The sequence below is a fragment of the Folsomia candida genome, unplaced genomic scaffold, assembly GCF_002217175.1.
Source record: "Folsomia candida strain VU population unplaced genomic scaffold, ASM221717v1 Fcan01_Sc044, whole genome shotgun sequence".
NCBI lineage: Eukaryota > Metazoa > Arthropoda > Collembola > Entomobryomorpha > Isotomidae > Folsomia > Folsomia candida.
Genome location: NW_019091236.1, coordinates 1,330 through 117,587, shown reverse-complemented (window position 1 = coordinate 117,587; position 116,258 = coordinate 1,330). Strand labels below are relative to the sequence as shown.

The following is a 116,258-nucleotide window of genomic DNA, read 5'->3' as shown; positions in this document are numbered from 1 at the left end:
AGGCAAATTAATTATTGTGTAAACCTGCTCAACAATAATGGCATGTATTACCCCCAATCTCAAGTATTTCCGGGCGCCCCGGAAAAACAATACCCGCCATTTGCAAGCAATCAGTACCCAGTAAATTCAGCGTACCCGGCCAATTACCAATATCCAGGATACCCGTATCCATCACCAAGTGTAAGTTTAAAAGAGCTTAATACATTAAACCATTAGTTACATACATTCATAGATAATTACATAGGGAGGTTTGGTCGATTTTTAATGCCGCCAATAAAAATCTGGGAAATTAGGTTCATACAACCAGGGATAAATTTCCTTAAATTCCACGCAAACGGAACATGTTTAATGTTTAAATATTAGATTCTCACCTATTTATTACTCTTTTTTTTCACTACGAAAATCCTCGAATAACAGGATGCTGCAAAAAGATGAGGCCCATCTTACCCTTTGAGCTCGAACAAATTTTAGAAAGTTAATTACGGTTTTCCCGAATTTTGTTTTTGCCCGGCGGCAAATTATGCCTGATTAAAAAAACTAGTCCAGTAACTGCATGCAATTTTTTTCTTTGAACGGAACATTAGGCAAGGCTAGAAATGCAAATATTTTTTGCTTTTCCAAATCGCAAGTTTAACACGTTGGACTAATTTATTTCAAATTTAGCTTACAGAAGTTTTAAATTTTATTTATGTGCTTTTTAGCAACTCGGTCCGGCTTATGCCCCACCCTCCGTGAAGCAATGTTCCCAACGGGCGTCCACCCCGGATGCCACGTTCAGCCGGAGTTGTTACGACCCGAAGGAACAATCGGGCCATGACGTCTGCAAGTTTTACATTGAGGGTGCCATCTACACGGGGAAGGATCCTTATCAAGCGGGCTGTCCCGCCGGAACGGTCGGGTATTGCTGCTGCGATCCGAAAATCGGGACTTGTGACAATATTGTTTGACAAGTTTTACGTAAATTAGAAGGTTTGATCTACAAATGCATGTCAAATAATCTCAACTAGAGGTTTACATCCTTAAACAGCAATAACTTCCTCCGAGGGAGAGTAGAATACAATTGTTGTCATCATATCAAATTATTCGTGGGCTGTTATATATAAATTTTGCGTATAACTTTACTCATTGAAAACTCTTAATTTACATATTCAATTAAATTATTACATGTTCAATTAAATTCGTAATCGTTCATATTTGTTGAACTCCTTTCCCTTTTTTTAAGACGTATAGATATTTCATAGTTTTATAACTATGCCCATCATAGAAAACTTCGCGTAAAAAATAAAAAAATTAAGATGAACAGTTCATAAAGGTAACGTTTTAAGTATAATTCTAAAACACGAGAAATGGTGAAAATAGGGTTCGAATTTGCAATACTTTTTAAACCATTAAATCACAAAGGATCAGATCTGATTGTGACAAAAATTGCACGAGTAATAAGTTGGCGTTTGACAATTACAAACATTTATTTACATACATATTTACAAGCTGAACATGTACATGAAAGATTAGATTTATGTACATACAGACATAGTTGGTCAAATTTTTAAGTCTTTCAAATTCCGAAAATTTTTGAAGAACTACGTAAAAAATCGATGCTGGATGCTCTTGCAAATATGTATGTATGTGTGCTGTTATTCCATTAAGGTTTCCTTGCATGAATACAGTTTTATTTAACAATTCTACATACATAATCCAACAAATTATGATTTAAGTTGAACAAATTTTTGAAAACTAACAATGAGAAGGTGTGAGGTGGTTATCGCCGATATCCACCGGGCTAATTTTAAATTGTTCACGCTCAAAAATAAGTGGACCCGTATTTTTTCGTTTTCCTGAATGGGCATGTTTACGCCCTTGGCAGAATTTTGAAAACAAAATTTTCAGCCAAAATTCAGATTTTTAAAAACGCTATAACTTTTCGAATTTTCACCCGATTTAAAAAAATAAACCCAATTTATTTGTGTTCAGAATTACATCCCTGAAAATATAAAAATTCATTTTTAAAAATTTCAAACATTTGAAATTTGCATGCTATTTCTGAATTTTTATAAACGCAAAAAACGATAATTTTTTGAAATTTAAAAGCATTTTAAAAATTAATTTTCATATTTTCAGGGATGTAATTCTGAACACAGATTGGATTTATTTTTTGAAATCGGGTTTAAATTCGAAAAATTACAGCGTTTTCAACGGCGTACAGAAGTAACGAATTTTCCCCAATGAATCCATTTTATATTTATGTACTAACTTATGGATTAACCCAAATTGCATACTAAAATTTCATAATTTGATTGTGAAAAATCTTGTGAAAAAGCAAAATTGCAATTATTTTGCAATATTCAACCAATTGGAAAACTGAGGTCAGAAATCAAGGTAGCGGCCGAATTCTAGTCTAAAATAATCTTTACAATTTTTTCCAGTCATAATAAAACCAAATTTGGACGATTTTGAGACGAAAGTCAAAATTCGCAACAAAAATTCGCACATTTTGGCATTTATCTCGTATCTCAAAAACTTGCTAAGCTCGCCCCCAGCTTTATGACGGATTATTGGTTATTAACCAAATCTAATCAATATTACGCAAATTTTAAACCATCAAACTCGAAAATCATTGGAAGCCGGAAAAACACGATCTCATTGTATATTTCTATTTTAAAAAGAGTGAAAGTTATTGGGAATTGTTTGTGTTATTGGACGGTTACTTCTATAACTGCACTATGATGTGTTTTTTTGTATGTTTTAATATAGTTAGTTACATATTGTTTATTTCTTGCGTGTCACTTGTGGAAGAGCATGGTTTGTTACTGTGAACTTGTTAGACACTTGAACAAAGCATCAATCAATCAATCAATCAATCAATCAATAAGATTAGAATTCAATATGGATAAGGATAGACTAGAAAACTTCTAATGACGCTGAAAATAAAGGCGTGGCGCAGTTTTGACGTTGTTAGAAATCCTGGATACGCGGCGTAACGTCCCCTTCGCAGGTACCGAGATGTCCAGTAGCCAGTAAGACGAATGCGAAATAATATTGGCAAATGTGACGATGGGGAGGAAAATTGATTTTAAAGCTATTATTAATTTAAATATTTACATATTTAGTTATTCGTTTTATTATTCGAGAACTCGGACAATAAAATGTAAATGAAAATATGGTCATCCTGCAAAAAGAGAAATTTAATTAATTCAGATATACGTATGTATCTCCAAAAAAGTATGCACTGAATTTTTTATTGCGAGTTTGTTATTTCCCTTACGGACCCTCGAATTATTTTGAAGAGAAATAAATTATTCGGAATCAAATTAAGCTCAAATTAAGCTTATTTATAAAGTTATTTATGTAAATAGGTTGACAAAGAAAAACATTTTCCATAGTCGGAAAATTTACGTTGTGGATAAAATAGCTATTGAAGCTTAGGACTTACCCAGCCCCGACATTAGGTGAAGTCCGACATACTAATTTAAGCAGACAGGAGTTCTTAAACTAGTCAAATAGATGGATACATATATGAAGGAATTATTTAAGTCAAAAATGCCCAGTTACATAATTTGTTGGTTACTTATTTACCACGTTTAATGAAATTATTCTTAAATTCATAGGCCTATAGGTATTTTCAGCCTATTATTTTCATGGTTAAAGGAGGGTTGACCAAGTTTGTAATGTCAGATTTTGATATCACTTCGTGATATTACTTCTCTGCAAATGGTAGTAATATTTTAAAAGAAATAGCGTCTTGTTATGAAGACTAAAATCCCAAATATTACTGAATTTTCAGAGGTGATCATGATTTTTATTAATTATATACTACTGCTGTATTATTAAGTATCTACCTTCCACTATTTCAGTCTCAACGGTTCCAGCAATTTTCTTTCTACTGAGTATTTCCTGAAATAAATCTGTCTAAAAAAATGTAAAACTTTCGAATTCTTAAACTGACAGCATTTGTGTATCTTATGGCAACTACCTGGGATCAATAGAATACAAAAACTGAAAAAATTGTGTTTTCAAAATACAAAAATTAAGTTGCGCCAATTTAACACGTCGATTTCCAATCAATATTAAATTTTACTGACGACCGGTTTTTCGTCATCATCAGGTCTGCATAAGTACATATTTAAAAGATTACGAAAGAATATTACCCGAACTTGGAAAATTATACACATATGACAAAACACACTAGTGTAAGAACTAGATAATTGTTGGTAACCATATGCATCCAAATAAGATCAACATCTGACTTTATCACCTTGGTGACACTCCTCGAGATTAGTTATTCGATTAACTAGCCGATGGAAATATTTATACGTTGTGAAACTAATATTTTGCTAAGAAAAAGCAATCAAATTATCAATCTTATTATTTCTGTAGTCATGACATCAATATTCGACTACCTTATGGCGATCAATTTTGCTCATTTCTGTTCCAGATGAAATTGAAATGCCGACAGAACTGATATTTTGTGTTGTAGATAAATCGTTTCGAATCAACAAATATTTATGTAAGACGCCACTGGGGTGGAATTCAAAGAAGAAACGATTCACGTATGACAAACGCTATGTAAAGTTCGTTTGGTGGTATTTCTCCATCTTCATGGTACTGTTCGGGATCAATGGGGGTTCTTGTGCCTACGTGGTATATGGTCACCTGATTTCCCCACGGCCAGGCTTTAACCTTGGTCATGTCGCGCAGTATACGATAGCAGGCTTGATTGTCATGTTGGTAACCGGGATTGCCTTGTCTGCTTTGATTTTTGATCACTCTGCAACTCTTGTAAACCGTGAACTTGAAATGTACGAAGAGTTGGTAACACTTGAAGGTGGAGATGAACGAGCAATCTTGCAACGTCAAGGAAAGAAATCAAGGTACACTCGGATTGTTGATAAAATCTGTGCCAGATTGCAGATCCCGGGGATCTATACACGCACTGGGAGATTGGATTTTGCAGGCAATGAAATTAAATAAGTAATTAGATATGTTCACGGCAAGGTAACGCAGTTTCTGCAGGAATTATATATCTTGCAATATTTATTGGATGGACGATCACGCTCTACGGCGCAGGACCAGTTGCTGTATTGCTCAAGATGGATGTGTTTCAGTATGTCTTGTCAGATCTTTGGGGAGCTCTGGGAATTTCAGAAAATGGATTTATACAAATGGTCATCAGTTTGGTATTGCGGTTGTTACTGGCCGTAAATTTCTATGTCGAAATACAAAGGACGCTCCCATTTCTGGTGTTGGCACTTGCAATTCCAGCTCAAGTCGCTATCAAGAGCATAAATATCCTCTTGTCTCACGCCAAACAGATTCTGTAAGCCACCCAAGCAGTAACTATTGACGAAAATCTGTTTCTGATTTCTAAAAAGATTTTTAATATTAGAAAGGAACAATCGAAGGTAACTCTAGACTGGATCCATCACTATAAAAGGCTGCAAGTAATTAGCGCTGTTGCAGTTCGTCATCTTTCATACCTTGCCCTTGGATTGATGGTATTTGGACTACAGTTATCTGTGGGATTTAATTTCACTACTATTAGGTTTCTTGGGTATGGAATCAATCCCATGCACTACGCGATATTTCCATTCTGTGCTTTGCTGACGATGGCTGCAATTCAAATGCTGTTACCAGCTGCAGTCGGCATAAATACGAAATCTGCAGAGTTCTTGACGCTGATGAAGATCGGAGCGACGAGGGTGGAAGGGGGGAAGAAAAAATACATTACGAGAATTCTCAAAGCGATGCGGGATATAAAATTATATGCAGGAGTGGACGACACTTATTTTTTCAATCTGGATAAAACCGTACAAGGTACATATATGAATTCAATCCTCGATTGGACAGTCACGCTACTTATGACGTTTCCGGCAGCGTCCATGTACACTGTCAAAAAGAGTTCTGGATAGTGTGACAGGTTTAAAGTTAGTGCATACTTAGAATGTCACTCTACAATTGAAAATTTTCGATGGGAAGAATTTGCAAATCTCCATTAGTAGTTGTCTATAAAATTCAACATTTTAAGAATTTCCTCATTAGTGTTCCATAAGTTTTAATATTTTTAAAAATCTCAATACCAAGTCTTACAACTAATGAAGATATAGGAGGGTTTCCCATGGCAAAATTTTTCATTGTATTTAGCGTGACATTTAAGTTAGCCTTCACGTGCATATTTGTTAAACTTTGAAAATCTTGTGTACGCACACGAAATTGTTAAATATATGTCCTCAGTTGCCCTATTGATTTGTGTGGTGGCGGTTTTCCTGGTGATGCCGTAGTGGGAAAAGACATTCTTCGTTAAAGTTCATACTGCGTACTTATAAAAGACGTCACAATTTGATTTTAGTAGTCGTGGTAGTCAAGAGTAAGGATTGTTAGCTCTTTTATTTGTTCCAATGGAATTAATTTGTCATTAAGTCAACATTCATCCCTCCTTCTTGTACATATCTGAATTGTGATGGCAATCAGTTAATTATTTGAAATAAAATCTAGTTTTCCTAAAATTTTGAGATCATCTGAAGCACATCATTTTGAAAATCTTAAGGCAAGCACAAGTTTTGGAGATTTGAATTTTGTTTGAAATCCAGGTTTTTAAGTTTGCACAACGCCAAGGCTCAGAATATAAAATTTACACGGAAACATTTTACACCAGACAACCATGACGCCCATGGTGGAGACCTTGGGCATGTGGAGCAGTCATCCCTTGTGGGTAATAAATTTGCAACGTTACTCAATAGATCTTAGGTAAATGTACATAGAATACCTATGAACTGCATAGAACCATAATTCATATTTCTTAGCTACTCCTTTAAAATACTCCAGGTGTTGTCGCGATAAATAACCGAAATTGGTGTTTATATTTCCAAACCGTTTTCAAGGCTGCATAGTAATTCTCACTTGGTGCATTATTCTCTCCTTTGTATGGAAGAAGTGACGCGCCCCATATCCTCACTACACACTTGGAAGGAGAAATATGCCTATATGCACAACAGTCTCTCTCAAGTTTAGACTATCGGCCATAAAACAATACTCGGCCTGGTTCAGGGAGTTCAGTTTTCACAGTTTAACCACTTCGCCCATAACGACTATGTGGCGTATTTGATCTTTACACCGAATACGACCATATGGCGTAAGTTACCTTGGCTCCGGAATACGACGATGTGTCGTATTGACCCTTGACAACGGGTACGACTATGTGGCGTATTTTCTGTTCACGCCGGCATACCACTATGTGTGTCGTATCCGGAAAAAAATTAGGGCCCTTCCAAGTATAGCAAAGTATAGTTTTGAGTCAACAACCCGCCCAATGGGCGGGAACATGACGTGCCTCTTCGGAATCAATGTTATCAAACGAGGTAAAAATAATTTATAGCCAAGTGGCTATTTCTAGCCAACAGCCCAGTTTTGAAAACTGCTGTTGGATGGAATTTTTGTCACGTATTTCAACAGCGCTTTCAGATAAAATTAGAGAAATTGTTTTTGTCGGATTTAGAACGCGCCAACGGGCGTTTTTGGCGGGAAAATTACACCTTGGATGAATTGCAGGAAAATAATATTATAAGCTATAAATAGTATTGCCATTAGGACAAAATGCGTAAAAATTAATTATTACATATCTGGAGCTGGTGAAATCTATTTGGGCGGGAAAATTAGGAGATTGCCTGGAATTAATAGCATCTAATTTTCCCGCTTAGCATTGGGTTCTATACACCAACTGCGCTAAACTCGGTTTCGAACAATTGATGCTATACTTATTCATTCCCACTGCTGTCAATTTAAAGTCATTGTAAGAACCTTCGGTTTTCCCGTCTAAAGTATGCGTAAATTTCATGCATGCTAGATGGCCAAGAAACAATTTTTACACATTTTAGTCTAGTTACTAATTTGTTTATAGCCTGTATATTGTATGTCAAGAATTGAAAGCAATATTTGCGAAGTTTAATTATCCCGCCCAAATCGGTTTCGGTTGAGGCGCTTGAGGCGCGATAATTGATTATTGCGAATTTATTTACTATTGTGCAAATGTTGCTATTATGCAAATGCAAATGCCTGACCTAGATATGCTGCAAAATTGGCTGTATGGGAACGGGGTGGACGAGCCTTGTGTGTCCCTTGGTCGCGGGGGAGGTCAATGGTTGGGGATTTTACTTGCGTGGACACCTTTGCCCCCAGCCACCTCCCCGATACGGTGCGCCACCAGGGCGATGCTACCTGCAAGGCAGAAGACCGGAAGAGGTACGCTTTCGTCATGGACCGATACATTTTTGTCCCCGTTGCCATGGAGACCACTGGAGTTTTGGGGCAGGAAGGTCTGGCCTTTATCCTCCAAGTTGGCCAGCGGATCGCCGACAGGACTGGGCAGGCCAACGCCGTCAACTTTCTCCGCCAGCGGGTCTCACTCGCCGCTCAACGTGGAAATGTTGCTTCGATTCTGGGTACAATTCCTCCAGGAAAGGAACTGGAGGAAGTATACTATTTGTAGTCCGTTTTGTCTCTCTCTTCCTTTTTTCGGACGTTATCTGCGTTTTATCTGCGCTTTTTAAGTTAAGGGACCTCTTTTGTGCGACTGCTGCGTAATCAGATTTTTGCGATATTTTTTGTGACATATTTTATTCACACATACTCTACGAATACACCTGATACTAACAAGGGAGACTTCCGAGGTGCCCATCGTGTCCGGGGTACCCACCATGTTTTTTAGAATTTACTAGGACCCTAGATGAAGGATCCATTCTTATTTACGTGCAAAACTTATATTTTGCGCCGTGCCGTGGCGCCACATTCGCCAAATTTGATTGTTTTCAATTTTAAAGCCGCCATAACTTTTGAAATCCGGGACACACTTTCATGATTTTTGACAAAAATCATGACAAAGAGTTAAACTTTCATATGGAATGAAATTTTTCAATAAATTGAGCAGTTAAATTTTTCGCAAAATTTCGCAATTTTCTTGGCCATAGGGGTTCGTCGAAAAAATCGTAAAAATATCTCAAAAATTAAAAATAATTGGTGTTTAATTTTTTCCGTAAAATTTGGATCTTTATGATCATTTTAAGTACAAAATCTTGAAAATCTACCAGAAACTTCAAAAGTTATAGAGGAACGAACTTGGTCGAAAATGCGAATTTTTAAGTTTGGCGCCACAGCACGGCGCCAAATATAAGTTTTGCACGTAAATATGAATAGATCCTTAATTTAGGGTCCTAGTAGATCCTAAAAAACATAGTGGGTACCCTGTCCACGATGGGCACCTCGGAAGTCTCCCTTGTAAGATTTAATCAAATGATTTGTTATTGCATCGCATCTCAATCTCAAACATCGCAAAGTTGCGAAGATATGTGCACCAGTATGCTATGAGGCAACCTTAATGGTGTTCATCAACATCATATGACAATCCTCCATACTGTTTGTATGTTAGATAAAATAATTTATTGAGCAAAAAAAATTTTTTAAAACAATAATACGACCGGAACAGTAATAGATAATAATTGAAATTTATTCCAGCCTGGAATTATTTGCCTGCTGCATAAGCAACCTCTGGTATATATTTTTACATACAGACAAATGTTCCTGTGATTAAATTGGTTATGATCGATGAACGATTGTGCAGTAGTTTGCCAATATTATTGCTGAACCATAACCTCCATCAAAATTTGATTCCCGCGTTCGTATCCCTACCATATTACTAACATGGGAAGGATACGAGCGCAGGATGATGGAAGTTAAAGTTCAGTGGTATTATTAAAGCGTAAAGGTTGAGGATTGTCTTCGACGCTGTTGGCTTCAATTATATAATCAAAAACCTACAGTGCAGACTCCATATAGCCCGAGTCAGGGACCGGGTCCCTGACTTCGTGAGTCCTAGCTGTTTCTAAATTTTTCTCCGAATTGACCGACATAATATTACCATTTTTGAACTTTCAAAGCTTATTTGCTATCAAGAACTGGTTTATAGTCTTCGTACCAAATTTCAGATGGAAAAAATTAAAATTAAAAAATGGTATGGGTCACCGTCCTGGGTCACTCAAGTTAAAATTTGCTCACTTTTAGCTTCATATCCTTTCATGAGAAGCCATTAGGTATGACCGTGCCGGATTTAATGTTTTTAAAGTAATTTCTAAAAATCGGTATGGGTCACCCCATAGGGTCGCTCCAGATAAGAATTTTACCAATTTCATGCCATATTCTTCCATTATGACCCATTAGCAACCTCTCTACCAAATTTCACCTTGTTATGACGATTTTGAAAAATCAGTGTGGGTCACCCCATCGGGTCCCTCAAGATGAAAATTTTTCCAACTTGAAGTCATTTTTATCTATTAGGAGCCATTAGCTACCTATGTACACAATTTCAGCCTTCTATGACAATTTTGAAACTTGGTGCATAATACCCCACCCACCTAGATGACCCCCACCGGTTAACCACTTGACCGATTTCGCCCATCTTCGAACTCGTTTCCTAACTTTGTCCAATATGCATATGGTAAAAATTTCAAGTCAATCGGTTAAGCCATTTTGGCTCTATCGTGCCGGACAGACGGACATGACGGTTAAATAAGCCCTGACTCGGGCTAAAAAATCGTAAATATTTTGCTAGGTACATAATTATGTATATCAAGCAAAATATGGGTATGTATATGTTAGGAAATTTTATGACCACGATTGAAGCAAATGTATATACTTTATTGCTAGTACATTCTTAATAATAAGGTTCCCCTTTTGAAATCCAAACGCACTCAGAATTCTACATGCATAAATAAGTATGTAAGCTATCCCATTATTTTTAAGAATATACATAAATACATATTTATGTACACAGGCTTGGCTTGGTTTCCATTTTAATGTATGCAGAATTTGTCTACTTGCTTAAATATTCTGTTATAGCACATGATTTTATAAATTGATAAAAAAATAACCCCCTATTTGACGAAGTGGAACAAGTTCATATGCATAAACGTGCCCACCTTATCTTCCCTACATACAGTAATAAATAGGTAATTGTATATCGTCGTACTAATTCATAAAAGACCTAAGTGCAGTCGATGTTTAATTCAGAAACGACCGAAGTGCAGTCGATACTTAATTCAGAAAAGACCTAAGTGCACAGAAAAATAGCAAGAAAAGACCTATGTGCACGTATGTATTTACTTATGGCTAAATCGCGCGACATATGAAGATTCGTTTTGGCAAGATATAGCCATAAGTAAATACATACTTGCACATAGGTCTTTTCTTGCTATTTTTCTGTGCACTTAGGTCTTTTCTGAATTCACCATCGACTGCACTTCGGTCGTTTCTGAATTAAGCATCGACTGTACTTAGGTCTTTTATGAATTAGTACGACGATATGTTCTGTTATTGCATTCAAACAGGAAGCGTCAATATGAATATTCAAGCACATCCTGCAATTTTGTTTGGCCAAAGTCCGTCCTCTATTATAAACGAAAAGTCAGTAGAGAAAAGTGTGCAAAGTCGGCGGCACGTGAAGATTAAAAAATAAAACAACTTGGCAAAATGTACTCTGAAAATTTTTACAAAATATTTCACCTGGAATTTCTCCTTGCGTCTGGCATAGGCGTTTGCAGTTTCCAGTTCAACCGTAGAACAAGACTGCTCTACGCCACGCCTGCTTTGAAGAGGAGATGCCTCCTAAGTTCTACATTTACCGCGTTCCACATTTTCTTCCATGCCGGATCAACGCTTCAAATGGTCATGTACGGAGGTGATTCGGACTCGCACTTTTACATCAGGTACATTTACACGATCGTTTCCGTGCTGGAATTTTGTGGGGTTGTTATCGTTAAATGGAATGAAGACGATATTCTGCACGTGATTAATCAACTCATGCGGTACATCGTAAACTTTTACGGTAACAAGGCTAAACTTTTAACAATGCCACTTTTGAAAAGTGGATGCACTATTAATTTTATTTCAGGTACACCTAAGCGTGTGCTAAGTACAATTTGAGGCGTTACTAAATGCGGTTAAATCTTGGTCAAGGTCCTAAGGATTTAGTGTAGTTTATTCAATTTTGATGTTGGAGTGCATTTACTTTTCTATAAGGTGACATATTTCTAAGGGAGAAAGCAGAATTTCCATCACGATTTCTAATTTAACCATGATAATTTTCTTCCTGTAGGCAAATGGATGCCTAACTACGATCCGACGAAAGACTTCGTCTCCATCATGACCACAATTATTTGCTTCCTCCTCTTAATTGGGCCAAGTGTGGCGATCCCTTTGGCCCCCTTGTTCTTCCTCCTGTTCCCCTCGTCCCCTGCTCACATCTACTCGCTCGTTCCAAGCAATTCCTCAGATATTGTGAAGTGGGCAGTATTCATTTTGAACGTGGCGGACTCCACGCTGATTTCCACACTGGTGTGGTACGCGCTTATGATCTTCATCACTGCAGCCGTCGTATACTTTTGTAAGTATTAGGGAGCTTGCGAGTTAGGGCAAAGACTCAAAATTTTGACGCAAACGCTAAATTTAGCGTCACAGTTAACGTTAGGTCTGCAAAATTTATGTGCGGATTAAGGTTATAGAAGATTTCCTCCAAATTGCGTCTATCTTAACACTTACTAAAATCTTGAAGATTTAAGCAAAATCAGAACCATATGCTTCTGCAAAATGTAGTTTTTAGCGTAAAACCTCAAACAAATTATCCCCAAACTGAATTAAAGTTAACGAGAAATGGGCGTCGCCCAACGTTGGCGGGCACCACAATTTAATTTATTGCTACGTTAAATTTTAAGTTTAATGCTCTAAATTGTCAACCTCCGTATTCATTGGTTAGCTAAAATTCATGGCATATTTTACGCAAAACTAAATTAATTCTTAGTTTCAGCGTATTGTAGACCGAGTATCTTATTTCCCCAGCTTTTTGAACCTCCCTCTCTTAAAAATATTACGTCATTTTTGTGTGTGCGTGCCTTTCACCTTTTTTATGTGAGAGGAAATACTCTCTTTCCAGCCTTTGATTGAGAAGCATTGCTGTTCGATTAATTTTGTATGAGTGTCGACAATAAATTAGTTTCGTCATTATTTCGGTTATAATTAAGGACGGTCTCACCACCAAGCTGACAAGACTGATCGAGGTCAAGGAGCAGATTCAGGAACTGGATCAGAAGGTTTTGGACATGATGCTGGACGAGAAAACTCCAGAGCTACAATATGACGAAGAATTTGCTAGTATTGAAGAGTACAGAGAAAAAGTGATAGCAATTCAACTGAAAGTAGAAAGAAAATTCGGTCCGCGGTCAGGTTCACCCAGTCCTACGAATTCCAGCTACAGCACAGCCTCTAGTGGGAGAGCAAAAAGAAATTACAAACTTCCCAAAATTGAATTGATGAAGTTTGATGGAGAGTTGAGAAATTGGTTGGAGTGGTGGGGCCAGTTTGCCAAAATCCATGAGGATCCAGATCTGCACGCGACGGACAAATTTCACTACCTGTCCCAGTCAATGGTCAGCGGGTCCAGGGCTGCAGATCTTGTCAAGAGCTTCCCAAAAACAGACGACAACTACCCTAAAGCGGTAGAATCATTAAAGGAGCGTTTTGGGAAGGATGACATCCTCGTCGACATGTATATGTTCAAAATAAGGGTTTAGCTCATCTGCTCAACGAGTACATTTAGCGACTACTTTATTTAAGATCAAGTCATGTCGTATATAAGCAAGTACAATTAATGCATTCATAATGCATGCATAACCTAGCAGGTTAATAAACTGATGCAAATCCACCCATAATAGTTGGTGGTCTAATATTTGATGCTATGCACATAATTGACATACATCATTGGCAGATCATATCATGATTATTTTTAACAGTATACTCGACAGTTGGCAGAATTACTCCTCAGCAAGGATAAGCCGCCTCTCGCCAAATTCTACGACAGTTTACAAACTCAGTTGCAAGCGCTACAATCATTAGGAGTGAAGTCCGAGCGCGACACGCTGTTCCTGCGCCCGCTAATAGAAACGAGTTTACCCAAGGAAATTCTGACTGCATGGTATCGATCACCTTTATCAGAAGAGGATGGATCAAAGTTGCAACCGGTCAAGACCAAGTTGGATTTCCTCATGCAATTCCTGAGAAACGAAGTGGAGAGAGAAGGGAAACTCAAATTGGCGTATGGAGTTCGTGACAAGAAGACGACACATGTTGAGAGGCAACAAGCGCCCCACGATGACCTGCCCACCGCCGCCGGTCTATTCGCTGGGATGACAATCTCGTGTTGTTTTTGTGGAAAGGGTCATGCTTCTCAAGATTGCATCAAAGCACAGTCAATGACTGAAGAGGAGAAGAAGGCCAAAATTAAAGAGAAGAAAGCTTGTTATCAATGCTTAAGACCTGGTCATCCAGCTAATAAGTGCAGAACGCCAATTCGATGTCCAATCTGCACAAAGAAACACTACGCTGTGATGTGTCCAGATTCAGGAAACAAGCCAAGAACGAATCCAGACCAGCAACGACGTCTACCAGAGGGACCGCCAAATCAACAATTTGTGTCCATGTGGAATCAATCATCTGGTGGAGTGCTACTGGGAACAGTTTTAGTGCGGCTAAATGGACGGGCACGAAAGGGTGGTCCGACTAATTTATGATACCGGAAGTATGCAGTCATCAATCAAAGCGGAAACAGCAGCAAAATTCGGGTTTCATAAGGTTGGGGAGGAGTTTCGTCGTTCAGTCCTATATGGAGGAGTCGTGACCCCACCTCGAATGTTTTCAAAATATGAAGTCCATGTCAACTCCTTGGATGGGAGGGTGAAGAAGATGCTGACCCTAGTTGATGAGCCGAGAATCTGCGGATCTATCCCTCGTGTACCAATCGGCCCGTGGATAAATCAATTACAAGAAAAGAATATTTGGTTTAATGACTTCCGGTCGGATAGTGAAGAAATCGAGATTTTAGTTGGGAATGACCACTATCAACAATTGCTCACCCGAAGGAGGATCACACTAACATGCGGGTTGACTGCGGTCGAGACAGTGTTCGGGTGGACTTTAAATGGACGGGTACCTGAGGATGCCATGCAATTTCAAGATGTTAATTCTGCCCGTTTAATGGTTTCCATGACTTTATCCCATGCCAATGTCCAAGATTTATGGGAATTGGACACCATTGGTATTCGAGACCCAACAGAGAGCAAAACTAAAGAGAAAAGGGATCTCGACGCATTGAAACAGTTCTCCGAAACCGTGACGCGCAAAGAAGATGGTAGATACAGTGTGACTTTGCCGTGGGTGCATGGGGTGCAAAATATCCCTAATAATTACAGTGTTGCCGAGAAGAGGTTGCAATTCACCACACAGAAGTTATTAAAAGACGGCGTGTATGAAGAATATGATGGGATTTTCAAGGCCTGGGAGGAAGAAGGGATCATTCAAGAAGTGAAGGACGATTCAAAATTGTGCCATTACCTTCCTCACCGTCATGTACTGAAACCGGAAAGTCAAACCACTCCAGTCAGACCAGTCTTTGACGCCTCATGCAAGACTGGGAGGAACCCTTCATTGAATGACTGCTTGGAGAAAGGCCCGAATCTGCTGGAGCTCATCCCCTCAATACTGATGAGATTTCGAGAGAAGAATGTGGGGGTGATATCCGATATCCGGAAGGCTTTCCAGATGATCGACGTGCAAGACCGCGATTGTGACTTTTTGAGATTCTTGTGGTGGACATCTTCAGAGGAGAAAACCATCAAAATATATCGTCATCATCGTGTGGTTTTTGGCGTCAATTGTAGTCCCTTCTTGTTGGGTGCGGTGATTAATAAGCATTTGGATTCAGCCGCCCCGGATCAACAACGGATGGCGATGCAATTGAAGAATTCTCTTTACGTCGACAATTGTGTGACCTCTGTCAACTCAATGGCAGAGTACGAGCGTTTCAAGTTGTGCTCTACAAACCTGCTGGCTGAAGCGAAGATGGAATTACGCCAGTGGGAATTTGGTTTTGTGGAGGAATTTGGAGTTGGTGTCAACTATAGTTTGGATTCTCAAGGGCTCAACTCTCCTCAAAATCAAGATACGGCCGTGCTGGGTCTCAAGTGGAATAAGCGGAGAGATACGCTTCGATGTGTCATCACTGCCGCTGAGAACTTGGAGAAGATAACCAAGCGGATCCTATTATCGCAAATTCAGAAAACTTTCGATCCTTTGGGCTTCTTATCACCAGCACTACTCATCCCAAAATTATTAATGCAAGAATGTTGGACTAAGAAAATTGGTTGGGATGAAGAATTACCAGATCAAATTCGAGTGCGTTACTTGGATTGGATGAAGAATTATGGTCTCCTATCGGATGTTGAAATACGGAGGCAGGCAGGATCAATCATTGTGGACGCTGCCCCCAGATCACGACAAGAACTCCACGTCTTTTGTGATGCCAGCACTCATGCGTATGCGGCAGTGGTCTTCTTGAGGGAGGTGAACGAAAGGGGAATTACGGTGTCAATCCTGCAATCCAAAACAAGACTCGCGCCCATCAAAACCGTTACGATTCCGCGGCTGGAATTACTGGCCTGCACGGTGGGAGCACGACTTGCTCAATCAGTAATTAAAGCGATGCGTTCAGACCTCCCCACATTCTACTGGAGTGACTCAACGACGGCACTGGCGTGGATAAGTCGGAATAACGAGTGGGGGACATTTGTCGGAAACAGGGTAAAAGAGATTTGCCAATTAAGTAACCCTGATGATTGGCGACACGTTCCCGGGATTTATAATCCAGCCGACTTACCATCCAGAGGATGTGATCCTGTCAAATTTTTGGAGTCTCGATGGTGGGAGGGACCAGCCTGGTTGAAGCAGTCGTCAGATCAATGGCCGTCGGAAAATATGAAATACGATGAAGAAACAATTCATGTGGAAGAGAGAAAGTCAGCAGCGGTGGCCAAATTATTAAATGAAGTCCAGAATCCTTGGTTCACCCCTTTCTCCACTTATCAGAAGAACATTCATTTCATTGCATGGATGACTCGCTTTGTCAAATATCTGCAAAAATTACAGTACCATAAGGGACATTTGACTGGGAGTGAGATTTTGGATGCGGAGAAGAAGATATGGAAATTGGTGCAGAATGATGTCTTCCCCAAAGTTTCAAAATTCATGCATGGAGTCAATGTGGATTTGGATGGAGATGGTCTGCTACGAGTGAGGACAAGATTACTGAATCGTAGTGACATGGAAGATTTCAAGAGACCAATCCTCCTTCCGAAGAAACATCAACTTGTGGAGCAATTGATCATCAGTGAGCATCGCATCAATTGTCATGCTGGGACACAACTGCTCACCGGAATAATTCGTGAAAGATTTTGGATTCTGCAAGCGAGAAGAAGTATTCGTTCGGTGATTGCAAAATGTGTCCAATATCGCCGGTTGAAAGTGAAGAATTTAGAAGTCGAGCCTGCAGCTTTACCGGAGGACAGAGTCAAGAACGCAAAAGTATTTGAAGTAATCGGAGTGGACCTAGCTGGACCGCTGTATCTCAAGGACAATAACAAGTGTGGATCGTATTGTTCACCTGCGCAGTATATCGATGCCTGCACTTGGAATTAGTGTCGTCCTTAAGCACGGAGGCATTCCTTGACGCATTCAGCCGGTTTTGTTCCCGTCGTGGCCGCCCGTCCATTGTCTACAGTGACAATGGCACCAATTTTGTGGGGGCCGACAATGCCTTCAAAAGAATGGACTGGAACAAGATAGCGTCGACAGTCCAGTTAAACCGAATTCAATGGAAGTTTAACCCTCCCTCAGCCGCCTGGTGGGGCGGTTTCTGGGAACGTATGGTCAGGACTATGAAGGAGTTGTTAAGAAGAACTTTGGGAAAATCGACCCTGACCTATGACAAACTACACACCCTAATTTGTGAAGTGGAAGGCGTGATCAACCGCAGACCATTGACTGCTCTGAGTGACAGTGCAGATGACCTTTCACCCCTTACGCCATCATTGTTTCTGGACGAGATGCCTTGCCCTGATTACAACGAGTTTCTTGATGCAAGTGGATTTCAAGCAATCAATAAGAAGAGGAAATCACTTTTGGAGCAAATCAAGATGAGATTTCGCAAGGAGTATTTAGCCATGCTCGTCCAGCGACAAAAAGAGAAGAAGACAGTTGAGGTCGCTGTGGGTGACGTCGTCCTTGTTGGATCAGACAACCAGAAACGGTGGGAGTGGCCGATGGCAAGAATTTTGGAGCTCATTCCGGGTAAAGATGGAGAAGTAAGAGTGGCGAAGGTAAAAACTGCTCATGGGATTCTTTTTCGCCCACTGCAACGATTATTTCCAATGGAGGTGACCACGGCTGAACCTATTCTTAAAATGGAACCCAAGACGCCGATCCGAGAAGATGGCCAAGTATCACAACCCAGCTCATCACCGGAAGTTTTCATCACGCGTTTTGGACGTCAAGTGAAAGTGCCAGATAGATTTTAAGGGATTTATTTAAGTTTATATGCATTTTTTAATTTTGTCTATTGTTCTTTTGTTCAGTTTTTCACAAAAGAGGTGGGAGGATATTGTAGACCGAGTATCTTATTTCCCCAGCTTTTTGAACCTCCCTCTCTTAAAAATATTACGTCATTTTTGTGTGTGCGTGCCTTTCACCTTTTTTATGTGAGAGGAAATACTCTCTTTCCAGCCTTTGATTGAGAAGCATTGCTGTTCGATTAATTTTGTATGAGTGTCGACAATAAATTAGTTTCGTCAGTATTTCGGTTATAATTACACTGGTCTCGAACTGTTTATTGGAGCTCAGCGGAAGAAGCCCGTTTTAATCGAATATTTAATTTAATAAGTACATACATACTCTTATCTCATCCTCGGCACGTTAATACGAAAGGAATCATTAGTACGGGTAGTCTTTTGTCATTCCTTCAAACAGCGTTTCTCCTGATTTGGCTGGAGTTTCGAGCTACTTGTGGTAAAAGGCTGAGGTACAGAACGAGTCCAGAGTTGCGCCACGTGGATAATTTGACCCAAGAGTACCGTTGCGTAGAACTGCTCCACACGGAATTCATGCGCACCGCAGGCCTCGTCTTTCTCGCCTTCCAATTCTGCATGGCCCAATTCTCACTCGTCTGCAACTACTCTGTCATCAACGAGTGGGAAAGGTTGGATTTCTTCACCGCGGTAAGAATGAAGAAATTTGAATAATGTTCCCAACCCCTTTTTCGCATATTCCCCTTCAATGTTAATTAACCCCTCGATTTTGTGTCCTTTAATGTTAATTGCCCGGTGAAATGTGTAAATAAGTACGTGGGACACTTCAGGGCATTAATACTACAGGATATGAGGTGGGCCATGTGGTACAATTAATTTCTTTTTGAAAATTCACGCACAAAAATTTGGCAGGGCCCCCTAAAGAAATTTGGCTTAATTTTCAGCAGAAAACTTTATGCAGAGCGATTTGTGCTGAAAACATTGTCGAGGTAGGCAAAACTATGCAGGATACAAAAAGCATCGGGCTTTATGGTTCCATTTTTAAATAAGAGATTTTTCTTCTATGCAAAGGTTTTGGCGGACAGTCTCTTAGTTACATAATTGATCATACCATAGTCGATTGCTGCAGAATTAGACACACATAAAGATCTACTCGGATTATCCTCATAAATCTCTGGAAGTTTTAAACCTAATATTTATGTACATGAATGGTCCCTTTTTTAGGGAATGCTTGTGTTGTTTGGAGTAACTCTGCAGACGATTTGGGCCATCGTGCTGGAGCTGGCGGGACGTTTCCATAGCCAATCGAAACGAACGTTAGGGTCCTGGAAGGCCTTGGACTTTAAGTCGGTGACAGAGAAGAAGTACATGTCCAAGTTTAGGAAGGGTTGCTACCCATTAGCGATCGGAGAACGGGGTCTGTTCATCGTCAAGAGGATTTCGGTTCTCAAGTTTTTAAGGGCCATTGTGAAAGGGACGTTCAGAGCGTTACTGACTATTGGCGGGACTGGGAAACATGCCTGAGTAAAAAGTAAATAGGACGCACAATGGGTGTAACTATATCAAATCAAGTTCATTCAATGTAAGTACGTAGAATGATATGACATCTTGCATGCAAGTAGATAGATGTTTGTCGACAAATGAGGGATCGACAACTCGTTTGTCGACCATCAATCCGGAACCCGGCCGATTAGTTTCCGAAATTAAGGAGTGCCTGAGTAGTGATTGGCACCAATGAAGAACATATTTTCGTCGAACAAGAATTTTGATAAATAAAAAGCAATCCGTAAACTCTACTTGGCACATTTTGGGTAGTTCAAAAAGTATTTAATAACGTTTCTAATTTTTGCCAGGTAAGTACGTATTTATGTATGTACATATTTATTTACAAGTAAATTTGGTGTAATTGTGTATATTACAGTATCCGTACACTTATCCGTTGGAGATGGTATATATAAATACCTTATTCCGTTTTCATGCATTGAAATTTGCATGTTAATCTGAAATACAGATATGATGTGATGTGCATATTTCTTACAATTATTCATTCAATTCATTAATGCAATTTCTTAGAAGGACGTAAATATATAGGTGTGTGTTGTGTTCCAATATGTATCTGTGCATATGTTTCAAGTAAAATTTTATGGACTCTTGCGCTACTCACATTTGGTTAGCATGAAATAAAATTTGTCCATTAAAAGAGCGGGGGCCAAGTTCCAATCGGTCCATCAAGTGGAATTTGTCGTAGTGCAGGAATTTCTTTTGTCAGTGGTGTGGAACTGTATAAGTACTAATAAATTTGTTGTGATTGTAGCCAAAATCTGAAATGATATTTTCATAATTCGCGATTAATGGATCGAACACAATTCATACTAAATGGAACCTTTATCAAGATACGCCTGGATTGAGTAGAAAATTTGTACAGATCTTTCCGTTGACTGGGTTGGAAATATGGAAGGCCAATGGTCACATGTCTGACCTGGTTTTCCCTGATTGAGGAAAATGCAAGCGATAATTAAGTTCAATTTTGAACTTTGCCGCTAATGTTTCTTTTAAATGGCCCATTGAACGGGAAGATGAGTGCTCTGTGATTCTTAATTTTGGTTTGTTTTTTGTGTAACTCTGGGAATTTCCAGTATATCATGAAAAAGGTTAAATGGTAGATAAATTACGAATAGTCTCTTATTTACAGGTGTGATGATTCCTAAATTAAAAGTCATGAATTTGGTCTTGATCTCAATTGCCTCGAGCTTTTGTTGTCTACAAATCTGCAAAACAATTATTCCTCAACGTGATTGTTTTTAGATCTATGCATCAAAATTACCTTGCAGTGGTTTAAATTCTTAAAATCTTCTAATTTTCCCAAATCGAATAAAATATCTTGACTTTCGGATTCCAACTCCGACCCCAGTCTGGCCACCATGTACAGCAAGTACAAGTAAACCACCATGGTAAAAAAGTTTTGCATAATTTGCGAAAAGTTGGGATTCTTGCGTGACATTATTGAGGCGATGAAATATCCAGAAAAGATAATTCGCAACACACTATGTCCAATATCCAAGGAAACCCAAGGACCAAACAATTTCCCAAATTCTGCGACCTGTTGCCTAACATTATTGTATAAATCGACGATGTCGTTGTGGTCCAAAGTTGATAGTAACTCGGAATCGGGATCATTATCCGGAAAATATCTTTCTAATCGGGGCTTTTTCCTTATCAAATTAGAATCGCCGCCGGGACGTCGGGATCCTGTATTTTTTAATTCCCTGACTGCAATGGCCCTTATTCTTTTCAAAACTTCCAAATACCAGATCAAAAAATACACCTGGAGAAATGCGAAGGCGGAATGATAATATCCCAGTACAACTGGACCAACCCGGAGAAATAATACTACCCCGGATATTGAGATTCTTGACACGGAAAAGTACATGTCGACACTCCAGTACGTAATTATTGCGAGGAAGATGGCAAATTCAATTTTGAACCGGGGATAATGCCGATTCTTATTTTTTGCTGGGTCAAATTTGCTTAACAGAAGAAAGAAATTTTTGTAAAATTTAACAAGTTTCTTGCCTTCGAATGCCATGTCGAGCTTGATGAATGTAGCGCAAATCATGTGAGACACAGATTTGACTATGAGGACGAAAAAATAGGTTCCCCGAGTTTTTAAGATGTTTATGATTTCGGAAGATGTACAGGATGAAGTGTTGTGGATAAAGCTTAGGAGGAGGAGAAGTGAGAAGGAAGTGAAAAGGAGGGTAGGCAGGTACTTTATGCGGACGGACGCGAGCGCTTTCTTGACTCTGGGGAAAGATGAGGTGTTTTTATGATTTGTAGAATTTTCTAATGACACGGGGACAAATCCCAAGACTTGAAAGAGGCGAAGGAAGAATATTTCCATGTTTCATGTAATTCGGGAAGTTAGTGAACCTGACCAGCGATATAAGAGGCAAGCAGATGTGCAATGAATTATCACAGTCGGTAAGAACACGTACATATGTAGATATGTATGTACGTATGTGTCTGCAACTTGAATGTCATGAGTAGATATCGATTAGTTTGGAAGAGAATGTCCGACGATTTTATTTTACGGTACATAATTACAAAGCAAGCATTAGTTAATTGAGTTTGTTACGATTATATTGGCGTGACTGATTAATTGATTGTTAGATGTATCTAGGACAAACACGAGCCTTCACGAAATAAGGACAGGTTAGGTTGTATTGGGTGTGTGTTGGGTTGTAAACGTAAAAATGTCTGAATTTATACTTCCGATACGTCGGCTAACTCTAGGTCTTTTTACCGAGCTATGATCGCAATTATTTTCCTCCATATGAAACCTTTAATTGATTAGCCAAAAAAATTCCTACGGGATATATGTATTTATATACATATTTCAGATTTTGAGATAATAGTACAGACTCATGTAAGTAGAAATTCTTGCCCAATTAGCCCAGGACATCTTCCCGCACATGTCACTCAGACCGTTTTTTGTATGTGAATTTTTTTGTTGTTTCATAACCTTACCGTTTTCTCACCACATCAAAATTTCTCTGAAATTTTTAAACGCCCATTGCTGCTCGACCAAAGTTGTCATCTGAACTCTACGAGCGTCACGTTCGACCTTTCGTATTGTACTACTCATGGTAAAATTTTCAAAATTAAATAAATATTTACAGATTCACGAATTACAGCTGGGTTTGACTTTGAGCGGGTGTTGAACAATGACGAGGAAGAAATTTTCTGGTAACCCTTTAGACCACTACTTACCCTACGTCTTTCGCGAATTGTCACAATAGCGCCAAACACGTCTTCGTTATCTACTTACTAGTGAAAAACTACGGAATAAGGCTTTCCAGTGGAAAAGTTATAAGCAGGGTAAAAACATAATCGGCAATAAAATTGTAACTCAGCAAGATCGCAACCTTCCGAACTTCAACAAGTGGACCAACCCTGACACCAAACGGGTACAAGGCGGCGAAACGTTTTCGTGAAAGCTTCCCGATTTTGACACCCACTTCGGCACGAATTTGCTTAAAGAGTTTGTTGGAGGCGTCATAAATAGCGGCGGACGGCATGAGCGTGACAGCAAAGGCGACTCCATTGTTGGCGACTCCATTGTTGACGACTCCATTGTTGGACAACGTGGGAAAGGGGACGTACTCGAAGAGAGGGAGGAAGCTGTGGAACCGAATAGAGGCGAAGGCGCACGGTATGATCAAACAGGCCGGGACGCAGAAGCACAGAACGGGAATGAGTAACCAGATTGAGGCGTGGGTATAGTAGGTGGTGAAAATATGGAACGTTTGAAAAATGGCGATCTTTCTGAAAGGTGGAACCAGTGGGAAGGGTCCAACTCTGAAATGTAATTTATAAAAGTATATACATAACAAAATATGTTTGGGAATCCCAATTTGGGATTCCAGGGTTTAGTCCATGTACCCTGTCTGTAGTGATACCGGATCATCATGGGCCGTTAGTATACGGCACGACTCATTCCTTTGTTCGCAAAATAATATTTCGAATTTTGCACAAAGGATGGCTAGACTTTATATTAGAATCTGGTTGGGACCAAAACCCGTTTTATACAGTGTATTGACATGAACCACATAGCTCGAGAATTTCAATAAAATAATCGAACTGTTTCGCTTCACACTATCGCATTGTTAAGTAGAATACAAGAAATCTGATTTTTAACAAACCGAGACATCAGACTGCACCAATCGCATTGAATTATAAGTGTAATTATCCGTCATCATGATAACCTGCTTAGGCCATACATCCAAAGAGATAGCGTTTGAAGGTTCGGAAATATTGTGAAGGCATCCGACGCAACCATGAATCCTTGTGAAGACTTGGCGTAAATTTCAAACCCAATAAATATTAGAAAAATAAAGGATGGCCAAATATTCCTGTGAGTTGTACTGGAAGATAACATAGAATAAAAGTACTGTGATCTTGTTGGGACGACAACGAACATTATTGAAACTGCAACTGTTGCCGTGGAAATTATAAAAAGAGTGGCAATAAAACTGACGTCGATTGAATTGAAAGTCCACAACTTATTCCCAATTTTTACAGATGGGTATTCTGAAAATCAAGAAAATTAATTGTGAGACATTAAGAATTTTATTAATGTATCATATTTAGCATCTTATTTTGAGCAAGAGATTCAAAGATTGGAGCCTCAGCTACACTAATTTGATGGATTAATTACAAAGTTCTATAAAATTCAAATCACCAAAATGTATTTTAGGAACAAACGGTACATATGTTTCTCAAATAATGCATACATATATACATATGTACATGCATGCGTTGGACAGAAATAGAGCTTCGTGGGCTACTTTAGGCATAAACAATTTGTCATTTTAAAAGTTTAATTGGGCTTTAAATACAGTGTTTGAACTAGTCCTCGAGCTTCGCTGGTAGACAGGAAAGAACATCAGCTTAATCATAGGACGCAGAGTAGAGGAACGATTAAAACTTATTTTGAAATTCTGGGATTGCTTATCGATCATGATCCGGGAGAGTATCAGTCAAGTTGATAGTGTCAGTTTTTTAATACTTTTAATACTTTTTGGGTACATGCACTCTTAAAAATAGTGCACTCTGAAATCTAAATAGCGTGAACCACACTTTTTCTCAGGTTAACGTTGCTCTTAATTTATTAAACTAAATTAAGAATTGAGAATGGGGTTGCTTTTCAAAAGGTAACATTATTTTGAAGGGTTTGATAATGCCGGGTGAGTAGAATAGTTATCAGACATTGAGGGATCATTTGTGGTAGCCAGATCCCTTAAAACCTTAACAAGGCTTGTTAACTTAGTCCATTAAAAACTTGTCGACTGATTTGAAGTGTGCCAACGTCGTATGTACTTAGCAACAAAAGTCCAAATTTTGTTCGAACTATACATATGCAAGGTAAACTTTATTAACGCCGGATAATCGCTCTATCATGCAGCATTAATCATGCCAAAGATGTATAATCCAATCTCCACATTTTTGGCAATTGTTAAGGTTTTATAGTAACGAATATTCACTGAGGATTGGTCGGCGTTGACATTTGGAACAACATCGACAATTGGCATCAATCTCTAAGCCAGACATGTGACGAGACATTCCTCCTTTCAACAAGAATACACCACCGGCATTTGTCAATCACAATTTAAAATTGATCACGATGACGCAATTTGTTGACTGACCGTCATTCTATTGCATAAAATCTATTTGCAGTTTAAATACCTGCAACCGAAGTTCTAAATTAGTTAGGACAAGTGCCTAAAAAGTTAAGCGGAGCTGAATTGGATATTATTGATAAAAACGCAAACATTATTATTAAAATTATTTTCATGGGCTCGTACATTAGCGGCCTCGGAAGGATAGTAATAAACTCATTCATTCAAATTAAATAAAAATAATAATACACACTTACTTATCTTATAGTTATTTATCCAAACATCGTAAGCGCTGACCTCTGCGCTGAAGAAATATAGTACTCTTATAAATTCTCATTCCTAAATATGACAAAATTTGAATGCAAAATAAATTAGACTAGACTCATTAATGTAGGAATAAAGTAAACTAGTTGCCAAATTACTTTGTATAAATGTTAACAAAATTGCACCTTCAATTAAATATGTATTGTTTTTCTATCCTAGGGCACGTCAATCTATTTGCATAATTAATCTTGCACACAATGCACAGTAACTCATGACGTTTTCATGCACAAAGGGGAGAATCAATTAAACTAATTTATTGACCTCACAAACTTTATTAGTTGGAACTTATTGCAATATGGAGTCTAATGTTAAGCTACATTCGTTCACGATGGAGTTAATTTCAATCAAAAGACCCCCAGCATTAAGGGGCACTCAACCCCTGAGTCGCCCCCATATCGAAGACCTACTCCTATCTGTGGGCAAATACCCCATCCGTGGGGTCCAGTTTATCGGCTACCTCCCCCTCTCCGTCGTCTCAATTGTGTCAATCTGCCCGGATGGAAGAAAACTAAAACTAAAATCGCTATTATTTCGCTGGTCTAGAATACCGTTCATATCGCAGATAGCATTTCTCCTGGGATACGCAGTAATAATCTCATACTTTGTCAAGGTATCTCAAGACAAGAACGCTATTGACCCTTTGATCGCAGTTGCATCGGATTCCGTCATCATTCTAACCCTCACAATTTCGTGCTGTCTTAATTCCGTGGGAAATCGTTTCCTGGGATTGATTAATGTCAGGGAAACGCTAAAATTTTGGGATGATCATTGCAAGCTGCTCGAAAGAATTGGACCTCTCTGGACCACTCCAAAAACTTTGAAGAGATTGCGACTCCAATGTCGGAACCATTTCGTTAGAAATTGCGTGCTTCTCTCGATCCCTGTAATTTGCATACTTTCTGCAGACACGATATTTAGCAGGGGATCTGAATCCAGTGAAAGGCCGGATATCACGAGGAAGTTTGGGGATGAATTTCAGCGAGTGACGGGCTTATCGGTTTGGATTTATTTTGCGTACACTAATATTATTATGTATGAGTATGTTTTAGAGCAATTTAGGTAGGTATTTATTATTTATTACTAGCCTATAAGCCCGTCCTAAAGACGGGCCACATTAACTTTTATAACGTTGCTAAGGAATTTTCTTGACGTTGCTAGGGAATTTGTACATGTTTTTAGGCAAATTTTTTTATGTTGCTAAAGAATTTTTTTTATATTGCCAATGAAATTTTTTTATATAGCCAATGAATTTTTTTATGTTGCCAAGTAAATTTTTTTAAAGAACGTCCGGGAATGAATGGGAATGCGCGCTCTAGCGAGTATATTGACAAATCAATAAACCCGCGAACTATAATAATTTAAATTTCTGAAAGCCCACTTCATTAGGGTCAATTTGGTATATCACTGTTAAATTTCAAAAATGGATAAGGGTAGAAGAAGCTTGTTTGAAAGGGAGCTGTTAGCAAAACGAGTGATGGAGTTCTACAACACGACAGCCAACCGAGACTCCAAGGTGACCTGGAACTTTTTTAAGCAGGAAGGAATTCCAAGTTGAAATGTGTATTCCTACATAAAAAAGTTCAAGGATTCCGAAAATGTGCAATTCAAGAAGCCAGCTGGTCGTCCGGCGAAGCTAGCGACCACTCGAGTGAAAAATAGAATTGAAAAAATTTTCAAAACCAAGCCATCAACGTCAGTAGCTGTAGCTGTCAGGAAAGTCAAAATTTCCAAAAGCTACCTGGGGGAAATTAAGGTCCATAAATTAGGAATCAAAGCAACTACCAAAAAACCTGCACCAAATTACAAGCCCGTACAAGAAAGTCGGATCAAGGATTGCTGTCAAAAATTGTTGAAGAAAATGCGTGGAAAAGTAGTGATCCTGGATGACGAAACGTATGTTCCGGTTGACCCTTCAAATCTTCCAGGGCGTCATTTTTTTCATAGCTCGGATCCCTCTGAAGTGGCTTATGAAGAAAAAGTACGAAAAAAAGACAAATTTCCAAAGAAATATTGCATTTGGCAATGCATCTCCAGTCACGGACATGTATCAGACCCGGTAGTTCTCGAAGGGAATATCAATCAAGATATTTATCTGAAAAATTGCGTCAAGGCTGGATTGGAAGCATTTATTAATAGGTTTCACAAAAATGATAAAGTTTTGTTTTGGCCTGACCTCGCCACTTGTCACTATGCAAAGAAAGTGACCGAGTACCTCAGAAAGAAAAATATTGATTTCGTACCAAAAGATATCAACCCACCTAATGTACCCCAACTCCGGCCCAATCGAAAAATTCTGGGCACGTTCTAAGTCAGTATACTCCCGGCTTCAAGATGTGCCTGACACCTTTCGAAAATTCAAAGGACGATGGAAGAAAATCACCTCGGAAGTGGCAAAAACTTCGGGAAAAAATTTAATGAAAAATCTTCGCAAGAAAATCGAACTAGTCGCCAACGGGGGTGTGGCGGCCTTAGCTATTAATTAAATTATGTAGGTACGTATTTGGTATTATATATATGCAAAAAGTTTAAAATTCCGATAACTCATTGTGATTTTATGACCACATTTTCAGACCATTCCCATTCATTCCCGGACGTTCTTTATATTGCCAATGAAATTTTTTTATGTTGCTAAGGAATTTTTTTATGTTGCCAAGGAAATTTTTTTATATTGCCACTGAAATTTTTTTATCTTGCTAAGGAATTTTTTTTATGTTGCTAAGGAATTTGTTTTATGTTGTCAAGGAAATTTTTATGTTCCCAAGAAAATTTTTTTTATTTTTGCTAAGGATTTTTTTTATGTTGCTAAGGAAATTTTTTTATGTTGCCAATGAATTTTTTTTATGTTGCTAAGGAATTTTTTTATATTGCCAATGAAATATTTTTATGTTGCTACGGAATTTTTTTTATGTTGCTAAGAATTTTTTTTATGTTGCCAAGGAAATTTTTTTATATTGCCAATGAATTTTTTTTATGTTGCTAAGGAATTTTTTTATGTTGCAAAGGAATTTTTTTTATATTGCCAATGAAATTTTTTTATGTTGCTAAGGAATTTTTTTTATGTTGCTAAGGAAATTTTTTTATGTTGTCAAGGAAATTTTTATGTTCCCAAGAAATTTTTTTTATTTTTCCTAAGGAAATTTTTTTATGTTGCTAAGGAAATTTTTTTATGTTGCTAGGGAAATTTTTTTATGTTGCCAAGGAATATTTTTTATGTTGCCAAGGAAATATTTTTATGTTGCCAAGGAATTTTTTTACGTTGCTAAGGAAATTTTTTCATGTTGCCAAGGAATATTTTTTATGTTGCTAAGGAAATTTTTTTATGTTGCCAAGGAAATTTTTTTATGTTGCTAAGGAAATTTTTTTATGTTGCTAAGGAAATTTTTTTATATTGCCAATGAAATTTTTTTATGTTGCTAAGGAATTTTTTATATGTTGCTAATGAAATATTTTTATGTTGCTAAGGAAATTTTTTTATGTTGCCAAGGAAATTTTTTTATGTTGCTAAGGAATTTTTTTATGTTGCCAAGGAAATTTTTTTATATTGCCAATGAAATTTTTTTATGTTGCTAAGGAATTTTTTTTATGTTGCTAAGGAATTTTTTTTATATTGTCACGGAAATTTTTATGTTCCCAAGAATTTTTTTTTATTTTTGCTAAGGAAATTTTTTTATGTTGCTAAGGAAATTTTTTTATGTTGCTAGGGAAATTTTTTTATGTTGCCAAGGAATATTTTTTATGTTGCTAAGGAAATTTTTTTATATTGCCAATGAAATTTGTTTATGTTGCTAAGGAATTTTTTTTATGTTGCTAAGGAATTTTTTTTATGTTGTCAAGGAAATTTTTTATGTTGTAAAGGAAATTTAATCATAATCATAATCATAATCATAATCATAATCATAATCATAATCATAATCATAATTCTTATCTGTTCCCTGATTGGTTGAGCCGGAATCTGAACAGCCAATCAGAATGCAGGAATGTCACGGACTTTTCGAAATTATAATATAGATGCTTCTTATATAGTTATAGCTTTTTGTGTCATGGTTTGCAAACCAGTTATTGTTAACTAATATCCATTTACACGTTAATAAAAGTTGAAATGAAAAAATGACAGGGATTTGTCAAGAGGCCGGGAATCAATGTGCAAGGCTGCTTTCCTATACTAGTACTTGAAAAGAGTAGATAGAGATAAGACCCTGGAAGTATTCCCCTGAAATCAGCAGATTAATGCATACCAAATATTAAATATTTGTTCATTTTCCCCGGTGGAAATGTCTACAAAATCCTCTTAACACAGATGCAAGTTTTGCCGCTAAATACTTAAACTAATAACTCCTCCATACTCTCATTGGTACTTGGCATCCTCCTCTTATCTTGGATTACTATTTTCTACGGGCGACAAATTTTATAATATATGTGTTTCGTCGATTTCGAAGAAATCATTCAAGATTGGGATAATGAAGTGAGTACGGTTAGTATAGCTCACTTGCTATTTATGTAGATAGTGCATGGCAGTGAACTGAATTGAAGTTTTACTAGAATGATTTACATGTAAAAATGACTAAAGAGGTTGACTCTATGAAAACAAATCTATCTATCTACATCTACTATTAATCTTGTGTTAGAAATAAGCTACATACAGCCTTGTTTCAACGGTGTACGTCCTAAATATGTATTTATGCAGTTACTACTACCGTCAGCATAAACGATATCGATATTTTACCATATTATGGTATCAGAATTAGTCAAATGAACGAAAGTCTACATGTTTTTGTATGAATAATATTCTAAATAAATCACACAATATTTACATAAATATGTACATTTGATGAAAAGTGGCTGTTCATTCTGTTTATTTTCTCGAAATAGTCGGTGACATTAACCTTTAGGATCCCAGTCCACGAATGTAATGGAATTTATTAATTTTCCACTTAAATCCCATGTACACAAGTGTCATGGAATTGCAAAAACATCCCACAAATCCCATCTCCACGAATGTCATGGAATTTGAAATTTGGTCGTGTGTCCCAGATACACGAATGTCATGGACACACGACGAAATCCGTTGAATCCCAGATACACAAATACGTGTATTTTCAATAAAAAAAATTTGCGACTGCGAAAAGTGATTTTGCAGGTCAATTTTGCCAATTCCAAGATGTCAGACGGTAATTTTGAACAAATTCATATATATTTAAATATCATATACGTATGTGCATATACATATATTGCATACTGCGCAGAAAGCGATTCAGAAGAGCATTTCCATGATTCGGGGTCTGAGGAGGAGGACGGCGACGATAGCGACAGTGCAACAGAAAGCGATTCTGAGGACGATTCAGATTCTTTGGATGGCACTGCGAATAACGACCCTGCCGTAAATCAAAATACGGTAATTTTAAGATGTATATCATATTTATTTACATTGTATGATCTAGTTCAGGGAAAATGAGCCGTTCGCCCCTGTCGTGGAAGATTTTGGCGAGTCGGATGACAAAATCCGCCCGGAATTTGGCGTTTCAAGAAGGACGTCCCCTCTTCAAATGCTGCAGAAATTCCTCAGTAACTCATGACGTTTTCATGCACAAAGGGGAGAATCAATTAAACTAATTTATTGACCTCACAAACTTTATTAGTTGGAACTTATTGCAATATGGAGTCTAATGTTAAGCTACATTCGTTCACGATGGAGTTAATTTCAATCAAAAGACCCCCAGCATTAAGGGGCACTCAACCCCTGAGTCGCCCCCATATCGAAGACCTACTCCTATCTGTGGGCAAATACCCCATCCGTGGGGTCCAGTTTATCGGCTACCTCCCCCTCTCCGTCGTCTCAATTGTGTCAATCTGCCCGGATGGAAGAAAACTAAAACTAAAATCGCTATTATTTCGCTGGTCTAGAATACCGTTCATATCGCAGATAGCATTTCTCCTGGGATACGCAGTAATAATCTCATACTTTGTCAAGGTATCTCAAGACAAGAACGCTATTGACCCTTTGATCGCAGTTGCATCGGATTCCGTCATCATTCTAACCCTCACAATTTCGTGCTGTCTTAATTCCGTGGGAAATCGTTTCCTGGGATTGATTAATGTCAGGGAAACGCTAAAATTTTGGGATGATCATTGCAAGCTGCTCGAAAGAATTGGACCTCTCTGGACCACTCCAAAAACTTTGAAGAGATTGCGACTCCAATGTCGGAACCATTTCGTTAGAAATTGCGTGCTTCTCTCGATCCCTGTAATTTGCATACTTTCTGCAGACACGATATTTAGCAGGGGATCTGAATCCAGTGAAAGGCCGGATATCACGAGGAAGTTTGGGGATGAATTTCAGCGAGTGACGGGCTTATCGGTTTGGATTTATTTTGCGTACACTAATATTATTATGTATGAGTATGTTTTAGAGCAATTTAGGTAGGTATTTATTATTTATTACTAGCCTATAAGCCCGTCCTAAAGACGGGCCACATTAACTTTTATAACGTTGCTAAGGAATTTTCTTGACGTTGCTAGGGAATTTGTACATGTTTTTAGGCAAATTTTTTTATGTTGCTAAAGAATTTTTTTTATATTGCCAATGAAATTTTTTTATATAGCCAATGAATTTTTTTATGTTGCCAAGTAAATTTTTTTAAAGAACGTCCGGGAATGAATGGGAATGCGCGCTCTAGCGAGTATATTGACAAATCAATAAACCCGCGAACTATAATAATTTAAATTTCTGAAAGCCCACTTCATTAGGGTCAATTTGGTATATCACTGTTAAATTTCAAAAATGGATAAGGGTAGAAGAAGCTTGTTTGAAAGGGAGCTGTTAGCAAAACGAGTGATGGAGTTCTACAACACGACAGCCAACCGAGACTCCAAGGTGACCTGGAACTTTTTTAAGCAGGAAGGAATTCCAAGTTGAAATGTGTATTCCTACATAAAAAAGTTCAAGGATTCCGAAAATGTGCAATTCAAGAAGCCAGCTGGTCGTCCGGCGAAGCTAGCGACCACTCGAGTGAAAAATAGAATTGAAAAAATTTTCAAAACCAAGCCATCAACGTCAGTAGCTGTAGCTGTCAGGAAAGTCAAAATTTCCAAAAGCTACCTGGGGGAAATTAAGGTCCATAAATTAGGAATAAAAGCAACTACCAAAAAACCTGCACCAAATTACAAGCCCGTACAAGAAAGTCGGATCAAGGATTGCTGTCAAAAATTGTTGAAGAAAATGCGTGGAAAAGTAGTGATCCTGGATGACGAAACGTATGTTCCGGTTGACCCTTCAAATCTTCCAGGGCGTCATTTTTTTCATAGCTCGGATCCCTCTGAAGTGGCTTATGAAGAAAAAGTACGAAAAAAAGACAAATTTCCAAAGAAATATTGCATTTGGCAATGCATCTCCAGTCACGGACATGTATCAGACCCGGTAGTTCTCGAAGGGAATATCAATCAAGATATTTATCTGAAAAATTGCGTCAAGGCTGGATTGGAAGCATTTATTAATAGGTTTCACAAAAATGATAAAGTTTTGTTTTGGCCTGACCTCGCCACTTGTCACTATGCAAAGAAAGTGACCGAGTACCTCAGAAAGAAAAATATTGATTTCGTACCAAAAGATATCAACCCACCTAATGTACCCCAACTCCGGCCCAATCGAAAAATTCTGGGCACGTTCTAAGTCAGTATACTCCCGGCTTCAAGATGTGCCTGACACCTTTCGAAAATTCAAAGGACGATGGAAGAAAATCACCTCGGAAGTGGCAAAAACTTCGGGAAAAAATTTAATGAAAAATCTTCGCAAGAAAATCGAACTAGTCGCCAACGGGGTGTGGCGGCCTTAGCTATTAATTAAATTATGTAGGTACGTATTTGGTATTATATATATGCAAAAAGTTTAAAATTCCGATAACTCATTGTGATTTTATGACCACATTTTCAGACCATACCCATTCATTCCCGGACGTTCTTTATATTGCCAATGAAATTTTTTTATGTTGCTAAGGAATTTTTTTATGTTGCCAAGGAAATTTTTTTATATTGCCACTGAAATTTTTTTATCTTGCTAAGGAATTTTTTTTATGTTGCTAAGGAATTTTTTTATATTGCCAATGAAATTTTTTTATGTTGCTAAGGAATTTTTTTTATGTTGCTAAGGAATTTGTTTTATGTTGTCAAGGAAATTTTTATGTTCCCAAGAAAATTTTTTTTATTTTTGCTAAGGATTTTTTTTATGTTGCTAAGGAAATTTTTTTATGTTGCCAATGAATTTTTTTTATGTTGCTAAGGAATTTTTTTATATTGCCAATGAAATATTTTTATGTTGCTACGGAATTTTTTTTATGTTGCTAAGAATTTTTTTTATGTTGCCAAGGAAATTTTTTTATATTGCCAATGAATTTTTTTTATGTTGCTAAGGAATTTTTTTATGTTGCAAAGGAAGTTTTTTTATATTGCCAATGAAATTTTTTTATGTTGCTAAGGAATTTTTTTTATGTTGCTAAGGAAATTTTTTTATGTTGTCAAGGAAATTTTTATGTTCCCAAGAAATTTTTTTTATTTTTCCTAAGGAAATTTTTTTATGTTGCTAAGGAAATTTTTTTATGTTGCTAGGGAAATTTTTTTATGTTGCCAAGGAATATTTTTTATGTTGCCAAGGAAATATTTTTATGTTGCCAAGGAATTTTTTTACGTTGCTAAGGAAATTTTTTCATGTTGCCAAGGAATATTTTTTATGTTGCTAAGGAAATTTTTTTATGTTGCCAAGGAAATTTTTTTATGTTGCTAAGGAAATTTTTTTATGTTGCTAAGGAAATTTTTTTATATTGCCAATGAAATTTTTTTATGTTGCTAAGGAATTTTTTATATGTTGCTAATGAAATATTTTTATGTTGCCAAGGAAATTTTTTTATATTGCCAATGAATTTTTTTTTATGTTGCTAAGGAATTTTTTTATGTTGCCAAGGAAATTTTTTTATATTGCCAATGAAATTTTTTTATGTTGCTAAGGAATTTTTTTTATGTTGCTAAGGAATTTTTTTTATATTGTCACGGAAATTTTTATGTTCCCAAGAATTTTTTTTTATTTTTGCTAAGGAAATTTTTTTATGTTGCTAAGGAAATTTTTTTATGTTGCTAGGGAAATTTTTTTATGTTGCCAAGGAATATTTTTTATGTTGCTAAGGAAATTTTTTTATATTGCCAATGAAATTTGTTTATGTTGCTAAGGAATTTTTTTTATGTTGCTAAGGAATTTTTTTTATGTTGGCAAGGAAATTTTTTATGTTGTAAAGGAAATTTAATCATAATCATAATCATAATCATAATCATAATCATAATCATAATCATAATCATAATTCTTATCTGTTCCCTGATTGGTTGAGCCGGAATCTGAACAGCCAATCAGAATGCAGGAATGTCACGGACTTTTCGAAATTATAATATAGATGCTTCTTATATAGTTATAGCTTTTTGTGTCATGGTTTGCAAACCAGTTATTGTTAACTAATATCCATTTACACGTTAATAAAAGTTGAAATGAAAAAATGACAGGGATTTGTCAAGAGGCCGGGAATCAATGTGCAAGGCTGCTTTCCTATACTAGTACTTGAAAAGAGTAGATAGAGATAAGACCCTGGAAGTATTCCCCTGAAATCAGCAGATTAATGCATACCAAATATTAAATATTTGTTCATTTTCCCCGGTGGAAATGTCTACAAAATCCTCTTAACACAGATGCAAGTTTTGCCGCTAAATACTTAAACTAATAACTCCTCCATACTCTCATTGGTACTTGGCATCCTCCTCTTATCTTGGATTACTATTTTCTACGGGCGACAAATTTTATAATATATGTGTTTCGTCGATTTCGAAGAAATCATTCAAGATTGGGATAATGAAGTGAGTACGGTTAGTATAGCTCACTTGCTATTTATGTAGATAGTGCATGGCAGTGAACTGAATTGAAGTTTTACTAGAATGATTTACATGTAAAAATGACTAAAGAGGTTGACTCTATGAAAACAAATCTATCTATCTACATCTACTATTAATCTTGTGTTAGAAATAAGCTACATACAGCCTTGTTTCAACGGTGTACGTCCTAAATATGTATTTATGCAGTTACTACTACCGTCAGCATAAACGATATCGATATTTTACCATATTATGGTATCAGAATTAGTCAAATGAACGAAAGTCTACATGTTTTTGTATGAATAATATTCTAAATAAATCACACAATATTTACATAAATATGTACATTTGATGAAAAGTGGCTGTTCATTCTGTTTATTTTCTCGAAATAGTCGGTGACATTAACCTTTAGGATCCCAGTCCACGAATGTAATGGAATTTATTAATTTTCCACTTAAATCCCATGTACACAAGTGTCATGGAATTGCAAAAACATCCCACAAATCCCATCTCCACGAATGTCATGGAATTTGAAATTTGGTCGTGTGTCCCAGATACACGAATGTCATGGACACACGACGAAATCCGTTGAATCCCAGATACACAAATACGTGTATTTTCAATAAAAAAAATTTGCGACTGCGAAAAGTGATTTTGCAGGTCAATTTTGCCAATTCCAAGATGTCAGACGGTAATTTTGAACAAATTCATATATATTTAAATATCATATACGTATGTGCATATACATATATTGCATACTGCGCAGAAAGCGATTCAGAAGAGCATTTCCATGATTCGGGGTCTGAGGAGGAGGACGGCGACGATAGCGACAGTGCAACAGAAAGCGATTCTGAGGACGATTCAGATTCTTTGGATGGCACTGCGAATAACGACCCTGCCGTAAATCAAAATACGGTAATTTTAAGATGTATATCATATTTATTTACATTGTATGATCTAGTTCAGGGAAAATGAGCCGTTCGCCCCTGTCGTGGAAGATTTTGGCGAGTCGGATGACAAAATCCGCCCGGAATTTGGCGTTTCAAGAAGGACGTCCCCTCTTCAAATGCTGCAGAAATTCCTCACCGACGGAATTATTTTAGATGTGGTGCGAGAGACGAACCGGTACGCATAACAGGATTGGACAAGGCACCCTGCTTCATACACAGATTGGAAACCGGTCGATTTGGCGCAGATTTGGCAATTCCTATCGATTACTTTCATGATGGGGCTAGTGAAGAAACCGTCTATTCGAGAATATTGGAGTACCCATGAGTTAATTCAGACTCCATTCTTTCCAACTGTGATGTCTCGAAATCGGTAAGACATGGCAAAATGCGATAAATATTGGTACATATGTACATACATAAAATTCATGCATAAATTCAACTTTACAGATTTCAAGGCATCCTGAGAGCTTTGCATTTTTCAAACAATGAGAATGACACGGGAAGAGATCGCTTTTGCAAATTAGGCCGCTTCATGCACGATATTTTGGGCAATTTTTCCAGTGCAATATTACCAGGCAAAAATATTTGCGTTGACGAAACTCTTCTTGCATACAAAGGACGATTGTCATTCCGCCAGTACAATCCTAAAAAGCGAGGCCGTTTCGGAATCAAAATGTTCGTCTTATGCGATTGTGCCCTCAACTTCGTCCTGAATATTTTGCCATACCAAGGGAAATCTACTCCTCTTGCCGATCGTAGCTGGTTGAAGGACGTAGGTTTCGGTGGCGCAACAGTACTCACTCTGTTGCAAGGTTATTTGAACAAAGCTCACCGTGTCGTTTTAGACAATTGGTTCCTGGGACCGAAATTGGCCAAAATAATGCTCGCCGAAAAGACTTATGTGCTGGGCACAGTACAGCGACGTCGGAAAGGGATGCCGAAGATGAAGAGAAAACTGGCCAAAGGACGTGTGGAAACTTATTGTGATGATGAAATTTTGATTGAACGGTACGCAACAAGTTTATGCATTACCTAAGAATGATAATACCCTAATAATAAGAATAACTTTGTAAATAGCTGGAGTGACAGGAGGGAGGTGTGCATGTTAAATACTTTTGTCCCCCATTCCATGCGCATTGCCGAGTCGTCTAATCCGAGGAACACCAGGGAGAAACCAGCAACCGTACTACTTTACAACTCAATCATGGGAGCTGTCGACAATGTCGACAAGAGTATCAAGCCGTACCAGTCGGTTCGGAAATCGTACAAATGGTATAAGAAAGTTGTGTTTAATATGATCGATGTGGCTACCTACAACAGTATGATACTGTATAACCACTTGCACTCTGACCAAAAAGCTGTGCCCTACAAGGAATTTGTCATGAAGATAGTAAGAGAAATTCAAGAAAAATACCCAACCCTCAAGAAACCACTTGGAAGACCTCCAGTAGTACCACGAACTGAAAATCCAGTCTGCCCAGTTCGATTGAAACCTTGTCACCATATTGCCGTCAAACACTTGGATACAAATGGAACGCCGTCCTACTCTGACTGCATTTACTGCAAGCACCACGCTGAGTACTCTCCAAAAAGGAAGACGACCCCTTTTACCTGTGAGACTTGCAAGGTTCGACTTTGCATTCAAGGAGGGACATCTTGCTTCAAACGGTACCACTCTGATAAAAAACTGAAGGTAATTTTCATAACTGTATAATGGTAATGATGATAATACCAATAACAATTTTTGCTGTATTGTAGATAATCTCAACCACTCCACAAAATACTCAGACTCAGCCCCACACTCAAATATCACAACCACGACTTCCCGAAGACATTGATACGCTCGGCCCAAATGCAGTTCAATTTATTTTAAGTCCCAATCATGAAATTGTAGTGTTTGATGAAGATGGAAATCTGCTCACTAGTGCTCAATTTTCGGACGAATCATCCTTGCCACCCATTTAAATTAAATATTTTTCGTAATTGTGTTTACTCATGAATCGTAGTAGTTTTTCTTAAATATCGTTGCATGTGATAATACGAACATATTCTGTTGGTTTTTTGTTGAAAATAAAATTCGGGTCCGTGTGGTCGGAAAAGATTCAACAGCTTGGGTGCGTGAGGACAATTTACTGACAATTATTCGGGCCTCAAGGATATTTAATTGGAAATTAATTAGGGACTTAGTGATACGATTTTTCTTGACAACATTTTTTAAATGGGATCCTAAAGGTTAAGCTAGAGGATTTATCCATTTATTTAATCTAATCATGAAATCTTGCATTGTTAAATTTTTAAATAGTCTGAACTTTCAATTTCACCAAGTAATAAATATTTGACCAGAGAAAACCGGCCTGTTCGAGCAGTTGATTACTTTTCTCACTATTTTAACACCAACCAAATAAATATGTTTGTAAATACTGCACGTGTTTTCATCCAACTGCTTATAATAATAAATACGTAGGCGTAAATACATTCATATACGAATAAATCAGCATTTAGGTAATTTCCATATTAAGACAAGAATTAGATTTATTCTGGAAATAATTAATTCAGAACAACATGGATCGGCACGGCCAGCAGGTCCTTCTCGCCCATAAATAGTTATCCAGAAAGACTTTAAATAAGGTGGCGAAATTCATATTAATTTACAAAATTTCGAAGCAAAGGAGCGAAAATTTCGAAAAATTGACAAATTTCAAAAAAAGTCGTGTTATTTGTTCACGATAGGCTACCATCGAATATCTGTATACATACATGCATACATATATTTCAATATAATCAACACATCTAAATACTTTTCTCCAATAAATGTCTGCACATATGTAAAAGGTCTTAGGTCAACTAAAACTAATGTAGTTTTGCAGTACTACGTACTACTTACAGCAAAATTATTTAGCATCGTTCTAACTATGTTTTACACAATTTCACACGATTATTTGTTGTACTGTCTATACATACATACCTGCCGATTTTACGCCGGGCTTTGGCTCCGATTATGACGAACTATGCCAATTGTCTACGTGACCAGTAAATTACATTTTCATATGTCATTAATCTTCTCCGATTTCCAATTTAGTAGCAGAAAAACGACACAGTAAAGTCGTGGGAAAGAATCAGTAAAAGCATAAATTTAGGCGCTATTAGTATAAATTCTCCCGCTTGAAACATGCTGTTCCAATGTGTCATCCCTCTCCTGCAAATGCAATTAAGATGCCTATCCAACCTGGGCGTCCAGCTTATCCTCTGGAACGCAAAGAGGCGTCAGTTCTACCCCAATGTTTCCAACCCAAGCAGAATCCGACTCGCTCTCGGCACTCTTTTGACCCTCGTGCTCAACGGGTGCTACACGATTTTTCTGAGAACGGATCACGTCCCCCAGACAAAACCACTTAAGTGCAACTTTTTACCACAGCTTTCGCGACGGCACTGGCAATTACTTCGACAATCCTGTGCAATCCAGACCCATTCGTTTCTCTGATCAATATGACGCTCAAGTTTGAGGAGAAATCTTTGCGTAAGTTTTCAAGTTAGAGGGTATATTTCCATACCAAGTATTTGATGCGAAATTGTTGTGCTAAATCAGATTGCATCGAAATACTAAAAATCTGACAAAGGGGGTCCCCCAACGTATGCTCATAGATTTGGATCAAACTAGCGTCAATCGTCACAAATTTGATTAGTATGAAATTAGCAAATGGCACTATCTGCCAATGCTCAAGTTTAGCGGAGATATTAGAGTTTCTCAACGGGTTCGGGTCTTTATCGGGTTCGGATTTACCTACGGATAATCCGAAAACAACCCGATAACAAATTGAACGATGAGATTTAATTGTCAATAACTTTTATAAACATTACGAGTTGTTTAACTTAACTGATGTCATAGAATTAATGGAACTTTCGTAAAATATATAACCAAATTTAAACTATATCTATGTCCTCCCTCTCCTTGTACACATTACGGGATAGGAATTTTAGCATGGTTGAAATCGGCGACCTAATCCCATTCTTTATTCCCAACTTGAGGTTTTAAGAGAGTTCCACAAATATTACAACAATTATATGTATAATAATATCCATGACTGATTAATATTAATCGAAGAACGAAATATACGCAGTAGAAGGCTGTTTTTTACAAAAGATGTTATAAAATTGAAGCTCATAATTGTGATTTTTATTAACAGTTTGAACCATAATTGGAAAAAAAATTAATATACAAATGAGCTTATGAAGGTATTTTAGAAATACTATTTTATACTTATCGGGTTCTTATCGGGTTTCGGGTTCGGGTTCGGATAGAACTTATCGGATTATCGGGTTCGAGTACATATCGGATTCGGGTTCGGATTAAGGATTTCGTACCCGTTGAGAAACACTAGGAGATATTTGGATAAAAAGAGTAGAAAACGCACCCTGAAGGCTGGCAAATTTTTCATTTTTCAAATTTGTTGCGCATTTTTCCTTCTTTGGATGCAAATATTCCGCCAGCGTGACAATGTACATCACCTGTCTGACAAGGTAATCCTAAATACATGCATGTAAATAGGTATGGACAATTTGAATATGCAAAATCGTACTTCAGTCTTTAATTTTTCGTGACGATAGCAATTTTAAACCTCAGAATTTTGATAATTGAGGTTAGCGCTGTCAAATCCGGATTTTTCGAATTTCGAATTACCTCGAAATCCGGATTTCATATTGGAATGAATCCGGATTTCCTTCATTTAAAAACTAATTTTCTTGTGCACTGCAAAGATACAAATTGTTGGAAAAAGTATAAATTTAAAAAATTGTTCATGTTCATCCCAGGTAGTTACTTTACCATCTTCGACAGGAAATGAAACCTTTTTTGAAGTTTCGCATTTTTTAGTACATCAACTTAAAAATATACCAGGAAACTATCTACTTGGTCCAAAAATTTTAAACTATGATGAAAATTTCAAAAAAACTTAAATTTCGATTGAATATCATAAAGAAGTATTAGACATGTATCAAACTCGTTCAAATATCAAGAAAGTTGATAATTACAATAAAAAATTCAATCCATACCTGTGCAGCTTCACTCAATGGGTGTAAATTGAAGCTTCATTCACGATGAAGGAGTGAAGGGGAATGAAGCTGAGTGAGGGAGTTGAAAACTTTGATTGAGTGAGTGAAGGTGAGTGAGGGAGGCCCAAATGAGAAATGAGTGGAATGAAGGGTGAAGGAGTGAAGGAGATGAAGGCTTCGTCTCTTTCACTCTTTCGTCTCCGGGGAAGAAGGGTGAAGGAATATAATTAGTTTATATACTGAAACCAGAGTGGAAATGTTAAAATAGGACCGTCTCACATTACCCCAGGCCAATCTCACATTACCCCAACCCAGTCTCACGTTGCCCCAGCCCAGTCTCACATTACCCCAGCCAAGTCTCAAGTTGCCTCCTTAGATGGCGCCAATATATTTAAATTATAATGACAGGAGGGACTGAATTGAATGAATGAAAGAGTGAGGGGAATGAAGGAGTGAAGGGAGTGAAAAGAGGGAAGGGAATGAAGGAGTGCTAATGAGATTTATCAGTGAGTGAAGCCTCACTCAGCCTTCCTTCACGTGAGTGAGGGGAATGAAGGGAATTTTACTCCGAGGTAAAATGAGTGAAGTTGAGTGAAGCAAAACTCACTTGCACAGGTATGATTCAATCCGGATTTAAATCCGGATTTGGGCATAGATAAAACCGGATAATCCGAAATCTGGATTTGAAAATTCGGAACGGATTTGGCAGCCCTAATTGAGGTACGTCGGGTATTCCATTGTGACTTTCGAACGATATGAATTTGAATTTTATGCTTTTGCGAATTCTAATAATTACATATTTACATACATATCGTCTCATTTTTTCTGTACCCTGGACATCTTCAATTTAATCATTTCAAAATTTTATACTTGAATGTCTGAAAATAAATAAAAAATTAAGCTATCAATAAATTGTTGTTTTAAAAAAACGTCCTCCCAAACCGTGCAAAATAGGATACCAAATAATAGCAAAGGATGGAAGGAAATTCACACCAAGCTAAAAAATTAATTTCACACTAATCATACTTATATTATACCATTCTGTTATCCAGATCCCTTGGTTGGAATTCCTGCGCAAAAATTAGCAAGATTGGAATCCAATACTACAAACAAGTCGAGATACTAATTTCTCATCTTAATTACTGCTTTCAACCCGTCGTCCTTCCCGCCATTCTCCTCTATGCCGTCTCCGTCAACATTTTCTGCACTTTCTTGACCGTGTCGACCAAATTCCGACTTCTTGAGCACATCGGGAACGCAACCTTTCCGCTGATGGCTGTCGTAACACGGCTCGTCCTTTTGGCCCTTGGACTAATCGCTGGTCTGGCTAATAAAAGATCGATCACGTGTGTGGTTCAAATGCGGAAATCCTTCTTATCAAAGACTGCCCTAGAAAATATCGTCCTGAAGAAAATGACGAGAGCACTGGCACCAATGAAGATACGATTCGGCAACAATTTCATCACCGTTTCTACACTTTTGGTAATGACAGCTTTCTGCGCCCGGTCGACGGTCCGGTTGCTCTTGATGGATTCCGTTTAAGATTACCGGCATACATAACCTTCCACCAAAATACAATTTTCTTAAATGGTATTAATTTAATGAGGTGTTTTCTGCAGTGATTCATTTATTACCAAATGTGCTAGGAAATGAGGAAATAAAAGTTTCTACATATAATTTTGACGCGTTTCACGTCTTCAACACATGCCTGTTCGCGTGTCGAGCTTCGTAGTGGAACTTGAGCTAGCTAATCGTTTTGATAGTTTTAGCGATCCAAGCCCGCCGGCTCCAGAAAACCGTCTCGACTTACTTTTACTCTACACATTAAAACTTCTTCTAGTCCTTGCACAGGCATATATGTATGTATGCCATAGTTTGAGATCAATACGAAAAAATCAATAGTGGTATTCACAGTAACCGATTATTGCGATTATAATCATTATGGACAATAATCACCCAAAAATTCTTGAAATGCGTGGCATGTCTGCCAGTCGAAGACTGGCTTCTCTAATAGTATAAGATTAAATTAATTAACAACTTTAAAATAAACATGCACACCAGTCACCAGTTCGACTAAAAATACATTTGTCTATATAAACATGTAACTGAATATAAGATAAAGGCTGAAACGAATATACATATTGCCACAATTATTATAACATTTTAATGATGTGCTAACCTGAAAATAAGATTTATATTTTATCATGCAAACAAGAGTTCTCTTCATATTATCAAAATACATTTTCAGGTTGAGACAATTTTTTAGAGCGTGTAGCTATGCATATCTATTCCATATAAATCTATGGGTCTCACCGAGCCAGATGAATTCAAGAATGGATGACGCTGGAATTTTATCTAGCAAAATATACGGAGTGGTGTATGTATACATTGATCCTCATAACAACTACGCACAAATACAGCTTGTTTGAGGCCTAAATTTAGTATGGTCTTGGTACCTATGTACAAACTTCGATCCTGATAACAACTTCACACACACACACTGGTTGAACGCACACTTGTTAAAATATAACAGAGGAGAATATGTTCTTTCTAATCTTATCATGTCGCTTAACCATTCCAACTCATCTGCCACGTTGCAGCAGGATCCTGCCATTTTGCCAATTTATTGCCCTGTACATACTTGTAGTCAAACTTTTGCCTCCGTTAACATTGGTTTTACTTTAACCAACTTCATCTCACAAAATATTCCTTCAAAAGAAATTTAACGAGCATTTTGCAGGTCGAGTCATCTTCCATCTCCACTATTTCGATACAATTCAGGTACGTAAATTAGCTCGCTATTCATTAAACATGTTAAGAATTTGTTGTTCAAGGTCAGCTTGTTGAATTAGTCATGTCAAATTAAGCAGATCAATAAATACACCGTTACAACGCATGTAACCAAGGGGTGAAAGAAATGTGTCATACGTCCAAGTGAATATCATATTAAGTTCGAAAATTTGTTAAAATTGACACTTTTGACGTGTTCTTGACGTCCGTGTCTGAGATGTGTCAAATCTAACAGTTGATAACACTTATGTGACCTTTTGTGACCTATGAGGTCTAAACGGAGGTCACCAATGAATTCGGGGTTAAATTTCCTTCAAAATTGACATAGATATGCCCCATGACCTTTATATGACCTCTGAGGTCAAAATAAACGTCACCATTGAAATCAGCCTCAAATTTCCGATTGACATATGCCCTATGACCTTTAGATGACCTCTGAGGTCAAAATGGAGGTCACCATTGAATTCCTCATTGAAAAATAGTTAAAAATGATGTGTCACATGCCAAAAGTGACACGTGACACTTTTTCGTCACTTATCGTCACAGGTGAGTCACCTGAGGTGACATCGTCACCTGAGGTGACGATGTCACAGTGTCCATCTTCGAACTCGTCCTGTCCCTTGACGTTAGGAGTTTACGTTCAAAATTTCAAGTCTCTATGTCTTTCCGTTCAAAAGTTATCGGAGCTACGGACAGACAGAAAGACGGACGGACATAACGATCTTATAAAGGGCGTTCACCCGTTAATAAATATGTCGATTTCAACGAAAGTTGAGCCATAAATGGTGACCTCCGTCTTGTTCTGACCTCAAAAATATAAAAATAAGGTTACGAATAAATACCTTGAATATATTTGGAGCTTCGATATTAACAGATCTTGAATCTGCTCGAAAGCCGTTGATTCAATCTGAAATTCTGCCTAAAAATACTTTGTTTTTATGCAGCTCAAATTTTAATATTAAGTTTGCGGGCATATTGCAACAAAAAATATCCAAGATTTTTTTAACATTATTTTTCCAGCGTGACAAAAAATGTCGTTCCTAGACGAGGTCAAATTGGAAAGCTTCCTAGGCTGGGGATCATTCGGGCTTGTGTTCTCCACAATTAACAAGGAAACTGGGGAAAAATTTGCCACCAAATTTATATACGAAGGTGGACCTGACTACCGTGTCGAACGAGAAGCGTTACTTGTTGGAAAAACGCATCGAAACATCGTTGCTGTCAAAAACTTAACTCCTGAAACCTTCTCATTCCGCAAACTTAATAAATTCATAAATTCAGTCGACATTAAAGATGAAGATGGACAAAGGAGGAGAGAGTCCTTACTCAAGTTGGCAAAAGAATGGGATCCTCTGCCAATTCACGTTATCAAAATGGAACTGCTCGGTGATAACTTGAAGACCTGGATATCCACTCACTCCGTCGCTGCCATAGATGACATTCGCTTGCAAACAATTAAGCTACAAATCATCCAAGATCTTATCAATGGGGTGAAATTCCTGCACGATAACAAAATTACTCATCGAGATATTAAGCCAGCTAACGCCCTGTTTGCATATTCCGGACGTCCAGAGAAATTCGAGTTCCCGCTTAAAATTGGAGACTTTGGATTGAGTCGAGAAATACTGGGAGAAGCGACGAAAGAGTCCTTGACGGCGAAGCAAGGAACTAAGCTCTACCGTGCTCCGGAAGTCGATACGGGCAAATATGGGCGACAAGCTGATCTATATTCCTTGGGGCTGGTTATATTTGAACTTGTAATGCTATTCAAGGAAAAAGAAGAGAGGAACGATAAGTTCAGATTAGTAAAATGTCAAAACTATAGCGTACTAGATGCAGACCCAATAATTCAGTTTGTATCAATTGAATTAAAGCCATTGATAATTCGAATGGTCCAACCGGAAGTGATTCATCGTTTGACATCCATTCACGATGTACGCAAATTTATGGACCAAGCAGTCGGAGAGCTTAATTTAATTAACGCCAGCATGTATAACCCAAAAAAACTAACAAAGAAACTGGTGATCGACACGGTTGAACTTATGAGGCTTCTACAGGACCCAAATTCACAACGGTTTCTTAGCAATGTCACGTTCAAATCTATTCTGGGTATAGGAGAATTTGGGTTTGTTTATCAGGCGCATAATTCTGTCATGAATAATGACACGGCTGTGAAGGTGCTTGTACACGATAAATGGGAAGAAGAAGATTACGCGATTATGGTTGCGCGGGAAACAGGCATAACTACATTACTAAATCATAAACACATCGTGAATGTGACTCAGACTCACAATGTAAAACTAACTCCATCAGAATATGAGAAACTGATGGGTGAGATTACCATCCCCAATATTAACCAAGAGTATATTCGCAACAGGCTGACACACAGCTCAACTTCAAGCCTTACGTTCATAGAGATGGAGCTTTGCGGTCAAACCTTGCGGACATGGCTGAACACTATGTGTAACGACCCAACATTGGATCTAAATCTGGAAATGACTCAATTCCAAATTGTGCGCGGAATTCGGGAAGGTCTTGCCTACTTGCACTCGAAAAACATTCTCCATCGTGACGTAAAACCAGAAAATGTTCTGTTCGCATCTTCGGAGTTTAAGCTTCCAGTGAAAATTGGAGATTTTGGGTTATCCAGAATAATTGATTCCGATGACTATATTGTAACTTCTAATGTCGGAACAAGTATGTACATGGCAGCAGAAGGTATTATGGGACAGTATAGGAAATCTTCAGATTTGTTCAGTTTTGGCCTTATTATGCTCGAAGTGCTTGATTTAGTTAATCCACGTAAGCTAGGACGAACGTTTCATCGAATTGTTCAAAACCAAGAATTTCAGCTGGTCAAAGAGTCGCATGCAGTGATAATCAATTCTAAGGAGTTAATTATCTCACTTACTCGTAGAAGGCGGGACGATCGACTGAAGGATATATCTGAGGTGAAATTCGATACTGATTTGAACTAGATGACTAGGCACAAGAAATCATATCTGTTGAATCATAACTTTTTTTGCGAACCAGCATACTTAAAATTAACTATAGTTAACTCCTAATCATTTGGTCTTACGGCAACAAACATCAACTTGTTTTTTGATTCGTCCAAATCGAATTTAAGTAACTGCGAAGGTTACTTCGATCTGCAAGATTACTTAAGCAGTTTCTTGCTTTTCAGTGCAAGAAATGAAACAAACCCGAAACAAACGAAACACTGGTAAAAATTAACAATGAATCCATCTGTTCTGCATATAATCGTTAAATTTATTGTTAGAATACTTGTTTTCTTCGCGTAATTTGTGAAAATATGTAAATGTGTATACGATTAAAAAACGTTACGTAACGATTCTGTCAAACCCCCCTCCCCCATCCGTAACGATTCGTAACGCAATTCTCCAACCCCCTCCACCCCCTCGAAGCGTTACGTAATTTAAGAACGCCCCTTATGTGTGATTAAAATTTTCAAACCTAATCCTAATTTTTCACCTCTAAACTGGTCGGATGGATTAGCAAGCTATGAAGGCTTTTGTATATTTAAGATATTTAAGTATTTATGTAAATTCATTAAAACAGATTTACATATTAATTGTTAGCTCCTGGTTTAATTATCTGCTCACGTGATAGAGTTATTAGTCTCTCTTAGAAACTTATTATAATACTTATGGTTATCTGTAGCATTAAACCAGAATTTTCTGGTTAATTTGCAACTTCACGCATTTATCGACTTCGTTATACTTAATTGTAAATAAGAATTTTATTCTGATCAAAACTTATATGGATAATTGTACACAGAATGATTTTATGTTTAGTAAAATTTAAGCTACATACATACATTAATATTTCGGTGCAAGTACGTACACTTAAATCACAGGATTTGTAACAAATAAATAATTTCTTACTTGTACATACATTTATTTTGTTTGAGATTTCAGAGGAATCTTTCTAAATTAATTATTTAAGGACGATGACAAACTAAATATTTCTTAACTATTTATTTACGAGAAAATGCATTAATTCGACAGCCACCACTGGCTTGCTGAACATTAACAGATCGGGGCGTTTCCATCAAAGTTTCCATCAAAGAAATGTTATGACTATTCATAATGTGTAATAGGTCCCTAAGACAGCTTGTTTTACATTATGTTTGAGGATCCAGCCCCGGATTTCCTGACCAAGGGGGGCAATTGTTTCTTGCGACATATCCATATACAATTTATTTTCGTCATGTATTTTATTATTAGCTAGGGATGAACCTAAACCTGACTTGTTGCTGCTTGAAAAATGATAAATATTCGAAATATTACTATTTACAATCTTAACAAAACTATGCAAAATAGCTTCACCTCTCATTTTCTCCAACATCTTTTTTAATTGTTCTCGACGTTGTCGTTGTTTAGAACGACGGGACTTTGCGACTCGCCCAGACATTTCGCTTCCGCTCTCGGGTCGCTTTTGTTTTTCACCCACTTCTTAATTGCAACTTCCGCCTCCACAATTGTTAATTGCTCCCCTCCACTAGTTGCCCGAACACAACCTGAAATTATTTGAAGTACTGACATTGAACAAATTGAAGAATCTGCATTATGTTTGTAAGATATGTAAGGTAACTGCTTACAATTTATCAAATCAACAAAGCCAGAATCACGAAAACTACGAAGAACACCTTTTTCCTTCCCTGTTAAGGTTACAAGTTTAGAAATATTCTTGGCAAAAAGATAATCCAAAACGCGTTTGCTTATCTCCTCAGTATTCGCACCACCCAAAATTCGAAGTTTGGTAACCTAGTTAAACGTACAAATTATGTGTAGTCGACAAAGTAAAAAATAATTAATATAAACATAAATCGTGGCGCGATGTTTGTTTTTGCTAGTTACAACAGCTTACCAATTTTAATTTATTCTCCTGAATTTTAACCCATTCTGATAACTTGTCAAAATTCACAATGGTGGACACTGCAAGAGTTGGATGATCATATATTATCCCCTCAACTATGCCACCGACGGGATTGGAACGCCGTAGCAATTCCTCCAAATTTCTGTTGATTTTTACGAGGTTTCCCGCTACGGTTAACTGTAAATCTTTACAAGGATAATAATCAAATTTGTGCCATTAATCACTGGAATTTACTAATTTCATGAGGCACACCCCAGGCTGATATTCTTACTTTTAAGCTCTGTCTTTATATTTTCAATTTCTTGCAGAGGAGCAACAACGTAATTGGTAACATCATCAATTGACTTGATTTGTTGTTCGTCAATTGATCGATGTTCCTCGTCATTTGTGTTTCCCTTGCCATCGACTGCTATACTGTCTACCGTAGAAGGCGGATCTACATAAAAGTAAAATTAGCGATATTAATTTGTGTTACTTAAATACATACACATAACTAACTTGATTAACTGCATATTGGAATGATAATCAATAGGCATAATTCTCACCAACTAAATGAAAAAAACTTGACGTAGGAATTCCTACGTCATTCCTACATTTTTATGTATAATTATACATAAAAATGTGTAAAAATTTCCATAAACATTCCTGAGAACAATGTTATCGCCTGAAGTTTCTTGGAATTTTTGAATTTTTTCATTCGTTCCAAAATATTAAAGCCCAAACTTTCAAAATAAGCGATTTTTACTGTTTTGGTCAGAGGAATGGGACCTTGCTTCTTCCCATGGCTAAAAATCATTCCAACTTTTACCTCAAATATTTTGCCAAATTTGGCTATCGCTCAAACCTCCGCAAGAGGCTTTAACTTTATTCAGTTGCACTTCATAGATACATAATTCAAAAATTTCAACAAAATCGGACCCCTACACTTCACATCGATAAAACTCACCGGAAATGGCTGGATGAATATTCTTATTGTTCATGTGGCGTACGAGAGCATCATGCGAGGAAAATGTGACCTTAGGACCACACATTTTGCACAACAAAATCGATTTCGATCCACTGGAATTTGCAAGGTCTGAGTCATCTTCACTGTCCGACATGGATTTCGATTCAGATTCCGAGGCTGAAAAGTCGTCATCGTCATCGTCCCTTTGTGACCTGAGAGGATCCGACATGATTTCGTCACGGTCGTCGTCGTCTTCGTCGATTGGCTCGATTTTTACCAGTAATTCTTCCTCTTCAATGTCCCCAGGTAATTGTTGGTCGTCATCGTTGTTGAAAATCAGGTCGGCCGGGGGAGACCCCACTTTTCCAGACAATTCTGCGTTACATGACGTAAATTTAATTAGTTTAATTTAACACGATTCATCATTACTTAATTAGAGAGATTGATTAACTTTTTAAACTGTAACGACGACAATTGTCGTTTTGTAAGAAATGGTTTAATTCAGGAGTAAGACAAAAGTCGTCCTAAAAAATCGTGGCGCGGAAGGAAGACAATTGTCGTTTCTAGGAGGTCATTGATTTTCACCTTTTTCTCTCCGCGACCTCAAATTTATTTCAATTTTGAGGGATTTCTCCTATGCCAACACAATGCTAAATTTGAAGATTTTCTTCCAAAAAATTTGGATATTTCCATATACAACGCAATGTTAGATTTTTGATTTTTCAGTTTTTCGAGTTTTATTAAAACTCCTGAATTTCTCCTCCTGCCCTGCGCCATTACCACAACATGCTTATGGCTTCCCCAATTTAACGCATTTTCTTCTTGTTAATCATACATGTTAAAGGGTTAATTAGAGATTGTTCCTTACCATTAATTTTGGATTCATTTCGCAATTTATTGAACAGCAGCCCGTTCCTGCTGGAAATGACGGCCCGTAAAGAAATTGTGATCTTTTCGATCTGCGAGGTCAAATTTGCCAACGAGAGGATCACGGAGGAGCAGATTTTGCAACAAAATAGTGCAGCATGATTTTCGGAAATTTGATCCTCACTTATAATTTTGAACTTGGAAAGAATTTCCATTTCTTGGACGGCGAGAGGGCCCAGATTTATCCCAGATTCGGCGCAGATGGAACAGGACGACCTTAATTCTGGGGATGAATTATCCTCCTCTTTCAGGACAAAGTTGTCCCCGGGTCGTGAACGGGGGGCAAAATTTGCCCCCTTGAGAAGGACTGCCGTCGAGGAAAGTAAATCTTGCAAAATGTGTCCCGTACCATTTTTCGGGGATTTTAAAAACACACCTTCTTCTTTAGACATTTTATGTATGTACCTATGAAAATATAATCGCCTTTAAAATTTTATATATTTTGCTCAAATTGAACACTCTTAAAAGTAATGTTGCCTTTTCGAAAACTACAAACTAAAAGGCCTCTGAATTCTAAATTAAGTAAAATGTATGTATGTACACTTACTAAATCCAGAAAGTTAATTTGCTCTGGATTTCCACAATTTAGAATTTTTAGAGTGCATTAAATTTACGTTTCAAACAGGAAACATTATTTTTAAGAGAAAATTTATTTTTCCTTGAACTTCCTTCAATCTACAAACATCCTTTTTGCGTTGAATTATGAGAATATCGTGAAAATTTATTATTGGGATTGACTACGGATAAATTTACAAGTTAAAAAAATTTCAGGGAACAAAACGGGGGATCCGACAAAGAGCTTTTCTATGTTCGAGCAGCTTTTCTGTTTTCATATGCATGCACGTGTAACTCATGCAATTCTCATTACTTAATGAATGAATGAATATATTTATTGATATCCTTTTGATGCCGCTTATGGGCCCATGAAGGTAAAATCATATAAATACAGGCGTAAATAAATTGCAATTCTCATTAATGTGCATCCCATATGTACATATGTATGTATACGCGGATAGCATTGTATTAAATATTTTATTCTATTGCATAATCATACATATGTGTTCAAAAAATATTTATGCATTCAAATTTACTTCATTCAAAGCCTTGAAAAAATATGCATTCCTTATTTAGTCATTCATAATTTGGAAAAAAATATTTATACCCATGGGTATAAATATTTTTTTTCAAAAATATGTGAACATATTTTACATAGTGTAAATATTTTTCATATTGTATGCAACAATATTGCATAATGGCATTTTGCAATATTGCATTATGATAATGCAATATACATACAATTACATAAACATATTTATTTAACTATAACGAGGACTTTTTTCTCCTCTTGACACATTTGTATTTAAATTTTGATAATTTTTATCATTTGCTAGTGAAGTAGGTCCAAACAATGCAAAAAATGTGTGATAAAAAAACTCCACATATCAAGGGTACCTCTAAGGGAATCATTACATCTTTTACACATACCCCTTCATTGTGTGCCAACCAAAAGTCGTATTAACCTGGGGTTTGAGTATTTTTTATTGAAATGTGATTTTGTAAGATGAAATTAAGTAAAAATTCGCTACGTCACGTTTCTGTCGTAAAGTTAAACCTCTGTAAAAATTAAGTTTTACGGTTAATTACCATGCATCGTACCTGCGTATGCTTCCAGGGGTTTTTGGGGCATTGGAGTTTTGTGGGTTTTAGTAGGTTTTGGCGTAGCAAATTGGAACAATCCCCTTCATATAGTCGGAGTTTTCAAATTTTATAAAACATGCTAACAGGGTTTTACTAGCAATTCTACAATTTAATAAGTTATTAAAATTGAATTGATAAGCAGCTTCGTTGAGAAATTGCTGAAAACAGATGTTTTTTGATACACGAGACACAGACTCAGTTTACCCCCAAAAACCTCGACTGCCCAGAATACCCTAAAAACCTCGAAACCACGACCACCCTCAAAACCCAGGTAAGACCCCTAGGAATTTGCTTTCAATAGTAAACCCAGGGTATTTCCTCACCCTGCATCGTGCTTATGTATGTACCGAAAATGCCCTAGCACCCCGTCTTGATCAGAAGCAATTTAACCGTCCACTTGACACAAACCCCAATTATTACTAGAGGTGTTAAAATAGTGAAAAAGTTATCCCCAAAATGAATCTTGATCGGAGCACAGGCTCTAATCTTCGCTTGTAGAAAGTGATCATGCCCCGACTCTGCGCCACCACGTTTCTCCAGGTTTTGCAGGAATTGGATGGAAACCTTGCTCACCTTTCCGGACAACGTTCCCAAGCAGAGCGTCGCCAAATAGGTTTCCAAGCTGATCAAAAAGAAGAAAAGATGGCCCAAATTATTCAACAGGTTCCCATCTCGGAGATACGAAATGGAGATGAAGGTGCTCAGAATATTTGCATCGGCGAAAAGGAGAACTAAGCAGGTAAGAAACATGGCTCGGAAGGAGGCGCTAATTTGACTTGAGATTATCCTTAATTCGTTATACTTTCTCAACTGTTTGCTTAAAATTGCTGCCGGTAAAAATTTTGAAATTGTGGATTTCGTCCAGCTGTAAAGAACAAGGGAAAGTTTGTCATTTTAGTGATACATATGCAGGAATTTAACGCTTTTGGACCGGAAATTTAAACGTTGCTTCTACTTTATTTTACCGTTTCGTCTTAAAACGTGTAAAATATATTCATTCAAAATGAAATAAAATAACTACTATTTAAATAACTAAAAATAGAGTGACTTTAGCCATTCGTGCATAATAATTACACTTCATGGAGATGTAATCAAAGTTTTAAAATCTTAAGTCAAATTTGTGTTCGCAAAAGCACGAAAAATGCGTGATGTTACGTAAAAAAAACAGTAACTTACATAATTCATCATAGAAAGTTTAGTCAAAAATTCTTAAAAATAAATATAAAAATAAAAATTCTTTATAAAATTCTCTGTTAAGTCGTTCATCGGCTACACCACGTAAGCTCACCTTCTGATTTTCACAAGGCAGACCAACATGGAAAAAACGGAGACAGTAAAGATGTTAAATATCGCCATACAAAGCCCACTTGCTAACCAGTAGTAGATCCACCCTTGCCCAATAATTGCGACAGTATGCCCCAAAACATATTCCATTCTACTTCCCGCCTGAATCAAAGAACCGATAAATGGGGCTCGTTCTGGTTCTATAATATTTATTAAAATGAGCAAAATTGGAGATACGAGTGACGCCACCAACCCCAACAGGATCACGATAGCTTTCACTATTTTTTGATAAACTCGAATCTCCCGGGGGTTTTCTGTGCGCCACAGATTTTGTTCGTAAATTAATACGAAGTTAAGTAGAGTCACTATTTTTTCCACATTTACATAAAAACTTGTCACCGTCATTGATATTCCGATGGGCAGAATTGATCCGAAAAGTGTGATCGACGCTTTCGTCGTGATATCCAAATTTGGCCGAGTTATATGATACATTGAACTAACTGGGAGGAAAATCGTGAATAAGGCGAATACAGTGAGAGGAACCGGGTGATTCGAAAGTGATTCATGCCGAACTTTGTACCGAATCGGGGTTTCCTTGAGAGGTAGGAATATAGGGGAGGGGACAAAGGAAGAAGCAATTTTTATTTGAAGCCGGGTTAAATCGGAGATTGAGGACAATCATTTTGTAAGGTTTTACAAGCCCTTTGTTTTGAAAAAAGACTTAAGGTGGACTAAGAACTTAAATTGTTAAGAGCTACATACGTAATAAATACTTAATATGCATGGGTTCTAGGTAGATTTTGATTAAAGTGTTTTACAAGACGAATTCCCCCTTTATTCGAATGCAAAATAAATTATGCAAATCAGTGGTGGCGGATGCATGTATGTATTCGTTCAGCATAGAAGTCGATGAATGTAGATATGTATTTACCCGAAATAAATAGGATTTGGCAAATACTTGTAAATCGTGGGCCTCATCAAATATGAAAAGGTTTTCCAGAATTGAGGAACATATTATCAGCCAAGTAAATATTATTCCACCAGGAAAAGCAAGCCAGGCATGTCTTTAGTCCGGTTTGATTAATGTGGGAGGAATTTGCACATATTTACTTAGGTTTATTCAAACTCTTCTTGTTATTGAATTTCCCATGTAAATATATATTAAATGTCTAGGAATAGGCAAACAACGGCAAATTTTAATGCAAATTTTTGCCTCTCCAAAATAAATAGGTAGCACTCTGATGAAGGTTCGTTTTCCTAATGAATACATAAATTTTCAGCATGCTCAGCGTTTACCTAATTTACAGAGACCACATATGTACTTCTACGTATGTACATATTTATGCATGTATTTAGCTTCCATGGACAGGTAACACACAAATGTGGCTGTCATCAATGCCAGAAAGTAATTTGATCAAATAATCAATTTGATTATTTGTTAGTAAACATTACATTAGCAATCAAAAAGTAATGTATGTAAATACATCTTTAAGGTGGCATTGTATGCCCCAGTATGCGGGTTTTTAATTTGAATTATTGTATCTATCTTTCCCTTCTTCCATATATTCAAATGGGGATTTTGAAACTTGTTCATCTCTGTGGGTTTTTTACAATATGAAGATTTTAATGCACCTAAAAATCAATAATTTTTAGATTTACAAAGTTACGACTATAAAATTTTGATTTTTTTCTTGCATAAATATGAAATAGATGAAAAATAATCTGTAAAAAGTAAATATTTCCTCATTTAAGAAAAAAATCAAAATTCTAGACTCCTAACTTCTCAATCCTAAAAATTAGCCATTTTAAGATACATTAAAATCTTCATATTTTAAAAAACCCAAGGAGATGAATACATTTCAAAATCATCACTTGAATACATGGAAGAAGGGAAAGTTGAGACACAGCAATTCAACTCAAACCCTAATACAAGTGCACGTTAAAGTGCCAAATAGACTATAATTAGATTTCCATTAAATAAGTTCCCAATAGATACAAGCAGTTGTGACCTAATTAAAAAATTTGTTGCAAAATTTGTTATGTATGTACATACATACATACACTCTTAGCAAAATGGTATTGAATTTAATTGAATCATCACCAAACGGAGTGCATATATGACTTAACCAAATTGTGATAATATTTACCCCACATTGTGATAAATGTTCCCCACAATGTGTTAAATCCTCACTATCTAGTGTTAAGTTTACACATTGTGGGGAAGATTTATCACAATGTGGGGTAAATATTATCACAATTTGGTTAAGTCATATATGCACTCCGTTTGGTGATGATTCAATACCGTTTTGCTAAGAGTGTACACCTCATTGTCATACATGCGTTGGTATCAGCTCATTTTTAATATAAAAAGACCCGTCAGTCAATCAATACAGTTGAATTGGTATAAAAATCTCTTACCCACCTGGGCTGGACACGACGCAATAACTAAGGTCATAAATACATATCTATTCAATTAGTCTGATAATGGGAGATGATAAAAGGGAAAATCAATTACGCCATGACACGTACATATGTACGCTGTTGCATACATATTTACAGGTATAAATTTGGGACGAGGTATCTATCATCTTGTAATTAGAGCATGCAGTGAAGTGCAATTAGTCAGTCATGTATCTCTCCGTTGGTTTCTTATTCATAGCCATGCTGGCACGGGGTACATAGGTTTTTTGAAAATTTTTCCTTGTTTTTAATCAGTTCTTAAATATGAATTATATCTAATTAGATTGAACTTGTATTAATTTTTCGTTTCGTTAATCCGTTCTTTACAAGGTGCTCCAGAAATCTTCCAGAATAACCGGCCCGAGGATCCAGTCCCAGTTGAGACAGGTATATACATTTCAGAATTGAAATTACAGTGTTTTACCACAAGTTCGTCACATTTGAAAACACAAAAGTTTGAAAGTTCGCATAAAATTTTTGCATTGAAGATTTACATACATATTTCTCTGAGGCTCGTATGTAAATAATTGGCAAATTATATTACGAACTCGTAATGAGTAAATCTGAGAATTTTTGGCTGTTTGAAACAGATCTGGTACATAAAAGTTTGGTTGTTTTGAGTTTCCCACATTGAATTTTGTGAAAATATATTTAGTAATTATACGTGTGTAAAGTTAAGATATGGAATTTTTCCAAACAAATTCTTACCGTTATGTGGCACATGTTTTCAAACATTTTAGTTACAACATGCGGTGGTTACATTGTGGCCTCCTCGGGAACAATCAACTTCCAAGTGGGAGGTTCTATTCGAGCTGACATGCGCTGCATTTGGACTTTGAAGGCTCCCGCTCAAAATCAGCGATTCGTCCTCGTCTCTTCCGGCCTTAAAGAGTCGGATGGCTTGTATTTGACCGATTTCGGGTACGCAGCGGCAGGTCCGGGAGCTCAAACGAGGGTGTAAGTTGAACAAAATGAGAAACGAAATTATAAATATTTGCATAGCCCCGCCGAATGTCTAATTCCACCTCCCTGCACAACTACGAACAATTTCGAACTCATTTTAACATTCGGGTGGCGACAAATTAGAACCTTAACCATATAATCGTCTTCGAAAACTGTCAAAAGCGGGGCTGCATATTTTTAGAAAATTGGAAATAACACGCTTTAAAAATATGTCTAGCAAAATTTTAAAATAAATTCCCACAGCCTCTAAATCTTGAAAAATGTGTTAAGTTTGAAAATTTAGGCGACGAGTTATCAAGTCCTACATCAGTGAAACTTGAGATCTCTCCCTTAAAAAATTTAGAAATCTGGAATGTTTATTTTTTAAAATTACCATCCACATTCATCAGCAAGAATTGTAAAATAAATTCCCAGAACCGAGAAACAATTAAAAACATACAGATTTCAAAAGTTTTTACGATGTGTGTACGTGATTCTTGAATATTTTTTTTCTACTTAAGGACAACCGTTGGGCAGAATTACACACTCCCTTCGAAAAACGTTTTTATCACTTTAAACGTCGGCCACGCTCCCAGGATGGGATTCAGCCTCCAGTTTTTCTCCAGCGGTCCAGACAATTATCAAATGTTGACCGGCCTCGCGGCTTTGACCGGAGTGAAGGGCAATTACAGCTACCCTGTGGGTGGAGGGCAGTACAACAACAGTGTTATCGACTGGTTCACACTCTGCCCCTCGACCCCGTCTCAACCCACGTTACGATTTACCCGGGTGGATGTCGAGTATAATGCGGACTGTAACTTTGACAGCGTCCGAACCTACACCTGGTTTAACAATCAGTTCAGCGAAGTTGCGAGGTAAGTTTTTGTCTGTATAGGTTATTCTAAACTTATGCTATTAAAAATATTGAATATATCTATCTATATACACATAAATGATACGATGTAGCACCAATGTTATCGCCAGGGCTTGTCGATATACAAATGTACATATGTCACTGCTGAGGGGGCTGGGAGGGTGAAGTTTTGAGTGACAGGTTCATTTCCGCCGTATATAAAAAGGGGGTGGAACGAGTAACGATGGGGTGGTAGGGTTTAGAAAGTAGGCACATAGTGTATGTACGTTTCCTTGGTTAGATAAACCTACAAATTCGAGAACCTTGTGTAAAAAATAATATGATACATACATCATATCCATAACCAACAGTGTGCCAACAATTTATTCGAACTTTACATACAAGTTCACATGTCTCTTTGTCAATTAAGAAAATTAGTCTAGAACAAACTATTATTTTGTTTTTTTTCTAGGTTTTGTGGAACAACTATTCCACCAAGTCTTACATTACCCGAAGGTCTTGGCTTGATTAGATTTAATTCTGATAGCACCGACACCAGGACGGGATTCGACTTTGAGTGGGAATAAATATCAACGAAACTGAAAACTTGCATACTTAGTCATACAATTAATGTTATTATTCCATATTGTAATTAAAACAAATACATTATGTATTTCCCAGTAGAACACAACGTATTCGGCTAACCCTTACATACAATACAACATTTTCCTAATATAACTAACAATTATATAATAAATTTGAAACTTATTTAAAAAATAGTAGCATATTTCAAAAATATATTTCTTCCCATAAAGTATGCTAAATATAATTTGTAATTTTACTCTTGAACTTGATACAACTTACGGCATCACAAATATAATAATAACCAAGATATTGACTACACTGAGTTTTTTTATTTCATCAAGATGTACATATGCAAACGTACTTAATTGGAACTATACTTGTTTGCCTTCCCTTATTAGAATCAGCGACATGGTTTGATTCAAACAAAAATCCTGTATCACCAACGGTGTCCCACTGTCGATAAAATTCGACCCAAATTTTATCTTAAGCTTTCCGCACGATCCCAACTGCTTTCGTATCACGGACCGCTTCGTATTCTGCAAAATCCTCATTTCCAATTTCTTCAGAGACCTCACAGACGAATTCAAGACCCACGACGCCAGAGTGAAGATGAGTATATTATTTACTATCGCGTTCACCATGGTCATAGGGAACATGAGAAAGACCGGCATTGAAATTTCGCCACACATCGTGATGGTCACGTACTGCAGAACAATTTGCAGCAGTGGCATCCCGCAAACAAGGGAAGGAGCAACCTTCTCCATGAGAAATGCATTCATTATTTTCTCAATTAGTTGAATCATGCGGTATCTTTGAACGCATGATTCGTGCCCGGTCGTTGTGGCAGTTTCCAATATTTTCCTGAGCATAACAAAAGTTAGTGCTTATCAATATGAGGTGCAAGAGTTCAAAGAAGTTTGACCATTTGGTAGAAAAATATTTTTGTGTTCATACTGATTTTACCTGTCGAGCATCTGAAAGTAATTCAAGAGCGAGCTAATTCCGGCGAAAAAATTGTACACGATTCCTGTCGTTCCAATGCAGAAGAAGCAAGAGCAGATGTATGTCTCAAAAAGTGGGATCAGTATGACCAGTCCATTCCACCGGATTGATGAGCAGCTGGGTGTCATTGATAATAGGAACGGAGGGGTACAAGGATCAAACAAAATCATTCCAAGTATTGCTAACGGGTTCAAGTAGTAAGAGTGTTTCAGCATGTGGAGAAAGATAAGCATTGCTTTGGCTTGTTTGGAAGGTTTGACGTTCTCCTCTAAATATTTTTTCAAAACCAATAAATTCTTTAGTCTTACCAAAATTTATGATAATCTTTAAGGTTTTCTTATAAAATTGGTAAAATAAGGATGCAAAACTCTACGAAATGATACATCTACATACCTTTCCGTACTTTTTCCTCGAAATCCAAGCAAGTATTGATCATTTGTATTTGAGCCTTGTCTAAAACATTCCAAGCCCAAGAGGAGCCCATTATTATAAGAAATATTAAACAGAAGACGAATCCTTGAATCTTCGTAGCTAATGGCATCGACGCGAAACCTAGGTGAGTTGAGACGGACAGTGTGTATGAAAGCATAACTAGGTAAAGCAGTTTTAACATCTTTTCTCCATGGGGTGAAATATTTATGCAAACGAATCGTTTTAATTTAGGGTGGAATTGAAATGGATAATATTTAAATATTTTCTGGCAAATGCGATAATGCTGTACGATGAAGGGGAGGAAATGGGTTGAATACATCCTTACGATTTACATTGATTAGTTTTGCGTCAAAACGGAAAAGTTGGAACGTCTGGATTTACTGATAGCAAATGATAGGCGAAAATGAAACAAGTTTAATGAATTATACTCAGAATTTAGACACGTATAAATAATCAATACAAAGGTTAAACAATACTCTAAAAAATTATTTCTCTAACGTACCAAGATATTTCCATGAATAGCAAGGTTTGCAATACTCACATGACTATGAATACGTGCATAGGCTGGGTTATGCGGAAGATTAAAATAATTATCTTATTGGCCTCCGAACACCGAATAATAATTAGATCTATTTACTAGGCAAAGTAAAAGTAACTGAGCAAGAAAATTTTGAAATAACCAATTAAAACAATAAGCAAAACTAAAATAACTTTAGACGGTCATCATTACGAACTCTAAAAGTAATGTATACGCTGGCCAACCAATGTTTCTTGAGGCGATTTGTGCCATGGTTAGAATTTACCCAAACATTTGGGATCAAAGTTGAGAAAGATGGCAATATTTACCAAGGCAGTAACCCGTTTCTTGGCTTTGATTTAAAATATTTTCACAAACTTCATCCATCGCGACGTTGATTGTATCGACCTATGCCCATAATTTAAAAGTTTCAACTAAATCGGAGTCTGATACTTCACACCATCGAATTTTAAGTGTGTTTCCATCATGATTGTATGTAGGTTCATTTGATATTTAGCATGTTTATTCACGCGACAGATACCCAAAGGAAGCGGATATGAAGAGCAAATATGTATCTATATAACTTTATGTAAATCAATTGGAGACGCATAATATTTGCATACAATATGTACGCCCTGGCGACTTTGTTGATAACTCGAAATATTCATTACTTTATACATTTCATTTATGTAAGCTTATCTTTGCTAATATGGTTGAGGAGGATTTACATTAATACTTATGGTTGTAATATTATTTGTATTTATTTGGAACCCTTCCCAGTTCTTATACGTAAAATTAAGCGTAATAAAAATTTAATAAAATAACATTTCCTGGCACCTCGTACTATTGGTTTCATACATACATGAGGTGAAATGGATTGACCAAATTGCAATCCAATCCAATCCATATCCATGGATTTAAAAATCCATACAATCCATATCCATACGACAGAATATAAAAAATCCATCCAATCCATATCCATGTTACAGAATATATAAAAAATCCAATCCATCCAATCCATGGATTTAAAAATCCATGCAATCCATATCCATACGACAGAATATAAAAAATCCATCCAATCCATATCCATGTTACAGAATATATAAAAAATCCAATCCATCCAATCCATGGATTTAAAAATCCATGCAATCCATATCCATTCCCCAATTTAGAAAAATTATCCATCCAATCCAATCCATGGATTGAAAAATCCATTTAATCCATGGATTAAAAAAGGTCTTAATAATTTTAACTAAGTAAAAGTAATTTATTAAAAATACCAAAAACTAAGCATATTAAATGAATCAAATAATATACATAATGAGGTTTTTAAGAAAAATTAATCAATAAAAATATTAACTACATACGTACATATACAATTAGCTGAAATTTTTATCATTATTTTTAGTGAGTTTTGAGCATATACATGAATATGTATATATGTAATATTTATATATTTTGAATTAATGTTGTTTTATTATTCAATAAAGCTAATTGTATTATAACAAATATACAAAAAATAATTAATAGCTACATAAAATAAACAAAACGGTTGATTTAATCTATAACAAATTAAAAATTTATCACCCAAACTTTAAACTAATTGTGGATCCACAAGAATTTAGAGTATTGTAGCAAATATAGCAGTAATACATTTAGTAATTGCATCGCTTATTACTTTCCACCGTTCATCACAGTCGTCTTGCTTATCTGGATGGTACAGTAGCAACAATTTGCGATAAAAAGTCTTGTTCAAATCACGTATACCAATTGTATGGCCAAGAGTGAAACCTTTAATAGATTTTCTTGGTGGATACTTCTCGATAATGTAGTGTAAAAACTCAACTGGATCTTTTCTGTAAGTGAAATTTATAAAATAAAGTTCGTTAAAAATAATAACATCGTTATAATTAAATAATTATTATGTTAGGTAAAAACATTGCGCACATTTCATTAAGTTCAATTATTTCCTGTTTTAGTTCCAGACCAATACCCTCGAGACCCTTCTTAATTTCTTTACTAGTATTTTGGACAGAAGACTTTCTCTCTAGTTCCAAAATTCTGTTGCGGATCCGCAAGTATTCCGCCTTTAAATGGTTGGCGTCAGAAATGCACAGTCGTGAAAGATATGGGATTCGATTATCTATATCTTCTAAATCAGCGTTGACCTTTTTAATACTTTCTGGATCCAGAACAGAAGAATTGTACAAACTTTTAAAAATAACCACTTGTGAAAGTTTGGATAATATTTGTTGCACGTTGTTTTGGAGAATGCAAATATCGTTAGTTATGCAAATATCAACACGTGCTTTTAAAATATTTTGTTCTGCAAGTGGAGGAATGTGGTAGGATGATGCAGGTAATCCATTTAAATTTTGAGTAACCTGAAAATATTGCTCTAGTTAAAGTAAAATAAAACACTTTTGATATTAATTATTAAAAACAATAAATTACTGACCTGTACATAATAGCAGTATAAATCTTGGGTGACATGTAGCAGTTCTGCAAAGTCATTCTTTACAGCTATGCATGACTTGCCAATATCGTCGACATCAACAATTGCAATCGGTTCATCAAAGACGTAGAATAAATGTTCAACTTCTACCAATTTGTCTAACATTTTGTCCTAAAGCTCTTGAGGAAGTAAAACTAAAAAAAAGCAATTATGAAATTGAAAAATTTAATTCGCTATATTTTATAATTACCGGCATAGGAAAGGCTCCACTTTCACTTAACACGGACGATAAATTTTCTTTTTTCTCCATATATTTGCTCATATTCTTCAGTTGCTGTTGAGGATTTTGTTGTCGAAACTGTTTTCGTAGATTTTTTTTTATTTCAGCGGATCCGCTAGATTTTGGTAAAGGGCACTGATAGTTTTTATGCTCCGCAGAGCCGCAATTAAAGCAATTATTCATTTTCAATAAAAAAATTTACGTGAGTGAGAGTTGCGAGTGAGAGTATCACTTTATGGAAAAGCTTGTTTTCCTTTTTGTCAATCCCGCTAATACTAATTCACCCCAATGAGCACATGCAAAATTCAATCTGAACTTAATTTATTTGCAGGTTAATAGTACAAAAAATATAGGATACAACATATGAATAAAAATTATCAATTAAATATTATATTTGATGCATGTTAAATCGGATACAGTGGATCCACTGAGGGCGGCTCGTCGATTGGTGATGGTCAATCCAGTAGTAGAGAAAGTTCTCTCATCTGATGTCTGTGACGCTGGAATTCCAAGAATTCTTGCAGCTACTTTTCTTAAAACTGGAAGTTGTGTAGATTGTCGCCAAAAAGTCAGCAAATCAAAATCTAGAAGAAAGCAATTGTAGTACTTAGTTAATTTAATAATCTATTTTTCTCGTTTTCTAGATTTTATTAGTGTACCTTCTTCGGTTGATATTGGTATGGCAAGATAGCGTTGAAATTCGATATCAAAGGACATTGTGTTCACTTCAATTTCTGTGTCTTGCAGATCTGCAAAGCGAGATCTTTTTGCCTGACTTGGTGTTTGATTAGTTATTTCAGGCTCAATTAATGTCTCATTTCTTATGACATCAAATAAACTGGAAATAAATGTCTTTGCAATACCTCGTTGGTCATCGGAGACAAATCTAAGAGATCTGCATCTGCAATTTGAGTAAATAATTAATTACGGATCTATGGAATAAATACGAAAGTTAAACTGCAGATTGAAAATTTACCGTGGGTCTAACATAGCTGCACCCAAATGCAAATCTTTCAATTGAAAATATTCGTCTAGACAAATCACAAGTTGAATTTTAACGTTTTTGATTTCTTGCAGATCGTCATCATTGGCACGCATTTGTGTATACAAAATATTTCTCCATTGTGCAACTAAATGTATTGTTGGATGTTTATCGCTACTCAGTGATTCAGTACATTCTCTAAAAATCTTTAGAACCTCGACTAGTTGATCAACTAAATTATCGTCAATATTTTGAATTTTATTAAGTTGATTGTTTTTGCAGAGAATTTGTTGAACTTCTTCTCGAGACTTTTGATAACTTTCCAGCATAATTAGGTGGCTATTCCAACGCGTTGTAACATCTTGCTTCAGCGATTGTTTTAAATGTTTGTTGAGGCCGGTTTGCTTAAAATATGTTACTAATTGTTTCACGCTAACAAGGGAAGACTTAATTATGGGGCAGGAGTTGGACAAAATAAATTCTTTTTTCTTCGGAATAACAAGATCTTCAAACTGATGTTCTAACTTTTCTCGTTCTTTATTTTTTGCCGGAAGATTTTCCAATTCTTTTATTTTGCTTTGCAAATCGGCTTTCTTTGCTTCTAATTTCATCATAGCGTTTTGCTTTTCATCCTCCTTCTCAAATGTCCACTCCAGTACAAGATTCAGATCATGACATTTACATGAATATCGTTGAGGAAAAACAGCCACACAATTTGAACCTCCATCAGTTACAGATGACATGTTGCTAAAAATGTTTTCTAGTCGATCGGCTAAGAAATACTCAGACAGGGATTTCTTCAAAAAGATTCGAATATTTTGTGTTGACTTTTTGGCTCCAACATCGTCGTCAATAATAAATTGTTTTACACAGATTAAGGGATGTTGAATTTTGAAATTGTCGTCGATATAGTGCAGTGTTATTGATATAAATGGTCTCTGGCGGTAGGCGTCCGACCACATGTCAAAAGTAACAGAAAAATAGTCGCCAGTCAGAAGAGCTTCTGTTTCAATTTGATTTTTTACTCGTTCTTTAACATTTATTGCGGTTTCATGCATGTGTTTCTTTAATGTGACTCTTGACTGCAAACTGAATCAGCTTGATGAGCACCATATTTGGATCCAAAATTGATCAGAGCCTGCGATATTCGTTTAAATCCATCTCCGTCAATTGTTGCAAGTGGCCGAATATCCATCGCCAGTCCTATGGTAATTTCTTTATTTAAATCCTCGATGGCAGATTTTGGTGGTTGTTGTAATAATTTAGAAATTATTAACGGGGTTTTATTGGGAACAGTCTTCATGGAGCCATCACAAGTTTTTGAGTGATTTGACAAAGTGGAGGTCCCATCCTGTTTTTTCCATCCATAGAATCGGCTGCATTTGTTACATTTAACATACTGTAGAGGCTTATCATCGAAGAAAGCGATCTTGAATTTATTCCAAACTGGTGACGTCCTAGTTGTGTTGTTTTCAGCAAAAGTTATTCTTGAACTACCGTCCCGATACATTCTTTCCAGCACAGTTTTTGTAATCTGTGAGGAATCGACATCCTTTGAAGAGTCGGTGCAGCTAGGAGTTTCTGCTCTTGTTGGATCCAACAATTGGTCTTGGCTTCCACTATTTTTGAAAATTACTTCTTCTTTCTCAGGTTCGCTCATGATCTATGAAGTAGAATATTGTAAAAAATTCAGTACAAAATCTTACATTATACAAGAAATTATATATTACCTGTGTAGTTCGGGTTATTATTATTATTATTAAAATGGGCGAATGATTTTACGAATAAATATCAGTTGTTAAAATTTTTATTGTGACAAGCACTACAAGCAGATGCTGAATGTTTAGCTCTACGTTTGGCAGTAAGCTATATTCACAAGAGAATGCGCTCGTGTCGCAGTTTGTGGCTGATCAGCCAGGTGGGATGCCCATGGATTATCCATGGATTATCCACGGATTGCCCATAAATTCAGAAAAAAATCCATCCAATCCATATCCATGCTACAGAATATATAAAAAATCCAATCCATCCAATCCATGGATTTAAAAATCCATGCAATCCATATCCATTCCCCAATTTAGAAAAATTATCCATCCAATCCAATCCATGGATTGAAAAATCCATTTAATCCATGGATTAAAAAAGGTCTTAATAATTTTAACTAAGTAAAAGTAATTTATTAAAAATACCAAAAACTAAGCATATTAAATGAATCAAATAATATACATAATGAGGTTTTTAAGAAAAATTAATCAATAAAAATATTAACTACATACGTACATATACAATTAGCTGAAATTTTTATCATTATTTTTAGTGAGTTTTGAGCATATACATGAATATGTATATATGTAATATTTATATATTTTGAATTAATGTTGTTTTATTATTCAATAAAGCTAATTGTATTATAACAAATATACAAAAAATAATTAATAGCTACATAAAATAAACAAAACGGTTGATTTAATCTATAACAAATTAAAAATTTATCACCCAAACTTTAAACTAATTGTGGATCCACAAGAATTTAGAGTATTGTAGCAAATATAGCAGTAATACATTTAGTAATTGCATCGCTTATTACTTTCCACCGTTCATCACAGTCGTCTTGCTTATCTGGATGGTACAGTAGCAACAATTTGCGATAAAAAGTCTTGTTCAAATCACGTATACCAATTGTATGGCCAAGAGTGAAACCTTTAATAGATTTTCTTGGTGGATACTTCTCGATAATGTAGTGTAAAAACTCAACTGGATCTTTTCTGTAAGTGAAATTTATAAAATAAAGTTCGTTAAAAATAATAACATCGTTATAATTAAATAATTATTATGTTAGGTAAAAACATTGCGCACATTTCATTAAGTTCAATTATTTCCTGTTTTAGTTCCAGACCAATACCCTCGAGACCCTTCTTAATTTCTTTACTAGTATTTTGGACAGAAGACTTTCTCTCTAGTTCCAAAATTCTGTTGCGGATCCGCAAGTATTCCGCCTTTAAATGGTTGGCGTCAGAAATGCACAGTCGTGAAAGATATGGGATTCGATTATCTATATCTTCTAAATCAGCGTTGACCTTTTTAATACTTTCTGGATCCAGAACAGAAGAATTGTACAAACTTTTAAAAATAACCACTTGTGAAAGTTTGGATAATATTTGTTGCACGTTGTTTTGGAGAATGCAAATATCGTTAGTTATGCAAATATCAACACGTGCTTTTAAAATATTTTGTTCTGCAAGTGGAGGAATGTGGTAGGATGATGCAGGTAATCCATTTAAATTTTGAGTAACCTGAAAATATTGCTCTAGTTAAAGTAAAATAAAACACTTTTGATATTAATTATTAAAAACAATAAATTACTGACCTGTACATAATAGCAGTATAAATCTTGGGTGACATGTAGCAGTTCTGCAAAGTCATTCTTTACAGCTATGCATGACTTGCCAATATCGTCGACATCAACAATTGCAATCGGTTCATCAAAGACGTAGAATAAATGTTCAACTTCTACCAATTTGTCTAACATTTTGTCCTAAAGCTCTTGAGGAAGTAAAACTAAAAAAAAGCAATTATGAAATTGAAAAATTTAATTCGCTATATTTTATAATTACCGGCATAGGAAAGGCTCCACTTTCACTTAACACGGACGATAAATTTTCTTTTTTCTCCATATATTTGCTCATATTCTTCAGTTGCTGTTGAGGATTTTGTTGTCGAAACTGTTTTCGTAGATTTTTTTTTATTTCAGCGGATCCGCTAGATTTTGGTAAAGGGCACTGATAGTTTTTATGCTCCGCAGAGCCGCAATTAAAGCAATTATTCATTTTCAATAAAAAAATTTACGTGAGTGAGAGTTGCGAGTGAGAGTATCACTTTATGGAAAAGCTTGTTTTCCTTTTTGTCAATCCCGCTAATACTAATTCACCCCAATGAGCACATGCAAAATTCAATCTGAACTTAATTTATTTGCAGGTTAATAGTACAAAAAATATAGGATACAACATATGAATAAAAATTATCAATTAAATATTATATTTGATGCATGTTAAATCGGATACAGTGGATCCACTGAGGGCGGCTCGTCGATTGGTGATGGTCAATCCAGTAGTAGAGAAAGTTCTCTCATCTGATGTCTGTGACGCTGGAATTCCAAGAATTCTTGCAGCTACTTTTCTTAAAACTGGAAGTTGTGTAGATTGTCGCCAAAAAGTCAGCAAATCAAAATCTAGAAGAAAGCAATTGTAGTACTTAGTTAATTTAATAATCTATTTTTCTCGTTTTCTAGATTTTATTAGTGTACCTTCTTCGGTTGATATTGGTATGGCAAGATAGCGTTGAAATTCGATATCAAAGGACATTGTGTTCACTTCAATTTCTGTGTCTTGCAGATCTGCAAAGCGAGATCTTTTTGCCTGACTTGGTGTTTGATTAGTTATTTCAGGCTCAATTAATGTCTCATTTCTTATGACATCAAATAAACTGGAAATAAATGTCTTTGCAATACCTCGTTGGTCATCGGAGACAAATCTAAGAGATCTGCATCTGCAATTTGAGTAAATAATTAATTACGGATCTATGGAATAAATACGAAAGTTAAACTGCAGATTGAAAATTTACCGTGGGTCTAACATAGCTGCACCCAAATGCAAATCTTTCAATTGAAAATATTCGTCTAGACAAATCACAAGTTGAATTTTAACGTTTTTGATTTCTTGCAGATCGTCATCATTGGCACGCATTTGTGTATACAAAATATTTCTCCATTGTGCAACTAAATGTATTGTTGGATGTTTATCGCTACTCAGTGATTCAGTACATTCTCTAAAAATCTTTAGAACCTCGACTAGTTGATCAACTAAATTATCGTCAATATTTTGAATTTTATTAAGTTGATTGTTTTTGCAGAGAATTTGTTGAACTTCTTCTCGAGACTTTTGATAACTTTCCAGCATAATTAGGTGGCTATTCCAACGCGTTGTAACATCTTGCTTCAGCGATTGTTTTAAATGTTTGTTGAGGCCGGTTTGCTTAAAATATGTTACTAATTGTTTCACGCTAACAAGGGAAGACTTAATTATGGGGCAGGAGTTGGACAAAATAAATTCTTTTTTCTTCGGAATAACAAGATCTTCAAACTGATGTTCTAACTTTTCTCGTTCTTTATTTTTTGCCGGAAGATTTTCCAATTCTTTTATTTTGCTTTGCAAATCGGCTTTCTTTGCTTCTAATTTCATCATAGCGTTTTGCTTTTCATCCTCCTTCTCAAATGTCCACTCCAGTACAAGATTCAGATCATGACATTTACATGAATATCGTTGAGGAAAAACAGCCACACAATTTGAACCTCCATCAGTTACAGATGACATGTTGCTAAAAATGTTTTCTAGTCGATCGGCTAAGAAATACTCAGACAGGGATTTCTTCAAAAAGATTCGAATATTTTGTGTTGACTTTTTGGCTCCAACATCGTCGTCAATAATAAATTGTTTTACACAGATTAAGGGATGTTGAATTTTGAAATTGTCGTCGATATAGTGCAGTGTTATTGATATAAATGGTCTCTGGCGGTAGGCGTCCGACCACATGTCAAAAGTAACAGAAAAATAGTCGCCAGTCAGAAGAGCTTCTGTTTCAATTTGATTTTTTACTCGTTCTTTAACATTTATTGCGGTTTCATGCATGTGTTTCTTTAATGTGACTCTTGACTGCAAACTGAATCAGCTTGATGAGCACCATATTTGGATCCAAAATTGATCAGAGCCTGCGATATTCGTTTAAATCCATCTCCGTCAATTGTTGCAAGTGGCCGAATATCCATCGCCAGTCCTATGGTAATTTCTTTATTTAAATCCTCGATGGCAGATTTTGGTGGTTGTTGTAATAATTTAGAAATTATTAACGGGGTTTTATTGGGAACAGTCTTCATGGAGCCATCACAAGTTTTTGAGTGATTTGACAAAGTGGAGGTCCCATCCTGTTTTTTCCATCCATAGAATCGGCTGCATTTGTTACATTTAACATACTGTAGAGGCTTATCATCGAAGAAAGCGATCTTGAATTTATTCCAAACTGGTGACGTCCTAGTTGTGTTGTTTTCAGCAAAAGTTATTCTTGAACTACCGTCCCGATACATTCTTTCCAGCACAGTTTTTGTAATCTGTGAGGAATCGACATCCTTTGAAGAGTCGGTGCAGCTAGGAGTTTCTGCTCTTGTTGGATCCAACAATTGGTCTTGGCTTCCACTATTTTTGAAAATTACTTCTTCTTTCTCAGGTTCGCTCATGATCTATGAAGTAGAATATTGTAAAAAATTCAGTACAAAATCTTACATTATACAAGAAATTATATATTACCTGTGTAGTTCGGGTTATTATTATTATTATTAAAATGGGCGAATGATTTTACGAATAAATATCAGTTGTTAAAATTTTTATTGTGACAAGCACTACAAGCAGATGCTGAATGTTTAGCTCTACGTTTGGCAGTAAGCTATATTCACAAGAGAATGCGCTCGTGTCGCAGTTTGTGGCTGATCAGCCAGGTGGGATGCCCATGGATTATCCATGGATTATCCACGGATTGCCCATAAATTCAGAAAAAAATCCATCCAATCCATATCCATGCTACAGAATATATAAAAAATCCAATCCATCCAGTCCATGGATTTAAAAATCCATGCAATCCATATCCATTTCCCAGTTAAAAAAAATTATCCATCCAATCCAAACCATGGATTTAAAAATCCATTCGGCCCATAATCCATGGATTAGATTGGATATCCAATGGATTGGATTTTATGGATTTTCGTTTCACCTCTATTTAGGGGATTGTTTCCTATTTATATCAATGCCAAAACAATTATAAAATATTTTCACCTACACAACTTACTTATATTTACATAAGAAATAGCGGATGTAATTCGTATCAAACTGAAAGCCTAATTATAAATATATCGATTTTCTAAAACCTCATTAATACAAATATGGTTCAATCAATTACCACCGACACGTGTAAAGTAATTTCGTTTACTTTACCCTTCCTGCAATGATAATTCTGCTATTGCACATAGTTGTTATATCTCTAGTTGTATCTCTCAATATAGACCTTCTCCAACAATGACCAGAAATTTCACACTTTTAGTTTTGTCATTTCTGATATCCTCAACTGTTCATGTAGCATTTGCTTTAACAAACTTTAACCATAATCCAAACTGTCTGTTAATTTCGGCATTAGTGCAAAGTATCAAAGTAGCAAATCCCTCCGATCAGGATCTCCGTTTGCAATATGATAACCACTTGTCCTTCACCCATCGAAGTGGTATACCAGTGAAAAGTTTACACTCCAACACGACATATGGTGTCCCCACCAAATGGAAAACATGTTGCATAGAAATCGTCATATTTTATGATGGTGGACATTTTAACCTCTTCGAATTTGACGATTGGGGATATAACAATAATGCCGTTATATACATAGTATTTTCACCCCATGGTGTTAGCATATGGAATGCTTATTTTTACGTGTATTGGTTTCGTTTTTCTGCTCCAACTTACTTAATAATACTGAATTTCAAAAGAAAATTAATTTTGACCCTTTTACTTAATCCGACCAACATAGAGATAAATTCTGCAAAGGGGGCGTGGGAAGTAATACCAATTGAACACAGCAATATTGTGTTTCCGACGGGCGAAGCGTTGATAAAATCTAGGCTATTGTTTGACTACAACCAGAACCAGTTCCGATTGCCGATACACTTACCTTGGGTATATCGCCTGGATAACTTTGATTGCGAAGATCTCCGCTACTTTTTATCTACTGGATCTCATTGTTTACCTTATTTTGGACCACTTCAAGCATTACGGGGGAGGCTAAATTTTACATTTTATTCAAATCGGTAAAAAACAATTCTTAAATCAAATTTCCCTTATTATTACATATTTACTATTTTTTATAGTCACCTGACTAACTTATTTGCTGAGTTTGGAGTTTACGAACAAACGGAAAATTTCTCTGTGGTTTCGGGCAAAAAACTTCACCTCCAAGAGAATATCGATTATTATGTGCTCTACTGCCAGAAAAATCCGACCCTATTATCACTAAAGATTTCAAAGTTTTTTACCATTATTGATCTTTGGAGTTGGATGGTGTGCATTGCAATCTCATTGCATTATTGCATTATTGCATTGCATTATTTTTAGGAATCACAAAATTAGGTGGGTATTGCGATATTGTAGCAACATTTCTGGGAGTGTCGCTACATTCCAGGTACGACCCTTTTTAAGCAGAAATCAGTGTGATCAAAGCAATATGTTTTTTGCTTAATTGCTTCTTACTTGCTTTATTGACATCAGAGATTTGTATATTATTGCAAAACAGCATTTAATATGGAAATTAATACAATTGTTAATTGGCTATTAACGAAAAACATAAGCAAACAATTCAGCATTTCTCACTTTATGTTTAGATGGTTTTACATATTTAGTAAACTTTATGGTACATTTCATGAAACGAATTTCGATCCATTTCCATTATTTTTAAGAATACCCTCACGTGGCTTGGATTACTTTGCATGGTGGCAATGATTGTTATGAGCTCAACCTACGACGCCATAATTACAACTGACATAACAAAACCCGTCCAGAAATACGTGATAAAAAATATTCGTGAATTATTGGCAGAATTTGGATACAAATTGTACACTCGTGAGGATAAAAAATATTCAACCCGGTGGCAACTATCGATTCGAAAAGACTTGCCCAATTTGGAAAATCATATTTGGGTTGGAGGTAAACAGACTTAAGCTCCAGCCAATTTTAATCCCTTCACTATTTGAAGTGATATTAACTTTAAATCTCTTTTAGAAATTCCTGCTAAACAAATACAACATAACGAATTTTCCGCCGCGGCTATCTTCGCCGACCATCTCGGTTTCCAACCAAGCCCTAAAATCGTCCCGGAAGTTTTGTACTTTCTAAAAACAAAGTATTCCAACGTGACTTGTAATATTGTTAAGGAAATATTTTATAAGCGCAACGTCATTTGGTACTTTAAGTACTTTGGATCAGAAGGATTTTACCGAAATTTGCAGTGGCTCAGTTCCAACGGGCTTTTCCTACTGTATGCAGGACTTTGGACATTCAAGTCTGAAGAAACTGCACGAAATCACCCGGCAAATGACCCAGAGAGTACTGGGGCGTTGGAGAATCTTTTCGTAGCTTTTCAACTTTACTTATTGTTCGGTGGTTTTGCAATTTTAGGCTTCTCGCTGGAAATGGCATTTTATAAGGGTCGCTACCAATTCAAGATTGTTGTTATTTTACTAAGGTTTAGAATTATCCTTCACAAAGTCTTGAATTGGGATTATTGCTGTTGTGGCTATATTAAAAACTTGATATGAAACCGGGTCCACAAATTTCATAAATTTCTAACCAAAAGTGATCTCGATTTCAGCCCTTGCTAAAACATTTTTATACGTTTTTCACTCTAGTTGATGTTTAAAATGAAAAAAATATAATAATTACATTCAACTGGCTAAATTTAGTTTGTACTGAGCGTCGCGTCGAGCTGCGTTCATCCTAAAGACGTACCTAAAGATACCCGGGCATTGCGTTTCATCAATATATTGTACAATTGTTAGAGTCGTTCGCCGATTTGATGGATGAGTAAACTTATTATTTGGTAGCAAGACGAAAGGACTTAGATGTCGTCTACTGACATTTAGAAAACGTTTACAATTCCGAAGAGCGATTTTCAATGCTAATTAACGTTCGACCCTTTTCGTTTTAAGGGTCTAATTTTATTTCCCATTATTATTGGGTATATTTATTTTCTCGAATATGTACACTTAATTAATATTAAAAAATTGGCATCTACATATTTAGCAACAATATTTTAATACTAAGATCTATGCAATTTTATCAATTTATCCACCAAGTTGTCGTCTCATGATTCCTTCAATTGTTGTGAAACATCTAGCAAATTCTGAAACAACCGTTTGAGAGCTTCCTTATAGGAAAAAACATAATATTGAAGACCATGCTTTTCCGCCAGCGCTCTAACTCTATCCTTTATTTGCGGTTGGCGAAAATTCGGCATAGTGGGGAACAAGTGATGCTCCACTTGATAGTTTAAATACCCCATCCACCAATCACACCAGGGTCGCTGTTCGACATCGTCCGTGTGCAGGAGCGAATACTCCACCCAGTGCGTGATTTCTACATAAAAAAATATTTATGACATAAAATTCAGCATGTCTGCACTCTAAAAAAAATAAGTTACCCGTTTGAAAAGAAGTTAAATAAATTCTGCATAACTTAAGTGAACCAAGTGCTTACGTACATGTTTCAAAGCCGGGTAAGACTATTTTTAAGCGTAGTCACAAAATTGTGTCCTCCTCACCTTCACTTAAAGGGAGAAAAGTGTGTGACAGGTCAAAGATCACAAACATAATCATCGACCTATGTATTCACATACATATTATCAAATTTAATTTAATTCGTAACCCAGCAAGTTTAAAAATGTCAAATTACAGAACCCAAGTTGATATCAGCCAGGGAAAAAATTCGTAGTGATAAAGGAGTAAATAGTAATGTCCTAAAAGGGAAATGGCTTGAAGGTAGTGGCAATGTTTGATCACGTGCCTCGGATGAAGGTACAATTGCCAACCAAGGGCTCCCAGCAGGGTGTCTATCGTTAGATAGAAGTAAATCTGCAAGAAATTATGTTTACCGATTATGGATTTTACCAAATATCCATGGAATTTGTCAAAATAATTGAGGTCAAATTTGAACAATAGACGATTTGAAGGGAATGGGAGTGAGATTTGCTTGTCCAAGTGTTGAACTCAACTTACAGTAGAGTTCAATACATGTCTACTTGGAGTTTAAAGTATTATGATGCGTTCCTACCAGCCTCACCCTTCCAGACAGACCGACAAACTCTAGACGTAACGTAGCTGCAGCTAAATTCTTACTGATTTATACCTACTTCACGTGTAGATCACTCTACTTCATTAATTTTATTCTCAAGAACTCCTGCACGTGGACATTACGCAGGTTCAAGAAATTTGCTTAGAGTTGAAGAATTCCAAAACCGTGGGAAAATTTCAGTCACGTTGTATCAATTTATGTATTTTCATAATACTTTGATTAGAATCAGATTACGCTGGATTCACAACTGTGTAACTACTTTTGTACCGAACATTTTGCAAAGTTATCACTCATTTTCCTTAAAAAAATTATCAAAAAAGAATCTCTAATTTATTTATGTATGTATTTACTCAAACTAGAGCTTGCTTTATTTATTACATGCAAAGGTATTTTTTTAAGACTCACATACACTCTTAGCAAATTTTAAACCAAATCAACACAATCCGGAGTGCATATATGACTTAACCGGATTTGGAATTGATTTAACACGATATTGTGTAAAAATCAAAAGGTTCCCCAGACAGTGTTGATTTGTCACAATGCAGTGTAATACGTATACCGGCTAGGATATAAGCATTTAACTCTGTACAATGATGAAATAATTCTATTTGGAGTAAAGCTACTGTTATTTTGTAAATATATGTACACGAAGTTGTGTTGATTTTATTCCGGCCCGGAATAAACATGATACGCAATTGTGTCGAATTAACACTACAATTTAATGAATTTTACTCCGAATTGAATTGATTTCTACACAGGGTTATGTCAACAAAGATTACCAATTTTTATTGAATTTTACAGTTTTACGTCAAATAGGCAATACAATATAAAAAAACCAACAATAATAATGTAATAATTACAAGTGATGTCTTAACACTAAATATAAAGAATCCGATTTACAATTTCGTTGTATTTCAAAACCATCGTGTATAACTAAATCGATTACGTTAACTAAAATATATACGTCAATTTTAGGTTCTAATTTATATATATTTATATGCAAAGTAATGTCTCTCAAAATATTTGACATCATATATTTTAAGGAGCAAAAGACAAATATTTTCATTGGATATAATAAATTCTGAAATCATTCCAAATTTTGGAAAGACATTTCCTATTTCATAACAAACAAAATATCCCTGTTTATAATTGTACTCGCGGAACCAAATCTGATTTGTAGTAAATATAATTGTATTAGCATCACAATTTTTGTAAGCCTCGCAAAGTCATAAATTCTCAATTAAGTCAAATGAATCGTGAAATTGAGAAAGTTTAGCGGAAATAATATTATCTGCTTTTAAATCGGGACTTTTATCACGGGAATGTAGACAATGAGACATGAATTGTTGATGACGCATAGCTAGAGAAAAGCAGACGTTTTTAAAATTTTTAATTTGCGAAGCTAGTTGAGTAAAATAATAATGTTTTGCTTCATATCTCATTGTCCACTGCGAAACTAAAGGACCCGTTTGTTTTATACCATAAGCATAATGAGTCATAAAATGATGCTTCGGAATAAGCCTTTCAGTTGGAAATATTTCACGAAATAGTTTATGATGCGCTATGACTCTGTTATTAAGAAGCTGCAAACTCGCTTGAGAGAATTTCCTACAAAACGCAAGACTCATAATCTCCAAAAGTTGAAGTAAAAGTTCCCAATATTTTTGATGCTCTTCATCTAGAATTAAATCCCCAAGAATTACAGGCAAATGCCTGACTAAGCACCAAGCTTGAGCAGCTTTTTGCCCAATTCTATTACCTGTATCTAAACGAATTGGACTTGGACGGTTTTTACTTTCCAAATTACCGAAATCATGAGTAACTATCCTTTGGTTGACTATTCCAAAGTACAACATCGTAATGAGATGAGCTTTTGTAAAACTAACTTAATTTCATAGGGCACGACCCCTTCTAATAAATCGTGCATAATATCTACACTAGGAGACTTCAGAAAATCGAAATATTTCAATTCATCAAGTGCATAGGCTGACTGGACACTAAAAGTCTTGTCATGTAAATGTTTCGCGTAATTATTTCTATCCCTAAGGATCATTAAATTGTGATCAAACAAATCCTGGGCTTCTAGTTTTGTGGTACAACAAATTCTACAAAAATTATGAGAATTAAAAGATTCTGTCATGCCTAACAAAGAGTTGGCACCTAAATTGTCGCAAGATAAGCTGCATATTGTTCCATACATTGTCTTACATTCGTTTACATTCGCTTACATTCCATACATTCGTTTGAATTCCATCAATTTCCAATATTTTAAAGTCTCGAATAACAAGTTTTAAGATTTCGCCAATTCCATACTTTTTAGCATCTTCTGTATAAAATAAAGCAAGTAAATATATTTGACTTAATTTTGAATTTAAATAATCTGGCAAATTTTTTAGAGTAAAGTATAACGCCCCTAGTTTATGGATTCCACATTTTGAACCCAAAGGGTTAACAGTTTCAAAATCGTCATAAAAAAGTTGAATTTGAAGAGAGTCTGGAAATTTTGAGAACAATAAATTTGTTTTATAAGAGTTCGTGTCACTAAATGTTTCTATAGCGTTGGAATTAATTTTGTTGCTGTTCGCAAAATAATATGAGATCACTTCAGAAGCAACAAGTTGTTTTAAAGTTTTAAGTAATGGAATATACATGAATGTATCGGAAACAATTACTTGTTGCCGCTTATTTTCCCTTACTCTCAATTCAGTTCTGCTACCTAAAGATATTTCTTTCGGCAAAATTATTTGAGAGTTTTTTTCAAACAATTTTTGTCTTTGATAGGATGATTTTATTGCTGAAAATGCTTCCATCAAACCTTTTGTTAAGCAACTGAATTCCTCAAAATCACCCTTGCAAAATTTTCTCCCTAAATTTAAAACCAAACTAATTACTTGAGTTAAACTAAATTTTAATTCTTGAATAACAAAATCTACTGTAGAATTTGTTACCCCCTTAGCTAGGAGAGATGAACAAAAACTACTTAAAATTTCTGTCATTATCTGTATGCCATCATCAACAGAAACCTCTTCATTTAAATTTTCTACTTCTGTCCCCTCATCAATCCCATCAGTGGTCCCTATCTCTGCATTATTATATATTTCGTGTACTCCTAATTCAATACTATCGTCCCTAATTTGTTCTGTCTCATTATTACCAATATTTGAATTGTGGGACTTTAAGTGCCTTAAATATCCACTCCATGTGTTCTGCTCACTTAAACAATTTTGATATGGACATGGAGCCCCTTTAAAATATATGCATATATACTTGCATATAAATAACTGTAGGTCCTTTTCATGCAAGGTCGTATATTTAGTTGGGTAATGTGCAAGATACAATGTTTTACAATACCTGCAATGAATAAACCGTTACAACGCATGTAAGCAAGGGGAGAAAGTAGTGTGCTATCCGTCAAATTGACCTTAAAATGACATTTCATGACCTTTGACCTTGAAGGGTGTGACCCACAGGGACCATCTTCGAACTCGTCCTGTCCCTTGACGTTAAGAGTTAACGTTCAAAATTTCAAGTCTCTATGTCTTTTCGTTCAAAAGTTATCGGACCAACGGACAGACGGACAGACGGACGGACATAACGATCTTATAAAGGGCTTTCACCCCTTAATAATTGCAACCTTTGTAGAAATGGTGGGCAAACACATGATTGGGCTCAGCCTCAATTTTTCCGAGTTAAGTATTCTCTTCTATAGATTTAGTCCTTTCTTCAACCTGGTGTAGAAAGGTCCTCATAATTCTTACCCACTGTCAATTGAAGCCCTCCGCAAAAACTATTGGTAAATACATGTAAGCGTGCTTCTCCTAAAAAAATCATGATTAAAAAATTATCTGAAAGTATTTATTATTCGATTAGGGGAAATAATAAATAACTCAATATTTACAAAGTAAAAACCGAACTCACTGATTTGAAATCAGAGTATTTACGGTAAATATAATTAGCGGAGCTGGGATTTGTAATTCACAAAAATTTCGAAATATCGGTGCAAATTTGAAAACCGATATTTGGAATACCACCTAAGAGCTTCGAATGACGTGAAATAACAAATTTTTTTCTGAAAGATGTTCCAATCTTTTTCAGAGAATCCATCAAGACAAGTCTGCTCGAGCCGTGTTCAAATGTGACTCGCGTCCCCGAACTTTTTTGTGCGAGACTGGACTCTCTCAGCACATTATGACCTCCCACGGAGATCCGGTCAACTATGGATGCACCCACTGTCACAAGATTCTGAGGAGCAAAACCGGCTTGAAGTACCACCTGGCGGCAAAGCACGCAACAAAGAAGGTCCCGCTATCCTGTGAGCAGTGCGAGTACACAACTTTGGTGGAGTTCTGCCTCACCACGCATGTCAAACGTGTGCACGAAGGGGTGAAGAGGAAGGAATGCTACTTTTGTGCGATGAAGTTTATCACCTTCTCCGAACTAGTTAGTCATTCCAGGGTCCACACGACGGAGAAATATTTAAGGGTTGATTCATATTAAGCTGAATAGAAAGGTATACATACATACCTTACACCGGCACATACATGTATGTGCCGGAAATAATTTTTGTAACTATAAGTTTAATACGGTTTGGATGTTTGCATTAGTTTATACTGTTTATATGTACACACTTGTAAGGGAATTTTAAGATAACTGTTTACTAATGAATCCTTACAAAGACTGCATTCGGCACAGGAAGGTGAATACATGTAATTATTGGTGGCTAATTGTATTTATATAATTCTAACAATTCCAACGAGGCCTCCCAACGTATGCTCACAGATTTGCACCAAACTATTGTCAATCGATCGAAGATATAAGAGTATCTTTTTCTGCTATCGCCCCTACAAACCTTTGTGTTTTTAATATGATGATTTTTGATTTCAAAATTTTGCATCAAAATATCCTAGTACACTTATTGAAATCGAAAATCATCAAATTAAAAACACAAACGTTTTGAGGGGCGATAGCAGAAAAAATACTCATAATTAGTATGAAATTTGCAAATGACAAGTGCAAGTGGCAGGCGTCCCTAGGTAAAATTATCTTTGCGGGATTTTATAACTTATCGTGTAAAACTACATAAAAACTGTGATGCAAAGCTGTATTCGTATGTGTGTACATAAGCATTATTCTCAAATTTAAACTTGAAAATTCTGTCAGATAAACTTTCAATTTTATTAATAAACTTTAATTTGCACACATGGGCCAATTACAGAAATCTGGTCTCCGTTCTTCCAGGGGTTTGAATTGGCAGGGGCAAAAAATTGACTTTATGTCTAAAGTGGACAAACCCCAAATGTGCCCCGAATTGAATTCGAATTATTGTTAAACACAAATTTATTAACTACCGATATATTGTTGTAACTGTTCCTTCTACTGTTACAACATTGTTTACATGAGCTTCCAATTCGCAAATTAATTGAACAAGCCAATCTAATGCTAAGTAAAATGTGATTGCAATTGTCTAGGATCGACATAAAATTCATACGGTAACGGCTATGTTAGTATCTTGAACTTTAATATCTCGATAATGGTTTAGACGAAATGGTGTAGCTAGAGCATCTTTATATTATAAGCTGGAAATGTCTGTCGGGGACGGAATAGAAAGTGGAGAAAGTGATTTGCATATCAACTGCGTTCGAAGGTTGATAAGTAAGTTATCCAGGATTTGCTGGTAGGCTTATCAGGAAGGGTAGTTAACGAAAATTATTAAGTCGGGTTCTCGCTCTGTTAGGGGGAATGGGCGCCCCCTGGGATATGGTTATCGCTCTGTTGGGGGGAATGGGCACCCCCTGGGATATGGTTATCGCTCTGTTGGGGGGAATGGGCGCCCCCTGGGATATGCTTATGGCTCTGTTGGGGGGAATGGGCACCCCCTGGGATATGGTTATCGCTCTGTTGGGGGAATGGGCGCCCCCTGGGATATGGTTATTGCTCTGCTGGGGAGAGTGGGAGGTTTTACCCCACTGGGTTATGGTTATCGTTCTGCTGAAGGACTGCTGGGGGAGTGGTGGGGTGAGCCCCCTGCTCATCGCACTGCTGGGGGGTGTGCCCATTGGATTATCGTTATAGCTCTGCGGGAAAGGGGGTGTGACCCAATGGAATATGGTTATCGCTGTGCGGGGAGAGTAGTAAGGTGTGCCCCCTGGTTATTACTCTGCTGGGGGAGGATGTGTCCCCCTGGGATAAGCTATCGCTATGTTGGGGGAGTATACCCCCTGCCCAAACCAGAGATATGTATTACACTACGTCTGGATGACGGAAGGACAACGGATTCCGTTCCTTTCATTGGTTGATCATGTTTACATATATTAGATTTCTTAAATTCTAAGATATTTAGATTTACGTTTCCTACAATGGCATTCCCTTCCTCTTCCATTCCCCTTGGATATACTTGGATATACTTGGATCCGTTCCCTTCATGTGTGGACTAGAGTTATCGCTATGCTGGAAGGAATGGGGGGCGCCGGACATTAGTCGGGGAGTTTGCCTATCGAAAGTTGTTACACCCCCGCACGGTGGTCCGGAATATGGAATTTCTTGGCCAAAACCTATTCCCACCGATTCGAAAACAAAATACCCTCTTTAGTACCTTTGACATAGATGTTCAATTATGGAAAGTTTCATTTGAATTGTTCCAGTGGTTACGGCGTGGCGTATGCCTAATCTTGCCTTATAACATTGGACTAAATGGGAGAAACTTCAAGTTGAAAATCCTGTCTAGTCCTGTGGTATTTCGAGAAACCGTTAATGTGTTATTAAACCCTTATATCTCATCTACAAAACCTGCTGCCCCTTTTTGCCCCTTTTGCAAATTGACCGAGAAATTTGAATTTATGCAGAGGCAAATCATGCAAGCAAAATATCTAGAGTGCTTTAATTATGGCCATGTATGAAATTTTTGAGTGTTCCGAATAACACAATCGCATCAAAATATCTTGCCTATTACTTGGGGAAGGGAACATGGTAAGACAAACCCCTCTAAGAAAATTATTACGAGTGGGGGGATTTTATGAAGTTGTGACCCCCGAAGGAGTCCAGACGAAATTTTTAAATTTGTATTTTGACCACACCCCCTGGCAGTAGGTGTGCCGATAATGACCCCATATTAGTCGTAGTTGCTTAGAACTTGATTAGACCTTTCAAATGACACCCCACTTGATGGGGTAACTCGAGAAAATAATTATTGACCTGTGACCACACCCCCAAGAGGGGTGGTGGTCAATGAAAGTTTATTACTTATGCCCCTTGTAACTTCGTATTTCCATTCCCGAAGGCAGAATTCGAAACAATGAAATGGTTCGAGAGCTATAGGTTTTGGCAAACGAATACAGCAATCCGGACCAGTGTGGGTGGGGTCGAAGATGGTGCTATTAAATATTATGTAATGGTAGGCCTGCCATTCGTATTGCCAATCGTCACGGGTAAATTTGTCATAACAACTAGCAAACAGAAGTTAAAAAACATAATTATTATGTAACATATTTAAAATTTCTAATAAAAATATTATAAAGATATTTTCACAATTTCATACTCCAATATCAGAATCTGGGGGACATATAATCTGTCCTCACCAGGTGTCACATGTGCGACCAGAAATTTAGCAAAGTCTTATTTTCCTTCTTCCACATACTCACAATTCAAATATTTCGCAACTTGCAGTGGTCATTTACACATATGCAAATGAAGAACTTACCCAGGGCCGTATAAAATATCTAGAGACATTTGCCATATACTTATCTCTGAATTCAAGTACCTTTACCATTAATAGGTAACATCGGCTATTCGCCTTTCTTGGAAAATATAATTCACACGATATGCTCGTTGTCAAATTTATTTAAAAAAATCTACTACACAATTTGCCACCCTATACTGTGACTTGGACATACATATAAACATACGTATGTACATACATCTATGAGTAATTGATATCGTGCAAGATTTAGACATCACAATGTTCAACCTTGTCTAGAAACCTGTTTGGAGTGGTGATACCATACGTCGGATTTTGAGCGTAAAACCAACCAACAAGAAAAAATGAACGAAAATATTACAAAGCTGGGAACGATGAACATTGTACCTTTTTCCAACGCTGCTTAGATATTAAAAATTTGGAAAGGTACTTTGAAAGGTAATTGGAAAGGTATTGATCGCTTCGTGATTTCATTATCTTTAGGATATAACTCCTTGTAGGTATTAAAGTTAATTTGCTTTAAGTTTTCCTTATCTTGAAATGGATTTCAGTGGCGTGTTCACGCGTTATGCTTGGCCTTTGTACCTGAGGCTTCAAACCATTAAGATTACTTAGGTATGTATAGAATGATATGCAGTGTTGCTCACGGGACGGGACGAGCCGTCTCGATCTCGCCTTTTATCTATCACTTTTAGATCGCTCAAATTGTTTAGACGAGCCCATCATTGCCTCCTCACGATCGAGAAAGTCTTTTTAAAGGTGCAGACTTTTTCGCTTTTTGATAACATATCTCGACAAAACAGCACTTGTTTGAAGATCGTGATAAATTTTACCTGAAATGCACCTGTTGCCCCTTTCTGAATTTTAGCATTCCAATCTCAAACATGTAATGCTTACCTAACTGTATTCGAATTACATGCATACAGTACTCTCATCAAGAGATATTGTGGGATCGTCTCGATCTCGTCTCGCTCTCATCTCGACACTTCAAGAATTTTCTAGATGAGACAAACCTTGTCTCGTTATGCAAGCTATGCAATTGACATTGCACAACGGATGCTATTGGACACCATTTCTTAGAATACGATCTTATTCATAACACCTTACTCCCCCAATCATCTTGGGTATGACTCTTATACATAAATTACAGGACTTAATATTTAATAATAAAGGTCAATTAAAATTTATGCTGTACGAAACATATCCGGTATGAATTTTACTAATCACATAAGGTGTTTGATGGGTATAAACTCCTTACATACGGTAAGGTTCTGAGTTTGGAACGATCAATATGAATATGCAGGATTATTTTTTCTTTCCTACACGCATATATTAATTTTTGTTGACTTCGTGTTCCCCAAACTGATTAAAATGTGCCTTGGATAATGCCTCATGAACGAATTTGATTAGGATTATATACCTATTGCATGTTTCATAAACACAGAAACTCAAGAGGTCACGCTATAACTATTATATGTAAGTAGTTGGGTCACGCCACGAATTCTCATAAATGTGCACTTATGTTAACTATACTTTCCAATTACTTATGTCTCTGTCATTATTAAATTTAAAAACTCAAACGCAAATGTCACGGAATGTAAAAAAAAACTTAACTAACTCCATGTTCAGAAAGGGTGTAAAATTATCTTTTTGTCATGTAGACGCTTCTTCATAAAATGTGAATTTTATCGAAGCGGTTCGTGAGATTCTTCTATATCCTACCAAATCAAAATGAAACGTTTACACCAATTCGAATCTAAATACATTGATATAATCCAAAAATTGTTTCAATAGTCATTTCAGTTTCATTTCAATTTCAATAGACATTTCAATAATAATTGTTCAAAATGTGCACCATAAAACCTACTTTCTATACTTCATTATTTATCATTCTTATCGTAAACTTTGCCCGTGCCAACAAACCAACGCCAGTTTCAAGCTTGACAGATTTGTTAGCCAATCTGTGCGATTGTGATTTGCAGCTAATTCACTGGGATGACTATGACACCCAAGTTTCCTTTAGTGGCGGGCGCTTGGTATACACCACCATTTTCATGCCAGATTATGACGCATTCAAAATATCCCCACATTACAACTTTGTGGACAATCAAGCGGACGAATTTCCCGCAATGGACATTTTGAGATCCCGTGTTTCCTCATGTAGATTGAGCTTCATCTTGCTTCCTATAAGACTAAAAAGCTCTCCCCACAAAGTTCGTCACCAGACACTTCGCTCTATCACAATATCTACAATGTTTCACCTATTTTACGAAGTGGTACGAAACAAGAACAAATATATATACATGCTAAATAAAAATGCATTCATTAACATAGCCACAATCACTCCGAAGATGGATTCTATTCAGAACTTGCCATTTTATCCATTTAACCAACCATACTATTATTATCTTTCATTAATTATAGCCAACCACAGGCAAAACCTTGAACTATGTTTTATCCCAGTCCGCCAGCTCCTTGAATCCTACGCGGGAAGGATGATATGTCTCACGCAAATTTACTTGAAGGAAGGGAACTTTGTCTCTCTCGTTGAAAACTTGGGACTGAACGTGCAAATATCATGTACTTCAGAACGTCAATGGGAGCTGAAAAGCTTGGCCGCTGATACAACTAAGACATTAAGGAAGTCCGTCAAACAATTAACTATTAATATATTTGCCAAGGGAAATAGGAGCTGTCGTTTATCCGGTAGGTTGGAACAACTAAGAGTGTCAGGGCTAAATTACAACAGGAATCAGGAACTAATATTCCCAAGATTTGGTGGATATCAGTTCCTAACGTGTTATGTTGAGCCATATATTTCATTCTACTTCTTTCTTGCCCCGTTCCAACCTGAACTCTGGGCTGGTTTGGCCATATCAGTTGTCACAATCCTCACAGTAATGACAACAGTTCATCATTACAGAAGTGAGAAAGAACCTTTCTCAGTATGGCTGTTCATTTTAGCCACCCTCTTCGAAGAGACAGGTCGTTTGCCGAGAAAAATGGAAAAAACTACCTTTTGCCGACTATCGTTAGGAATATGGTGTCTAATGTCTGTAATTTTGACAAACGGATACAACGGAATTATGATCCTCGAACTAAATGCGCCACGTAAAGTATTCCATCCAGATAATTTTGACCATCTGCGTTGCCTTAACCAATTTGACGACGCTGTAAAATTAATCAACAAATATGGATGGATTAATCCTGACGAAGCTGAGAAAACAGTAGCAGACCCCCACATTATAATAGGGTATCAAGCCTTCTGGCGATTTAATAATGAAAACCTACAGCTTTTGATGCGAGAGCCAGACAGGGTAGTTGACCTTAACACCACAAACGTAAGCTACAACTGTTACCAGTTGCTCTCAGCATTCCATTCCAATACTGGATTTGAAAATTTACCCGACTTTTTATTACTTCTGCTAAAATTAGCATTTGAACTAGTTGATCTTCGTGACGAAAATCCACAAACAAATATATCGCAAAAGATGTATAGAGATTTAAATCTGTTTAATTCAAAGCATTCCTTCTATCCAATAGGGTTTAGCTATTTGACAGGTACGATAAACTACTCAGTACAAGAGAGAAAAATTGAAGAAGAAGTTGTGCAATGTGGGAAGACGGTATTCGTTGGAAAATCCATTGAGCTTAAGATCGAGTATGATTTTTTATCAAGAAAATATCCAAAGACAAAGTTTTTTATGAGTTCCGAAGCCATTCAAACCTATCCTAGTGGTGTAGTATTTACAAGCCCGTGGAAATCTTTGGCTCTTATTCGACTAAAGATTGCCCTAGAAGCTGGGATTTGGGGCCATGTGGAGGAAGAGGAATTAAGGCAGAGAAACTTTAATCGCACACCTGCCGTGAGCCAATTAGGCAATCGCACCCCTTCGAATACTGCCACACTTGGTGGATCACTTGTTACAGTTTTCATCTTATCTGGAAGTTTAATGTTAGTGACAGTTTTAATATTTATAATAGAATGTCGAGCTGAGATTGGTTTCTTTATTTTGAGCATTTATCGCCGATGTATGAGGTACCAGAAGCTTAAGAAACTTGCTGCAAAGGCTGCTGTAAAAACTACGGTTAGCGTGGTGAAGTTTGACGTCAAAAGTTAGAAAAAAATATTGTGATAGTTATAATTTATAACTAATTTCGGATTATTCTGCAATATGTACAATTAAACTATTTACTAGTAAGATAAACATCCTCCCATTTAAGTAACTTCACTTACTGTTATAACGTGCTTGTTGAAATACACCGTATAAAAAGATATTCCCGTAAGGACCCTAAATCGAAATACCCGGGCTAGGTTGTATTATTATCCCCTAAATTATAAACGACGCTTGCGAATTTCAATCTTTAAAAATTTTTATATTATTTATATGTATTGCATGATAAATTTTATTTGGTTTGCTTTTTGTGCACCATTCATTCTAGACACACAATCATAAATTTTTACGTATATCACCTTGGACTTACAACGGCTTAAAACAAATCCACCAACTATAGTCAGTAACAAATTCCAATATCGTTAAACGTACTTATTCATTAATCTGTTTCTGAATTTAAATTGTACGGCTATTAAAATGCCGCACTTTACTCACATATTTATGTATGATTACAAGTATTTAATGATTTTAATTTTACAATATTACTGCAATCATGGTAGCATACTACTCATTTGTAACTTCCCTAGAAAGGGTAACACTGAGGTCTGCAAGAACATAGGAAGTTATAGCCCAAAGTGCAGTATTCCTGTCCAGTTCCTCCGAGTCAAGGACCTCGAGCATATCGGCTGGAGAGTGATGGAAATAGAAATATTTTTCATCAGCTGTTTTCAAACTAATGCCAGGCACTCCTTCCATAATCATGACAGCAATATCTGACCCGACTGTCTCATAACGAGCATAGTTTGTCGAATTCATTGCTGACGTCAACTTAAGAATTTCTTGAATAATGCAGCCAGCACCTTCCGTCCCTGCGAAATCTAATCCAAGAGGTGAAAAATTACCACTATCCGATTCCAAAACTGCCTTGTAATTCATCATCTCTTCCTTATGCAGGGCAACAAAAGCCCGTGCACCTACCAAGCCAAATTCTGAAATCAACATAATTCGGTTAACTTCCCGATGTAGGTAGAAATATAAGCGAAATTTGGTGTTCCCTTTTGTTTATATAGCTTGTAGCAGGCGTGTTACCTTCTGCAGTCCACTAAGGAAAACAAAGCTTAATTAATATCTTACTTGTGTCATTTATACAAGAACCTACCAAAATTGCTTGCATAGTTCTTTTGGGAGTCAGACCAAGATATTTTATCAGAGCAAGGGCTTCAACGGAGACAAAGACTCCTCCAGCATCATCCATTGCTCCTTGACCCTGGTCCCAGACATCGATGTGTCCAGAAACGACCACGATTTCCTCGGGATTTAAACTTCCAGTAATTTTCCCAATGGTGTTACGAGACGTGACGCGACTTAACTCCTCATCCATCATGGTCAAGTTGAGAACCATTCTATCTCCTGTTGGTCATTTTCGTTTGTATTTGTTGGTTGTTTTTTTACCTTGAATTTACTGAGTTCTTAAGCTCACCTCGCGAATAAACACGATACAAGAATTCGGCATCTTCACGAGTAATGCAGGCTGCTGGGATTTTAGGATAAGCGGCTCCGTAGTAAATACCGCCTAACAAAGGAGGTGTTGTAGAAACTTATCTGGTGAGACTAATGCAATCCATATCCTAATTTACGTACCGGTGTGGACTGTGTATAGAGAGTAAGGCGTTGCGCTTTATATCAAAGCAGCGACGGCGCCATACGCTGAAGCCCGCGTGGGCCCATTGCCACGGTACTGTGACGTTTCCTCATAGCTGCTCAGCCATCCTTGATTATACACCACAATCTTGCCTTCGATTTCGTCCTTCTTTTCTTCTAATTCATCAAACGACCGTACAACAATGACTTCACTGCTGATCCCTGCAATTGGCGTTCCCACGGATGGTCCAACACCAAGGATGCTGATTGATTTGATGACAGGCTCAACCAAACTGGCCTTCTCCTCCCCCCTTTTTGCATTGGGTTAACAATATATTTTTTTTAATATCATAGATTTTGCATAAAACTAGTCTCTTTTACCGAATCCATCTTGGAACTTGTACATCTTCGCCTCGAACGTTGTCTAAGCCAGAAGCCACCATTTTCTCCATCATGTAATCAATGGATTCTTCAAGCTCAGGAGTTCCAGATAAGCGATTGACATACTTGTCCACAAATGTAGTCACCCCCTCGAACGTGCGTCCCTTCCAGGCCCCAGAGATTGCGGCGTTCATAATCTCATCCGCTATTGGCTGATAGTTTTGAATTTCTGTGATTAGAAAATTTGGAAGGGTGCATGGTCCCTGCTTCAAGGATTGGTTCCTGTTTTCCTGTGTTATTAGGGGCGAAATCCCAGAACACAAGGAAAGTAAAAAGAAAATTTGGGTCGCTATGTTAGACATTGCTAATCAAATTATTTATCTCCCACCAGAATCGTGACCAGATTCGTAGTATATTTATTCACGTATGTATGGATATATGTATGGATTCGTATGTCTGTCCTTTGCCAATTCCAAAGTCAAACTTCTCTCCCATACTGAATATGGAATGTTAATTAAGTTGAAATCTATCACCTTATCAAAATATTATCAGATGTGGTGAATTGGTGAAGATGACGATAATCGAGGTGGTGGTGGCGTGATTCGAATTGGGTTGTCAATCACTATTATCTTTATTATGGCAGGGTGTGCAGTATACGCAGCATGCACTCGCCAACATCCACCAAAAGACAATTTAGTCACAAAGTTTTTGCCGAATTATTATAGGTAATTACTAGTTGAATATTTAAAAATGTGTAAGTATTAAAATTAGCCAGAACTTAGCAAAATGAGTGAATAGATCGAAATAACGATATGTTCACTCAGTTGACACCCTGTAACTTAATTCTAATATTCATATAGGCTACTAGCTTCTAAGCCCGTCTCCCGCCGGGCGAGCGTTTGTCCTACATATGCTTGTAACTTTAACATGACCCATATGGTCACTGCACTGTCATACATAGTTCGTAAAGTATTCGTATTCAGCGCCCCAAAATCTAAGGTTGGGACGCATGAAGTGAAAAGAGACTCGATGAAATTTGTCGTCGTTTCAAATAAAATTCACCTGCTTTCACTTCCGTTGCGGACAATTGCTTTCACTTCGGTTGTGGACATTTCCAACGTATGATATAGAATACATACATACATACATACATATCATATAGAAGATTGTAACCTTCAACAGAAAAATGGGCTCATTGTAGGCAAAAGTTTATTTCTGCATACCAGGTCGTGCTTCAAACTTGCTATGCATGAATTAAAATGATGATGATGATGATAGAATAAATCTTATCCATCACTTTAATCTTGTGTAAATATCTCTTCGATAGCATATGTATCAGAGAAAATAAAAACTGCCAATTGTGCATATCATACAAACATATTCTCATCTGAATTTTAATCCCAATGCACACTCATACCCTGATAAATATGTGTACGACAAAAACTAATTCAATGCTACTTATACCCACAAAAAAACATTCCCGACGCTACATACATATGTGGCTACACCTACATATGGATATCAGGGTGCTTATTCCAATAAAATCGTACTTTCTAAAATCTAATAAAAATTGCAATACTGCATAAAATACATCCTTGCACGTCTAATATTACAAAGACCGAAGGGAGGCAGTATGAAAAGTTAAAAATATCAAGTTTTCGACTTTTAATTCTGCCAACACGGCCACTTGGTAATGGTAGATCGAAGGGATGGTGGTTTCTGAATACTCTACCCTTAAAAATTCAATGAAAATGAGTGCCAAATAAATGCCCTGACTAGGGTTCGAACCCACGAGGCGTTAAAATAATTTGTTCACCTTTTCTATGATCTCCGCATTCTGTACACCTTTCCTCAACTTAAGAAACAATCGTACATATGTATATACATGGAAAAACAAAATTTGAGATGGGAAAATCCAAAAATATTGCAACTTAACTACACATTTGTGTAAAGATGCATATTTGTAACCAAATATTTCTTTATTTGTTTATGCAATGTAATTTATTGAAATTAATTCCCAAAACTATTTAACTTGATACATATCTGTCGTTCAATGTTTTACAATTAATTTTCAGAATCCAAGAGGAACCATTAATCGATCAAATTTACACTGGATTTGGGACATCTGAAAGAATTTCGAAATCACGGTGAATTAAAATTCCTCCAGTAATCATATCTAAATAGATAAACTTACCATAACTGACAATGGAGGTCTCCCAACGTATGCTCATAGATTTGGACCAAACTAGCGTCAATGGATCAAAAATATAATTAGTACGAAATTTGCAAATGACACTCTACGCCAATGCTTAAGTTTAGCGGAGATATTTGCATAAAAAGAGGAGACAACGCACCACGAAGACTGCCAAATTTTTCATTTTCGAAATTTGCTGTGCATTTTTTCAGCTCTGGATGCAAATATCTCCTGCGCATTGGGGGATAGTGCCATTTGCAAATTTCATACCAATTTTGTTTGTAATAGATTAACGCTAGTTAGGTCCAAATCTGGGAGCATACGTTGCTCCCAGACCTCCATGCTTAGCTTCTCACCTACTTCGTGTCTCCAACAGTCGTTAATTAGCCTGAATATTTAGATGATTAGGACAAAATGTTTCCAGTATATATAAATAAGATTTAAGGAGAAAACTTATCCAACATAACGTCACAACCACTCCACACCGACTTGTTAAAAATTTTTGATTTTCTTTTTCAAAACTGAGGAACATGATATCCAAAATCATATTTTTCCTTCTGATCCAATCAATCTTCACGTCGCAAGTGGACTCCATGCCGTCTGACAAGGAGGACGGAAATCTTGTAAATTCCCATTTAAAAGGTAAATTCCCACCATAAAAAATATTTAGGGTACCATGGATAACACGTTGGCGCCTAATGTAACCCTACCCCTATCCAATGTCTTCAAATGCAATTTCTAAAATCGAATCAATACCACGTGTTTTTGAGATACATGCAACTTTTGGTCCAATCCAATTTTTGGTACTACAAACAAGTCGTTTTTTTTAAAATAGCGAATTCATTCTTGAGGAAATTTATTTTGCAAAAATGGCAAAGCTATTTTTGGTCGCGCCATCTATGGGAACCTTAAATCCTTTCTCAAGTTAAACTCGGACGGGCGAAGAAGACGGGCGGGAATGACTCATCCAAGCTCACCATAAACTCATATTTTTTTAGAGTGCACGACTCCACGTTCGAAATGAGTCTGTCGAATGTGTCGTTTCATCCGATTGTTCCCCTTGTGGCACCTGTTTGGAGAATGAATGCTGGAAGACAGAAGACTGTCGAGATGACTGGAGTTGATTCCGCTGGCCTCAATTAACAGCTCCCATGGATTCGAAAATTTAAACGAAGCATTTTTAATGATTTGACATATTTATTTGCAAGCAAAACATACACAATTCACAAAATTCGCAAATAAACAATCTGCTATCACAGTTGAGCCGAATATTGAGCCTTATTTCGGGAACTTTGTATGCCATGACAGTGCTTATTTTAGACTAGAAATACTAATAATGCTAATAATAACTTACTAGTAAGTGCTTAATATCCGAGAGCTTTTGTAAATACATGTATTACTTAGTGATCCCATTTTATGGACGGATAGAAGGATGCAATCCGAACAGACAAAGACTTGGTTGTCGTAATAAATACTTGAGATGTAATGCTGAGTTCCAATCTATACCGGCATCTCAAATTGTTCAATGGAGCAGTGCTCACGTGGTCTTCCACACTTCCGCAAAATCATAATCCTCATATTTCCCCATATGTGTTTTTGTACCAATCAGCCGCAATCAAGCCGTAAAATATCCTAAAACCAATCCACATCAAGGTAAATATGATAATCTTTTACCCTTGCGAAATCTTTTTCGAACAAAATACGCTCATATACATACCAAGCAAAACATTAATCGTGGTGTCCAGGTGGGTTTGGAAACATGTCGTCAATGAGGATTTCTGATAGCAGTAAAACGAACCGACGTTCACTCTCAAGGGGTGCAAGGATTTGGCAACCTTCTTCTCGAATCTAGTCCCATACTGGGTAACAGTCTGTTACAGAAATTAAAAAAAAACTAAAAATGGGACCTCATTTCAAGCTACACCGTGATCGACTAGCGAGTTGTGTAAATAAAATCAAGCCAAAAATTAGGAGTCACATGGCACTTATCTTTCCGTTGAATGGCCCCTATTGGGGGTCAAAATTCCCACTTCTGCCTGGTTTTCGCCCCGTGGAGGACAAAGCAAGAGAAAATTTGCTCAAAAATTGAACTTAACCGCCCACATTTGTCTTCAAAGGGGCCATTCAACGGAAACAGAAGTGTCACGTGACTCCTAATTTTTGGCCTGATTTTTTGCCATAACTCGCTACCCGTTCCCGGTATAGCTTGAAAAAAAGGTCCATTGCCATATTTAAAACATGTCTACAAACGTTTTTGAACTGGGTCGAAATGGCATTCATTTCAGCCCCGGATTTGATACATCTTCCCTGAAATATCATCAAGATTCCAATCACAGCTTCCATCATGAGGAATAAACTCGGCTGTACGCTGCTCAGAAATCTGAAAACCATCACATGACAGCAGACCTGACCAGCTAGCAGGACATACTCGATAATCGGCCATAAAAAAAGAGCAGCTGTCTCGTTTTGGAGAACGTTGAGGATCTTGAGGGACGAAAACAATTCTAATCTCTCTCTGATTGGGAGCGGATAAGAGGAAAGTTTCCTAAAGAACGGAAACCTTGGTAAGCCATATTTTAATTAAATATTGAGCGTAATCACGTCAATCTTGGCATATCTCGCAAATTGTGCATAACAATATAACTTGCGAAGTCTTGCGAGGTGATATGCCAGATTTCGCAAGAATTTAGCTGGAAAACTATGCCATTTTTTTCGCAAATTTACCCAGCAATTCGGCATCTTCTTACATATTTTGCAAACTTTCCAGCAAGACATATTAAACAAATCTGTGGGAACAATACCAAAATGGGTGTTTTTCAGTAGATTTGCGAAGATTAGTTAAGTGATTTGTGAAGTCATATTTTGCTCTTCGCAAGTTTGCTAAATGAGTTGCGATGCGAAATAAGATGTTGTTATGAGTACGCCTACTTGAAGTATTTGAAAAATCTGCTCACCCATTTTCCACAATTGAGAGCCATATCTTATTAATTTGCATGTAGCTATAAATCATCGAACCAGCCAGGCCGACGGCAAACGAACCGACAAAGTTCAGCCTCAATTCATACCACAAGAAAAGGACGGCGATCACTGGATTATCATAAATTGAACGAGGTAGTAGCCTTGACCCCCAAAAGCGACGTTGATGGCGATCTCTAATTTGCTGCGGTAGGGTTCCAAAAATTGGAAAAGAGGCCGACAAGATTGCCGCGATGTAGAGGAAACGGGTCAAAGCTTTATAATCTGGGGAGAAACGTGACCCACCAAGGTTTCCTATAATTTTTAATGCAATACAGAAATTACAGATTCAATTACTTGCATATATAGGAGCCTTTTTTCAAGCTACGCATAACGAGTTATATTAAAAAATTCAGCCAAAAATTTAGCAATCACAGTAGGATTGAATGACCCCTTCGAAGACAAAAAATTGTTTTCGTAAATTTTTCCTCCTTTTCCTTTTAGGATGCGAAAACCAAGGCGCTCGTGAGTACTTTGACAGCTAATATTTTTCATCGAAGGGGGCATTCAAGCGTTATGTGATTCCTAATTTTTGGCTTGATTTTGTGATATAACTCGTTCGACAGGCCCGCCGTAGCTTGAAAAAGGGTTCCATTGTTAGCAAGTTTCTTACTTTTCAAGTTTCCATCCAGTTTGACCACACTGTTGAAAAACATGGACCACTGTTCTCTTCTTAATAACAGTTCCCAAGCAACCAGATTCGTTCCTGCTCGACCCACAAAGTTGGCCAGTTCGATGATAAGGTCGCGGAGGGTAACTTCGTTCGCCGGACGGGAATAAATTGTCCAAGCTCTATAAGTACAATCGAGAGAGGTGACGAGTACCGTGAGGAAAATGAAAAGTAGTGAAGTCAACTCTTTGACATGCTGAAACAAGAAATTTTACGGCTTTTTAAAACCAAATTTAACACGAAAACTAACCAGTCATACCAGAACTTCTCCGTGCAGTATGAGCGGCACGGATTTTAAAGCATTGCCACGTTTCAGCAGGTGCTGGAAACTGGAAATCCAGTCTTCCTTGTTAGTAATGTTTGGAGATTTTCTATTAAGTACTCGTGCAACAGGAGCAATTTTCTTGGCGAAATACATCTTAACGTAACTGATTTATGAATTTATACAACTTAGAAGAGATCGCTATTCACGGTAAAGAAACCAGTTAATTTCAATGAGATTTATGATATGTATTTAGAACTATGAAAATTGGAGATTGTGTAGATTTGAATTTATGGGTTGAAATTCTATAAGAATTGAGATTTTGAAATTTTATGTAATTTTTCTATTTGTTTTTCGTATCCGGTTACGCTATAACTGTTTGTTCCAATCAAGTTGTCTTATCCTTTTCAAAATGGAAATGTTTAAGAATCTGTATTTAAAAAAAAAATATTCAGTAGAATGCTATTAACGTTGGACTCGGTGACTCATCGCCTGTGACGTCACAGGCCTAAAAATCAGCACATTTTTATTCGTTTCTCGGTTCTGGGAATTTATCTTTAAATTCCACGAACCGCTTTTGTAGAGCAGGTTCCTTCCCTGATTGTGGATTTATGTAGATTTTTTGTGGAAAACTTTATCTCGATATACCTCATTTCTTATTTACATTGAGAAGCCCGACAAAAGTTTCCCGTCTTTTGTGACCTTATTTATTCATAAATTAATTCAAACTTATACCATTTGGCAACATTATGGTCTACTTGTTAGGGTTGCCACGGGTAGAAAAAAATGCTCCCCGTACCTACCCGTTACCCTTACCCGACCCGGTACCCGTTACCTACTGCAGAAATGAAGCAAACAGTTAATAAATCTTCTGAAAATTTCGATTTTTTGAAATACTTGGTCTTCTCACTTAAGACAGTACCCTAATCTAAGTAATTTTCCAAATGTTGTGAGAAAATAACCTCGTTGCATTCTATCCAGAATTGGGTTGATTTGTTTGCAAATTTTAGTTAGCTAACAGGTTTAACATAAAAATTGTTGTTACTCGAATTAAAATCTGCGTGAATTTGGACAACAAATACTACGTAATTTTTATCTCATTTTATTTTAAGATTTTAACGATGATTGGCTATGCTTGATGACCACTTTTCTGCATTTATTGGTCTTATATTCGTCCAATGTTTTCATATGTAAGTGTCATAATTTTCGTAAAAATTTATTAAAAATTCTAAAAATTATGAAATTATTATTGTTCTAAAATATTCAATTTTTTTTAGATGTTTAATTATTTTTACTGATCAGTTCCTTCGTATTTTGTATGTGTCCAATTCTCATTATAAACCTGAGTTATATATAACTTCAGCAGGATTTTAAATTTTCGTTGTCAAACAACAAAAAAAAACAATTTTTTGGATAGAATAATAATGTAGAGATCAACCCCCATGAATTCCGTAAATTAAAACAGAGGTCAACGCCGACCAATTTGGCGGCGGCGGCGGCGCCAATTTTGGGGATTTTTCGGCGCGGCGCGGCGGCGCGGCGCGGCGCTTCAATATTGAAGGGATAGGGAAATAGATTTATCGGCGGCGCACGGTGGTCCGGAATATAGAATTTCTTGGCCAAAACCTATTCTCACCGATTCGAAAACAAAATACCCTCTTCAGTACCTTTGACATAGATGTTCAATTATGGAAAGTTTCATTTGAATTGTTCCAGTGGTTACGGCGTGGCGTATGCCTAATCTTGCCTTATAACATTGGACTAAATGGGAGAAACTTCAAGTTGAAAATCCTGTCTAGTCCTGTGGTATTTCGAGAAACCGTTAAACTGTTATTAAACCCTTATATCTCATCTACAAAAACTGCTGCCCCTTTTTGCCCCTTTTGCAAATTGACCGAGAAATTTGAATTTATGCAGAGGCAAATCATACAAGCAAAATATCTGGAGTGCTTTAATTATGGCCATGTATGAAATTTTTAAGTGTTCCGAATAACACAATCGCATCAAAATATCTTGCCTATTACTTGGGGAAGGGAACATGGTAAGACAAACCCCTCTAAAAAATTTATTACGAGTGGGGGGATTTTATGAAGTTGTGACCCCGGAGGAGTCCAGACGAAATTTTTAATTTTGGTCCTATTTTCTTTGTTAATTAAGTCAGAGGGCATAAATACTTCATAAAACTATAGAATATAATCATTTGATGAAAATACATCCTCAAAATTATCGAGACAAAAACTTTCAAATTTGTATTTTGACCACACCCCCTGGCAGTGGGTGTGCCGATAATAACCCCATATTAGTCGTAGTTGTTTAGAGCTTGATTAGACCTTTCAAATGACATCCCACTTGATGGGGTAACCCGAGAAAATAATTATTGACCTGTAACCACACCCCCAAGAGGGGTTGGTGGTCAATGAAAGTTGATTACTTATGACCCTTGTAACTTCGTATTTCGATTCCCGAAGGCAGAATTCGAAACAATGAAATGGTTCGAGAGCTATAGGTTCTGGCAAACGAATACAGGATTCCGGACCAGTGTGCGACGGCGGCGCGTATAATTCTATCGGCGTATGGCGGCGCGGCGGCGTGAGATCGGCGGCGTTGACCTCTGAATTAAAAATGTACAAAAGTGAAAAACAATTCTAAGCTAATTTAAATTCATGGCTATCATAATTAGAAATTAGATTGTTCTACGCGGATTAAATGCGGAAATTTGGTATTCATGTATTGGAGAAACAAATAACTATACTGCTTAATAACAACACAAAAACCACAGAAAATTTAAATACCACTACCCGCCTTAGTACATACGTAGCTTTCGCTACCCGCTAGGTTCCCGCATAAGTCGGTCGGGTAGCCAGACACTGGGTACCCGACCCGCTACCCGCAGCAGCCCTAAGTACTTATACATACAATTATCTGGCATTATTAGGTTGGCATATTATACAATAAAGGTTCCGCATTATTATTTTTTTAATCAATTAATCGCAAACAAGTATTGATTGGGAAACTTATCTATTATTAAAATCCAGCTTGGAGGAAAATAATATACGTAATCCTTAAAATGTTAGTCAAACAAAATTAAGTTTAAATTAAACCTCTTAAACTAAATGAGTTAGAATTTCTTATTTTTATTTTCGACCTTCCTTTTGGAAATAAATGCGAAAGAGTTTATATATTTTTTACGGCTCGCTACTATGTTTGTTGCGAAAATATGATAATTTAAATAAGGTTGGACAGAAAAGACGAATATCAATCCATACATAGTTTTTAGTGCGTACACATCTATATCATAATTTCGAAAACTCCGTCCCGTGAAATTTTCCATGACATTCCTGCATTCTGATTGGCTTTTGACACGGCTTTCTAGCTCCACCAATCAGAGAATTGATACGAATTATGATTATGATTATGCCATTATGATCATGACTATGATAAAAAATTTCCTTAGCAACATAAAAAAATTCCCTAGCAACGTAAAAAATGTCCTTAACAACATACAAAATTCCTTAGCAACATAAAAAAATTTCCATATCAACGTAAAAAAATTCCCTAGCAATATAAAAAAATTTCCTTACCAACTTAAAAAATGTGCTTAGCAGCATAAACAAATTTGCCTAGCAACATAAAACAAATCCTTTGCAACTTAAAAAAATTCCCTCAGCAACATAAGTTTCCCTAGCAGCCTATAAAAATTTCCCTAGCAACATAAAAAATTTTCTTTGCAACGTTAAAAATAATCCTTAGCAACGTTAAAAAACTCCTAATGTATTAAATTGCTTACATAAGTTTTTGGTGCCAAGGAATTTCGATATGTTCTTGTAAAATGTGAAATGTGGCCCGTCTGTAAGACGGGCTTATAGGCTAGTGTCTTCATATTCGCTAAATTTCGACATATTTTGAAGAGTGAAATGAAATTTTTATCATTTGGTTATCGAAACATGCCAGGAGGGGCGGTCTAGCGTATAATTCTTAATTATGGATTGGTTCATGAATTTGTTTTAATTTTAATTAATTCTCAGGAATAATTAATAATAATACTGATTTTTATTGCGATAAATGTGATTAAGACTGAAAAGCTTACTGCACGTGTGATGCTTGTTTCGAACCACGAATGTATACATATATACTCTTAGAAATAAGGTATTAAAATGAAACCAGTCGGTACTTATATATGTATGACTCTCCCAACGTGGTATTGATAAATCATACCGTGTAGTAATAACCCGTAAATAAAGTTTTAAAGTATTGGGATCAAATTTTTACCGAGCGGTATCATTTTAATATCTACCGGTAGCAACTTTAATACTGAGAAATCAATACCTGCGTGGCTATACCGGATTTCTAACAATGTATGACTCCAATGCAATACATATATACGTATGCACATATTTGTCCTCGTATTATGTAAATACTCACGCCGGTTTACATATTCAAAGTATATACATTTTCTTATCAGCACAACTCATACCATTCGTATTAAATACATTTATATCCTTCCCTGGTTAAAAGGCTTTGCATATTGGCCGACTTGTCAGCTGGTGACAAATATTCCTCTGCACAAATTGTACAGATAATTGCGCCGTACAATCATTATAATTTCGTAAAACCAAATTTTCCGTTTTTCGAATCCGATAATGGCGAATGCAGAAATTTCGGCGCAATTTGAACCCTCCTTTATCTCTTTAAGAGATGAACTAATTTCTTACCAGTACTTAGGCAGTGGTTCTTTCGGCACCACGTTTAAAGTGATTTTACCCCATGCGGAATCCATCGCGGTGAAACAAGTTTGTGTGGAAGACTACAAAAAGTTATTCCAACACGAGGCAAACCCAATGAAAAAAATCCTGCGGGAAATCACCATCCTGGAAAAGCTGTCTGGTGGGGGTGGGTGTAACTTTGTTTTGAAATACTACTCGCACTGGCTGGAAGGGCCGGATGCGGAGGATTTCGATAAGCTCAACTCGACCGAGGACTATTCATCATCTGGACCCAGAAAGAATTGGCTTTTTATCAAAACGGAATTCTGTAATGGAGGTGATTTAATGGAGTAAGTAACTATTCTTATTCTTATCTCTATATTATAAGCTGGAAATGTCTGTCGGCAACGGAAGTGAAAATAATTTTCCATGGCGGGAGTGAAAATGGAGAAAGTTGTTTCGAATGGCGCAAAAATTTAAAATAAATTCAAAATTCAGATGGTGGTTATCTGGGAGTGGTGGTCTGATAGTGGTTATCTGGTACTATTTCAAACTTGACTTTCTTTGGTTCAATTTTGTTGCTGATAGAGATTGACAGCTTATATTACTCGCCCGCCCGGCGGAAGACGGGCTGATACGCTAGCTTATATTATATAAGCTGGAAATGTCTGTTGGCAACGGAAGCGAAAGTATGTAAATGTTCCGCAACGGAAATGGAAGTCAAGGAAGTCAAGTTTCGTATGGCGCCAAAATTTAAAGTGAATTAAGTTAAAGCAATTAAATGTCTGGCGCTGTCAGATAACTACTATCAGGCAAACAAGACCGCCACCCAAGACAACTACTATTAGACATTTAATTTTTTGAATTGAATTTATTTGAATGCATTCCAAATTTGACTTTCTGTGCTTCCATTATGGAATATTTATTTTCACCTCAGTTGCGGGCAGGCATTTGCAGTTTAAAATTCTCGCTAGTATTATAACGTATGATAAAAAAAAAATTATCCAGAAGGATTAGAAGGAAAAATTTGCACAAATAACTGAATTTATTTATATCAGAAAAAACGATTAAATTCTATAACAAACACAAAATATGGCTATTCACTGTACTTAACTATTCAAGAGAGTTAGTTTATTTTGTCTGGGGGTTAAAAAGATTTTTCGGATTACAAGAACCATCCGAGTTCGGAGTATAAGAGAACCTCCGATTTAGCAGAGAGCTTGGCGGATAAGCGCACCAACTAGAGTGGAGTTTATGGATGTCAAAGCTCTCCAACAACTCGACTTTTTTCCAGTTTTGTACGTCTTTTTATACCCGATTTTTAACATGTAACAAGTCAGAAAAGTCGTAAAACTAAAGAAAAGGAAATGCATCTCTACGTAAAAATGTGTATGTACATACATTTTATATAAGTTGCATTGGTCAAAGATAACAATGCTATACGCACTAATATATATACGTAACTTAAAGAAGAGTTGTTTCTAAAATAACACTGTTTCACTAAAAGGTTTTTACGCGTTTCCTGGAACTGAAAGTAAGAGTTGGACAGATTTACTGTCTTTGTCCAGTTGAACTAACCTATCCTAACCTAATATTATATAGGATTTTGTATGCATACAAAATCCTATGTAACTACATATACCAATAACCTAGCATTTATGTAATATTACTTATTCTCTATAACTCTTTCTTAATCTATGAAACTACATATAACAGCTAGCCCGGTGGGTGACGGGCTTATGTACATATATGCTAGCATATATGTATGTCCATAAATGTCCGTAGATTACTTCTTGGTTGAGCCTTGGTTGAGGGTACTTCTGTAGAAACTTAAGTTTTGCGCATCTAGAGGTTTAGGTGATCTACCTAGATATGTTAAAAAGTGGCGTAACAGATGACAAGAATACGGGCTTGGTTGAGACTTTGGGTTGGAGTGCACCAAACCGTGCGCACGAAATTCCCCAACATTGAGCTTTTTTCCCACCCAAAAAATTTTTTCAACTTGCCCCAAAAGTGTCTCAGGGTGCCGCAAAATTTTTTCAACTTGCCCCAAAAGTGTCTCAGAGTGTCCCAAAATTTTTTCAACTTACCCCAAAAGTGTCTCAGGGTGCCCCAAAATTTTTTCAACGTGCCCCAAAAATGTCTCAGTGTGCCCCAGAATTTTTTTCAACGTGCCCCAAAAATGTCTCAGTGTGCCCCAAAAATGTTTTCAACCTTGTGTGATATTATATCACTGATATAATATAAATTTATGGATGTGCCTTTACTTATTTGTATATTTACATACCTATGTTGTGTTTTTATAATTTTTTGTTAACTAGCTGGATGGATAAGAATAATTCTCCACATTCCCGCCATATTGGGCAGGTTAGGATTTTTATCCACCAACTTTTGGAAGCTTTGACGTTCATTCACGGTCAAAAAATAGTCCACCGGGATATAAATAAAACCTGCCAATATCTTTCTTAAGAAGATGGCGGGAGTCTTGGAAAATCTTGACCTAGTCTTGGGAGATTTTGGTTTAGGCCGCGAACTAAAAGAAGGTGCGGATAAGTGCACTACAGTCAGCGTGGGGGCGAAACGGTACCGCAGTCCGGAAATGGTCCTGGGGCAGGGGAACTACAATGAGAAAACGGATGTTTTCTCTGCTGCCGTTGTCTTTATTGAGCTAATTCTTCCCGGAGGAAGTATCGATGGAATGACAAACATTAAGGCAGAGGTGTGAGGAAACAAGTCATTCTAATATATTTATACAGTATGTACATAACATATTTAGTGCTACACGACGACTGAAATATACGTTTTTGCATACTGTCTTAATACACAAACGTATACATATTTCATTTTTCGAATTTTCGCCCCGGTGCCGATTGTAGACCTCAAACCTCTGGCCTTGACAAAAAATTTATGAGGCCTCAGAAAATCGTTCACGGTACAACCAAAACTCTGTTTTCTTATGATGCATGTCGCATGCGATAACAAATTTTATCCATGAAGTTATTTTTTCGAAGCCTCAAATTTGTTCAAAAAATAATCGTGACCTTTGACCTGTCTGCCATTTTAAAAATCGGCGACGAGGAAATTGTCCGTATATAGTTTTTAGAATTTTGGACAGGATTTGAAATTTTAAAACAATGAGATCGTGGCGATATAAAAATTGTCATCGTAGCATTAAATTTGTTACAGACTGTAACTCTAGAAAACAGTTCTAACTTTTGTATAGGTCCTTGACCTTTTGCAACAACCAAAGAACGGGATGGTATTCTCAAAATTGTATGCCGACCAGTATCCCTTGGAATTAAAACTTTGCCAAAAAATGGCCGAGTACTACCAGGAAAAGAGATATAGCTCTAGCCAAGCCCTGGATCGGTTTCTTGATAGAGGTGAGATTTTACTTAAAATTGGGCATATTCAAAGTTGCCTTGATAGATATCTTTTTGAGAAGAAATTATTTTCACTTTTGGAGATAACCAACTAAATTTGGATACACAAAAGAGTTTGCAAAGTCGACAATTTTATGAGTTATCATTTAATCGTAGTATCTAAAACTGATAAATTTCGTAAATAACGTAAATTTAAAATAAGTATGAATGGTTTTTAATATCAATGTCTTATATCAAAATGACACATAAATTTACGAATATTTTTTTACGAATCCAAAAAAGCCAAGGTTGTAGAAACCCCACAATTTTGTTGGTAATGTCATGATGAATTGCTCCATTATTTTATTTAATAATTAATATGATTTATTTACATTTTAGAAATGTTTCTACAAGAATTGGAGACCGAAAAAAAATTTGAGGCAATGGTTCGATACAACGTTCCGTTCCCTCGCTGGAAATTTTTTGGTCGGGATGCCGAAGTAAAGAAACTGGAAGACTGTTTAATTCTGCAAAATTTCCAGTCAGTTTGGATCGATGGAATTATCGGTTCATGAAAAACCGAGCTTGTGTCTACCTTCTCAAGTAGAAATCTGGTTCACGCCATTTGGTTAGTTGGAGATGTGGTGGAAGCTATTAAGGAATATTTAAAGGATGAGATGGAAAACGGAATTGAGAATTATTTAGACAAATTCGGAGAAAAGTTAAAAAATGTACGTTTAATAATTTTTTTAAATACTTAACTAAAGTAGCTAGTAGTTCTTAAATATTGATTTGTTTAATTTCCATGAAAATTGAACACTTTCTAAATTTGTGTTTAGGTCAAGAATATCGAGCCCTCACTCCCTCTCATGATAGTGCTTGAGGACATTGACGAAGAAAATATATTCGTCTCGATTTCCTCCTTACTGTCTGTTGGGGATGTTGTTTCCAATTTTTAAAGGCTTTGTGTGAGCTTAGTTTTTAAGTCGTGATGGTGTAGACTTGTGCTAATTTATGACTTGAAAAATGATGGATAATTGTGGGCGTAAGTATGTGTGACAATGAGGCAGAGTGAGACTTCGAAATATTTTGCTGTACCACAATTTAATGTCTGGCTTGAGTGAGTACTTGAGTTACACTCCATGATTATTGTACAAAATTGACAAATGTACCAAAATGTAGAGAATAGAAGAAACTCCCACAAATTATGGAGATATCACAAAAATAGAATTGAATAATGACCCTTAAGGCATGTACATACTTGACATTGACTCGCTGCCTTAATTAATGCATACAAAAAGGTTAGGTTGCACAGGAAAAGATAAAAATAATATTTAGTCAGAAATAGATAAGTCGATACTAAGAATGATGAAATTAAACAGAAGGGCAGAAAAAATCTAGTCACGTACAAACTTATTAAAATGAGTTACATGAACCTCAACACTGTCCACCTTTGAATTTACCACCTTAATTATTATTTCTCGTTATGGGTATGAATCCTTCGATGAATAAGTGCCGGACATGAACGAGCCATCCGTTCAAATTAATCTGGATTCACTAAGTCCTGAAGCTGCCATCGAGTTGTTGCAAAGTTGCTTAGACCCGTATGTCAATATTCAGGATAAAGATTACGATGAAGTTACAAAACTGAGTGAGATTTCGCCCCACCTTTACCACCACCCTGGTCTAATCAGGGCATTTTGCGACGTATTTAAAGAAACGCAAGCCGCACAAAACCTCTTATCCTTGAATTCGTCTGTTTACATGTTACCGAAACAGAAGGAAGATCTCCTTTACTCAAAGGGAAAACAAAATAGTTTGCTCGAAGAATGGGAAAAGTTTACATTGAAAGCATTTCAAGCCGAGCCGGAATCTCTTCGAACCGAATCGAACCGAACATCAACATCCCCGCACCTATGCGCCACTCTGGGCGAAGTCGGTCAAGGGTACTTCGGCCACCGGAAGGATTTTGATGCGACGATTTCTCCGATTCGCTTCACACCTTAATGCAATACCGCCTTATAAAATCGAGTTGCGTCGATATGTACCGGAGGAGCGTGCCTGTGTTAAAAATCCATCCACTAGTGCGACAGCTGGTTATGGAACAGCTGGAAGGTGTCCACGGAGAAAACTTCTTAAATAGGATGTTCTCCATTAGAACCATGGAGGGCTTGGAAGATTCAAATGGACCACCAGCCGTACTTTGTGCCGTGTGGGAGTGGTGTCTAACAGCCAAGACGAAAGAGTGGAGACAAACACAAGACTTTAGAGAAGCCACTGTCGCCATTGTCAAACGATGTCGCCATCTCCCGCTTTCCCCTTACTCGAAAGAAATTTTAAATAAACTGGAGCTGTCGGAATATATTTTTTTGGACGAAGTAAAAGAAGCGTTTGGACAAGACGACTTGGCCCTTCGGATCCTTCGGTGCCACAGCCTTCTTAAGAAGTTGAAGGAAGATGGTAGTTACCTTAAGCCGAAGCAGGGTTGTTTTGAGAATTTTATTACCTTATCTTACTCCCTTAGGGGAGTGAAAACCTTAAAAGTAAAGCTTTGCAATGAAGCTTGCACTCTTCTAGCCTTGTTTTTCATGTACCCAAAGTTGGCGCCCCTTGACAAAATTCTGTCCTGGATACTCCAAAATCTTAATAGTGGAGCGACCGGTTTCGGACTGGATTTTGTAATTATCGCGTTCCTTTCTGTATTTGACCCCCACCGGTATCCAAGTACGGATATGCAACGCAAATTATTAGCAAAATTAGGAGAAGCCCTGCTAAACAAGTATTCGCAAGTTAAGCTTATGCCAAACAAATTTTTCTTCATAATTCAAATATTGGTACTGCTTATGGAAGAAATTGCGAAAACAACTTTGATCAAAAATGAATCCGCCGTTAAGTTTTTAGCCAACTATGGGAAACTATGTAGAATTCTGGAAACCCAAACGTTCCAAGTAGGAATTGCCACGTGTAATTGGCTGATAAATACGGACACCGAGGACAAGCCAATAATGTCTTGGTGGGCAGAGGCGCGTCTTTTATCATCCCGGAGAGGATTACCTTTGATTGTTAAGGTGCTACTTAATTTTTTTCGATATGACGTAAGCGTCTGCAACTCGTTCCTTTTCCACTTTAAGCACGAATTCAAAAAGATTTTACCGTTATATGTATCATGAAGATGCCGCGGATTTAAATGTTAGAGCTGCTCTTATTCCAAATTTAATACTGGAATATTTGGACAATCTAGTAGAAACTAGGGAACTATTTTTTGCTAAAAAATCGATTCTAGTTTTTTTAAGTAACAGTTAAAAATGTAAAATCCGTACTTAAAACACGTCAGGAATTAAGGATCGTTTTGCCATGTCTGCCACAGAATTATTAGCTAAATTGAAACTCTCGGATGTAAAACAGCCTTCGCGACAATTTTTATTAAAAATTCAACCTAGCTACATTTAAATACCGTTTTTGAAAAATAATTTAAAATTACCGTTTTGGAATTATACTGCATAACTTTTGCAAAAATCTAGTACGGCTGATCATTTTTATGGTTTGGATACCTTTTTTTGAATGTAAAATATAAAAATAAGTTAATTTTTACACCGTCACATGGGGAAAAATCTAATGAATTTATTTTACAAAAACGGTGTTTAAATGTAACTAGGTTGAATTTTTAACAAAAATTGTCGCGAAGGCTGTTTTACATCCGAGAGTTTCAATTGAAAATGACACACTCTTAGCAAAGTGGTGAAGTCATGTATACACTCCGGGATGGTATTGATTTGGTGTTAATTTCTCCCCGATTTGGTAATAGTTTGATTCCAAGTGGTGAGTTTTCATCACCACAACGGTGTAAATTTTTCACTATGCGGTGTTGCCCGTTATCACCGCTCCGGTTAAGTCATATATGCACTCCGTTTGGTGATGATTCAATTAAATTCAATACCATTTTGCTAAGAGTGCACAAACACGATGAGGAAGCATACATTACGTATTATAATCATGTAGTTAAAAAGCAATTCCGTGTAATGCCTCCGATGCAAATGTTCCAAGACATGGGTCATGTTTATTGGAAAGCTTTTCAATTAAGAAGACGTAAATGTTTATTGCCAGAAATAAGTACCCTAAAACTGTACATAAATATTTAATACAAACCCTACACAGGTTTGTCAAGTAACGGCTTAAATGGCTAAGTTCTTCTAGCCTTTTTGTTCGTTATTTCATGATCCTCCCCTCTCGTCAATCTTGTCCGGCGAGGTTGGTTTTTTCCCCGTGGCATAGAACCTTCTAACCTTTCAACAACCTTCATCCGCCGTTCCTCCAACTTCCCAATATTCTCCTTACTCTTGATACATGAAGCCCTTAGCGATTTTAATCTTGGGCCATCCGTTCTTTCGACTTGTTCAGCCTCCTCCATGATCTTCTTCAAGGTGGGGAGGATTTTTAACTGCTCCTGAATCTGCGCTAGCTCAACACCAGATGCCAATCCGAACGAAAATCGTACACTTTTTGGAACGTGGGTAGCGCTTCCTCCGATTATTCCGTCGCTCGTGAGACGTCTCCCATCCATGGTTAGGATAGTTGGACAATTATATCTTCCCTGATTGTATTTCTTCATGAAGTCTATAGCCGTTGGCAGATCGTCCATGATTATTGTATCGCCTAGAATTTTGTTAAGCACTTTTCTCGTTGCTGCTGTGGCCTCAGGCTTCGTGAAGTTGAGCAAAGTTCGGGCATAGACCGGGTTTCCAGGCCCAGAGAGGGCGACTGTGTTTGGGGGATAGTCCTTGATAATGTCAAGTAACATGAATTGTTCCTTTGGAAAAAGTTTTTCGAGATCCCGACCTGTCTTTGAGGTCGCAGTTACGATAACGGACAATTTATTTTGCAAGTGCCAAGAGAGGATGCGTCGAAGATTCAAATCTATGGAAATATCTCCACCTGTAAGGAGTTTAGCATTTTCATGATTATTAAAGCAGTTCAAGTATGGTTGTACCGCTACCTGGGAATCTTTGAAGCTACATAAATTTCCAATTTTTCATGAATTTATTTTCCACAGAATTTTGGGGACTTTCAAAATTCATTTTTAGTCTTTGAAATTCTTTAAACATTAAAGTTTGGTCCTAATTTTTTCATACAATATTCATGTGTCGAAAAGTGTTAATAGTTCGTGAATCAAATTTTAAGCGGTTAGATATTCCTTCCGACACTATTTGGATTTAAATATTACGAATTTATGGAGAGGGAAGGACTTTATTGGGAGGACTGGCAGGAAATTTGGTTGGCTTTATTGAGTTGTACAACACAAGTTAAAGCCACCAAATTCAAGTTACTACAATTGATTTGAGTATATCTTCCCTAGAAAAGTTACCCGAGTCTGGTTAGTATTAGGGAATAAATTTCCGAGAAATTACCTCGCTTTATCTCCGCTAACAAACCAATTGGTCCAAAAACATTTGGTTCACCGGCACCAGGTCCTGGGGGAATGTTAGATTTCGTCATATTTCTCTCGCCTTCCAATTCCTTCTCAGTTGTCTTTAGACATGCTTCCCGATCAGTTACATCTTTTGACATTTTTAATGTTTCAACAAATTCTTGTGAAGAAATATTCTTTAAGATTTCTTTCTCTTGTCGTTCCCTCTCTCTCAGTCCTTCAATTTTAGCCTGGATAAGCATCATAGAATTTTCAGACGATTGAAAACTTTGTTTCTTGTTTGCAATTTCCCCCTCCAATGTTGCAATTTCCTCTCTTAATTTCCGATTCGCGGCCATTTGTTCGGAATTATTAAAAAACGTAAATTCCAAAGGAAACACAAATTCTGAGCTACTTTCCATTTTCAGGATAAACCGTATCGTGTGCTTTGAGTTGTTTGGTAAAGGTAAACCTGCCACGACTGCTAATTTAGGGATGGACACATACCCATTGATAAGTGCAATTTTTGAGCTCAGAGTAGTACAATTTTCCAAATTTTGTAGTTTCATTTCCCCAGGAAAATCTATTGTGACATCTCCCCGACTTAAATTGCTGTTCCCGTCGTCTGAATTTTCGCCTTCAGTGCAAACATTCCCGAACCGATCGACAATGATCAGTTTTAAATTTTCCACAATAATTCGGTCTTCATCATTTTCAGAATTGTTTGACACAGACAAGTCGCGAAGGTCTGTTTCCGGTTTGAGGGCATGAACTGATCCAGCGTAAATTTCCAAGGGTTCTTTCAATATTTCTGAAATCTCCACTGTTCCATTTTGATAGCAAAATTTTGCCTCATAATTTCCTGCCTCTGGGGGTACTTGGTCAAATGTGTAAATACCTTCGTGCACTCCACTGGCAAGGATGGGTTCCAAATGTACGCCTGATATTCCGTTTGTCGGCTTAAGATGCAGAGAAACTTTCTCCTTCTCTGCTGACGTATATTTGGTGCCGTCCTCTGACAACAAAGTAACCGTTAGATTTGTAAAACTTGACCCCGCCTCGTACCTGAAGGGTCCCAGTCCTTCCACTTTGTGTGGGATTAACTGATATGGAAAATCCGATCGACATGTTACGTGAAAGTGGCAAACATCTGATCTTTCATGCCCATCCACGTTACCCATGACCGTAACGGTAATCGGTTTTCCAAAACATCTTCCCCTGCAGTCATTAACCTTTACCACGCAAGATGAGTAACGATTCGGGTTTGTTTTCACATCTGGACAAATTACTCCAAAATCAACAACGCCATCAGCTGACATCATAATTTTTTTCTCAATCACAGTGACTCCGTCCTGTGTCTGTAAAAATTTAACTTCGATTGGTGTTCTTGATATGGTAAAATTATTAAATGCATCCAGTAATCTGGCGAAAATTCGAACTTCTGATCCATTCTGACAAGTAAAGGTTCCCCGTTGTTTTTGTTTTTGGTCATTAATCACAAAGCCCAGTTTCTTGGGGTATCCAGTAGTCACGGATAATTTTAAATCGGACGACAAATCTCTAAAAGTAACCTTCAAAACCATTTCACCTATGGGAAGATTTCTCCCACTAGGTATGGAAATGTCTAAATCTTTAACTAGAAACGATCCCCCGTTATCGATGTCTTCACGAACTGGATCAAATGCCACTTGAAACTCTTCCTCACGGGAACAGTCCACTTCAATAGATAATTCTTCATCCCTTAACCCATAGAGAATAATATTGCTCCAACGGTCCATAATTTTGACAACTGCAGCTGGCAGCTTTTCACCCATTGGGAGTTGAACTAAGTCACGGGAGTTGTTTCCCCCCACAAATGATACACTCATAGTGTCCGGTTCCAAGGGGAGGGATGTCAGGTAGAAAATGTGCTTTAGTTCTTCCTCGAATCCTAGGATTTGTAACGTTGTCCTAAATTCTGTCTTCTCCTCGGCCCGTTTAGGAACTTTGTGCGTAGGAAGGATTCCATTCTCAAGACATGCATTCTTCGACCAACTTACATTCACTTTGTACTTGCTTTCATCAAACACTACGGGATTTCCCATTCCATCAAATAGTTTGTAGCTTAAGTACAATTCCTTCAAAATTTGGATAAATTGGACAGATTTATCACAAATTTCTACAGTATTTTGTTCATCTTCAATTGATCTTCGGTAAACCAGAAGTTTTTCTGCTCTTGTGCTGCGCTTTATTGTGATTGGCACTAAGACGGGCTTAATATTGCTGTATAACTCGCACGATATTTCGCAAAGTAGATCAACTTGAGTTATTCCAAATTTTTTAAATTCATCAACATCAATTACTTCATTCGTTTTGCACACAGAATTTGTTGCTAGTATCGTTCTCTCACAGGCAAATTGATGGTTGGTTTTTTTAATGATTCTACACCTAAGCGTGATTGGCTTCTTGTCCTCCTCATTTGCTACGACGACGTTACCCCCACAGTCGAGGACGCGACAAGATAAGCCAGGTCTGCACCCATTTTCAATTTCAACATGTTTTTCCAAACACTCAATCCTTACCGGAAAACCAGAGTAGAAACGAATTTTGGAAGAACTAGAAGTTTTGGTGCGGTTATTCAACGTCATTTCAACGTCAATCCTACCTTCCTAAGATAAAATAGAGACAAGATTGAAAACTTTGATTGTCGCACATATTGGGCCTCATCAGACACACGAAAAAATCGTTGCTTCGAATTTCGCTTAGTATTTCGCTTACTTCCTGATAAGCGAGCTCTGGGGTAAGCGACCAGAAACTCAAATCAAAAGTGGAATTAAGGTCACTTAGCTGAAGTGGGAACAAAATTTCACAATTTTCATAATTTTTGCCATGCTATCGATAAGCGAAAAATAAAGTGAAATTCGAAGCGACGATTTTTTCGTGTATCTGAGGAGAGTCAATATTTATCTCACCTTAAAATCAGCCGCATTTAAGAAGCCACTGGCAATAACGTTGTTGATTACTAATTGATCTCCTTCAATGCTTAGAGCCCCATACGTGATGGTAAGGTTAAAGTTTTGGGATTTTCTGCATAAAATAGTGAAATTCATTAGTTAATTTACCCCGTAAGTTATAATACAATTATAGCCAACTACTTGATAGGAACCAAAGAAATTTTAAGTTGCTGGGTCAAAGTTGTTAGTTCTGATTCTAAATTCTTTGCCGATGCTGCATTTCCATTTGAATCTTTAAACGATACATTCATTTTAAACCCTATCCCAATACGATGGTGATCTTCATTATCTACACACAAAATATAGGTAGCCAATTATTACGCATGTTAATACTACAGTAGACTGTCAAAAAGTTATCTGAACGCTTACCAAATGCTTCAATCTTAAACTTATCTGGAAGTCCAGCCACGACAGAATACTTAATTTCGTAATATGGCAGTCGTATCTTTTTCTCTCCATCTTTCAATATTTTCCTTCCGTGGAAATCTACCTCCTGTTCCCACTCTATTTCATATGGTGGATCAATCAATCGATTCGGAGTAGCCCGCCCTGATGGGGTATTTCTGGACATTACCGTCGCCACCCTCGACTGTGTGGCCCGGACGAATGGCTGCTCGGAAATGTATGCGCGAAAAGTTATGATATAGTCCCCAATTTTCGAGCAACCTAATTTTGTTACAGCTGAGTGGGAAAGCAATCGTGTAGAAGAACGTTGGTGAGTACAAAATTGTATAAATGGTGACCAAAGATTATGTATTATTTTGAAACATTTCTCACATACCAAACGTATTGAAATAGTATCCATGAGGGTTTGTAGCCGGTCTAGAGTAATTACAGCTTTCCATAGTGTGACACAATTCTCTTTTATTGTTGTTATCTAAGTAAGTTTATAAATTAATTAAAAGCGAAATATGTATATAATTAATGAGGCTATTCACTCAGCCCTTCGTAATTACGTAAACGGCCTAAAATGCGTAGCATTACAAACTTAACATACTTTTAAAGGTATTTCTAAGGAAAATTAGTTCATATGTAAATTTACTCAGACGTCTATTTATTTTGTAAAAGTTTGGAAAATTATTTTAGAAAGCTTACGAAGTTACTAAGTGCTGCGCGAATTGCCTCAACGTTTAACAGTAGTGAGGCAATTCATGCAGGCTTTAGTCACTTGAAAAATTCGTGTGTTTGATAAAATAATTTTACAGCCATGTTATAAAATAAATAGACGCCATGGCTCTGAATAAATTTATAAACTAATTTTCCTTAAAACTATGTGCAAATGTTTGTAAACTTTATAACGCTACATATTTTACGCTGTTAACATGCTTACGAAGGTATGAGCGAATAGCCTCAATGTAAGACAAAAAACTAACCAATTTTATGGATTTGTGTAACCACAAATATATGTTTTTTCCTTGGCTGGCAAAACGGAAGGTAGCCTTCGACGGATCCTTCCCCATTTACTTTGACAATGTCAAGTCCAAGGGATTTGAACAGAATGCCGTCGCTCTTAATTTTAAACCCATTACCAAACTCGGGGATAGGTCCTTTGATTATTTCGAATTTTAAATTTAGCTCGTCCGCCTGCCTCGCGATTAGCTCTTCTACACTAACTTGTAGCCGCGTTGTATCTATTTGACTCATCCTCTTGCGACGAATCGGGATTTCCTCGCCATCCCTCGCGTAATAAGGAGCAGGACAGTGTTCAATATCAAAATAGGAAACAGGTGCATGAACTTCAGGAAGCGGCCGGGTGCTTGAATTTGCCACATATTCATCTTCAAGCAAACAATTTTCAAACTGGACGTAGAAAGATTTAATTTTCCCTAAGATAATCGAACTGGTTTTCAGTTGAACAGCGTCACCAACTTGTAATTTTATCCCGGACTCTTTCCACTCTGCTGCGCCATATTCAAAGTAAGTTTGAAAACGAACTTTCCTTATAATGGGACCCTTCTGTGAATCTGAAATTCAGATTAGGTTTAATTGATTCCTCTAATTTTGTTTTTATTATACTAAACATATTCAATCATTTAGTGAACTTTTTACCCACCACGTAACACGTTTGTGTAGCAGACCTCCTTGTCATATTTTTGACACGTTGTTAACCAAGCTTCAAAAGCTTTTCTAACATCATTTCCCACACGTTTTGCTTTAAGAGTGTTTCCGTGGGATTTAACCAGTTTAAAGGTCGACTGAACTGAATGAATCTTTTTATCAATTATTTCAGATATTTTCGTCGTTGTTGTAAGATTTAATTTGTTGTCGGTAATTTCACAAATGTGACCGTCAAGAAAAAGCGAGCCTGATATGCGCCCGTAAGACTTGTACAACTTGTCAGGATTTTTACCCCTCTCTGAAGGGCTACACCATGGAAACGCATCCAATTTCGTGCAAGGAATTAATCTTCCGTTCCACCATAGATGAAAAAAATCTTTATTATCTATCCGATAATTTTTGTCTTCCATTGGTTGAAGGGTTTGATCAGAGTTGACGTCACGTGGGTCAAGACTACCGGAAATATTTGCCACCTTATTGACTGGATAAGTTTCGTGGTAATATTCATAGGGATGGTACCGAATTATGCCTCCAAGTCTCAACTTTGGAATCATGGGTCCGTTAACTCGTTGGGATTTTAAAACTTCAATTGTGAAACGGAACGGATCTGACGCCGCTGTCCGAACAAATCTTGATTCCAAGTCCAAATTTGCTTCAACCAATTCGCGTAAATTAATTGATGACACTTTTTTCCCGGTTGAATCAAATCGAGTAACTTCTATATCGACCATAGTGCCATTCATTGATTCTTTTCCAGTATTTCCGTCTCGACCATGGAGATAATAGTGGTAAATGTGAGCCAATTGTTTTTCAATGCTGGGCTTGACATCGAGACTACTATCCTGTTGCTGGAGAAATTGGAGGGGAGAGGTAGCATCACCTTTTATCAAGTTTTGGATCATAATATATGTAAAGCTTGGCTCTGATGTTTCCCTCGCTTCGATTAAGGCTTTCAGCAATGGAGGGACCTGTACGCCTTTTAATTCCGACACGTCACGCATCTTAATAGCAACATTCCAGGCATCTTCACTCTTGGCTGATTCTTTAGCTTCCATATTTTCCCGTGAGTAATGAACTTCGTACACCGTTCTACTTTCTGCCCTCTTTGTTATAATTTTGGCATCATCTCCCAACCAGAAAACGGCTTGTTTTAATCCTGCTCCAAATTTGCTAATGTTTGAGTTAAGGAAAATAGGATGAATTTCCTCCCTTGCGGCTTCCTCGTCACTTCCCGGGTTTACTGATTGGGTGGGTAAGTCTGACACGTCGTTGGGACGTGAATCTTTTGGTGCTTTGAATTTTAAGCCAGTTTGCAGCATCTCCGAATTCATCCCGCACCCGTTGTCTAACACGGCCAAATATGAATTTGATCCATTGTTGTGGAACTCGATTTGTATTTTTCTCCTCTCCTTGTTATTAGCGGTGGCGGTTAAGGAATTATCCACAAATTCCGCGATGGCAAATGCACCCACGTTATGTTCTGTGTTCACAAAGTATTATTTAAATATTTAGTTCATATAATTCTGTTTTACGGGGTCATTTGCTTGTTTTTCTAGAATTCTAATTCCTTCAAGTAGAAAGTCCTATGCCTAAAATTTCCAACCATTTCTAGGCATCAGGCTTATTCCATGCGTGGCTATCAATTCGAGAAAAGTCATGGGAAGATAAAAAAATTTTAAAAAACAAACTTAGGTGAAGGACGCGCTTAAAATATTAAAACAAGTAGCATTAAAAATATCATAATATCGTTTGCTATTTATTAACTTTTACTTCACCGTGGGCCCAACTAATAAAGGTATACTTAAAAGTTGTAAATAAAAGTTATACTTAAAAGTTGTACTTAAAAGTTATATCTTCAGCAGAATTGAGTCGGTTGGACATTTCTTCGGATCCATCAGAATCGAACCCGGATTTTTCGGCTGATAAAATATCCATCC

General features: G+C 36.8%; 8 protein-coding genes across 8 annotated transcripts; 5 read left to right on the top strand and 3 right to left on the bottom strand.

The window, feature by feature from the left end:
• Nucleotides 1-14,613: 14,613 nt before the first annotated feature.
• LOC110861672 lies at nt 14,614-17,562 on the top strand. The gene has a single exon (XM_022110800.1). It carries the CDS (start codon nt 14,614-14,616, stop codon nt 17,560-17,562), a length of 2,949 nt encoding a protein of 982 aa, XP_021966492.1.
• A 19,511-nt stretch (nt 17,563-37,073) lies between these two features.
• LOC110861671 (piggyBac transposable element-derived protein 4) lies at nt 37,074-38,763 on the top strand. The gene is made up of 4 exons (XM_022110799.1): nt 37,074-37,168; nt 37,246-37,806; nt 37,876-38,491; nt 38,557-38,763. Exons 1-4 carry the CDS (start codon nt 37,074-37,076, stop codon nt 38,761-38,763), a joined length of 1,479 nt encoding a protein of 492 aa, XP_021966491.1.
• A 5,703-nt stretch (nt 38,764-44,466) lies between these two features.
• Nucleotides 44,467-48,551, top strand: LOC110861670. The gene is made up of 2 exons (XM_022110798.2): nt 44,467-44,628; nt 45,658-48,551. The coding sequence occupies exon 2, from the start codon at nt 45,669-45,671 to the stop codon at nt 47,613-47,615; it is 1,947 nt and encodes a 648-aa protein (XP_021966490.1). The 5' UTR covers nt 44,467-44,628; nt 45,658-45,668; the 3' UTR covers nt 47,616-48,551.
• Nucleotides 48,552-56,942: 8,391 nt separating this feature from the next.
• On the top strand, nt 56,943-59,538 carry LOC110861706 (CUB domain-containing protein 2). Its single transcript, XM_022110832.2, has 5 exons — nt 56,943-57,065; nt 57,182-57,238; nt 57,592-57,808; nt 58,315-58,668; nt 59,119-59,538. Exons 1-5 carry the CDS (start codon nt 57,020-57,022, stop codon nt 59,231-59,233), a joined length of 789 nt encoding a protein of 262 aa, XP_021966524.1. The 5' UTR covers nt 56,943-57,019; the 3' UTR covers nt 59,234-59,538.
• Nucleotides 59,539-87,943: 28,405 nt separating this feature from the next.
• Nucleotides 87,944-90,119, bottom strand: LOC110861668 (carboxypeptidase Q). The gene is made up of 6 exons (XM_035844906.1): nt 89,661-90,119; nt 89,280-89,590; nt 89,119-89,211; nt 88,798-89,048; nt 88,728-88,740; nt 87,944-88,627 (listed from the first exon to the last, which is right to left on the bottom strand). The coding sequence occupies exons 4-6, from the start codon at nt 89,038-89,040 to the stop codon at nt 88,203-88,205; spliced, it is 681 nt and encodes a 226-aa protein (XP_035700799.1). The 5' UTR covers nt 89,041-89,048; nt 89,119-89,211; nt 89,280-89,590; nt 89,661-90,119; the 3' UTR covers nt 87,944-88,202.
• LOC118432886 (carboxypeptidase Q-like) lies at nt 89,317-90,022 on the bottom strand. The gene is made up of 2 exons (XM_022110795.1): nt 89,661-90,022; nt 89,317-89,590 (listed from the first exon to the last, which is right to left on the bottom strand). Exons 1-2 carry the CDS (start codon nt 90,020-90,022, stop codon nt 89,317-89,319), a joined length of 636 nt encoding a protein of 211 aa, XP_021966487.1.
• Nucleotides 90,120-101,581: 11,462 nt separating the features above from the next.
• Nucleotides 101,582-106,556, top strand: LOC110861667 (mitogen-activated protein kinase 13). Its single transcript, XM_022110794.2, has 3 exons — nt 101,582-103,223; nt 103,728-103,887; nt 104,266-106,556. The coding sequence occupies exons 1-3, from the start codon at nt 102,978-102,980 to the stop codon at nt 104,439-104,441; spliced, it is 582 nt and encodes a 193-aa protein (XP_021966486.1). The 5' UTR covers nt 101,582-102,977; the 3' UTR covers nt 104,442-106,556.
• Nucleotides 106,557-107,906: 1,350 nt separating this feature from the next.
• On the bottom strand, nt 107,907-115,814 carry LOC110861719 (structural maintenance of chromosomes flexible hinge domain-containing protein 1). Its single transcript, XM_022110846.2, has 8 exons — nt 114,317-115,814; nt 113,637-114,227; nt 113,045-113,140; nt 112,633-112,944; nt 112,405-112,552; nt 112,222-112,336; nt 109,272-111,918; nt 107,907-108,798 (listed from the first exon to the last, which is right to left on the bottom strand). Exons 1-8 carry the CDS (start codon nt 115,650-115,652, stop codon nt 108,047-108,049), a joined length of 5,997 nt encoding a protein of 1,998 aa, XP_021966538.2. The 5' UTR covers nt 115,653-115,814; the 3' UTR covers nt 107,907-108,046.
• Nucleotides 115,815-116,258: the final 444 nt, after the last annotated feature.

What these genes read in the sequence shown, in the direction of transcription:
- LOC110861672 (XM_022110800.1), top strand. Translation starts at nt 14,614, where the DNA reads ATGCAGTCATCAATCAAAGCGGAAACAGCAGCAAAATTCGGGTTTCAT.
- LOC110861671 (XM_022110799.1), top strand. Translation starts at nt 37,074, where the DNA reads ATGGGGCTAGTGAAGAAACCGTCTATTCGAGAATATTGGAGTACCCAT. An exon ending in ACTGTGATGTCTCGAAATCG is followed by an intron (nt 37,169 to 37,245) that starts GTAAGACATGGC and finishes TCAACTTTACAG; the next exon opens with ATTTCAAGGCATCCTGAGAG. An exon ending in GATGAAATTTTGATTGAACG is followed by an intron (nt 37,807 to 37,875) that starts GTACGCAACAAG and finishes CTTTGTAAATAG; the next exon opens with CTGGAGTGACAGGAGGGAGG.
- LOC110861670 (XM_022110798.2), top strand. Translation starts at nt 45,669, where the DNA reads ATGTCGTTCCTAGACGAGGTCAAATTGGAAAGCTTCCTAGGCTGGGGA.
- LOC110861706 (XM_022110832.2), top strand. Translation starts at nt 57,020, where the DNA reads ATGTATCTCTCCGTTGGTTTCTTATTCATAGCCATGCTGGCACGGG. An exon ending in TCCAGTCCCAGTTGAGACAG is followed by an intron (nt 57,239 to 57,591) that starts GTATATACATTT and finishes CAAACATTTTAG; the next exon opens with TTACAACATGCGGTGGTTAC. An exon ending in CCGGGAGCTCAAACGAGGGT is followed by an intron (nt 57,809 to 58,314) that starts GTAAGTTGAACA and finishes TTTCTACTTAAG; the next exon opens with GACAACCGTTGGGCAGAATT.
- LOC110861668 (XM_035844906.1), bottom strand. Translation starts at nt 89,040, where the DNA reads ATGGTTCTCAACTTGACCATGATGGATGAGGAGTTAAGTCGCGTCACG.
- LOC118432886 (XM_022110795.1), bottom strand. Translation starts at nt 90,022, where the DNA reads ATGTCTAACATAGCGACCCAAATTTTCTTTTTACTTTCCTTGTGTTCT. An exon ending in CAAGTTCCAAGATGGATTCG is followed by an intron (nt 89,591 to 89,660) that starts GTAAAAGAGACT and finishes CAATGCAAAAAG; the next exon opens with GGGGGAGGAGAAGGCCAGTT.
- LOC110861667 (XM_022110794.2), top strand. Translation starts at nt 102,978, where the DNA reads ATGGCGGGAGTCTTGGAAAATCTTGACCTAGTCTTGGGAGATTTTGGT. An exon ending in TGACAAACATTAAGGCAGAG is followed by an intron (nt 103,224 to 103,727) that starts GTGTGAGGAAAC and finishes ACTTTTGTATAG; the next exon opens with GTCCTTGACCTTTTGCAACA. An exon ending in GGATCGGTTTCTTGATAGAG is followed by an intron (nt 103,888 to 104,265) that starts GTGAGATTTTAC and finishes TTTACATTTTAG; the next exon opens with AAATGTTTCTACAAGAATTG.
- LOC110861719 (XM_022110846.2), bottom strand. Translation starts at nt 115,652, where the DNA reads ATGAATTCGGAGATGCTGCAAACTGGCTTAAAATTCAAAGCACCAAAA. An exon ending in CTACACAAACGTGTTACGTG is followed by an intron (nt 114,228 to 114,316) that starts GTGGGTAAAAAG and finishes TCTGAATTTCAG; the next exon opens with ATTCACAGAAGGGTCCCATT. An exon ending in TACACAAATCCATAAAATTG is followed by an intron (nt 113,141 to 113,636) that starts GTTAGTTTTTTG and finishes AAACTTACTTAG; the next exon opens with ATAACAACAATAAAAGAGAA.